Genomic DNA, 144,179 nt, shown 5'->3' on the forward strand with positions numbered 1-144,179 from the left:
TTTAATTTAATCAGGTCCCAGTCGTTTATTTTTGTTGTTGCTGCGATTGCCTTAGGGGTTTTCTTCATAAATTCTTTGCCTAGACCAATGTCTGTAAGAGTCTTTCCTACATTTTCTTCTAGAATTCTAATTGTTTCCCATTTAAGGTTTAAATCTGTTATCCACCGTGATTTAATTTTTGTGAGAGGTGAAATCTGTGGGTCCTGTTTCAGTCTTCTACATGTGGCTATCCAGTTTTCCCAGCACCATTTATTGAATAGGGACTCTTGTCCCCAGAGTATGTTTTTGTCTATTTTGTCAAAGATTAGATAGTTATATGAGGATGATTTTATATTTGGGTTTTCTGTTCTGTTCCACTGGTCTGTGTCCCTGCCCTTGTGCCAATACCAAGCAGTTTTAAGAACCACAGCTTTGTAGTATAGTTTGAAGTCTGGCAAATCAATACCTCCCATTTTGTTTTTATTGCTTAAGATTGCTTTTGCTATACGGGGTCTTCTCTGATTCCATACAAAGTGTATAATTATTTTTTCTAAATCTGTGAAAAATGATGTTGGTATTTTAATAGGAATTGCATTGAATCTATAGATTACTTTGGGTAGTATAGACATTTTAACGATGTTAATTCTTCCAATCCATGAGCATGGTATGGATTTCCACTTATTTACGTGTTCTGCAATTTCCTTCCTTAGCGTTTCATAGTTCTCTTAATAAACAGACAGCCTACAGAATGGGAAAAAATTTTCGCATACTACACATCAGATAAAAGACTGATAACAAGAATCTATTTAGAACTCAGGAAAATCAGCAGGAAAAAATCAAACAATCCTATCAAAAAATGGGCAAAGGACATGAATAGAAATTTTTCAAAAGAAGACATAAGAATGGCCAAAAAACATATCAAAAAATGCTCAACATCCCTAATCATCAGGGAAATGCAAATCAAAACCACAATGAGATACCACTTAACTCCGGTGAGAATGGCCTTTATCAAAAAATCCCAAAACAACACATGTTGGCGTGGATGCGGAGAGACAGGAACACTCATACACTGCTGGTGGGAATGCAAACTAGTGCAACCCCTATGGAAAGCAATATGGAGATACCTTAAACAGATTCAAGTAGACCTACCATTTGATCCAGCAATCCCATTATTGGGCATATACCCAGAAGAACAAAAGTCATTCTTTAACAAAAACACCTGTACCCGAATGTTTATAGCAGCACAATTTACAATCGCAAGGATGTGGAAGCAACCCAAGTGCCCATCAATCCACGAATGGATTAGTAAACTGTGGTATATGTATACCATGGAGTACTACTCAGCTATAAGAAATAACAATGATACGACATCTCTTTGGTTCTCCTGGAGAGAGCTGGAACCCATTATACTAAGTGAAGTATCCAAAGAATGGAAAAACAAGCATCACATGTACTCACCAGAAAACTGGTTTCCCTGATCATCACCTAAATGTACATCAGGGAAGGATACCAATTGGATATCAGACTGGGATGGGGGGTGGGGGGAGGGGATGGGTGTATGCCTACATGATGAGTGCGTTGCACACCCTCTGGGGAATGGTCATGCTTGAAGGTGCAGACCCGGGGAGGTGGGGGGGGGGAGGGGATGGAGGTATGACTACATGATGAGTGCCAGGTGCACTGTCGGGAGAATGAGAACGGACGCGCTTGGGACTCTGACTCGGGGGGATGGGTGGGACATGGAAAATGTATATAACCTAAACTTATGTACCCCCATGATGAGCTGAAATAAAAAAAATATATATATATAAAAAAAAAAAAAAAAAAAAAAAAAAAAAAACCAGAATGTTTAAGTACATTTAAAAATGTTAATTCCAGGTAATAATATTCAGCTAATGTTAAAAATTATGAAATGTATCAACATGGAAAATGCTTATGTTAAAAAATAAAACCCAAATTCAAAGTTATATGTATACTATGATCATATAATGGTATATGATTGTACTACATTAAACTATTTTATAAATATGCATATGTATGTATGTATATAAAGATGAAAACTAGAAGGAAATATGGAAAATAATTGATACATTAAAGTGGCAAAATTCTGGATGGCTCAAACTTTTTAAATATTGTTACTCTTGATTTAATGTTTAAAAAATTTATAATTATTTTCTTATTTGATGATCCAAATCAACAAAAGCAAGTTTTGTTCTAAAAATCAGGCCAGACACAGTAGCTCACGCCTATAATCTTTGGGAGGCCAAGATGGGAGGATTGCTTGAGGCCAGGAGATCCAGGACAACCTAGATAACATAGTGAGACTCTGTCTCTACAAAAAAAATTTTTTAAAATAGCCAAGCATGGTGACACGCACCTGTAGTCCCAGCTACTTGGGAGGTTCAGGCAGGAGGATCCTTTGAGCCCAGGAGTTTGAGGCTGCAGTGAGCTATGATCAGGCTACTATACTCTAGCCTGGATAACAGGGGAAGACCCTGTCTCTAAAAAAAAAAAAAAAAAAAAAAAATCATACAACATCTAGTCCAGCCCTATAGATATGAGGAAACAGGGTCAGGGAAATAAAATTGCTTTACCTGAGTAAACCCAGGAAAGCCAGTGTTTTTCTCATATACACCTAGTAGCCACTGACTAAAAGGTTTTATTAAGGCGATTTACTTCACATTAATATTTTTAAGAGGCTAATTTTTTCAAGTGAATGTTTCATATACAAAACTAATGGCTGATTTGAAGTAAGGCAAATTTGCTACATACATGAAAACCCACCACAGCCTTTTTACATACACAAATAGCTAACTATTGGAATCTTCCCTATTTCAGAGAAAACACAAAGTGTGCTTAGCCAGTAGGAAGACAGGCTCTTGAGATCTACTTATAAATTGACTTTAGATTCTGGAAGTAATAAAGACAAGACAGAACATGAAGTTTCAGGAGGCAGCGTTCACCAAAACGTAATTCTTCCTGACGCCTCCTCACCTTTATCGACTCTCTGGTTCGTTCTGGTCCTGGTCATCAACTTGACAGAGATTGCCAAAGTCCCACCGGGACCCAGGGAGGTAAGCAAGCCAGGAAGTTTACTTAGACTGGTAACACAGATAGAAATTTGCAGAAAAACAGGTATGACCAAAGTCAGAAGGATGTAAAGCAAAGTTACAGAAGAGCTAAGTCTCAGAAGAATGTAAACCTTAGTTAGGGTTCAAAGAAAAGGGGGTCCAAGGTGCTAGGGAGGGAAGCTATGAGAAAGCTACACAGGACTGATAATTCTGCCTTCAACGGTATTCTGCCTGCCCACCTTTGCTGTTGTTGTTGTTAACTTTAGGAATCTAAAGTGTAAATCATGGAAAAAACATGAATTCCTATTTGAAAAATTAAAAAGAGAATGTAATTTAGTAGCTGGGTAACTAGGCAATGGTGTTGCAATGTTAAGAAATGTTACTCTGAATAGCATCACGTCAGCATTTCCTCTCCAGTTGCTACTAAATACTTTGCCTCACTCCACCGGTCCATCCCTGCAGGCTCTCCTCCCTTTCCTGGTGAGTCACACATCTGCACAAATTACGGGGTTGTTAGTGTCAGGCACAAGCCAGTGGTCCAGGCCAGAGCAAGGGAGTTGGGAACCTGCTGCCAGTGACTCACAAAGGGCCTACGCTGAGTCACCTGGTTCTGTCTCAGTTTTCCCATATGAGAGACTAAAGGATTGGCTTAGTGTCTGCAAAGACCCCTGTGTGCCACTCAAGGGCGCTTCGATAGCTTTCTCGTCACCTCATCCAGTTAAAAGGGGGTTGGTAAAGCCATCATACAAATTGCAAGCTGGTAATTGATGAATAAAATAAAAATAAAAACCAAATAAATAAATAAAAATGAATGAATGTGGTGTTTTACACACCACGAGTAGCTCAGTCTTTCACATAGCCTGAAAACTTATGAGAGAACTTGGGCTCTAGAATCAGGAAGCCAGACATGAGGGCTAGCCTGTCACCGCACTTACTAGCTGAGTGATCTTGGGCAACTCAGTCTCTCTGAATCTTCATTTACTCACCTGTTAAATGGGGTTAATTCTACCCACTGCAAAGACCTATTGAGGGATTAAGAGAGATGAGGTATACAGACATACCTGAACACAGTAAAATGCTGGATAAATGTTATGTAGTGACATTATCTTATTATCCTAACCTATTGGGTATGGGGAAGAATTAGAGGTCAGGCTGGTTTAAACAACAAAGATAAGTACTAAGTCTAAAAAGACTCCCCAGGAAGACTGAAGGGAGAATCTCCTGTGGCTTCACAGTCTCCTTACCCACCATGTTCTCTGTATCTCACTGCTGGAGAGGGAAAACTGGTTTCATAGCCTTCTTTCAGCAAGGGAAGCCTACGTAATGGGTACCAACCCTGCCAAGCAAAAAACCCGGGGACAAGTCCTGGAGAGGCTGTATTGCACAGGGCCGGTAGTTCCAAGCTTTCCAGTGACAGGTGTCACCTGAGGGTGGGGAAGAAATGTCCAGACCTCCCTCCCACCCCAACAAACAAGGGTAGAATAACCAGGACAGGACACGTGGGAACACAGGGCGTAGTGGCTTATTAACAAAGGGGGTTTAGAAATATGAATGCCACCACTTTCCAGCTATGTGACCTAGGACAAGTGATATTTTCTAAGCCTTTAATTCCTCACATAGCCTAAAAACTTAAGAAACAACTTTGGCCCTAAACTCAAGAAGACCAGTTTGAGGACCAGACCTGTCACTAGCTAAGTGATCTTGAGCAACTCAACCTGTAAAATAGGCATAATACTATTTATTTTATAAGGTCTAGGTCAGGATTAAATAAGGCACACCATGTGTCTAAATCACTTAGTGTAATGCCTTGCATATGGCAAGTGCCCAGTAAGCTGTAGGTGTTAGTCCTGTGCTCACCGTCTGCATTTCCTCATCAGTGGCACCCTGGCCTTCCAAATGGCACGACAGGCAGCTGTCAGACCCTGATTTCCTATAACGCCCTGATCAGTGCTTAGGTCACCCAGACCAAATGCTGGTGTGGGAGCGGCTATTCTGGGGGATAGAGTCACTTGACAGGGTAACTCAATGACAGGCTTCCTCAGTGACAGAAGGATTTCTTACATCATGGAACTGGTCTTGGGCAGTGTCAACAAAGGAATCACTTTACGAAAGAGGAGTGAGACCTAGAGAAGGGTGTGAGGCCACATTTTGATCAAGAAGGAATTTGGAACATCTGTCTCATCCACAGATAAAAAGGAAGCCAGGTCACTTTTAGGGAAGGACGTGGGGTTACTAAGGCACACTGATGAAGCAACCCCTCAATTTTAATATTTTAAAATGTATATTTATGTAATGTTGAAAGGCCAGGTTTCCTGTTGTACAGCCTGCTGCCCCCACAGAATAAAGTATCCCTTGGAAAAGAACAAGATGACAAAGATTCTAGCAATCTCCAAGTGAGGGTGGGGTGCAGTGAATGTGAGTGCCTATAGCAGAGGGCAGGGAAGTGGGGAAGGAGGCAGAAAATACAGCCTCGGTTACAGAGTCTCAAGCACTTTCTTCTCAGGCTCTGAAACCATAAGAAAAGTTAGGACAAAAAAAAAAAAAGCAAGGTTTCCCTCTGGCCAAGGATCATTGCCACTGGGCTGGGGGATTGGGCACCTGTTAAAATAGTCATTGTTTTCTCCCTTGAGCACACAGGGATGGCTCATTCATTTCTCTGCCCGGGACTCTGCTCCCTCTGCCAATGGCTACCAGCACTTGCTAAGGATTCACCAAGAGAAAATAAATTATAAGACCTCAGAACTAAAAAGAGCTGGCCATTCCTGTCTAGCCCCTATCTAATATAAGAATCCTCTTAAAGAAAAGAAAAAAAAATGCGTAACACCCAGATTTTAATTAGATAGAGAGAAAGACACAGACAGAGAGACAAAGACATAGAGACAGAAAGACATGCACAGAGAGTGACAGAGACACAGACAGAGACAGAGAGATACACACAGAATGACAGAAAGAGAGAGACTGACATAAGGGTATCTGCAAAGTCTGAAACATAGAAAATAAATTTTATTTATTCAGTATACTTTTTTGATTAATGATTAAATCTATAACTTTAAATTTAAAGATACTTTGCTTGCAAAGGTGTCTGGCAGAAAAAGTCCTGGCATATTGTTTGAAAATGTAACATATTGTTTAAAAATAAAAATTTCCGCTGGTATCCAGGCTTTTCAAATAGACATTCTTCCCAAAAGGGTCTCCTTACATTTCTATCAATATGCATTCATACAATTTTCATTTCATCTCTCTTATTTCTGCCTATTAATGAAAATCAGCCGGGATGAATGAACAAAAATACCGTGCTAACATACATAAAGTTCCCTAGCTCAGCACCACATCTGGCATACCATTGACTCCTTTTCCCCTGGAGGATCAGCTGAACATGTGCCAGTGTCATTTTCTGATTACTCTTCTATTGATCCTGATTTGGGGTCTATGGGTTGCCAAGCCTTCTTTTTAAATTTTTTTTCTTTAAGACTCACTGGATATTTTCTAAAATTTTTTTCTGCCAAAAAATATAGTGGGCAGAAGTGCCACTGTGAATCACTGGTCTAAATTTTGTGTAGAAGGACCCTAGAGAAGAGAGAGTAATGGAATGGGAGCTGGAGTTGAACTGGACACCTCCATCCCCACCCTCAGGTGGCAGCTCCAGGTGCTGTAAGGGGAGTCAGGGTTCCTCTGTGTTATTCATGGTAGTGAAATTTAAATATAGATGTCTTTAGGTTGATCTAAAAGAAAGGAATGCTCTGAAAGAAAGCAAACAAAAGGGTCATATGATACTCAGCTGCAAATATTCCAAGTGTAAGTATTAGTATTACACTACTATAAAACACTACTCTAAACCTGTGTGGATTCTCTTCAAATATGCCAAGAGACATCTACCTGAGCCTCAGTGAAGTCCTCTTGTTGAGGGAGAGGGAGAGCCTTAGATTGATTCTCTTCCCTGCCAAGTGAAGCTGTTTCTCAGCAAAGGCCTCTCCCAGCTGGTACCCAAGGCTGGGAATGTCGCTCATCTGCTGTCTTAGGAAATCCTGACTGTTCCCACCTTTGCCGCGCTGTCAGGTGGATGTTTGTGGAGCATGGTGGGAGAAAGGGGGCGGTATTTACACATTCCACAGCAATTCTGAACTTGCTCAGTCTTTGTCACTCTGTCATCAGTTGGTGATATGACTGAGTGCCAACTGTATACAAAGGGCACTGAGGCTGATTCCCATGAGCACCCCACCCGCACATGCTGGCCCACCCTGGCCTAGCCTCTCCATAGGGTGAGGGCCCCACAGGTCCAAGGCACATACCCACCTACACTCCATGCCCCCTTTGTAGACTTGCTAGGGGTACCCAGGATCCTAGAATTCCCTGCCCAAACAGCTCTGAAACCACTTCCAGGACCTGTACAAGCCCCTTCCCATGTCTGCCCTAAAAGTGACAGCACTAGACATGGCCTAAATGAAACTGTCGGGGAGGGGAAAAGGAGACTGAACTTGGACATGTAGAATGAGGTGTCTACAGCCACGTGTGCCAGGCTCCTAGTTCGGTGGGACAGAAGCAGGGCTGGGAAGAGAGAGAGAGCCATGCTGAGGGCTAGATGCCTCCATTTGTACTTTTGCCCTGGGCCCCTCAAATGTTAGGTGTGGGCCTGTCCACAGGGCCTGAGGATAGGTCTGCAACTCCAGAAGTCCCAGGAATTCTGGAAGCCAAGGATCTGTTCAGGCTGTGTATCCGCCAGAGGGGCTGGTAGCATGACCAAGCCAGAAAAGCCTCATAAAACTCCTAATGATCCAGGGAACTCCCAGAGAGAGCAGGAGGTAGTTATTCACTCTGTGGCTTACTGGTGCTTCCCAGTTCTCCTCTCCAGCAGGCTACCTCTTTAGTATTTACTTTCACCTTCATTTGTGATTGACTGGCTTTGCTGTTTAGCAAAACTCTTGGTAAGAAGGGGTAGAATATGCTGGCTCCAAAGCAGGGTGTTGCCTCAGATGTGAACCCTTTCTGTCTGAGTTCTCTGCTGTCTCACTGGGAGCTGGGCAGGTCGGAGGACTGTGGAGCCCTGTGTGAGCAAGGACAGTCACTGCAGGGGAAAGTGTAAGATGTGATTCAGATGCCTAACAGCATTGATAACTGGTTCTGCAGCTGGAAATTGGGAATAATAACATCACCTTTTCATGGCTCATTATAAAAAGTAAATGAGATGATTTAAATTATAACTAACAACACGGTAATATATCACAGTTTACAAAGTTGCAGCCATAAGCATTCACTCATTGAATCTTTACAACAATAAGTACTCACTCATACCTCCAATCTGCAGGTGAAATATAAAGTTTAGAGATAGAAAAAGCAACTTGCTCATGGTGACACAGAGCCAGACTCAAGTTTAGGCATTAAGGGTAAAGGTGGGACTTATTATTGTTATTGTAGCAAAGAATACAATCAAACTTCACTCATTAGGCCAGAGACCCTTGTGGTGTTAGCAAAACGCTTGCCCTTCACGTAGCACACTACCTACACTAGTGAGCTCACTGGCCAGTGGCCTCAACTCTAAGCTCGAACAATGTGCACAAAAGTACAACTTCTCTTCATGTCACTGATTTGCCTTTCATCAACTCAATACTCATGAATATGCTTTGTGAATGACTCTTGAACATGTGAGTGATCATGACTGATTGTCACATTCTATAAGTTTGAAGAAATGTGGTTTTGAAAGGTTGCCATTACAGGCAAGACACTGGAAGCTGGAGGCCTGCCTGGTGCAAACAGCTGCCCCTTCCTTCCCAACCGAACAGCAGGTATTAGGGACTGCTGGAGCGGGAGAAGGTGAGACCAGAGCACAGCTGCAAATACCATGCAAGACGGTGAGGATACTTGCCACCGGTGCTCTCAAATGGAACTTTGAGCCAACATCTCCCCCTTCAAAAACAAAGAACATGAATCTACGGTATTTCATAGAAAATAACATGGTACTTGCTCTGCCCAAACACCACTCCTCCCCAGAACATGAAAAACAATGCCAGATAACCAACTTTTGAGTCACGAATGTAATTTTCCAAGATACCAGTTATGAAAACACAACAGAGATAAATAAAATAAAATAAAATAGAAATAATCATAATTACCTTGAGTAGATATGAAGCTTTCTACCAAGGAACTCAAGTACTGTGTGTGTGTATAGATATATATCTTCAAATGTCACGTTTACTTTCACAACATCCCTGCAGAAGCAGAAAAAGGGGAACATAATCAATATGTTATAAAACTACACCCGTAAGTTTCCCTCTAGTTCTAAACCTTGAAGTCAGAGTTACAAACCAATGGAAGAACTTAGTGCCATCCAAGCTAGGCCCAGTAATCAGTTTGATTTGACATGTACAGGGCTTTAAAACAGTTCAAACTAACATTTAAAATTCAGGAATTTTCACATAAAAATCCAGATTTGCCGCTTAACTTGAAAAATCATATGTGGCAATAATCGCTGGAGGTGCAGGCTTTGAACAGGGCGTACGCTTACTAACCTGACCACTGCTAATGTCAGTTACCTGACTAGCTTTCTAAGGATTTAACTTTGTGACTCCTGTGTCACCAAGATTTATCAACGTGAATGATGCCTTCAAAGTCAGTGGAACTTGAGTAAAGATAAAAAGGCCTACCATAGCCTGGCATAATGACCATGGTTTGTCATAGCACAAGGGTTTCAAAGGGCCAGTTGTGACCCATTAGTGCACTGGCTCCCTCTACATGTGAATTACTTGGGAGAGATTTTTAAACCTGATCTCTCCCTACCCAGACAAATTAAGTCAGGCTCTCTAAAGGTACAGTCCTGATATCGGTATTGCCATTGTAGTTTAACATAATTGTTGAAGTACAACAAAGCATAAGACATTTCCAGCACCCCAGACCCTCCCTTTGTGCCCCCTCCCAGTCACCACCTCAACTTCTTCAACACGGATTAAGGTTGCCTGTTCTCGAACTTTATATAAATAAAATCATACTAAATGCATTCCTTGGCATTCCTTGATTCTTTCACTCAACTTTTAGGACTGAGATGCATCCATGTTGCTGTATATAACAGTAGCTGACTCATTTTCACTGATGTTTAGTATTCCCTCATATGACTATAATACAATCTATTTTACCATCCCACTGTTGATGGAAATTTCGGTTGTTTCAAGTTTGGGGGTATAACAATTAATGCAGCTATCCATGAACATTCTTGAACATGTCTTTAGGTAATGTGTGCATTTCTGTAGAACATATACCTAGGAGTGGAAATGCCTGGTCATAAGGCATATTTATATTCAGTTTAATAGATACTGCTGAACAGTTTTCAAAGATGTTGTGCCAATTTACACTCTCCCAATAGTGTATGAGCCAACATTTCTATTGTCTATCTTTTAAAGTTTCACCTTCTGGTGTGTGTGTAGTGGTATTTCATTGTGGTTTTAATTTGCATTCCCCTGAAGCTAATGAGGTTAAGCATGTTTCATGTTTTTTGGCCATCTGAGTATGCTCTTTTGTGAAGAATCTTTTCAAATCTCTTACCCATTTTTCTATTACGTTAGTCTATCTTTCAATATTGACTTATTTATGTTTTGGATATAACTCCTTGTTGGTTATATGCATGGCAAATGCTCTCCCTGTGTAGCTTGTCTTTCACTCTTTCAATGGTATCCTTTGAGAAACGGAAGTTCTTAATTTTAATATAGTCCACTTTATAGATTTTTTTCATCATGCTATTATAGTATTTTTGTGTATCTTGTTTAAAAAAATCACTGCGGACCCCAAGGTCATAAATATATTCTATGTTATCATCTAGAACAATGCTGTTCAGTAGGAAAAAAAATGGTAATCACATATGTAATTTTAAATTTCCTAGTAGCCACATTTTTAAAAGTAAAAAAAAAAAATAGTGAAATTAATTTTAATATATTTTATGTAACCAAATATATCCAAAATATTATTTCAACATGTAATCAATATAAAAATTATTAATGAGATGTTTTGTATTATTTTTCTAGAGTAACTATGAAAACTGCTGTGTGTTTGACACTTAATTCACATTTTTATTGGACCAGCCACATTTCAGGTGCTCAATATCCACATGAGGCCAATGGCTGCCGTACTGGACAGTGAAGATCTAGATGTTATATAGTTTATCTGTCATGTCTAGATTAATATTTAGATCTGCATGAATTTTGAGGTGAGAATCAAGACTCATTTTTTTCCACATGGATGTTCAAATGGCCATCCTTTCCTGTAGTGGCAATGTTGCCATAAATCAAGGGTCTGAAGGTGGAGGTTTGTTTCTAGCACTTCTAGTCCATTCTGTTGGTCTATTGTGCCTCTGGCTTCAGCATTTTTTTTTTTTAAGTTCCCTGGTTGATCTTAATTTTTAGCCAGTATTGAGAACCACTACCAGTGGGTCACAAAATTAATTAGTAGGTCATAGCCATAAATTTCATACAGTGGAGTAGAATGGAATGGAATAGAAGAAAAAACATTGACATGTATCAAGTATTGTTTTATGAACTATTATTTCAGAAAATTATGTATGTGTGTGTGTGTTCTAAGATGAGATCTGAAAAGTTTCTTACCATCAGTAATGGTCAAAAAAGTTTGAAAACCACTACAATAGTGTAATCAATCTATGAAACAACCAATTTAGGAAAATCCAACTTGCATATAATTTTATGTCCTCATCTAGAAAAGCTATGAAGTTTTCCTCTTACACAATTAGTTATAAACCAGAATTCCACAAAAGGCAGATCTCTGTTGGAAACAAGCCAGGTAAAGCCAGTTACAGCTGATGGAACAGGAGGAGCCCATTATGAGACCCTGCAATTTTGACCCTGTGATGTGAACATTACAAATGAAAATTGCTAATCTGCACAATTTGAGATTTGTTTAGCATCAGCACATTGTATGTTTTTAAAGTTTTAATCTTATGTCAAACAAGAAAACAAACTTTAAGGGAAGAAATTGAAGCCAATTTAGTTATTAAATGAGGTCAAGTATCTTCATTGTTGAAGAAAATGCTTTCAGAATTTTTTGCTCAAATCTTGAAATGATTAGCTTATTGCTCAGCCTATGTCAGGATCAATCTAATCAACAAGTATTTATTGACTATCCAATAAAATATGTCTGGCAAAGGAACCAAAATAAAACAAAACTTGTTCCAGCATACAAGTACTCTATAGAGAATTCAATGGATTATCACACATGATTTTTCTTCACTAAGTATTTCATTGTAGAACATGGATATAGTAAACAAAAAATGATTTCAAGCCCCTAATGTTAATATCTTGTCTCTTCAGATAACCTAAATATATGCCTTACTTGTGAATTTTACATTTTCCCATTAATGAGAATTGTATGTATCTTTTGATTTTGTTTTCATATTATGTGTGTAAGTATGTGTGTGAGTGTGTGTGTGTACTAATCCTGAGAAGAGGGATTTGGGAATTTTTGTAAATATCTTAGTTTCCTGGTATTTCCTAAAGATATAATTTAGGAAACAATAAAAAGGAGAAACTTTCCATTAAGTTGAAACTTACATAAACCAAACACCAGCACAAATCCTCTCCATAGACCTTCCAGTGACCAGATAGGCCAAAAAATAAATAACCAAAAATTTTTAACTTTATATTAATATTTGAGAAGTAAACACTCATATACTGAAAAAGGCAAATTTCTCATACATGGGAAAGGTGAAATTAGTCTCAAGGTCACCCAAGCCAAATACCTTTCTCATCAGAGATACCTTCTATTTATTAATAGACTTTCTCAGACTTTAAGATATGATAATAAAAAACTTTAGAAATAATCGGTTTTAGAAACATAGTGATTGCTAAAGTCTATTTACAATCAACATCTGTCCACCATCAATAGAAAACTCAGTGGAGAATTTTGGCCATTAGTGTGTTGTATAAGTTCAAAGATTCTTAATCTTTCCATTAACTTGCCAATTGGATTTTTAAATATGTAAGCCATAATTTATTTATTTTAATTAGGCTTTTAGCTTAGTTTATGTTTTCATCATTTAAAATACCAGCTACAAGGACAAATCTTAAGGCAATGTATATAGACTGGCTGTAAAATGATGGCATTGATTGTTGCATAGGGCTTCGGAAAGTAAGTCCTGCTACTTTAGAATGAGTTCTTTCATATTGCCAGTTGTCTGGTCCATCTAGGGCTGACATAAAGATTTGTTCAATCATCCTGGGTCCACCCAGTAAATAAAACCACAAACTTGGGTTGCATACCATAAGATTGGTGTATTGGGTGCAGAGGTGTTTCCAGGAGAAAGAAGTCTATAACTGCATTCGATTCCCGAGGAAGCTCCCCTGTGTTCCTTTCTCCTCTCTCTCCACTATGATCTTCAGTTCCTCAGGATTCAAAGTTAGGGACAGATTTCCAAAACAGCATTCTTGATGCCAACTGGCCTACTCAATGAACTTGATTCTAGGCTTTTTGCCAATAAGTAAGTCCATCACTCTTGTCCCCAATCCATCTTTATAAAGGTGTGTACCTACAGGTCAATCTTTGCACTGCATCCCTAAATTCACACTGGGGAGGCCTTGGAAAGCCCAAGGCTATTGTGTGGATGGCCTGGGGCCCAAGGCAAATGAATGGTTGCCACAATACACACTGTTCTATGAGGAGGGAGCAGCTTTGGAGCTGGCCCAGGACCCTCCTCCCATGTGCGCTCAGCCAGCTCCTGGCAATGCTTCTGCTCTGGCTGTGGGGGGCCAGGGAAAACTCACATAAACTGCCTGTGTGTGTGTGTGTGTGTGTGTGTGTGTGTGTGTGTGTGTGTGTGTGTGTGTGTGTGTGTGTATAAAAGCATATCTTTCCTGACCTATCACTCTGCAAAGATTAGTACAACAAACTGACTTTTGGAAAAGAAACATCTGATATTCATGCCTTTTGCCTAATTTTACTGTGCTTCGGGGGACTTTTAGAATAGGATAGGCCGGGCGCGGTGGCTCACGCCTGTAATCCTAGCACTCTGGGAGGCCGAGGTGGGTGGATCGCTCGAGGTCAGGAGTTCGAAACCAGCCTGAGTGAGACCCCGTCTCTACTAAAAATAGAAAGAAATTATCTGGCCAACTAAAAATACATATAGAAAAAATTAGCTGGGCATGGTGGCGCATGCCTGTAGTCCCAGCTAGTCGGGAGGCTGAGGCAGTAGGATCGCTTAAGCCCAGGAGTTTGAGGTTGCTGTGAGCTAGGCTGACGCCACGGCACTCACTCTAGCCTGGGCAACAGAGTGAGACTCTGTCTCAAAAAAAAAAAAAAAAAAATAGAATAGGATAATATCATTACCCTGCTTCAGAGGCTGTTTCAAAGCTGGATCAGCTCCACAAAGAAGGATCTCAATAATCACAAAGTAATCTCCCAAGAAGTCATACTATGATAGAATAAACAAGTACCAGTGGAAAGGAAGCCCTGTGAGGGCAGGAACTCTCCACCTTGTTCACTGGTGATACCCCTGGGCCTAGACAGACTCCAGCACACCAAAAGCACACAAATAAGTGCAAAGTGGAAAACAGAATACTACTTATGGAGAGCCTATCACTTGTCAGATCATATGGAAGGCTCTGGCATACCTTGTCTTTTTATTCCTTATGACAAACAACCCTGAGTAACAGATGTTATAATAGTTGGCTTATAAATACGGAAACTGAGGTTTGAAGAATTATCACTGACTTGCTGGGGTCACAGTTAGTAAGCAGGAATTCAGATTTAGATCTTTCTATCCATGCTCTGTCCACCCCACCAAGGCTTCTCCTCAACAGTAGAAGCTAATGATAGATTGACTTTTGGTCTTTTGTTGTAAGATATCAAGTTAGAATCTTTTAGTATTAACACGGGTTTTGACACTCCTCCACATGACAAGTACTCTGTGAAGGGCTGATGGACTAGGACAGGAATACAAATACTATATCTCAGTGTGCAGAAGGGCAATGAAGTTCTGGCTTTTTCACTTCCCTGCTGTACCACTGTAAATCTCAGCCTAAATTTCTTCATCTGAAAACTGCAAAGCATGAGCCCTATCTTTTTTAATTAACTGAGAAAATGCATACAAAAATAGCAAGGTCTCAATAAATGTAGATTGTTACTAACCCAGAATTATCTTCAAACTTATTTAAATTAATTTGATTGGTATTTTAGAAAAAGGCAGAAGTAAGTGGGAGGTCTTTTTTTTTTTTGGTTTTTTAAAAATATTTTGTAGAGATGGGGGTCTTGCTATGTTGCCCAGGCTGGTCTCAAACTCCTGGGCTCAAGCAATCCTCTCACCTCAGCCTTCTGAGTAGCTGGGACTGAATGCCACTGTGCCCAGGTCAGAAATATTTTCAATGAGAGGACCACACAATTACTATCTATATGAACATATGCCTATTTTCTTTTTAATGAATTTTTCCTTTTGGACAGCAATTTGACTGATGAAATTGTATTAAAATAAATAGAAACCCTTTTTAAGAAAAAAAAAGGCTTGTAGGTGGAAGGGAATAAAAAGGTGAAGTTTAAAGTCTGAACCCTCACTTATTGTAGATTAATGAATAGATTAATATTCATCATCTGGTGAGTCCCAAAGGTTTCTTTCTCTTGCTTTGTGTAAAGCTTTTCAGAAAATAAAAATGTTTAAAATAACATCATTGCTAAACATTTTCCTGGATTAGAAAAAAATAAAGTTTTGTTTTATTTTGCTTTTCTACATGAATCTGGAAGTTTTAGAATGAATCAGCTAATTTCTTCCGGGCATAACATTGAGCACTCAATCCCTCAAGACAAACCAGCTTAGAAAAGTCTGTGGGATTAGCAAGACCTGCCTTGTTCTAAATTTAAGGCACTCTGAGATGGTCTGAAATGGCCTTTGCCCTGCCACCTGGCAAAGATCTGTGGCCACCATTTTTATTCCACCTGGAGTCGGGGCTTTCCTAATAAACCAAGCTATGCTGAGCATTCAGCCTCGTGAGATTTCACTGCCCTAAACCATTCTTCCTATCCCTCAATAAATCAGCTTGAACTTGCCAAAGAGCAAGTAACATAGGTCAGAAGTAGAAGTTCGGACTCAACATTTGCTCTCCACTACTAAACACTTCTGGAAGTAAAACTCTTCAAGCAAACGGCTTCAAGTCTCTCTTCCCTGTATTTCTTCCAAAACCTCAAGCCAAAATTGAGCATTTTCATCATTTCACCATCTCTCCCTCTCTTTCTCTCTCCTTCTCTCTCTCTCCCCATCTTTCTCTTTCTTACTCTCTCTTGTGAGCAAACACACCCACACATGCACACACACAGAGTCAAGGCCACCTTGGTTTCGAAAGTTCACAAACACTAACCACATCAATGAGATGGCGCCTACCTTTCTGAAACTTCAATCCAAAAAAGGTGCCCCTGGCTTGTGAAGAGCAGAGATTTCCAGCGTCCTAGCCAGCCTCGTTCTCATCAGAGAGCAACACACCTCATCCCTGTGTAAGCTCTGAAATTCTCTCGGAGACCCACCCTTTAAAGCTGCAAGTCAAGATTTCTGACTGAGGGCAGTCAGTGACGTGAGGTGAAGCTACTGGATGGCACCTCGGGTTCTTCCTGATAGGATGTTGCTTCCTGTATCACCACTTGGAGAAGAGAAAACTGGAGTTCAGTCAGACACTGAATTACAAACACATCCATTGCCTCATCATTGTTGGCTTTTTGTACACACAGTCATTAGCTACTTAACAGGATGGTCTTGCCGTTTGCATTATAAGGAAGGGACTTATGAGGCGGAGAGAAACCTGGAACACTGTCAACAACGCTGCACTATCCTATGAGCTGGTTTGACAACTATAGTACTCTCTAGAAGCCTGTGAATACCGGCAGCACTTTTTGCTATTAAATCACCACCACTACTACCACCACCGTGTCACAAAACTCATCCACTCAGGATCATCCGTCCACAGAAATGTGATTTCTCTGCCTGATTCCTAGTAACTGAAAAAACAGTCACTTTTTTAAACTATACAACAACCAAAAAATAAAATACTCTGGCAATCTTTCCTTTTCAGAACTGTCAGATATAATTTATATCGTTTTTCTTTCAGTCTCCAAGAACAATTATCACAGACAAAAAAAGACAAGCCTATTCCTATCAGGAAATAAATGTTTGTCAGCTTGAAGCACTTCAATTTCAAAGGCAAGTGTGTAGACATTTTATAATGTTTATTTGAGATGTTGTACCTCTCGGGGCCATTTTCACTTTTTCTTGCCTGAAGATGAAACAACTCTGGGATTGGATTATTTAAAGGTGATCTGACAAGTAAGAAAGATTCAACAAGTTGATTCACGTATCACTCGTAAACCAAACAGGGGCAGTGAGTGCCGCCTACTCTGAAAGCCTGTTTCAAAGCTCGTCTCATTAGCTGTCTTCAACTCCTGAAAGACATTTTTCTTCTTCCATCAGCTAATAGACAACAGCAAATTAAAAGTGGAGTAGAGGCTGAGAAAGGGTAATGCCAGTTTCAAATTCATTGAAACTCCCCAAGGGTCTCAAATTTTACTAATGAATTTAGTTCAAAGAAAGAGGATTGATAAAAAGGTCCTTTCCTGGATCGCTCACTCAGTTCTTCCTAGTCTGCCCTCCTCTTCACAGACTGTATTTTTCATTAAGGGGCTCATATGTTTTAAAACCCATCTGGCAGAAGGGTCGAACTTACAGCAGATTGGTCACTAAATGGGGTCATTGTCAGTTCAGGTCTCCATCATTTCTTGCCAGGAGACTGCTGCAGAACTGCCTGGTCTTCCTGACATTGGGCCTTCTATTTCTAGCCCATCTGCCTCCCATTGCCTCCTCAATCATCTTCCTAATTAAAACTTTTCTTTTTCTTTATCATTTCTCTCTCCCCTGCTGATAGACCTCTACCGGCTACCTTCCTCCTAAAGGACCAAGACCAAGCTCCTTGGCATGCCAGGCAGCCTGGCTGGAACCTACTGCTCTAGAATCTCCTTTTGCAGCTTCCCACTGCATTCTGGGCAAAATGAGCAAGCAGCTTTCAGGCCCCTGCCATGGGCTGCTCTTTCTGCCTTCTCTGCCTAATCAAATCTAATTCCTCTCTCAAGCTCTCCCAGCCCTCAGCCCTGCCTGTTCTGTGTTAATATCTACATTACAACACTTACTACACTATCATAGCTTAACTGTTTTTGTATCTGCTTCCCCACTACTTTGGGAATCCTCACGGGCCAAGCCATAGGCATCTCTCTATCCCTGGAGCTTAGCATAGTGCCTAGCTATTCAATACTTGCCGAGCAATTAACACCCAAAATGGTGAGCAACATTCATTTTCACTCTAGGGATATCTGAGAAAGAGAATACTCCCGAACCCTACTCCAGAGTCCCTTTCTCAGAATTAAATAAGCCAAAGGAGTACTGTAGAATCACTTTTTCTTTTAGTTTTTTGTATAATGAAATACATGTTATTTTGTTATACAAAAACTGATGAGATATAATGTTCAAATCAAATAGGAACTATTTATACATAGTCAATACCTCCTATATAATCAAAAGGATCCCTTTAGCATCTGCTGTCTTTCTTGACTCACTGTCAAGGTATAAAATGTAAGGACAGATGTAAAAATAAGCCCATTACACACTCCATGCTAGAGGGATGAGAGTGAGGAATTCTGAGGGTTTTAGTTAAGACTGTGTGGGAGCTGCGGGTTTCTGTGCAGGTTCTGCCTCTGAGGAAATAACTCCAGGGCAGGAAACAGGCCACCAAGCAGAAAACAAAGAGGGATATGGTTCTTTCAAGGATTCTTGAGGTAATTCCTTTCTCAATCTCTCTCTCTCTCCTCACAGTAAGTTCATCAGTTCCCTGTCAATAGAAAAGAGAACCTCCGAAGCATTACAGGAAAGAGCAAGATGGGTGTATGGGTGTCATTTCTTCTAGGTGATACTTAACTGTTTCGTTTTATGAGAAAACTTTAGGAGTGAGTTGAGACATTAAATCAGTTTTATATTTTGACTTCTCATTAAGAGATACTGAGTCATTCACTAGAATGTTAACAATTCATTGCGTTTTAAAAAGTGAATATCACACCTCTGACAAATGAAATGCAGATATTAAGTGTGGCAGTGGAGAGGTTCTGTCAGAGCAGTAGGGGTGCGTTACAGACTGATGGGTTTTCACACACAGAGCAAGCTTGTTTCTAGACGCTACTGAAGTGAGTGAATGTGTGAAGAGCCTGCCTCCATGTACTTTTCACACAGAGAAGGAGAGGAGGGGAATAAGAGCAGCATGGACCTGAGACAAACCCAGTCAAGATTCTGGAAGGCCGCTCAGGAACTCAGAAGAGGAAAACAGAAAGCAGGATACAGGAAAATGGACTCCGGGCCCTGGCAGGAGGAAGAGAACTGGATATTGTACCAAAAGCTCTGCCAACCCGGAGAAAAGGGTACACAGCTGCATGGAGTGTAGACATAGAAGAAAGGGAAGTGGGGCAACTTCTAAGCTGCATGCCAGGCTTTGAACTAATTCTTGATCTAATTTTCTAGAGAAGAAAATATACGTTATATAGAATTGACATCCTTTTCCCTCAACAGATAGAATCCCTTTCAAGAAACTTAATGAATACAGTTTTGGCCATATTGTTCTTACTCTAACCAGGCAAGTTTTTTGAGCTTTCACTATCAACAAATTCTGTTTTCTTCTAATGTTTTCTATTTTCATAGACTTCAAAAATGCTAAAGTTTGCTCACAGATTCAGTCAAAATGCTACCAAACTGTGTGTTCTTTAAATAGGTGTGTGGGAAAACTTATATGGGATACAATGAAACATACAAATGTCTTCAAAAATGCTTCCCTACTATACTGGGAAATCTTAAGTGACATGCCTTAGTCATCTTTATGTCCCTGGACCAATATCTACATTGACTGAATTTGAGGACTACATCTTATTGACATAAAAGTCTTCCTTCCTCCTTAGGATGGTTCACTTAAACCCCAAACTGATTATAGGATTACAGGGCCTGAATTTCATCTCTCCTCCCGCCACTCCACCCAGCTTCCACACTTACGCTGGCCCAGGGTTGGAAGGCTCCCTGGCAGATAATTTGAGAGGCCACTTTGTGAGAAAGTGAGTAAACTAAAGAAAAGATCATCTGCAGTCAAATGAGTCACAAGAACAAATGGTTCACATACATTCCAACTGGTTTGGGTGCCCTCCCTCCCCCAAAACTCCATCCCCTTCTAACTTACTATTATTAATATATCTCTTATTTGTTTATTGTCTGTCTCTCCCCTAGGTAAGCTCCGTGAGGGCTGGAATTTCTGTCTATTTGGTTTACTGCTGAATCCTCGGGGGTTGGTAGAACAGCTCCTGGCACAGAGTTGACACTCAATGCTGACAGAGTAAATTTATTTACCTATATATCTTTGATCATGTCTCTTCCTCTCTACTACAATAGGTAATTACTTTATCAATGATAATTCATCAGGCTTTTTCAAAATTTGAAGTCAATATTGTGTATCATGAAGGAGGCCGGTTCTACTTTGAGTTTGCTGCAGGTGGGGAGATTTTTTCCCTTGAAGACTTACGTCTACCATATACTGAGGACTTGATGCAAAGGAGTCAAGTGTGGCTGTCAGTGCTGGGGGCAGGACACAGCCCAACTTGCCTCTTCCAGAAAGTTTTTGTTGCTCACCCTCCGGCTCCCTTTGTGCTCACTATGTGATCTTATTCTTATTAGCTACGTGACTCCAGAGAAGTCACTTAACCTCTCAGTCCCTTAGGTTTCACAACTGCAAAATAAGGAAAATAACAATACTTAGAGAGTGGTAAAAACATTGAATGAGAGTTTGTGTGTGTGTCTGTGTATAAGCACTTCGAACAGTATCTGGCACGTAGTAAACACTATGTGAATGTTAGTTATGATTATGGTTATGATTTCTATAATGGTTATTAATATATTTAATTTATAGGCTTTTACTCTTATGTTACTTTGTAACAGACTTTATTTCATGCATATAGATTTAGTTTCTCCAACTAAATCTTAAGTACAAGGACTACGTAAAGTTTCCAAGTTGTAGCCATTACTGCTTTCTAAACATAGTATTCATTCATTAACTCATTCAGCAAGTATTTATTGGGTTTGTACTTTGTGCCAGGCACATTGTATCTTTTGAAGGAACTAAGAATATCAAGAATAAAAATATAGCATGAATGCCAAAAGAGACACAAATATACACTCACACAAATGAGCAAAAGCATTCACAGACCTATTTCACAGAGATGCAGAGAGAAATAACCACATGTGTATGCCACATGGGTATATTTATATGCTCATACCCAAGTACAAAGGTACAAATGGAGACCATAGAGAAGATTGACTCTCAAAATTTACTATTTCATATCCCACATGCATGAAAGCATAAGCTGTGGATTTTAAATGAGGAGCTAAGACTACATAATATGGAATCAGGGAACAGACAGAAGTGGACAAAGTTTTCATCCCCTCATGATTATCTCAGTCTTTAAAGATGGAACTTGGTGACTTCAACATCTGTGATTCCTTTACCCGACATTGCACTGGATATCTCAGTAAATGTTTCATGTGCTTTGAATGGATTCATAAGAGTTGCATTGGCACTAAATAGGTAGGAAGAAATAGAAGGCAAGAGGAAGACAGATTAGTGTTTGAGTAATATCTCGGCTGTCAATACCATGCCTTGCGTGAACAAGGCAATGAGGAAACAAAATGCTTCTTATTCATCTATCCATCATCAACCCAACACATATATTGCTCAAGGTAGAAAGATGAAGACAATGTCCCTGACTCCGAGAAGATCATAATCTAGCTTTTCTCTCTTTCTCCTGTTCTACCACCTATCCTGTACCCTACCATGCCACCTGCTAACAAAGAACTGGGAGAAGAGCTGCTTGGGAAACCTGAGACACCTAAGAATGTGTACCTCTCATTATCATGAATTCTCTGGTAAGATTTATTTTTAAAAAGTGGGATGGGATGTCTTATGAAAAACACAAGCTAGACCAAGTTTCATAATGTCAGCCAATCATGACCCATTCCCAAGAGCAAGACACCCACATAAATACCAAAACCAGGAAAGGACACAACAAAAAAAGAAAACTACAGACCAATTTCTCTCATGAACATAGATGCAAAAATTCTCAATAAAATCCTAGCAAATCGTATCCAAGTGCTTATTAAAAAAATAATTCATCACGACCAAGTAGGCTTCATCCCAGAGATGCAGGGGTGGTTCAGCATACGAAAATCTATAAATGTAATTAACCACATAAATAGAAGCAAAAATAAAGACCATATGATCCTCTTAATAGATGCAGAAAAAGCATTTGACAAAATTCAACACCCTTTTATGATAAGAACGCTTAACAAAATAGGCATAAATGGGACCTACCTAAAAATGATACAAGCCATACATGACAAACCCACAGCCAACATCATACTGAACGGGGAAAAATTGAAAGCATTCCCACTCAGAACTGGAACCAGACAAGGCTGCCCACTGTCCCCATTACTTTTCAACATAGTATTGGAAAACCTTGCGAGAGCTATCAGGCAAGAGAGCAGAATCAAGTGAGTCCAAATAGGGACAGAAGAGATCAAACTCTCACTCTTCGCTGATGATATGATGTTGTATCTGGAAAACCCCAAGGACTCAACCAAGAGACTCCTGGAATTAATTAATGAATTCAGTAAAGTCTCAGGTTACAAAATCAATACACACAAATCAGAGGCATTCATATATGCCAATAACATTCAATCAGAGAACCAAATTAAGGACTCAATACCCTTCAAAATAGCAACAAAGAAAATAAAATATCTAGGAATATATTTAACTAAAGAGGTAAAGGACCTCTATAGAGAGAACTATGAAACACTAAGGAAGGAAATGGCAGAACACGTAAATAGGTGGAAAACCATACCATGCTCATGGATTGGAAGAATCAATATTGTTAAAATTTCTATACTACCCAAAGTAATCTATAGATTCAATGCAATTCCTATTAAATTACCAACATCATTTTTCACAGATTTAGAAAAAATAATTCTACACTTTGTATGGAATCAGAGAAGACCCCATATAGCAAAAGCAATTTTAAGCAATAAAAACAAAATGAGAGGTATTAATTTGCCAGACTTCAAACTATACTACAAGGCTGTGGTTCTTAAAACTGCCTGGTATTGGCACAAGGGCAGGGACACAGACCAGTGGAACAGAACAGAAAATCCAAATATAAAACCATCCTCATATAGCCATCTAATCTTTGACAAAATAGACAAAAACATACTCTGGGTACAAGAATCCCTATTCAATAAATGGTGCTGGGAAAACTGGATAGCCACATGTAGAAGACTGAAACAGGACCCACAGATTTCACCTCTCACAAAAATCAAATCATGGTGGATAACAGATTTAAACCTTAAATGGGAAACGATTAGAATTCTAGAAGAAAATGTAGGAAAGACTCTCACAGACATTGGTCTAGGCAAAGAATTTATGAAGAAAACCCCTAAGGCAATCACAGCAACAACAAAAATAAATGAATGGGACCTGATTAAATTAAAAAGCTTCTGCACAGCCAAAGAAACAGTCACGAAAATAAACAGACAGCCTACAGAATGGGAAAAAATTTTCACATACTACACATCAGATAAAAGACTGATAACAAGAATCTATTTAGAACTCAGGAAAATCAGCAAGAAAAAATCAAGCAATCCTATCAAAAAGTGGGCAAACGACATGAATAGAAATTTTTCAAAAGAAGATATAAGAATGGCTAACAAACATATGACAAAATGCTCAACATCCCTAATCATCAGGGAAATGCAAATCAAAACCACAATGAGATACCACTTAACTCCGGTGAGAATGGCCTTTATCAAAAAGTCCCAAAACAACACATGTTGATGTGGATGCGGACAGACAGGAACACTCATACACTGCTGGTAGGAATGCAAACTAGTGCAACCCCTGTGGAAAGCATTATGGAGATACCTTAAACAGATTCAAGTAGACCTACCATTCGATCCAGCAATCCCATTATTGGGCATATACCCAGAAGAACAAAAGTCATTCTATAACAAAGACACCTGTAGCCGAATGTTTATAGCAGCACAATTCACAATCGCAAAGATGTGGAAACAACCCAAGTGCCCATCAATCCACGAATGGATTACTAAACTGCGGTATAGGTATACCATGGAGTATTACTCAGCTATAAGAAATAACGGTCATATGACATCTCTTTGGTTCTCCTGGAGAGAGTTGGAACCCATTATATTAAGTGAAGTATCCAAAGAATGGAAAAACAAGCATCACATGTACTCACCAGAAAATTGGTTCCCCTGATCATCACCTAAATGCACATCGGGGAAGGATACCAATTGGATATCAGACTGAGACGGGGGGTTGGGGGAGGGGATGGGTGTATGCCTACCTGATGAGTGCGTTGCGCACCATCTGGGGAATGGTCATGCTTGAAGGTGCTGACTCGGGGAGGTGGGGGGGGATGGAGGTATGACCACATGTTGAGTGCCAGGCGCACTGTCTGGAGAATGGACACGCTTGAGGCTCTGACTCAGGGGGATGGGCGGGACACGGACAATGTATATAACCTGAGCTTTTGTACCCCCATGAAGAGCTGAAATTAAAAAAAAAAAGTGGGAAGGGATGTCTTATGAAAAACACAAGCTAGACCAAGTTTCATAATGTCAGCCAATCATGACCCATTCCCAAGAGCAACACATCCACATCCTCTGCGTTCTCATTAACAAAAGATTTGGTTACTACACGGGGCATGAGACAAATGCAGACCAAGTTTGAGGTTGAGAGTAATCCATGTGTAGGACTATGGCTGTTTGGCAGGCGTTGCTACTCTTTGATCATTTCCAGACCCTCCCAAGGGGGAGATCTAAACCAAATGAATTTCCCTTTTTCAGTTGCTTTTGTGTCACCAAAGCATCCCAGGAGACGTGAACATCAGTGTGACTAAAAGTGGTGCTGAGATTCCAATCCTGGGAAGCTGTTTCCTTTCCCTTTCTGGTCCTGAGGGGGAGCTGCCCTCCTATTTGCTGCTATCAAGTAATTTCAAAACATAGCCCCCATCAAATTACTTCTTCGTTCTAGAACTTATGGCTTCTTTATGCCAGTTACATTAATTCTAAACTTTTATGTCTATTTCCTAAACGGCCCCTGAAATGAGATCCCCACCTCACATGTCCCACCTTACTCTCCACCAAACCCCAATCCCAGTCTCCACTTCAGGTGGAGCTATGCCCACTGATCATGGTGTGTGCCCACCTGGGATCCCTCCTTATCCAAGCCCCACCCCTTTCTTCTGGGAAACTTTGCCTCTCAAAGAAACCTTTCTCTTCCATAAGTCTTTATGTTAATTATCTAAATTATACCATTAGCCTCATTTTATATGGAGTCCATCCTCAACACTACAGCACAAACGGCTTTTGTAATACAACTTGATCAGAGTATGTGTGTGTACACACAGATAATCTGCCCTGTCTCCCAGAGGCTGTAAACCCTATGAGCCCAGATCTCATCCCAGAAACACTGCTGGGTTCATAGGAGGCCCCAAATACGTATTAGTTAAGAGTGAGATAATATACTCTTATCTGAGAATGATATCAAGCTCGTACCTGACGGTAACAGTCTTTTCCTCTTTGTTTTAAGCTATATATATTTTTTTCTGCTACTCTTCCTCCTTCCATGGTGTTATCATTTATTCAACAACTATTAATTGAGCACCTCCTGTGTGTCTGAAAATAGGGAAATCACAGCAAACAAGACAGAGATGGTCCCTGCTTACTAGCTACTCAGAATCTGCAGCTTTGACTACGGCTAGAAAAAGCAAGCACATTCCTTGAATGTAGGCAGCCATTCACTCTCCCTCTGTGGGAGTCCACTAAGAGATCAACTGAGCTACATGGCAAGTGCTAGGGCTCCACTATTTTGGAAGGCACTAAAGGGATATAAACAAAACTGCCACATACTAAATTGATTATAAAGTGTCCTTCATGGGCTTCCACTAAGACCCTACTTAAAAAAACAAACAAACAAAAAAAAAACACAACTTTTTTTTTAAGCCTCTGTTGCATTAGACTTGTTTTGAATTAGAAATTCAGATGTCATTATTGGGTTTCATTATTGGGTGCTGTTTGAAGTGTTTTATAGGACAGGATGATTTCTATTCACTTATATCTGTTTAGACAGATAGCTTCCATGAAATAAACTTGCCAAAAATTAGTTTCTCATTAAAAAAAGGAGTAAAAATTAACTTTACTAAAAAGTGATAATACATGTCACCAAATATTTAGATAAATAACTTATAATTATAACATTCATGCATGCATACATTTATGGTGCTGTCATCATAGCAATTATGACACCAGTCAGTATGGCTAAAATGAAAGGTTTGTTTCATCATGTTAAACTGTCTGCAAGGCCCATTTGCAAAATGGGATACTAGCCATTCATGATTAAATGTCTGGACTCCACGTTAAGAGGATAAATGGTATACTGAGAAACTATCTCCTAGAAATATACTCCAAACTTTTAGCTATTTAAGTCCATAAAATCAAATCAACCATCCAACTAATCAAAAAATAAATTAAAATACAAAATATAAAAATAATTACTAAAAGTAAATGCTTCAAACTTTAGTTAAAATTTTAAAAAATCTTTTATCAAAGCTGAAATGGAAATTATGACTGTCAATAATGAAACCCCTTCAGCCTCAGGAATGTACTGTTATCAAGGTTCCTAAGCTTTCTGAGAAAGTAACATAAGAACTGGAACAGATCAGAAAATTCTTGGACTATTAAACTCCATTACCAAGTTTCAGCAGAAACAAAGTAAAGGAAAGACCCTTGTATAGTCACACATGGCAATAGTAGAAATAATCTATAAATCATGCATATTTTCATGGTAACAATGATGGCTCATGGCTTCCATAATCGGCAACCACTCGAGTGACTGATCTCACATATTGGAGCAATTCTGCCATTCCATTCCTTACAAGTCAGGAATGATCTATACTAAATGTGATGGATCAGATATCCAAACACATGCCACACTTCATACTATGTAAAGTAAATGTAAAACATGGAGCTAATTAGGGCACAAATACCATTTAACTCTTCTACAGTTCCAATCATGTAAACAATTAGTACTCAAGATAATTACTATTGCAAGGGCACTTTCTGTATACGTAACATATTTAACCTGGTCCAAACCCAGTAACTTAATTGTTTTTAATGTAATTCACAATAAATACATTTTATATCATGATCTAGTACAAAAGTATCTATAAATATATACATATGTACATACAACTGAAACCAAATTTTCACAAAACAAGATACTATGCTATGCTGTTTGTGATGTGCCCCATTGTCTATTCAGGTCTAATCTAGAATCTTTAATTTAAAAAAGTTGGTCTGACCCACTGCATTGGTTTATTGACCAAATGAATGATGGTGCACAATTTACACTGCTCAAAGCAACCTCATTTGATTGTTTTGCCCTTTCTACAACTCCACATCCTACTTAGATTTTTTTCCTCTTCATTTCAGTTGCTTTGAAGACAGTTTCTAATGAAAAAAAAAAAAAAAATCTGGGAAGGCCTCAAATATCAGAGAATGATGGGTCCTCTTTCTCCTTTGAGGTCCCAGCACCCAGAATTGTAGGTTCTAGGCACATACTGGTACCTTGATAAATTTTGGTGGATTTGAGAATAAATAAAGGGGTATTGTGATTTTTCTTAAGAGTCATAGCAAAGGGATAATACCTTTCACCTGAGAAAAACAAAGCCCACTGAAGGAGGCTTTGTAGCCAGGACTAGAAAAGTGAAGGTGGGTGTGGAATCAAGTCTAGGCCGCCAGCCCACTTGGACAGTCTCCGGGGCCCCCTGCTGAACCCCTACATCAGAACTCAGCAGAAACCTGGGCTAGATCTCTATTTACCTGCGTGGGGTTAATGTCCAGAGAAGGTGGAGCCAACCCAGCAACGCTCTTCTCAATTCGTGTCACGAAAACCCATGGAAGCAAAGGCAAAGGTGGAAAAGCTCAGAACACTTCAGCCCTGGGCCGCTCCTAACGGACTTTGCAAGGCCTAGTATGCTGGGGCTGCAGCGAGATGGCCGGCGACTCGCCCTGGAGCACGACCTGCACGGGGGACAGCGACCCTCAGCTGCTGCCTGCCTATGTGGGGACAGAAACTCGGGACAGGGCCTGCGCGGGGACAGAGACCCTCGGCCTCGGCCTGCTAGGGGACACAAACCTGGGACAGGGCCTGCGCGGGGACAGAGACCCTCGGCCTCGGCCTGCTAGGGGACACAAACCTGGGACAGGGCCTGCGCGGGGACAGAGACCCTGGCCTCGGCCTGCGCAGGGACAGAAACTCGGGACAGGGCCTGCGCGGGGACAGAGACCCTTGGCCTTGGCCTGCGCGGGGACAGAGACTCTGGCCTCGCCCTGTGCGGCGCCTCCTTGGGCGGCGTGGTAGGGCCCACCCCGCACACCCCGCACCTCTCTCCTCGTCCGAGGCCCAGGCCGCGTTCGCGGGGCAGGCAGGCGGCGCAGCGGTGCACGCTGGGACACGGCGGCTCGAGGCCAAGGGCAGCCCCAGCCGGCCCCCGCGCCGCCCGTGATGACGACAGCTTCTTTCACCGGTGCCCTTTCCGTGTCAGGCACTTTGCCTGGGCTACACTCATCTCAGTCGGCACGTTGACCTTGCTGCAAGGGCATCACTTCTGGTTCAGAGGGGCTAAGTTACTTACCCCAGCCACACAGTTAGGACATGGCGCAACCGGGGTTTACTAGGTCTTTCATGATTCCAAACCCAGTGCCACTCACAATCTCTACAGAGGAGAGAATTCTGTAACTGGCCTACAGACTGTTGACAACTTCCAGGGTTAGGGATGGGAAGGGGAAGCTGTTCTAGAATAATTCTATAAACATCCATATATTCTCTCAGCAGGCAAGTCCAGGTCTGCCGGTCTGCGGCAGTCTCTCATTACAAGGTTGAATTAACAGAGATTGATAAATAGAAGACAGATAAAATGCAGTAATGAAAAACCTCTCTAGGAAAAGAGAGGCAGAGAATTATTTTCTGAATATTTCATTAAAATACAAATCTATGAAAACCATGTACAGAGGAGATAGTATAGTGTAGTAGTTAGGAAAACAGGCCTTGGAGTCAGATAGCCCAGAATTTAAACTCTGGATTTAAACTCTGACTTTAATTCACTAACTTTGGGATGTGTGGCCTAAGGCTTTTTAATAGCCCTTTAAAATGCTCATTTCCTCATGAGTAAAATGAGGATAATCATTCCTCCTTGCAGGGTGTCTTGAGGATTGAGAATGTCTATAAAGTAGCACAGGATCTGGTGAAATTAAGCACTCAGGAAACGATAGGTATTTTTACTATTTACAATGAGAGTACACAAAAATTTTAGAAAATATCTGATTTATGTTCTCAATAGTAAGCAACTTAATTATTAAGTCTTACTAAGTCTTAATATGTCTTACTATGTCACCATGAAAGAAAAACAAAAAGGCATTAAGGAGAGCTCAGGATAAGATAAAAAGACAAGGAGTTGGGATATATGTTCATACTATTATGTAAATAGAGATGGCTGAAAGGAGACTGCAAGGAAGTGGAAAATAGTAGATTTAAAACCTGTTTTGGAGGTGGTGATGAGTTGAGTTGACAATAGAGAAGATCAAATCAGGTATGAAGAAGTAGAGTTCAGGTATTCTCCTGGGATACTCAAGAGAAAGAACAAAGAGATGAAGGTGATAAGACATAAGCATGGAGATTAGAAAGCAGAAACTCAATCTACAAATACTGACTTAAAGAACTGTAAATGATAATAATATTGAAGGAAGACAAAATGACTTAGCAAAAAAATATATGGGATGGCATATAAAAGACTCATTATATTCTGAGCAAGAATACTGACCAGATCTAGATTTAACCTCAGGAAATTTTTGTATTTCAAGGACAAGAAATTATTGTGGAAAGCACCCTTCAGAAAAACACAGTTAAGTGAAAATAATCAAAATGACCTAGTCTTAGCCTTCTCCTTAGCTTAGAACAGCTAAGGCCAGAAAACAATGTAGCAAAAGGGCAACTGTTTAAGAAAAATTGTGACACAAAAATTATTCCCAAATTGTCATTCAGGTTAACAAAAGGAATAGCAAACAAAAGACATACTCTGATATACAAAGTCTTAGAAAATATAATCCTCTTCCTAGCAAAGCTGCTGAGAAGCATAAATAACCCAGCCATCCTTCCTGGAAACATTACCAAAGAAGGGAACCAAAATTAAAATTAGCTCATTAGACACATTATGAAATTGAGTTAAGACTAAATAAATAAAGTGGTGATAACAAAATGGAGTGTAAAGTCAAAAATAAAATTTGAAGAGAAGAAATATAATGTAAAAATTTATTGCAAATAGAAATTTTGTTTATGAATTCATATGAAATTAACAATGGCCAGAAAGGTAGACAGGGCAGGAAAAGGAAAGTGAACTAAATCTTGCATGTAATGGAATCTACACTTAAGGCGTAAGTCTTGGCTTTGATAACCAGCAAAAGGAATTTTCAAGCATGTTTTTTGAAAAGCACAGGAAGATAATGATTTGTGCAGTTTAAAACAGTAGGTATCTTTTCCAAATAACTACAAGAGATGATAAATACAAATTACTAACGATCTATATGCAAACCAAAAGAAAATAAACACCAAGAAATGAAATAAAATAGCAAATATGTAATTTATGACAAGAAAAAGCATTTAAAAGGTTAAACCTATGTATATTTCAATAAAAAGGAAAAAGAGACAAAAGCTTTTTGATCGTGTTTTGATATAAAATTCATTTATTAGCTGTGACTTATAAATAATCAGACCAAAAAAATCATACCAAAAGGTTTAGATTAAAAGTCACATAATATAGTGGAACCTCAAAGCCTGGCCTTGTATTACCCCAATGCACTTTTCTCTAGAGACTGCAGTGTTTTTTGTTTTTGCTTGTCACCAGCTGATTCACAACTCAAGGAGCAGAGTCAGGGTGGACAAGACAGACTGCGTAAGAGTTCCAGCGTCATCTGTTCTACATATCACTACTCCAAATGGCATGCTGCTGTGTTTGTGAATCCGGCCTCCCTCAGAAGGTATGTCACCATTGACCTATAACAACCAGAATGACACATCTTCACTGGAGGTAGGACTTTGCCATCCTCCGCAGCAGACTATTAAAGAACAAATAAGCAGTACTGCTTATTTATTTTTTTACAATGCTGTTAAAAGAAATGCCTCCCATGGAATTCTGGTGGCTTCTTTCTCCTTGCCAATCCATCCAGGAAGTGTAGAGCGCTCTATTTCCAAATCCCCAACTGAAGGTGTGCTGATAAGCTTTTTTGCCTATACAAACCTTTCAGAGACTTGGGCTATTTGTAATTACTCCCAAATGTTACTCTGATTCCATTATCAATTTGTAATAAAAGTCACCCGTATGGTGGGAAAGCTGTTGCCAGTTAAAAGTGATACACAATTAAGAGCGCATATGCCACATTCAAGCAAAGAATGCTACGTGACAACAAAAATGACATACTTGTCAACAATCTAGTGAGTCAGGGATACCTTTTCAATGTGAAAAAAATAGTAAAATAAACATTAACACATTAACTGCCATGTGAGTTGTATTTAACTCACACTAGTTTTGAACCCAGGGCCTCATGAAGCATATGTAACTAGCACATCTCTTCACCTTGGGAGCCACGAGAACTATTTTTCAAGTTGCATATAACTTATGCACAGAAAACAATAAAAAGTAACACATTTTTCATTAAATTAGAAAGGATCATTTGGTTTTCAAAGTTTTTATACTATTTTCATGATAAAACACTGTGGCCCCAAGGAAATTTTCTTTTTTTCTGGTGTGGCAGTCAATGCGTTAAAAGACAATTTACAGAAAAATTGACAGTCAAAAACTCAATTCTGTTTTCCAGAAGTAAAGTATACTACTCTTTTATGTTTTACAAAAAAACAAATAAACAAAAATACCCAGAGATTTGGAGATGGAAAATATACTCTCCCCTTCTTAGCAAGTAAAAAAAGTTTAGCTGTGGAGAAACCTGCCCTTCCTCATAATTTACTGAATAACAAAAACCAAAGTCATCAGCAGTTATAAATGTGCTTCTGTTGTGTTCACTTTGTGGGCTTCAAAGACAGAAATGTGTCTGACAGGAGGCTTAAAGCAATTAAAAAATACACAGACATCCCAATCACCACCCCTGAAAGTACTTTTAACGTAAACCCACGTTTTGACTGTACCTTCGAAGATTTAGTAGGTTCTTGTCTCAAACCAGACTTGCAAACACTTGAGCCTTTCTCCCTGGAAAGGAAATCATGTGCAGGTCACATTCCATTTCTTAATGCTTCTAAATATCAGATAACTGCACTTTGAAAAAAAGTAAAAATCCTGAAAAGGAGAAACACAAGCAATTCAGGGTAAGTGCAAACATGTATTTCACTCAATGCAATAAGTAACTGGACTATAGTTTGGTCCGACTACTTGGTCAAGTTCAGTAAACTGCAAACTTAGAAAGGGATCACTGTGTGCTTTTCCTGTGTCTGTATCTATACACACACACACACACACACACACACAAACACGCACACATACACTAGAGAACTTTGCAATTAGTAGGGGATACATGGCATTAACTATAAAGGTTCTGATCTGAGTTCAGTTTACCTTCCTTGGAATAATCAGAAAAGCTTAGAATTGGTTTGCTAGTCTGATATATGACAATACAGTCAGAAAAGGTATTTTATCAACTCCAATTTTCAAATTGGTATTTTAATAAAGACAACTTTATGCTGTCATAAATGATAATCATGACTAATTAAAGTTCAAAATTTAGGCCAGGTTTCCAAACATCTGGGCAGCCCACATCTGCCAAATGCAGCCCTAGTGGGTTGTGTTGAGGAGGAGATGGGAGGAACAGCAGCAGGTCAAGTCAGTGCCCCAGGAGATGCTTGTTGACTGGAACATCGCCTTCGGTAGTCACGTGAAAATTTTTGACTTGGATGGCATTGTTTTCAGCCTATTTCAAAGGTGCCACCCAACATTCCAGTAGTATTTGTGTACAGAGAACACAAATAAATTAAAAACAACTGTCCTGTGGTTTCTACCTCTTCCCATCCCTCCACATTTAGATCCAGCTAAAATTGCTCTCCCAGAAGTCACCAACTTCCTAATGGTCAAACCATCCAGTGGCTTCTTCTCAGATCTCATCCTACTGTCCCTCTCACAGACACTAAGCTCTACAGACATTTTCCTTCTCAAAGCCCTATCTGACCTCTCTTAGTTTCCTCATAATATTTCTTCTTCTCCTGCCTCTCATTTCTTTCCCTTTCTGCCTTCTTCTCTCCAGGCCTTGTTCCCCCTTCTCTCTCTCCACAGTCACGGCCATCAAACCTTCCTCCATGATTTTCATAATTCCTGCACACAAATGAATCCCTCATTTGGTCTAACACTGCCCTTCTAATTGTCAACAGAGGATTTTTAACTGTGCTCCCTACATCACCACGTGCTGAGGACAGTGCCTAACGTCACTCGAGTGAAAACGTAACTGTCTTCCTCACAAGACTTTCTACTTCCTTATTTTAGTAGAACAACAGGAGCAGCATCACAGCCATGCCAGTGAAACAATGTCTCCTTATTTCAGGTTGATCCTGCCCTTCATTTTAATTTTTTTTTCCAGTTATACTTGCACACATTATTTAAAGACTCAAAGTCTTTCAGTTCTAGAATATTTTTCTTGAATTTCTTTAGTACTTTCTCTTTTCTCGTTCTTTTTTCTCTTTCTCTCTCGCCTATTTTCCAATTTCTTTATCCTATTGCTATACTGCCTAGATTTCCTCAATTTAATTTTATTATATTTCTCGTGTTTTTCACTTTGGCTATATTAATTTATAAGGCTTCTTTTTCCCTTCTACCGAATATTTTTATCCAGTGTTATCTATATTCTCTTATCTCTGGGGATCTTGGTAGGTTAACTTTCTCCTTGTCCAATCTGTTTCATGTTTTTGTTTCAGCCTCTGCCTTTCCCCAAATGCCTGATGATCCTTGGCTGTTCACTCACCTGTGAGAGTAGGGCACTTAAATGCCAGTTAGCTCTATGTACATGGTGATGTTTGCAAATGTGGGCTTCACAGTAGGCTAATTTGGCTGAGTAATTTCTTTGGTAAACCCCAATGTCAGTATCTTTAGATCTTTTCTCTTGGGTTTGTTAGATTCCTCAGAAAAGTCTCTTCTAGTCTCCCCTCCTGGAGTTAGAAGTGCTCTTGAGTATAGAGTTGGGGAGGATGGTAGTTTTCAGCATTCAGTGTGTAAATGTCTAAAGAATCCCTCTTTCAGTGTGTTATTCTTATCCTCAGCTGTGTATGGTGCTCCCTAGTCCACAGACTCTCTGTTTCACTCTGGGAAATAAACCTCTAATCTACCAGGGTAGAGGAGGGAGCAGTAGTTAGCTTACATGGATTGGGGCAGGGGATCTAGAGGTAATTGTTTCTTGAACAGACTTTCCACCAACCATCCCTTGGTACAGTGTGGGACTCAATACTGCAACCTCCTGAGCACTCTGGGGAATCCACCTTGTACCTCAGGCTGCTTCTCAGCTTTCCCTACACCAGGTAAGAACTTAACTCTTCCTGGGTCTGCTAGTCAGTTGTCGCTCATCTACATACCTTTGAGCGCCCCAAATAGTGTCTTGTTGATTCTGATTTTGGCCCCTTCACTGTTGTGTTAGTGGGTGTCTGAAGTGGGAGAAACCTGATGTGGGAATCTAGCCGGAAGGCCTGGATCCCCCCTTCCCATTCCTGATGCCCCTGCCTCAGTGGGACTTCTGCAACAGACTCTTTGCAGTCTTTCTGCTTGTCCATCTAGCTGATACATTGCTACTGAAGTAACTTTCTTTAAACACAAAAACAGTCATTTACTCAAAAATTGCATCAGCTCTCCACTGCTTACAGAATAGTCAATATTCCTCAGCACAGTACCCCTGAATGATCTGACCCCAATATACTTTTCTAGTGTGACATGTCACACAAACCCCACACATAATCAAAGCTGCAATGATTTTAGTTTTAATAGTGTACATCCATCACATTCTGTCTTGAAGACAGGGAATAAATTAAGAAGGGGAGTATGAGAGGATATTGGAACCCGACTACCTGAATTTATTCCCTCAGCTCTGCCACTTTATCAGCTGGGTAATCTTGGGCAAGTTACTTCATCTCCACATCTGTAAAACAGGAATCATAATACTATCTACCTTCTAACACTACTGTAAGGATTAGAAGAGCACTTACAACAGTGGTTGGCATATAGGAAGTGCAATGTGTTAGTGATTCTAATTCTCTGCACATCTGTTTCCCCCAGTGGATTATCAAGTCCTTGGAGAGGGATCTCTTCCCATTTATTTAACATTTGTGGTGTGTCTATGATAGAATGCTATCCACTGGGGACAATGTAAAAAGAGGTTGGCAAATGGAAAGACTGCTGACTAATGATTCCACTATATGACAAATTACAGGGAAGAGCCAAGTGCAAAGAAGACAGAGCATGTAAAATCTAATGGTGCATAACAGATGGGGGAAGGCTTCAGAGCTCACACTTAGGATGGGGCTGGAGGAATGATTATGTAAGGGAAAGGGTTGTGCTGCTAAGAACAGGGGATGGGGAGAACCACAGGTGAGGCTGGAGAAGCAGGTTGGGGCTAATTACACAAGATCCTGCATAACCTGTTCAGGCTACACTTGACTGTTCAACCAGTGTTTGTCAATCTCACCGTCTGGGTGTGCCTTAGAGAATTCTGCGTAAAAAGTAATGTTACTAATAATAGCTGAAATGCAGCTACTTGACATTTTAAAAATAAATTAGAATGCACTCCCAAATAACACTGAACAAAAAAATACATAATCTATGACTCCATTTATATAAAAGACAATGCCAGGCAAAGATAATCTCTGTTGTCTCAATCCAGGATAGTTACCTTTAGGGGTGGACAGTGACTGAAAGGGATCCAAGCGGAACTTCTGTGACATGCATGTGGTTTCTTGAGCTAGGGTGCTGGCTCCACATGTGTGCTGTGAAAATTCAACAAGCTGGATACTTACATGGGCATTTTTATGTATCTTTTACGCTTTAAGTTAAAACAAATAAATTAGATTCATGACTGTGCACACTTGGAGTTCCATATGCTTTTACTGGGAGAAGGGGTGGGATCAGAGACTGCCTTCAGGGGTACACTGGGAACTCACTGTGCAAATTATCACAGTTTTGTGTTGTTCCTTTGTGGCCTAACTCAGAACAGCTCTTGGATGCTCTGGAAGGCCAAGGAGAGTTACCACACAGCCAAGGGTCATCTTTAGCAACAGTGGGGCTTAGTGGGTGAGTGATGAATTGATTTACACTCAAGAGTCAGTTATATAGGTAGAGATTCTGAAATACCAACACTTAGCATACCTGTAAGATTGCTTTTCCCTCATTTTACATATAACAATGGGCTGATGGGTCCTTTTTAACCTTATAGAGAAACACAAATCAAAAACATCTGCATAAGCATGAGTTATAATGCATTCAACATTTACATACCCTTAGGAACACAGTCATTTTCTTTTCTCAAAAAGTTATTTTCATTAAAAACTAGTCATGCATCATTTGACAGGGACATGTTCTGAGAAGTGCATTGTTGGGCAATTTCATTGTTGTGTGAACAAACTTAGACAGCATAGCCTACTATACACCTAGGCTATATATGGTATGGCCCAGGGGTGGGGAACCTTTTCATGTTGGAAAGCTGCATTAATTTAGCTATAACCAAATAAAGCCACATTCAAGAAACTTCAACTAAATATACTTAAAAATGTACATTATTTTGTAAAAATCTAACTACCATGTATTTAATAATTTCAAAAAATGAAAACTATTTGTTACTTTTAAAGTTAACTAACCTTTTAATGACTGTTATATCTGGTTTTTGTTGGAAAGCATTTGAATATTTTGTTGCAGCATGGAGGTCCACAGTTTCAGTTGATCCTCTAGATGGGTATCAGTCATTTGTGACCTTAAGCGTGTCTTGATTTGGGTTAGGTAGGAGAATGTAGATTCGCAGCAGTAAGTGGTTGAAAAGAAAGGATTTTGGGGGGGATGTTGCCAAAGGAGTGGGTATTCTACTGCATTTCTCCATATTTCAATTGGACCTTAAGTCTTAACATCAAATAATGACTTTAAAATGTCATTTACTGAGAGCTCAATCAATTCCACCTGTAGTTCTTCAGCTGCCTTGGTGATATCAACTAGGTGAGGCTGAAATGCTAATTTGAGTATGATGTCATGATTTTCAAAGTCAGTGAAGCTTTCATTGTATTCTCCAATTAATTGTTCTGTAACAGCTGTGTATTCATCAAATGATTTGCAAATATCATCTTGCTCATCAATGTCCTTTGCTAACTGGGGAAAATGTTCATCTGAAATTTCCTTTTGAAGTGTTTTGAAAAAAGATAGCTTTCTTCAAAATGCTTGAATTTTTTTGCCACATATCATACGCAGATTTAGTTTTACCTTGCAAAGAAATATTCAAGTCGTTTTGATTTGACATAGCCCACAGAAATGCTGCATTCTTATAGAAATCTTCTTTCAATAATTCCTATTGTTGATTCTGTTCATCATAAAATGTAACCATCTGTTCTCACAGAGATAAAATTTTGGCTAACACCTGTCCATTTGATAGCCAACACACTTTAGAGTGAATAGGGCAAATCCACACTGAATATCTCACCATTCAACTTTAGCATGTTACAAAACTGACAATGCCACCTTGCATTTGCAGAAATATAGTTAACAATACTTATAACTTGTTGCAAAGTGTCACTGAAAGTAGTAGCTTTAGAACAGAGATTTTGCTAATGCAAGATACAATGAAAAGAAATGAGAGCATCTGGATCTGTTAATACTTTTTTTTATCTGGGCATAAGCCCCTCATATCTTCCTGTCATGGAAGGTGCACGGTCTGTACATACACTCACTGAATTTGCCAAATTCAGTTCAGCTTCACAACATTTATCTTGAAAGTTGTTGAAGATATCTATTCCTCATGTTCTGTTCCCAAGAGTGCCCAAAGTGAGTAACTCTATCTAGCAAAGAAAAGCTTCTGTTACAACCCAAATGAAGCATAATAGCTGTGCCGAGTCAGTAGTATCAGTTGACTCATCCAAAGCAATCCAATGATACACATTTTCCTTTTGAGGCATTGCATGAAGTTGTTTTGTTAAGTTGAAGGATAATTCATGCTGCTGATCACTTATGGTTTTCTTTGAAAGAGGTGGTTGTTCATACTTTGAAATGTTTTCGGGGTCTAAGCATCCTACAACTTCGACAATGCATTCTTTCACAATTTCTACATCACTGAATGGCATCCCTTTCCCCCCAATATACATATATTAGCTACTTTATAAGTTGCTTCAGCAGCATTATTTCCAGGTCTTATTGCTGTTTGAAAGAATTCTCTTTGCTTTTGCTTTACATCTTTTAATTTCTGCAATACAAACTTTCATACCTCTCCCCTCTAATTTAAAATATTTATGGTCCTTATCAGTGCTATGATGTTGATGAGCACTGAACTTCTTTAAAGTTGATATTGCAGTATGACAAAGCAAGCAAATCATCTTATCTTTAGCACAAACAAGATAATATTGCAATTCCCAATCCTCATTAAAAAATCTGTTTTCTTCCTTCAGTGTTCTCTTGCTCTTCTTTGACATGATGGGCTGTTAGGCAGACAATTAAAAAATACTGTGGAGCTGTGCAACTATTCACAAATTCCACTTCAAACAAACACAGTGCACTGTTGTCAGAAGCTGGCATACGTGACCCCCATAAATTCTCACCAACCAGACTCATGTGGTAGTGGTGCCAGTCAGGTGGGGGAAGTTAGAACTAAATTGTGAGCGTAGTAGCCATCATTTAGCCCTTACGGCTTACTGAAGTTCTAATTATGCCAGTCAATCTGGGAGGATTATTTCATTGAAACTTATTTTACTCTTTGGTATTTTAAATCTGTTCATTTTAAAAATAAAATAAAAATATAAAAGATGAACAAAAATATATTCATAAAAATAAAAGGACTTATTCCATAAAATTTGTATTCAGCCAAAAGGCCGCACTTAAGGACCTAGAGGGCCACATGTGGCCTTAAGGCCACAGGTTCCCCACATCCTGGTATGGCCTATTGCTCCTAAGCTACAGTACAGCATGTTACTGTACTCAATACTGAAGGTAACTGTAACACAATGGTAAGTATTTGTGTATCTAAACGTACCTAAAACCAGAGAAGGTATGGTATTATAATCTTGTGGTACTACTGTGGTATATGTGGTCCATCATTGACCAAAAAGTCCTTATGCAGTACATAACTATATGCACCCAGCTAAAAAGAGCACAAAAAAGATATGAGAAGTCAAGACTAATTTGGACTTGTCTCCCAAGACAACCATTATGACTTTCTTATATATTCTTATTTTATAAATAAAAGCATACATAAATATATGAATGTGTGTGTGTTACTCCTACCCTGCTTCTTTTCCTAAATAATTGGTAGCCATGTATATTTACTTGCTTTTTACTGGAGGTTTTTCATATCCAGAAACATGAATACAACTCGTTCTTTTTATAGGTATACAGTATTCCACTGAGTATATAAATTCTAATTTATTCCTAGCCTTTTATTTTTACAAACGATCTGGCATGGAACATCCTTGAACACACATTCTTTGACGTGTTTTTTAAATGAGAAAGTGCCTCAATGCATATCCTTACCAACAGTATGGTAAGTGCAAATTTTTTGACCTTTGCATTTCTATTTGGTTAACATTGGTTATCTCATTGTTATTTTAACTAGCAATCCTCTATTCGGTTACAATGATTTTTCTACTTCTACTTGAGTATTAAACTGTTTTGATTAACATAGTCTTAAGATATATTTTAATGTCTGATAGGTTTAGTCTTCCTTGTATTTCAATACAAAAGGATCCTTTACAGAAACTATTAAGGATATTTTAGATTGCTTTAATGACAGACCAGCACAATACAGGTGCTACTCACATTACACAAACCCAATAAACATAGAAAAAATTGAATTTAGTGCTTCCCCTTAAAAAGACAGAATTACTCACATCACAATTTTAAATAGGAAAATTACCTAGTGATTAAAATTTTTTTAAAATGAATCATGTCCACAGAGTGGACCATGTATAATCACTTCTCAAACAACCTGCTAAGATCTTACATTTTTTACATAGCACCTTATTAAATACCTCAGAGGTAAATAATAACTGTACTGGGTTAGTGTCTTCCCCAAATTCAAGTCCATTCAGAACTTGTGAATGTGACCTTACTTAGAAGTAGGTTCTTTGCAGATGTGATCAAGATGAGGTCATCGTGGACTAGGGTGGGCCCTAATCCAATGACTGGTGGCCTTGTAAGAGGGAAATTGGACACACATGCACACAGGGAAAAGGCCACGAGGCAGAGATTGGAATGATACAGTCACACAACAAAGAACACTAATGACTGCTGGCAGCCACCAGAAGCTAGAAAGAGGCAGGGATGGATTCTTCTCCAGATCCTTGAGAACATGACCCTGTTGACACCGTAGATTGGGACTTCTAGCCTCCAGAACAGTGAGAGAATAAATTTCAGGTGTTTGAAGCTGCTGAGTATGTGGCAAATTGTTACAACACCCCTAGGAAACTAATATAATAATCAACCCAAATTTTGTGTAAGTTTGAAATGCTATAAATTTTTAGTGGTATACAAACTATATCAAGTGATTTGTCATTTGATGTATCTTTTCCAGTCACTAGGCTGCTTCCAATAAGGTAAAAAGAACTTTACCTAGAAATTTTTTTTATGCTATTATCTCATGGAGGTGCAATTTATTTCCTTAATTTTATACTAAGGAAAAACAATTCCTGGAAATAATATGCCACTGTTTTACAAAGGGCTCATACTTTTATTACATATTGCCTGTACATATTTTAACAATTTCAAAAGTGCAGTTGGATTATATGGGAAAAGATTTTTCTTCTGTAAACGGTAAATGGCAACTTGTAGCTCTTTGAAGCATTTTACTGTTCTGTAAGATATTCCCATTTTCAAGACAGTATTATTTGGGGCTACTGCACAATTAACAGAGAAGGGAGTATTAAAGTATTTTGGAACCAGAGGCCTTGATTGAGGATCTAGGCTAAGTTCTTTTATATCCCTACTTGTCTCAGCTGTATCCTGAATTCTCTTAATAGCTTCTTGGTGTAAAGATGTCTGTTTACTGTTCACTGAACACTGGTTTGTGGAGTCCACTTCAGAATCATCAGAGCTGTCATAATCTACCAGACTTTGGGAAGCCTGGGGAGAAGACAGACTATGAACCTGCATGATGTGGGCCTCCTTGGACATCACAACCTGGTTCCGTGGTTCAGAAGAAGCATCCGAAGCCCAGGAGACCCAAGCACAAGCATTTACATGACGATCAAGAACAGTCAAGCGATGAGGTATCGTTTGGTTGGTACTTCTGTCTTGGACAAGTGAAGAGTCACAACCACAAATATTTACATCATATTTAGATTCAGCTGCATCAAAGTACTTGCAAATGGTAAAAAAGTTATCCCAGTCTTTTTGCAGTAATTTTAAATATCTAACAAAATATTCAAGAAAACAGGTTTCTGATGAAATCAAAAAGTCGAGAAGAACTGTAGAATCAAAACCTATATTTTTTAAGAAGAATAAGAAAATACAATGAGGATTATAGCCATTTTCATGTGTGTGGTGCTTACATATTTCTTTTTCTTGGGTCAAGCTTTCAGTAGCTTCACATTCTCTAAAAATGAAGACAATGGAGAACTCAGATTAATGACTTTTTATAAAAATAACAGTCTTAACATATAATTCACATACCATAAACTCACCTATCAGATTACTTTTTAATCTATGTATTACCTTAAAAGAAAAAAATTTAGAAACTCATTCCTTTCCCTACAAACTCTAAATAAATCTTACTCAGTAAAAGAAAGTCCACTGACTTTGGCAGTTCTAGTTTTTGCCTGCCCAATAAAAGTCCTCTGTCATCCTTTCTCCAACATGAGCATTCCTCATTTTTGTCCGTAACCAATTCCATGTGGTGAGATGGGGCTGGAGACTAAATCTTCTTCCTCACTCTCTTCAACAAGAGTGGGCATATGACCCGGACTGACCAGAGGATCCCATGCTCCTGGCCACAATAACTGGTTATGATAAGACTCTGTGACCCAAGCAGGCTAATCAGATCCCCCCCTGGGACTTTTGCTGGTGGTATGAAAGATTATAACTATAAGGCCTTGACCTGCTGGTGGCCATGCCTGGGAATGAATTCAGAGTTGTGAGATAAAGAGAAATAGTTAATGATGTGATTTGAGTCTCTGTACATACAGTTATACCTGATGCTGTCTGGACTCCTTATAAGTCCCAGTTGTGAGCCAATACATAAACTAGTTTGAGTTGGCTTCTATCAATCACAACCAAAAAATCTTAACTAATACAACTACATCTGAAAAAAATACATACACCATGAGTACATGCCTCTCTGGACACACTGAACTGAAGTTAAGAAAGTGAGAAATTCACACATAAAGAAAATTCAAATGTTTGTATTTCCTGAGGAGTAAGAAGCCAACTTTGAGTACAATTAAGACAAACCCTTATAGGCATGTGTGTTTCAGACTGAATTTGTATTTGACTGTTTTTGAACCTAATTCAAATCACATGCAGGAGTTTTGTGTTCCTGATTAGAACCTTTTGAAAATTGGCCCCAAACACTTAAGGGTCTAAAAGCAGCCATTGCCAGCAGTGTCATAATATAAGTACTGGCATCACAATACTGCACTGCCGATCATTAGTAAGAAATCCCTTTCTCCCAGGCCAAGAAAGAAATGGAAATAAAGCAAATACTTTAGGGTTTTAATAAAGCAGAAGCAGAAATAGTGGAAAAGGTCATCAGTTATTAACTTCATAACCAATTATAGATATTTGCCACAAGAAGATATTATGCCAAGTACAGCTGTTTTAATAAAGCAGAAAAAGAATCAGTATAAACGTCATCAGTAACATAACTTCATAACTAATTTCAGATACTTGCCTCAAGAAGGCATCAGACCAAATTCCCCTATATTAAAATGAAAATTCAGAATAGTTCCTTTGATTATTTACAAGTTTGTACTCACCTTTACAAAGGCAAAAATCATCTTACTAAAGCTTAATACAAAAAATCAAGTCTTAGACATGAAAAGAGATCTTAAACATCAATTAGGATTCAGAAGTGTACTAACTTACTGGAGGCTAAACTAGAACCCATGTTTTCAGATCCCAGGTTAGTTCTACTAATCCAGATCTGTCCAGCCAGCCAAGTTTTCTTCTTTTTAAAGACAGGATCTTGCCCTGTCACCTGGGCTGGAACATGATGGTACAATCATAGCTCACTGCAGCCTCAAATTCCTGGGGTCAAGTGATCCTCCCACCTTAGCCTCCCGAGTCACTGGGACAACAGGACTATAGGCATCAGCCATGGTGCATGGCCTAAGTTCTCACAGTAACACAAATGTAATCTGCTTTTCATGTAAGGCAGGGTTAAAGAAAGAAAGAAATTGGAACTTCTGAGGAAAGCACAGGATATTTTTCCCCAAACAATGCAAAGTAAATAATATGCCCAGCATACTTTCAGAAATGTTTTCTGCTTTCCTGACTTGTATGCAGTTCAACAATGACTTTAAAATATACTAACCTGGTCAATGTTAGGTAGATGTTCACTGATGCTTTAGCAGCCTCCAGCATGTCATCATCTTGTTCTATGAAGACTCTAGACAGCCATTCACATGGATTGTGTAATTGCAGAGAGGGCTGAAGGTGAGGCTTTAGGAAGGTCAGTAACTCAGACATGAACCTCTGTAAGTCAACTTCAAAAAATATATAAAGTGTAGGCAACAGTTTATGAATATATTAATAATCTCTTGCCTATATATAAGTCCATAGTGTCTAAAATACCTTAAAATACATTATCATGATTTGTACTTTCAAAAAGTCCCTTGAGTTAGGAATTATCTCTATTTTGCAAATGATAAAACTGAGGCTGAGGGGAAAAAAGTGACTCATTCAAGAGCACACATGTAAAATGTATAACCAGATGATCTATTTGCCACAACTGCCAAATAACTGTCTCTTAGAAATGAAGAGACATGATTTCTTGCTTAAAGCATATAAACAAATGAGTAGACAATAGAGATCACTTCATTTGGATGCCACAGCTATGTTACTAGAGGCAACAGTGCAACCAAGCAAAAATAATTTTACCTTCAAAATAACAGAAAAATATACTTTTTTTGTTTAGAGTATACAAAGTACTATTCTTAAACACAGAAATCAAAAAGGTTTTGGGGAGTTTTAACTGCAATTTAAAACTGAATTATCTAACAGATGCCACCTAGTGTTGTAAATTATAACTGCACAGAATTATAACACGCATAGTTATTAAACACTAAATGATATCCAAAGCAATTCAGGGAAATCACTGCTTATGATCCATACTTTTCATTGGCTCTGTATGTTGCTTGTTTAGAGATGTACACTACTTATTTTTCTTAAGTGAAATGGAGAACATGTTTTCCCCAATACCAAAACTGAAAATCATACTTTATGTGGCTTTCTTTGAACTCATTAACATCCTGGAAATTATATGCAACAGTTTGTCAATATAAATTTTCATACATTAGTTTCAATTTGATTTCTAATCATCAATAATCTACATTAGTAGGAATACTAGTTTTATAAAGGATAATATGAATACTACATATTTGAATATGAACTGACATCTATTACTTACTTTGAGATGACTCAACAGCAACTTTTTTTTAAACCTAAATCATTTATTATGCTTTGCATTTAGTCCACAAAAAGCTGACATGTTTTTTAAGGTAATTCCAATTCCTTTTTGGAAGAAAATTTAATAAATTATAACTAGGATAACATATAGCTTAAATTAGTGGAATTTATACTAATCCTAGATTTGATAATTATGAATTATTGTACTAAAGTAAACAGTTATATGTTACTTTGCATAAAAAAAGGGTTTGGAGAATTACCTTTCATTTCATTTGCTGAGGTGCCATTTTGAAACTTGATTTCTAAGGCTTTCATTATAACTAAGCTCACTGCTCTAAGGATCACATGATCTGGACCAGAGACATGTTCACATCCAGGCTGAATTTCATCACCTCCAAAGAAGGAAGGTTTTCCATGAACAGACAATGTCTTCAACAACCCCAAATTCACAGCTTGCAAAACCGCATTAGCTAAAGTCAACATGTCCATCTCTAAATGACAGTCTGACGGCATTAAGGCAGGCATAGATCCACGAAAGAGGTCTTCACCCACTTTATGGAGAAGGCACTTTTTGATAAATATGATGACCTTCCTTTTGACAAAAGCCTGAACAGGCCAGGTAATAACTTGTAGCACACAAGATGGTTTCAAAAATAAAATCCTCTGGCAAGTGAAATATAGCTTCAGGTAGATTCTGGAGGCCACGAGAAGCTCAAGCAATTCCAGAAAACACATCAAACTGTTTATTATTTTAGAAGTATCCTGGCAGTTTTCAAAATGCTGAGAAAATAAGGAATTGTAAAATACTTCAAAAATAGTTTCAAAAGGAATCAGGAACTGCTTTAGAATTTCTGCAATTATAAAAATAGTAATTATAAATAACAGGAAAAATGAAGACTTCTTAAAACACAATTTTACAATTCGTTCTAAATATCACTTTATAAGATGAAAAAATAGATTTGTAATGTTCACCTCTGACATTAACAAATGAGGATACACAGATTAACAGCTAATAACCACAGTTAAAATTCGTTTTACAAATATCAACAGCGAACTATGCAAGAAATATATAATAATGACAAGCTTTTATTTTTTTCCTTTTACTGTTTTTCTTTTATAAAAGATTATCCTCAACAAAGAAATATGGGAAGAGAATCAGTTTTTCATACTTTAAGAATGATCAGATGTTTTAAAATAAGTTTTATTCTTCATTATAAACATAACGATCCTGGGAGAGAGGACAATAGTTTATGGGTCAATGTAATCTATACCTGCTTTTTGTGAACATGTATCTTTGAAGATTTCTTTTATTACAGCTGTATGAGTCCAGAGGCAGTATATTACTTTATCACTCTTGGAGTATTCAGAAAGATTTTTTTGGCAAAAAGTAATCCAGGAATTACTTAATGTTATCTATAAGAAAGAAAATAAAAAAGGTAGTAGTTATGACACCATATTTTCTTTATAATTACAAATTACCTGTTATATATACAACTATATACAACATTGTTTACTCATTTGCCCAAAAAAGTAAAATACATGGTAAAACAAGAAGGCACAGAGATATTCTAATATTTTTAAGTCAAGAAATCTAATATGCTATAGAAATAAAAGATCAAAAGGAAATATGAAAATATTAGCAGTGTTACCTCTCTGTGGTGGATTGATGTGTACTTTTCACTCTGTTCTTTATGTTTTGTCTCACATTCCAAGTTTTCTACTATGAATATCAGTTTTTATATTCAGAAAAATGTCATTTTAAGAAAGTGATTATAGTTGGATAGTCAGCAGATGCTTAGATTTATTAACCAATTCAAAGATAGGAGAAAAACCTGATTCTGAATTTGTCTGCATTGTTTTTCATAATGCTGAGGACTATTCTCAGAGTTTATATTAAACCTGTGAAAATGGGTTTGTTCTCAAGCAGAGGTTCCTAAACCTTTTTCTGGGGAGAGGTCTACCTAATCCTTTGAGAATCTGAAGAAAGCAATGCACTCTCTGACGTAATACCCACCTCTCATGGTAAGAATCTGATTTATTATGATTTACAGCATATTTAAGACTAATCTTAAATTTTTGTAGATTTACGTATGTTACTATGTGAGCAAACATTTTATTAATACAAATATTTGAAGGATAAAATCAAATGACAAAGAACAATTTTAAAGAAACTGTAAGAGAAATAATAACATAATTTGATTACTTATCTTACCTTTTCTTTCAATTGGAAATACAGAAGCAATGCAAGGCACTTTGCAGCCATGTGAGATAACAATTTATCCAAATTTTGGAACATAGAGATCTACAGGACAACAAATACATTTAAACATTATGAATGTTTTTAAAATTTTTATTTCAAATACCTAGTCTTTTAAATAAAAAACCAACAAATGTCTTACTAATTTAGTATCGACTTCAGCTGATTCTAAAAGATTTTTAATTATATCTATGTATTTCTCCTTTGCATGGAACTCAGTTTTGACAGACAATATCCTGGTTATCATCACTTCCATCACTGTTAATTGAAGAAGTATTACTTCTCTGGCATCATTCATCTGAGAGGTGCTCTTCAAACGCACAGGTGCTACAGAAATGGGAGCCACCTTGACAGAGGATAGCTCATGCTTGTCCTGGATCCCAAACGTGTCCATCCATTCTAAGGAGGTGGTTGTTGAGCAATCTTGATCTGAAAATGCTGGGTTGAGATAAAAGATGTAATGATGGCTGTCATTTTCAAGTGTAGCTCCAACAAGTACCTTCTTATATAATTGTTCTAAAACTTCATAGAAAGCTTTCATTTTGATTTCCAAAATGTATCTTTAAGAAGACTGACAAGTCCAAGTTGTAAATATTAAATCTCAGAAGTGCAATGAATCTCCAAGATGTTTCTTCAGTGAAACCTAAAATAGGAAAAGTAATTTAAAAATTCCAAGTGCCATATGCTTATTACAAGGAAAAGGCAACTGTTTCCACTTAATAACTGGTTCACAAGTTAAAGGAAATGCTGACTGCATATCTAAAATGGAAAATTGTAATAAGAACATTATTTTAAGACCATAACAAGGAAATGTATACTTTCCATATAGATTTTAGAACACAAAATTATTTTTAGTTTTATCCCAGCAGAAACTTGAACTTTCCTTTAACATTTTTCAATGGGCTGTCAGGGTTTCTCAAGTTGGGCATTATTAACATTTGAAGCCAGATAATTTAGTAGTGGGGAAGCTGTCTTGTGTACTTTAGGATGTTTAGCAGCAATCCTGACCTCTACACCCACTAGAGGCCCAAAGCATTCCCCTCCTCACCTGCCAGATTTTGACAATCAAAAATGTCTACATACAGTGTCAAATGTCCCCTGCAGGACAAAGTTGCTCCAGTCGAGAACCCCTGGGCTAACTCAAAATTCATTATTAACCTTCACTTCTAATTTATAGATAAAACCCTAAAGTTAGATTGCAATATGGTCAAACTATATTATGGCTATTGTTGATTAAAGTCCAACTTAAAAATTATATGATAATGGTTATCATCTATAACATTAAATTAAAATTTAAAAAAACCCTCCCCAAGAAAAAGATAAGATGTTAAGCAAAAAACAATCCAAACATGCGCAACTATACTTGTAGCTGGATGTAAATTTAGATATTCTGGTTGTCCTGGACACCTCTCTTATGATGAAAAAGGGCGGGGCAAAGGGAAAGGACATTTAGGGTCAGACTTGGCTTTTGAAGCAGAGAATGTGGGTAATCAATGGATGGATCAGTATCAGAAGCACTATGTAGTTACTATAAAGGGAGTATAGCAAGGAAAAAGTTAAGACTTCGGCATAAGCAAAAAAGAGTACTGAATTATGTGACCTTGGGGAGGAGGGAGGCTTTGCTCCTTTCATTGTCTTTGGGCTATTTTTCACCTGTAAAGTGTAGATAACAGAGGGCAATGCAAATAATTCTTGTCTACAAATATGCGAATAATTGTCTGGTGGACAGGCACCCCTCCCCCAGTGGTGAAAGCCAATTTTGCCTCCATTTGTAAATTCATTTTAACATTCTTCCACTCCATATAGGATTCATGGTATTCTTACTGCTCCTTTAAATGGGTTGTGACTGGCTCCTTTATTAATTACTGAGCTAAATAAAATCTTTGTACATGGTCATTTTAGACTGGTCATGATTTTATCCTCTTGAAATCTGCCCTTAACAAAACACACAGACTTCTCTTCCCCAGCCAATTTATAAATGCCCTTCCTTCCTCACAGGAAAAGGCTTCAGAGGTTGTTACTTATACTGGGCCTCACTTCTACAATATGTCCCTCTAACTTAGCCTTGGTCTTTAACCTCTGACTTCTTCCCCTTATATAGCTTCTAAGGATTTCAATTGTTGTTTACCCCACAAGACAAAGCTGCCCTGTTTTAGTCCTTTAGTGGACAAATAAATATTAAGAAATCCATATATTTTAAAGTTATGAATGAAACTTTTGACAAATTTAATCTAAATCCTATCTTCAAACTGTGGTGTACCTACTACTTGATTTATTAACATAAACATTGGTAAACCTTGTTCCATCTGACAGTGTTACACTTTAACTGAGCCCTGTGCTCCCAGAAAGCAGGGATGGTTAAGAAGCAGCGTACCCTTTTTTATTTCAAGAAAGGGCTAAGCAGAAAGGACCAACTTAATGTCCATAATTCCCAGAGAGGATCTACTCCCACCCTTCCTCACTGACTCCCTTGTTTTATAAAACCCTACTTTTTCTCTCTCTTTGAGAGGTCTCCCATCAGTGAACATTCTCTCTCTTGCAATAGCCTGAATAAAATCATCTCCTTAACTGTCTGCTGATCTGTCACACATCAGAAATTAGTCTTCATGTTCTACTTCAAAGTCTCATTCCACCATACTTATTTTACTTTATATTTTAGTTATAATATTTCTTCTCAAAAAAAATTTCTGACACTTTAAAATAGGATATTTTAGGTTTTAACTAATATCATATGCTCAACTCTATTTATTAAAAATTACAGCAAGGAATGAATTATTTTTATTTCAATGCTACAGCAATAAAAATACTTCCAATAATATTCCTATGGGTCATTAAGTCCTTAAATTTTTACCACAAATGAAAATGAAATTGCTACTTGACCATTTTCAACCTACAAAATGGGCAATTTCATATGGTTTGATCATTTCAGCACATCAACTAAAGTGAATGCCAGTATAAACATTTCAGGGGGAAAATGGGCTATTTTCACTCATGGTGGGACCCAGATTCTTTGATAAGAGTGATGGTGAGAAATTAGACTGAAAGTTGTAAACCTTATGTTAAGAAACACAGATTCAAAATGACCCTTTACAGACAGAGGAAAAAACAAAAACACTGGGGTCATGAATGGAAGAAACAAAATTCAGTTTCTCTCACTGTGCTCTTACAAAGTACTTGACACCAGATGTGTGGGGATTTCTCCCCACCAGCAAGCAAGCAATCAATTCTGCATAGGACACCAGCTGGGTGTCCTCCAATTCAATTCAACATTATCTACCTGGAGACAGCATCAGATCACATAAAGACTCAATCCCACAAGACTGAGCCCCCCTTCCTACATTAATTGCAAGCCCCAAGTTGTTTTACTTTAGAGCCAACTGGCTATAAAACAGGGTTCTCATGATCCCCTCCTCTGGTTTGACTAATTTGCTACAGTGGCTCACAGAAATCAGGGAAACACATTTACCAGTTTAATATGAAGGATATTGCAAAGGATACAGATAGAGAGATACATAGGACGATGTACTGAGAAGAGGTGCGGGGCTTCCCTGGCCTCTCTGGGGACACCACTCCCCACCAACCTCCATGTGCTCAGCTATAGGGAAGCTCTCCAAACCCTGTCTTTCTGGATTTTTACGGAAGCTTCATTACTTAGGCACAATTGATGAAATCACTGGCCAACTCAACCTCCAGACCCTCTCCCCTCCCTGGAGGCTGGGCCTGCCCTAGGTTGAAAGTTTCAACCCTCTGAACACAGGGCTGGTTCCCCTGGTAGCCAGGCCCCCATACAAAGGCCACCCAAATTTTCCAAACATTGCCTCATTAGCATAAGCTCAGGTGTGTGGACAGGGTGTGTTATAAATAACAAGACTGTCTTTTACCTTTAATGCTCTGAAGGTGTTCTGAAGCTGGTTCAGGCACCCAAAACAAAAGGCCAAATACATTAACAAAAGATAGTCTTTATTGTTCTACTCATTTAGGAAATAATAGGCTTACAGAAGCTGAAAGCCTGGACTCTGGGATGGAAATCAAAATATATACATCACAACACCAAAGGTCACAAATGCCTAGGGGCCAGGCAGGTAACAAATGAATGAAGACAATAGGTGTTAGGTTGTTTCTATACTGATAACGTGTAAACTTTTCTTAATTATACAGTCTTTTAAAATAAATGTCTGTGGGTACCCTGGTGAGAATTGATTGAAAACTGCAGTTTGTTTTTTTAAAAGAGCAATTGTGGTATTACAAGGAAAGGGCAAATCCTTAAAAAACAAACAAAGGGATTTACCTGGCCACACTGGCCTGGAAGAAGGCAGTCTTCAGACTCCAAGCTTTTAAGAGACAAGTGTTTGGGAAAGGGTGTACAGGATTTGTCTAGCCTGGAAAGGAAACAAATAATTGGACAGGTCTAAGCGTGTTAAGTGAAGGAGCAGTACTTCTCTTAGTGTACTCAGAAAAAGGCAGAGAAGTGTGCACTCCCACACCAGGTGGCCTAAGGGGTACCCATTACAAGCATAAAATTTATCTGAAGCCTCTTGTATTTTTTAAGTACTATAAACTACTTGAATTTTGCATTCTATGCCCCAATAGAACCATATGTGTCTTCATATAAAAATAATATATTTCCCACCTATCTTCACATAAAATTGATGTGTTGGGAATAATAACTGTTAAACTTTACTGAATGCCTACTAGGTACCAGACACTGTTCTAAGTGAATTTCTTCTAAGTGAGCTCCACAACAACTTTATGAGGTGGGTATTTAATTATTATACCCATTTTACAGATAAGGAAATTTGACAGATAAGGCACAGAGAGGTTAAGTCACAAAGCTAGGTTAGTGACAGAGTCAGGATTTGAAGCCAGAAAGCCTAATTCCAGAGCCTGTACCTTCGCCATTCTGCTGACGCACTTCTCAAACTTCCTCTGGTGTTGCAAAAGCTCCAGGACAACGGTTGAATAGAGGATCTCAAATAAACTAAGACTAAGTACTAACAGTAACTCACACAGCCTCATCTTTGACACTATAAAAGAAAATACCAGTCCTCTGAATCACTTTCACATACTGCACAAAATCTAAAATCAAGGTCAATCATTCTGAAAATTTCCCAATGCAAACCAAGCATCTTTCAAAAGATGCTCAGCAACTAAAGGTTGAAATGTTAATCAGGAAACCCATTTGATTGAGTTTTTATATTAAATACAGCCAGAATCTGGGGGGGATTGGTTCCAAGACCTGCTGAGTACACTGAAATCCATGGATGCTTAAGTATCTGACATAAAATGGTGCAGTATTTGCGTATTGCCTATGCACATCCTCCTTTATACTGTAAATCACCTCTAGATTACTTATACTTAATACAATGTAAATAGTTGTTATGCTGTATTGTTTTTAAAATTTTGTGTAATTTATTATTGTATTTTTTTACTGCTTTTGTTTCTGAATATTTTTGATCTAAAGTTGGTTGAATCTATGGATGTAGAACCTGCAGATACAGAGGGCTGACGGTAGTTCCATATAAGCTCTGGAATCAAAAGGCCAGCATAGTAATCAGACCTTCATGGGTCTTTGACTTTGTTAATGATGATGAGATTCTCTGGGATCAAATGTCATTGGTGCTGCTGCTGTCAATGACAATACAGTTATCCCTATGTATCTGTGGCGGACTGGTTCAGGACCCACGGAGGATAGCAAAATCCACAGTTGCTCAAGTCCCATATATAAAATGGTGTAGTATTTGCATATAAATTACCCACATCCTGTTGTACTCTTTGAATTAACTGTAGATTACTTATAATATTTAATATAATATTTAATACTGTACAATGTAAACGCTATGTAAATAGTTATACTAGATTGTTTAGGGAATAATGATCAAAAAAGTCTACACATGTTCAGTACAGATGTAATTATTTTTTGCCCAAATATTTTTGAGCTGGGGTTAGTGGAATCTACTGATGTGGAACCCAGGGATACGGAGGGCCTACTGTATTTTTAGCAGCTACACCAAACCAAGCACCTCTCCTTGAAAAGCCAAACCATTCACTGTTCCTATTTGGGTATCAGTTCAATAGTTCATCATCACAGAAGCACTATGAATATGAGGGCTAAGACCTAGATTTTCTTTCCTCTAAAATAATCCCAATCTTTTATAAAAATTAACCCCAAATGGGTCATGGGATGTAAAACTTAAACTTTTTTTTAAAGAGTAGGAATAATCTTAGGGAGCTAAGGGTAGGCAAAGAGTTCTTAGACTTGGCCCCAAAATCACAATTTGCAAAAGTAAAAATTGATAAACTGAACCTCAATAAAAGTAAGATCTTTTCCTCTGCAAAAAATCCTACTAAGGAGGATGAGAAGACAGGCTACAGACTGAGAGAAAAATATTTGCAAAGCACATATCTGACAAAGGGCTAGCAACTAGAATATATATATAAAGAACTCTCAAAACTCAACATTAAAAAAATTCAATTAGACAATGGACCAGAGACATGAATAGACATTTCACTGAAGAGGATATAGAGATGGCAAACAAGCACATGAAAAGATGTTTAACCACATTAGCCATTAGGGAAATGCAAATTAAAACTACAATGAAATACCACTATCAGAATAGTTAAAATAAAAATTAGTGACAGACACCTAGTGCTGGGGAGGATGCTAAGAAACTAGATCCTTCTTACATTGCTGGTGAGAATATAAAATGGCATAGCTACTCTGGAACAGAGTCTGGCAATTTCTTAAAAAACTAAATATGCAACTACCATATGACCCAGCAACTGCACACCTGAGGAATTTATTCCAGAAAAATGAAGACTTAGTCACCCAGAGACTTATAAACGATGCCTTCAATGAGTGAATGGTTAAACAAACTGTGGTACATCCATACCGTAAGTACTATTCAGCCATAAAAAGGAAACAACTATTGATACATGCAATAACTTTGATGGCTCTCGAGGGAATTACATTGAAGGAAAACAGGCATCTCAGAAGGCTGCGCACTGTATGATTCCATTCTTGAAATGACAAAATTAAAGAATGGAGAACAGATTAGTGGTTGCCAGCTGTTAGGGAGGCCCCTCCCACTCAGTGGGCAGGATTATGAGAGGTACCATTCTGATGACAGACCTGGTGGGGGACCCACTAATCTACTTAAATAATAAAGTTGCACAGAACTAAATATATGCACATATAAGTGAATAAAAGAAAAATGGGAAATCTGAATAAGACTGATGGATTATACTGATGCCAATAACCTGGCTGTGATATCTTACTAAACCACTGGAGGAAAATGGGGAAAGGCCATACAGTATCTCTTTGTATTATTTCTTTTCTATTATTTTTCACTGCTTGTGAATCTATAGTGATAGAAAAATAAAAAGTTTAATTGAAAAATAATAATTTCAGCTATAGATGATCTTTTGATTCCTAGCATTAATATCTATAGGATTTCATTAGTATCAATTAAAATGTAAATGAAAACATATTGTCCTGCCTCAGCCTCCTGAGTAGCTGGGACTACAGGCACATGCCACCGCACCCAGTTGAAATAGGCAGAACTTCTAAATAATCTATTCATTAGAAAATACTCTCTATCACTTAATTTCAAAATTACCAAAGAACAAGCTCCTAGTAATTTAACTCCTCTTTTTATGTGGAAATAAAAAATGTCAGCATCACTTTTAGGACGTTTTCTTTAGATAACTTCTATGTTTAAATTCAGAATACAGAAAAACATCTATTCTCATGGGGAATATTATCAAAAGTAAAAAAATTACTACTTTTCTTTATATGAATTGGCTACTACAGTTTGCTAATAGATTGGGAAACTCAATAGTGGGCTTTAGCTCAATTCAATAGATTTGAATCCAATTGTAGCCTGAAGCTACTTAATCTATTTTACTCCATTAATGAAGATGCCGTGATATTTGAAGCAGAAATTGAGGCACTCTAAACAAAGCCAGTGTTCCAGGATTCTGGTTCCCTGCTCCAATCAAGATACCATTAACTTTGCCAGAAAAAATAAAATGGGTCTGCTTAGACTCTTAAAGAGCACCTCCCTCCCCTTTTAAAAGAAGGAGGGCAGCTATCTTCCAAACAGCATGCCATGTGCTGGGTATCTTCCCTTGGTCCTGTTAGTTCCACTCATCACCCTTCTCAGTGGCCCAACAGGCTCCAATAGGAGACTCTGGGTTGGAGGGGAGAAAGGCTGCTCTTCAAGTTCCAGGAACTGCGGGGCTCTCCTTATCTTCAGGCCTGAAGGCGTGATGCACTATCTCTTGCTGATTTCCTCAAAATAATGGTTCTCAAACTTTGGCCCGCATGAGAAATCACTTGAAAGGTTTGTAAAAGCAGACTGCAAGACCCTATCCTAGGAGTTTCCTGTAAGATAGTTCTGGGGTGGAGCCCAATAATTTGAATTTCTAACAAGTTCCCAGGTTCCTGCTAAGATACTGGGAACACTTAAAACTTTTATCCCTTTGTAAATCCTACTAAACTATTGTCATAGGATTCTTGATAAAGGCCCAGATTTTTTTTTTTTTTAAGCATGAAGGAAAAGCCTGGTAATCAAGTTACAGGTAAAACAATGCTTACAAGTGTTTTTCTGTCAAAGTGGTATACTGGTAAGAGCCTGGGATCTGGAGTCAAATGGCTCTACCACATCAGTCACCACGGGGGCAAGTTACCCTCTAAGATTCAGTCTCCTTCTATGTTCAAGTGACAATAATAATGGTACTTGGCTCACAGGATGCTAAGAGGGTTAAATTAACTGCAATTGTCTCCATAATAACTCCATTGCCTGCCCTGCACGTTTCTTCTTTTGTACTTCTATATATGGTGGAAAGTTGTTTTTTAAAATGAGTGAACATGATTTATTTTGAGAAAGCCAGCCAGCCCCCTGTTCTGTTTTTTAAGGGGGTGGGAGTAAAACACTGTTTACCAGATTCTTGGTAAGGAATTTAGTAGGAACTAAATAACAGATATTGGGCCTTTGAAAGGGGGTCAGGGCATGGTCTCAAAGATATGAAACAATGCAAAAGCAAGACGGCATATTCATCTGAACAACCTGACAACTTGACTGAGACCATACCAGTTTGCCTTTAATTGGGCAAGATGCAGGTATCAGCAGACGCAAAGCCGCTAGATAGACTCATGAAGAGCCATTATTGGTTTTAGACAGACAATGAAGTAGTTTTGTTTTTAGAAGCCTGTGTGAACTAAAATAAAATTTTAAGGCTCACCCCCCCACCGGCTGACTGAATGGACCCCTTTGTGGCCAAAGGAATATAGTAAAACTAAATTGCCTGCCAGGAGCAGGGAGGTCAGACATGCCTCATCATGCCCCCCTCCCTTCTTGGGGACATCCTTTATAACACATTAACAAGCCTATGGGTATGCAAGACAAACCTACAGGCCCTCAATTTACACAACAAATCTATGTCAGGTGGCTTATCTCTGATAAACAGCAACTATGTTAAAACATCCCAAGCCCTTAGACAAAGCTTCATGTCTTTAACCAATTACAAGCCAAAGAATCTTTAAACCCACCTTTAACCTGCAAGCCCCCCCCTTCGAGATGGCCCACCTTTTCGGGCCAAACCAATGTATGAGTCCCACATGTTGATTTATGATTTTACCTGTAACTCCTGTCTCCCTGAAATGTATAAAACCAAACTATAACCCGGCCACAGCGAGTCCATTTGCTCAAGGCCTCTTGGGCATGGCTCCGGGTCATGATCCTCAAATTTGGCTCAGAATAAATCTCTTTAAAATTATTATACAGAGTTTGGCTTTTTTTCCATTGACACCTGGAATGATAGAAGGATTGTAGCATTTAACATAAACCTGATCAACAGAAAATACCCACATATATCTTTCCCAAGTAACTCTATTATTTGACCACTCCGAAGGCAGACTTTTTTTTTTTTTTTTACATAGCACAGATTAATGCTGGACATCAAAATTTAGAATTTTAGTACTAGAAGAAATCTCAGAGATGTTTTAGACCAGCAGTTCTCAAACCGTAGCATCAAAATTCCCTAGATGGCTTGTTAGAACACAGATGACTAGGCCTCCCAGATTTTCTGATTTAGCCAGTTTGGGGAAGGTCCAAGAATTGAACCAGGGATTACACTTTGAGAACTGACCGATCTACTCAATTTTACTGATGAGGAATCTGAGCTCCTTAGGGTTATATCATATTGTGTTAATGCTAAGCATTTTTTGAAAAATGGAAAACCTTCAGTGTACCAATATGGAAAATAAAACTCTTCTAACCTTAGCTGCTAAAATATGATTTTGTTTTAAGTGGTGCTTCAGAATGAAACGTTTCATTGAAAGGTTTTCTTTAGTCATTCCCCTTTACTAGTCCAGGTCCTGTCCAATTTCCACTCTCCCCCACAACCTCCCCACCCCCGCCCCAACAACAACAACAACAACAAAACCCCACTACCAGTAACAGGGTAGAGTTCAGGGAATATCTATAGATTTTACTGAACCCTTGAATTCTGGGCATACAGATAAGACTTGGTTTTCAGTTGATAAAATAAGGTTACCTACCTACCTACCTCAGAAAGTATCACATAAAGATCTGCAAAAAAACCACATGGCTTATATGATAAAAACATTTATACGACTCAAGTAGGAGGATGCCAATACTCCTTTACTTAACCTTGAAAAGGTTCCTTTCTGCCTCTGGGCCTTGATACAATACTGTTCCTTCTGCTGAGAAAGCTCTTCCATCCACCTTCCCTTTTGTTTCAAGCTTAAATACGACTACCTCTGGCAAGGCTAGGTCCTCCTCCTGTGGCATTCTCAGTCTGCCAGCATCAGTGCTCTCTTACTAAATGTTAATGATCTGCGCAATAATATGCCTATATATCCTGAGCTAGACTGTAAACTTCGTTAAGAGTTGTATGCTTGGTTCATCCCTTCTTCCCCAGCTCCTAGAATGGTGCCTGATACACAGTAGGTAGATACTTGTTGACTATATTCCTGGCTGAAGATACATTTATTAGTGTATATGACTAAAATAATCCTAAAATCAGTTCCAAAGTTTTAGTATTGTCTGATCTCAAAAAATGTTAAAAATGCCATGTAATTTTTAACTTCTGAATTTTAAAATTACAATAAAAATTTCATGTCAAAAAATTATATAGTATAGTATCCACAGCAGGAATTGAGTTCTGACCTCATTCATTCTTTACTGTACTATACATCTGACAATGTGCTCAATAGAAGCAGGAAGCAAGACACACTGAAGTCACATTTAAAATTGTTGTGGCAGAGTGCAAATAAAAACACCTCTCGAAAAAATAAATCCCTTAAATTACAGGATAGGAGCTACAAGGCACCCAAAAGCTGCCAGTTAGTTTCCTTTCTTTCAGCATCATTTTTGCTGGGACAGTGGGACCAAGGTCTAATGTACAATTTCTTTACCCAGCCCCATTGCCTTTTCCTGCTAGTACACCTGAACTAAGTTAGGCTACATGGTAGAGGATGGGGTCCACTGTGATGCACCTGTATTTATGGTGGGGTCTCTTTATTATACCCAGGTCACCAGACACTCTCTGCAGTTCCACAACAGTACCTACTGTCAACTGTAAACTGCTCATTTTCTCCACCACCAAGTGCTTTAAGGGCCGGGACACAGCCTTCTGGGCAGTGGTCCTTGACCCTGGTCACATACTGAAATCACTCAAACACTAGGGAAAAATCTCTGAGCACTGGACTCCCTGGAGACCAACTGAATCAGAATTGTTGCAGCAGGCTTGGGCATTTTTCCAATGATAAAGTCTTTTTCTACTCAAGGAATAAACTCAATTCTGGTTGAGTCAGGGTTTTATGAATTAAACTTCATAAATATTTTTCCTAAATTACTTCACTTACATGTTGTAAGATTAGTGCTTCAGTTTTTGTGAATTTGATATTACCTAAGTGAATGGGAAATTAAGTATGTCTGTTTAAACCCAATCAATATTAACTTGTTAAAAACATTCTGCAATCTAAACTGCTTTTAAATCAATGAAAAGTTGTAATACAAAAATTAGCAAATTTGAGAGCACCAATTCAATAAAGCAATTTAGAATTATCTAGTAGGACATTCTGTGAAATTTTGGCAGTATTATGTTCCTTGGTTATGACAAAATTATACCTTTCAATTGTTTGAAGAATTGTTGTAACTTGCACACAGGATTTTAAGTGAAAATAAATTGCCAGAAATGTGGAAGAGCTGGGAATCAGGAGACAACCCAGTTACCAGGCTCCTCACCAAGAAGTTCTTAGATCTTCATCTCTCCATTGAGCCAGCATTTAGCACACACATTTCCTGAGCTGCAAGGGTGCTGAGGCTGCTGAAGACTGAGTATGTTCTCCATAACTATTTACATATTTGTTCATTTCTTTCTCTCCCTTTCTTTCTTTTTAGAGTTCAAAACTGCCTGATTCTATAATTAGTAAATGTTATAAAATTAAACTTATAAATCATATTTGCACTGCTAAAAAAATTTTCAACAATTTAAAGATCTAACTGCCCTTTATTAGCAATTCATGTATTAGGCAACATCTCATCTAAAGATTTAGAAAAGGTGCTCTCAATGAGCTAGGCAGAGGATGTGGGCTTTACAGGCAGAAAAGAGCTAAAGAAGAGAAAAGAGAGAAAAGAAGATCGGTCATTTCAAAGTTACTTTCCTTATAGGGTTAAAACAGAGATGAGACTTCCTGATCATGCTGGCTCAGGTAAACTGAGTCCCTTCTGATTCTTTGCAGAGAATCTCCTGTATTTTAGAAAACTGGCCCATTTCAAAGTTTAATTTGATTACATGGTACCTAGCACCAGTGGCTTCATTCTGATTTGGTCTGGTCTGTTGAGCCTAGTGCAGAAGCTTAGTCTAAAACAATGGCCCTCATTTAACAATACTAAGATACATCATTTTAAATTTATTTACACTGGAGTCTCACTGCTAAGAAAATAATAGAAAAATAATGGTAGAGTTGAAAGATCAATTGCTAGTAAAATTTAATACCATTTAACAATCCTGAACATAACTGGTTTCTAATTATAATTCAGCTATCTACTTCAAGTAAAAAGGAAAATTCAAAAATTTGAAACTATAAAATGATTGTCGAGTATAATGGAATAAAAATAAAATAGCTGATTCTATCCTCACGGCCACTAATGCACTCCTACCCTTGGCAGCTGCAACAGATTCCTCCCTAAGTGGTGGTATCTTGGCCCACCCCATATCCACTTCCTTCTGAAAAACCTCTCTACCTTCCTCAGGATAAAGTCCAAACCCCTAAACATGGCTTAGCAGGCCCTTCAAGATCTGACTCTTCAGGCCTTCTTACCTCTCTGTGCCCTAACCCCCAATCTCATTCCTGATCATTATTCCCCCTACTCTGCTTCAGCTAGGCTGGCCTTTCTTGCAGTTCCTGTAAGCAGCAAATCTTATTCCAGCATAAAAGGCTTTGCACTTTTGATTCTCTCTGCCTGGAAAATTCTTCCCCCAGATCTTGGAATGGTTAACTTTTTGTCATTCGGATCGCTGCTCAAATGTCACTTCTTCAGAGACCCTTACTGACTACCTGTCGTAGTCCATTTTCTGTTGTTTATAACAGAATTCCTAAAATTGAGTAATTTATAAAAAAAAGGAATTTACTGCTTATAGCTTTGGAGGCTAAATGCAAGCTTGAAGGGCCACAACTGGTGAGAGCCTTCTTCCTGGTTGGAGGAAGCACTGCAAGGGGCTGAGTGTGTTCAAGTGCTATATATCAGGCCTCTCTTCCTCTTCTTATAAAACCACCAATTCTACTCCCATGATAACCCGTTGACCCATTACCCCATTAATCCATGAATGAATTAATACATTCATGAAGGCAGAGCCCTCATGATTCGATCACCTTTTAAAAGCCCCATCTTTCAATATTGCCACATTGGGGAATAAGTTTTAACATGAGTTTTGAAGGGAACAGATATTCAAACCATAGCACTACCTATCTAAAATAGCCAACCACGTCCCAAACTCGATCCCATTATTTTGTTTGATCTTAATATAACATATCCCTCCCCATCTGATAATTTTGCGTTTATCTGTCTCCCCTGAATCACTATCTTGTTTACTGTTGTCTCCCCAACGACTAAAAGTGGCCAGGAACCACTTGCTAAATGAATAAATGTGCTTAATAAACATGTCTCGCATTTTTCCCACTCTCCCTTTCCCTTCACGCCCAGAAATCCGTAAGGGTCGCTATCCTTGTAGGAAAAACCTTGAACCAGCATCCCATCCCAAAGGGAGTCCTCTCTTCCACGTCAGGCCAGGCATTTCCAGCCTGGTAGCTAACGGTATCTCAGGGACCGACAGACACTCCAAGGACCGGGTACCAGCGTCTGAGAAGCGCTGAGGAGGTGCAGCGCGACAGGGCGCTCCCCTCTTCGCTTCCTGGAGACTGCCCCCTCCCAAACCGTAGGACCCGGACCAGCGCCTCCGACTGTGGCATTCACGCCTCCGTCGCCGCCAAGCTCAGCTGCCGTTTCCGGTTACCTGCCTAGGATCCAGCTCCGGCCACAGCCTCCACACCGCCATTCCAGGGAACACCTGCCCTCTCCGGGCCACCGTAGTTCACGGAAAGTACGGGCTGGCCCCTCCTCCCGCATGCGTAGAGGCCCCGTTCGGGTACAGTGTCTCTTAGCAACCGCTTCGAGTCTCTTTGCCAGGGGCGGAGCTTCGGAAGGCACCGCGGGGAAGCCGAGGGGGAAGTGAGTGAGACCAATCGGAAACGAGTTCCAGCCCCGATCGGCACGCCTCCTCTAATTGTCGCGAATGCAGAGGCAGCTTTACGGCAGGCAGGGGGTGGGGGGTGCTGGGGGTAAGGAGGAGAGAAGGAAGCAACCAGCCAACCAAGTCGCCCCCATCTCCCACCCCCACCCACCCCGGACCTGGTTTACGGCTCCAGGCTCAGGCTCCACTGCGGTCGCTGATTGGTTGCTGAAGGCTTGGTCCCATCCCAGTGACCCCAAAGTGCTGGAGGGAGGGGGCGGGGGTGGCCCAGTGCAAAGTGCATCCCGCAAGCCCCCTGTCCGGAGACCCTACGGCTGGCACTTCGGACCTTGAATGACCTGGGACCTAGCTGTCCCGAGACCTCCTGGGTCCCTTCGTAGCTGGAAGCCTCTGGCCCGGAACGCGGCAGCCCCCTGCTTCGAGCCCCTGGACCGGGACTGCCCCCCCACAACCCGAGCCGGGACTTCCTCCCTGCACCCCTGCCCGGAGGCTGCCCGGCGGCCAGGACCGCCACCTCCCGCCTGCTCGGCTGTCTGGATGCTCTCTGTGCTGGGGCCGTGAGGCACCGAGGAAGATCAGGAACACCCGGGTCCGGCCCTGTCTGGGGTGTTTCTTCAATGGAGAAGTTGGTGAGTGTGGAAGAGGCTGAAAGGAGGAAGAGAAACAGCAGCTGAGGAGACAGGTAAAGTCAGTTACCTTCCCCTAGGGGAAGGGGGCAGGCTGGGAGGGCAGGAGAAGAATCTCTACTCCTTCACTGCCTGCTCTTGCCACTTCTCCAGCCCCTTCTTTCGCTCCCCCTTCCCTGAGCCCCCTCCTCGCCCCTGAGGCACTACCCCACTCACTGGTTTCTGTTTCTAGGTTTGAGCTGGCTAGAGAAGACAGGAAAGCTGGAAGGGGTCTGCCCACCCACCAGACAAGCAGCAGAAACAGTGCCTCTGACCAGCATCCTCTGTAAAGGTAATAAGCCAGCCCTCCCCTCCCCCATTGTTTATTCCTGGCCCCTACCTCATTAAGCAGTGCTTTATTTTCAGGGTGATTGCTTGGGAATGCACCCTTTCCTAGCCCCCAGTTTCCTAGCGAAACAAAAACACTGCCCATACCTAATCCTTAACATTTTAATAACTTCTCTATCCCAGAAATATATTTTTCCTCTTTCTCTCTGTACAGTGTGTTTCTGTGTTTTGCATTATCTTTCGGTACACTGTACCATTTATTCTGCTCTGAGGCCTTGAGACCTTTTTGTAGCTCCCTCGCCTTCCTTACTCTCATAGGAATTCCTCAATTCCTTGTTAATTGCTTGTTAATTCTGAATGACTTTGCTTTTTAATTAAACCACAGTTTAATGTTTCCCCCCTTACTCCTTCTCATCACCTTTCCTCTACCTACATCAGAAAATCTTTTGAGTTACCTGAGAGTGGTTTGGTGGGGAAAGGTAAATTAATGGTTTGACATTTATGAATTTCAGAAAATAAATTGATTTTATTTCCTAGTAAGAAATGGATGTGTGTACCTTAATAGTGTGCATGGCACGAAGGCGATGTTAGCCTTCCTGAAGCACTCACATACAATTAACTCTTTTGGCGTGTGTGTGTGTGTATGTGTGTGTGTGTGTGTGTGTGTCTGTGAGAGAGAGAGAGAGAGAGAAATGTGAACAGGCTCTGAAACTTATAAAGATATAAATAATATTTGTTACATCTCAGATTTTGTAGAAGAACTTTTAAAAATTTGCACAATATCTTGTTAACAATTATTTAAGTCTTAATAATTTAAATACAAAGGCACCTTTTGGTGTGTTTAGATAGCTGGGGCTTAATTTTGATACTCTTCATAGATAAGATTTCTCATTTCAAAACCTTTACAGAGAATTTGCTAGATTGAAATTTATGCATCTTATTTATGGGTCACATTTCTGCTGCCATATTTTGTTGCTGCCTCTGAAAATGCACTAAAGGTAAGTTTAGGAGATTAATGGAATTCCTAAAGAGGAGATATGAGCATAGAAAGTATATAAGAGTTAAATCCAAAATTACTCAAATCAATGACTTTTCTAACATTCCATAGCAAGAGCATAAAGTGACTTGTTAATCTCAGTTATTTTAATATTTCAGATTATTTATGGAATTTTTGGTACAAAGCAGTACTTAAAGTAGCAGAAGTTAAGATTTTTGATTTACTGTGTTCCACTGGACTTTTTGTCTTCCACAGAAAGAAATTAATATCTTTAGGGATTATATTCTCAAAACCATACCTAAAGATGCTTTTAAGGGGATCAGAGAAAGGGTTTACATATTCTTGAGATGAGACCTGGAACTTGATGCCAAAGGAAGAGAGTCTACCGAATGGGATTTAGAATCAATATCTATCAATTATTGTTCCACGGTGAAAATTTAGGGCGGTCTTTATATTTATATGTAGAGAATCGAGGGTAATTGACTACTTCATTTCAGTAAAATTGGTGCAGAAATCTATAAAGTTAAAGGCTAATATTTACTATTTAAGTGTGGAATTCACCAGAGAGAGATCCCTAATGATTACTTTAGAACTTTTTTAAAAATGCTATAATATTTACAGTATGTTTTAACGATCAAAATAAAGTACTATGTATTTTATATTCAAGTCTCTTGGTCAAATATTTTTTTCTGCTTTAGATTTAACCCCTAGGATGTTTTTGTTTTTGAGGGTGTTTTCACATGAGATGGTAAGGGAGGGGGTCTGTGGCTAGTCAAGCATGTAAGGTAAATAGGGGACACTGCTTTCTCCTGGTTCCCAGCCAGTTCATTCTCGTTGCTTAAATAGTATTTCATGGATCCTCTCATCTTTTAATGGTTTTTCTAAGGTTAGGGAATATGTATAAATTGTCAGCGTCTGTTAATGTTTCTAATATTAGCACTATTGAGAGTATTTGGTTTAGGTTATGCCAAATATTTAAAATATTTAATTTGGGTATTTATTTACCAACGTGGAATTCACCTTGTGGCCTAATGGTTTAAATTCTGTGTTTTCACCCCTGCAGCCTGGGTTCAATTCCTGGTCAGAGAATGAGTCTCTCTCAGTTCAGTATTTACCAACATGGCCAGTTAGGTAGTTTATATTTTTCACCCTGGCAATTAATTTTGTGTTAATTCTATTGCTAGTCATGTGGTTTTGGAAAAAAAATTTTTGATTTATTTGGTAACTACAGATTCTCACATAGAATCTCACATTGATTATATCTGAGGGTATTGAGTGATGCATCTTTGTATGTCATAGCCAGTACTTAGACTCCTTATACCAAGTATTTAATATTATGACATACAGAGTATCTCTTTAGTTTGTTCACATTTAACTTTGGTAACATAGAAGTATGCACTATTCCTAAAAAATCTAAAGTCAGATATAGTTTATATTAGCATATCTAATACCTGCCTTTCAGCCTTCCATTTCATTTTCAACTGAATGTACTTCTTAAGTAGAATCATGATCTCCTTTCTTGCAAACTTCTAGGCACTGGTACCAAGCTGCTAAGGTGATACTGGCAGACATGACTTAATATGATAATATTGACAAGACCTTATCATTTATAATACTTGTGATTTAAGCTTTGAGTTGGGTCTGGATAAGTGAACCTAAAATTTTCTGTATTGCCTCATACACACTTCATGAAAATTATTGGTTTTTCTGTTTAAACTTATGTGAGTCATAGATAAGTTGTGTATGATAATAAATCCTTATGTTGTACAGAGGCAGTATTTGGAGGAAATACAAATACTCTTATTTGTTTTGAAACATAAACACTATGCAATGTTGAGTGACACTAAAATAACAATTCTACTTTATTTTGGGTTCCAGGCTCTTGTCATACAAGTAGAGCTCATCAACATGCATTTCAGCCATTTTATACATTTTGGTTGGGCTTTGTAGTATTTCTGCATCCATCTTCCCTCTTAAGTTTTGTGAACCATTAGTAGATTTTTTTCCTCAGAGCCAATGTCCTTGGAGTTGATTTTATTTCCTTACCAGTGTGTATCTTTGTTTACTTTGCAAAGAAATGCTCATTTCTTTTTTTGAGTAGCAAACCAATATCTTGTTTCTGGTTTATGTGAAATCAGAAAGCACAGTTCTCATTTGTATCACTTAATCAAAAAATATGTGGACTTTTAGTGAAAATAACATGTAAAAAGCCATTAATGTCTAATCATTTACACGAAAGGAAATTGAGGAAATGTGGTCAAATTTGGTGAAGTTTATGTAATTTTGGACAGGTCTTAAATATCTTGTTTTATGTTTATTCTTCACTCTATTTTATCAGTATAGACTTTTTCTTCTAACTATGTGAAGCAAGAAGTTTTGGTTTTAACAAAATGAAGTTCACTTGGCATCCGTATGGAAAGTGGGTGGTAATGTATTTTAATTTCTAAATTTGTGATTTCTAATATGGCCAACAAAAGAAAAGCTTGGAAGCTTGGATTGTTTTGATTGTTTTCTCTTGATCTCCACGTAGAGTGGAAAAGAAAGTCTTCCTTGTTTGTATGCTTTTTTCTTTTTTTCTGACTGTTAAAACTAGAATGGAATTTCTACAGAATGCATGCTCAGAGTATCAGTAGTTCCTAAGTCCACAAATTATCATTAATTTAAGACAACTTACATTGAATATATGTTATTTAGAAAATTACCTGCTTTGGTATATTCCTTTATTTTATAGTGTCATTGCCACTTCTCTAGAGAGGCAGAGGGTGTTGAGGACACAGTTAAAAGTAAGGTGCCCAGTGAAGTTAATTCTTAAAATGTAGAAGTAGCTTGTGTGAAAACTGATCACATGATGTTCATTTGTGGAAATGTGTGAATCTCATAATTGGAGACATTGGTTTGCATTTTTTAAATAAATTTTAGTATAGTTTAAGATTTACAGAAAAATTATGAAGATAGTATAGAGTTCCCTCATAACTCCAAACCCAGTTTTTTCTATTAACATCTTACATTAACGTATATGTTTATCACCTCCTTGAGAAGGAACTATCTACACAAATTATTTGGAATTCTGAACAAAAGATTTATTTCTCCCCCCTTTATTCAATCTGTTTTTCATATTAATAAGGACTTAATTGATATTTATTTTATACTTTGGGTTATAATTCAATACTACTTTAAGTATTTTGTTGCTCAGATTGTTCCATCTTTGGCCATTGAGAGCTCTTTCAGTTGTCTCCTGTGTCCCTTTGACATACCCACCCCATCATTGTGTTTTTCTTTAAGCACTTCCCTCCTTTCTAGCACTGTAAGATGCTGTAGGCTCATCTTGTGTATTTCCTGCCTCAGTCTTAGAATCCGCCATTTCTATAAGGATCGTTCTGCATATTTTACAGCTTGCCTTGTAGAAGTTTGGATCATATCTACTTCATTTATTTAGAAATAATAGGTAGAGTTATAAATCAAATTTTATTTCCAAGTGCAAGTTGGCGAAGTCTTTGCTTTCCTTGAAGAAGTTTGACAAGGAAAAATAAGAGGCGAAAAGAAGAAAAAGTAGAAGTGGACTATACTAATTTGGATTGGTTGAAAATTTTGGTGTGCAGTCCGCAGTACCTACAGCTTTTTAGTACAGCAGCATGTCAGTTTGCCAGGTGGCCTAAACTTTCCTTGTCTGAAGGTTTAAGTGGTACCTGCTACCAGGGGATAGGGTGGTAGTTCTCCCAATACATAATTCCTACAGTGATTCTGGTGTGATGTATGGAAGTCACCTTGCATGTGTCCTTAATCCTTAATGGAATTTACAGAGCTAGGATTTAATTGACATGCAGAAAGATCCCTTTTCTTTTAGTTGTAGCCTTCAGAATTCATGTGGGGAAGCCAGCAAGAGTGTTGTTAATGTTTTATCTAGTTTGGTGTATGCATAAAGGAATAACAATTTCAAAGTGATTGACCTGATGCCTTTAGGGCATATGAAGAACCAGCATTTAAAGACACAGTCTTTTAGTTGTCACAGATTACGTTTTGCCCCTGGCCACCTGCTGTATTGAATGCACACATATTCTCATTCTAGTCCTGTTTAAAAAGAGCGGGCGTCTAATGGCGTCAGTTAAAAAGTAATTCAAATGAAATAAGTCTGAAAGTATATTCTCAGTAGAGGAAAAAGAAGAATCTGTACTTGCATCCAAATTCCAAATGTGTGATTTATTATTTTCTTTATTTACTTGTTTTCAAAAAACTGCATTTGGGGAGAAAAAAATTCTGAAACTAAATCGAGATGAATATATGTAACTCGAGACTATTTTCTCTAAGAATTGACCTGAGTTCTTTCTCTGCTCTTTAGATTTGTTGTAAAAGTACTGAAATTTAAGTTCACAAGTTCACCAAAGGGTAGACTGCAGGCAGCTATGATTCTTTATTATTTTAAAGAATTTCCCTATGATTGTTATTTTGTTTTTAGGTTAAGAAGGCTTTGTTGCTGTGCAGTCTGGGTGCACCCTGAGCCCCCTCCCCACAATGCTGTATGTGCACAATGGTTATTAGGCAATCCACACATCAAGAGAAGGGGCATTCTTCCGTAAGGTAAGGTGAGTCAGGGTCGTTGGTTGTCTGTGCTGTTGGGGGGAAAACTTAATTTAACTTTTACTTTTCTCTTTTAAATTAGCTAATATACACTAAGTATACCACTCACTAAAACAAAATCCAGGTTTGTTTTGATTTTGTTTCCATCTTTTTCTTGCATGGCAGACCTCATTTAAGTGCCAACATTATCATTTCATTAAAAAAAAATGTTAAAGGTGATTGTGAGCATATAGTAATAGTTTTCATTAATTCCTTCTGATGGTTTTCAGCATTTTCTCTTATAACACTGAGAACAAGCAAAAATCTATTCTGAAAGGATTCTCATCTTAAAATTTCTAAGACGAGACAATTTTAATGAAGTAGTTAAGCGAGGAGATAAGGGGGAGTCTTTGTTTATTAAGAAAACAAGTTGTCAAGAAAGCTCTTATTTCTCAGTTTTCTCTGAGGAATTAGCTATTTGTAGCAGTGGCTTGATATTTTTAAACCATAACACTTAGTGATACTTATGAGTATGTAACAACACCATTTTCTATGTATAAAACAACGTAGGATGTTTGTATTCTTAAGCTGTGATTATTCAGCCTAAGTTAGGCTTAAATTTACCTTTGTACAGTCTATAACAAGAAGTTTTGCAAGGTAAATTATTATTGGTAGCAAGATTATCCTGAGATGTCTAACCTACATATGAGAACAAAATGTCTTTAAAGGGCTTTATCACAATTGTTTGTTATTTTTAGAAATGGAAGCTCCTAATTAAGAGATGAATCTAATCTATTCCTTCAAATTAGCCCAGTTGGAATGGCTTTCTAGAAGGTCATTAGTTTAGGTTTCTCTATGTATTTAAAAACTGAAAACCATAATGAAAATTTTTTGTACACATATAAGATGCAACTTTTCACCATTTTAATTTGGACTCTTTCTATTTGTATGAGAATCTCATTTTATTCTGAGTTTTGGTACACACCTCTTTTGTGACCTTTTAGAGACTATGGAACCCACTGTACTACTTTTCCTTTAAAATAATTTTATCATGGAGTTAATCACCACATTGTTTGGATTCATAGAGTTTTAAAATACATTGTATGATCTTGCTACTTTGAACATTTAGAGAGTAAAACTTCTAGAAAACAGAAATTAGAAAAATGCAGAAGAGGATGTGACCAAAAAAAGAGGGATAGTAAAACATTCATCAAATAACAAAATGGGAAAGATAGAAAGAGAAACAGAAATAAACAAAAGGAAAGTAAATATAATTCAAACATTTTACTCTAATTTACTTAACCTTGCCCATTTTTTCTCCCTCCAACCTTCCACACTTTGGGCTAAAAATAAAATATTGTTAAAATCCTATAGATAACTAGCCTAAAGATTTTTTTAAAACCTCGTTTCATAATTGTTTGTAGTCTTCATAGTATATCACTTGTCCATTTGATAGCCATGTTTACTAACTCTGATCTGTGATGGAACTTTTGAATGGTGTGTAACTTAAATCTTCTCTGTGGTGCATCAAGTAAATCAGAACTCCTACGTCAGGTATTAATCTGATTCCTCTGACGTCTCCCATCCTGTAGCTGCCTGACATCACCTCCCATTTTACCTAAAATAATGTCATTATGTTCGTAGATTGTTTGCTTTGAGTTTTCAAGAGGCTGCAGAAGAAATTTTCTGTTTCAGGAGTTTAGAAGTTTATGTCTTGCTTTCCTTTAGTAATCGTTTATAATCTTAGGGAAATTACTGAAAGTTTTTAGTCTTAACTATATGTTAACTACTAGTGTCAACTGTCATTAATAAGTTTTACTGATTTAGCAAATGGAAAATTCTGTGATATTTAATGGACACAGTGTCAGGAGTCCAGTATTCTAAATTTCATATATTCTACCTTCCCTTAAAGGCTTATCCCTGTGACCTAATGAATCCTTTGTAAAAACTGGACTCAGCTAGGATGTTACACCACCATTGTCGAAGGAACCCTGAACTCCAGGAAGAATTGCAGATTCAGGCTGCAGTAGCCGCCGGGGATGTTCACACAGTACGAAAGATGTTAGAACAAGGCTATTCTCCGAATGGCCGAGATGCTAATGGCTGGACCCTGCTACATTTCTCTGCAGCAAGAGGAAAGGAAAGATGTGTTCGGGTATTTCTAGAACACGGAGGTGAGTTTATTAGACGCGAACCTTTTTTTCCCCAAGAAGAAACTTAAAATGAAATTATATTTAGTTTAAAATGTATGTGTATGTGTATAATTTTTAATGCTTCTCTTTTGTTAATACTCAACATCTTACTTTCTCCTTTGTGAAAATGTTATGATTATACTGAGTTTTATTTAAAACCAGATTGTTTAAAAGATCAGTTTTGTGAATGGGATTTTTTCCTCTTGCAACTGTAGTTTCTCTACAGCTGGGTTTTCCCAGGTTACTTCAACTAAGCAACACTTCTAGGGGCTGTCTAGTTGCTTTTGTTTCTGAAGCAGAAGTGGCTGTGGTACCTGCAATTAGAGAATTGCACAAGTTTCCCCTGTTGATAATTGCTCAAGCAGATAGAACTAGCACAGGTTCCTTTAAACATCACTGCCCCAATGATACCCTATCTTTTGAATTTACTTCTTTTTATTTTGGATGTTTTCTTTTATTATGATTGTTTTAGAGCACTTGCCTTTTCCAGAGGTGTATTTAGTTTGTAGGTATCCTACAAGATGATTGGTTATCAGAGTTCTAAATTTGTTTAAATGTGTGCAATTGGGAACTACATTTGACATTTTATGTTTTTGTTTTGAAAAACTCTCCAATCCCATAAGGTTTTTAAACTAATAATTATCCTAAATTAATTACTGGTTCCTCCAGTTGAATTTCAGCTTAATTTTCCTAAAGATGGATTATGAATATCTTATCATTTATACCCCTATTGCCTCTGTAAATTACAGTGGTAAACAGTTGGGGGCTCAAGTTACATATTTGCCATTCTAGGGCCTAAATTGCTCATTGGCAGTAATTTAGTTTCCTTCCTAAGGTGTACTTCGTTACAAAACTAGCCAAACTTACTTGCATTCTGAAGTGCAGAAAAATGTTGGCAGTCCCACAGGTCTCATGAGGGTCATATCAATTGTGTGAATATTTGATTATGAAGGCTATCACTGTGAACTAATTGCAAGACCATGCTTACCCTGAAACTAGGAGTAGTCACATGTCCCTGGGACCCTGAAATGGGAATTATATGCCTGAAATAGTTGACTATTAACAGGACCAGAAATTTGCTGGCCTTTGCCTACTTCTTAGCTATCTTCCACGTCATTTCAGCTTACAACTTGAAAACCTCAGTTATGAAGTTAATGAAGGGGAAATGTAAGTGAAATGCCAGGAGAAAGATCTGAAAAAACTATAAGGTGGGTGTAGGATCAGAACACTTAAAATTCTAGCAGTGCTTAGTAAAATTAAGACCAAGATCAGAGCTCACATGTTTTATTCCACCTAGACCTATTAATTTCCACTTCCACCAGCCTCACTTTTTAAAAAAATTAATGAAAAAAGTTGCATTATTCAGGTTAGTACATGAATATTGTCTCCTTAAAACAAATCTTCAAATAAATTACCAATACAGCCAAAGTCCCTTTGACCACCCCCAGTCCTTGTCTGCCTACCACTGCCTGGAAGTAACTATGGGTATGAATTTGGTTTGGTGCATATCCTTTTAGAGCATTTCCTAGTAATATTACATGTCCTCATAGAAATTATGTTATACTGTGTTATGTGTGGTTTTAGAACATAAATGATATGCTGACTATATAATTCTGCAACGTTTGTTTTTTATTCAACTATATGACTAAAAGTTTTTTAAGTATACTGGGTCTGTAAACTTTTTCTATAAAAGACCAGAGAGTAAATAATTTAGGCTTTGTGGTCCATACTGTCTCCATTGTAACTGCTCAACTCTGCTGTTGTAGCATGAAAGTAGCCATAGATGGTATGTAAAGTAATAGGTGTTTCTGTGTTCCAATAAAACTTTATTTATTAAACCAATGGTGGGAAAAAAGAAAAAGGAAAAAATCAATAAGAACCAGATTTGACTTATGGGCAATAGTTTTTGAATCCTGTTCTTTCTTTCTCCATGTATCCAGTTGTGCAGCATAGCATTTTGGTCATTGATGGATTTCATTTACAATGGTAGTCCTATAAGATTATAATAGCATTTTTACTGTACCTTTTTTATGTTGAGATATGTTTAGATACACAAATATTTACCATTGTGTTACAGTTGCCTACTGTATTCAGTACAGCGACATGCTGTACAAGCTTGTAGCTTTGGAGCAATAGGCATACAGCCTAGATGTGTAGTACTATCTAGGTTTGTGTAAGTACATTCTGTGATGTTTGCACAATGATGAAATCTCCTAATGACATATTTCTCAGAACATATCCCCATTGTTACATAACACACACCTATGTATATGTATATATTTTAATTTCTTTATTGAGCTATAATTCACATACCATACAAGTCACACATTTAAAGCATACAATTCAGTGGCTTCTGGTATAGTCATAGAGTTAGACATGCATCACCACAATCAATTTTAGAATGTTTTTACTGCCCCCAAAGAAACCTTTACTAGTTCTATGTTAATACATACAGATTTACTTTGTTCTTTTCAACTGCTGAATATAGTATTTACAAGTATAGATATACTATCATTTGTTTAACCATTCTCTTTCATTGAGAATGGCTGAAATTTTCTCAGCAGATTTTATTTTTTGAGAGGGTAATGCTTCCATACATTTAAGAACCACATCGGCCAGGCTCGGTGGCTCACGCCTGTACTCCTAGCACTCTGGGAGGCCGAGGCGGGTGGATCGCTCGAGGTCAGGAGTTTGAGACCAGCCAGAGCAAGAGTGAGACCCCCCGTCTCTACTAAAAAAAATTGAAAGAAATTATCTGGCCAACTAAAAATATATATAGAAAAAATTAGCCGGGCATGGTGGCGCATGCCTGTAGTCCCAGCTACTCGGGAGGCTGAGGCAGTAGGATCACTTAAGCCCAGGAGTTTGAGGTTGCTGTGAGCTAGGCTGATGCCACGGCACTCACTCTAGCCCAGGCAACAGAGCGAGACTCTGAACTTATGTACCCCCATGATGAGCTGAAATAAATAAAAAAAAAAAGAACCACATTAAACCTAGACTGATCAATGAGGGGGAAATACCTTGTTTTTAGCTCCAATCCCTTAGTCTTCTTCCCAGGGGCTGTCACTTTCACTGGTTTCTTTTGTACCCTGCAGAGATAGTCTGTGCATATAGGCATAAATATTTCTCCATCTTCTACCTTCTAGCCTGCTTCCCTTTTTTAAATGTTCTGTTCTGCATCTCGATTTTTTTCACGTAACAGTGAGCTTGGTTCCTTGTCAGTATATGACTCTCTTTCGGATCCCATTGTATAGATGTAATGTATTTACACCTATCTTCTATTGTTGGACATTTTAAGTTGTTTCCATTTTTCTGCTACTGAAACAGTATTACAGAGAATGTCCTTGACAGATCTTACTACATATTTGAGAGTTTATCTCTTGAATAATTCCTAGAAGTACAAATTGCCAAGTCAAAAATTTTTGATGGATATTGGCAGATTATCCTCTAAAGAGACTGTAATTGCTCCTGTCCTTACTGAGCAGGTGGGGCAGTGCCCATTCCTCACCTTTGCCAGTAGCATATTACCAGATGGTTTGCTCTCCCCTGTGTGATACACTTGCTTCTTTTATTTATTTTTTTCCTTAAAAGTGACATGAGTAACAAAATATTGCAAGATTGGGCTTTTTGTCTGTCTTACTGATTTGTAGGAACTGTTTATATGTTCTCCTTTGTTAGTTACAAGTTGCAATGATCTTCTCCCAGTTTGTAGTTTTTTTCACATTCTTGATGTTTTCGTTTGGGGACAGAGGTCTACATTTTAATATAGGTACATTATATTTTTCTTTTACATTATGGTTTGTGCCTTTTATGTCTTGTTTAGGAAATACATCATACTGCAAGGTCATTATTTGCCTTTATTTTCTTCTAAAATGTTTTGTGGCATTCAGGTCTTTGTCCAGAACTGGATTTTGTATATAATATGAAGTGATTGGGTACAGTTTCCCTTTCTTCCCCCCCCATAAAGATAGCCTTCTTCCTCATTGCTATGCACTGCCAGGTCAGATATAAAGTTTTCATGTATGTGTGGTTCTGTTTCTGAGTTCTTTAAAATAAGAACAAACATTTTGGAGAAGCCCTTCCTTTGTTCTTAAATAGCGTCTTCTGCCTGCTCCCTTTTCCCTAATAGAATAAGAGATTCAGAGAATGTTTTTCTTAGCACATTTTGAACCAGTTTGGAAAAATTAGTAGGAAAGGAACCCCCTTGCTCCCCTCTCCCATGGTCACATGTGTTACTTAGACATGTTCTGTATTTAGTCTAGGTCCTGGCTTCTGATCTCCAGACCAGGGTAGCCAACTGTCTATTCAGCTTCTCCACTTGCTCATAGACATCGCCAGGACAGCACAAGCTGCTTGCCACTGAAGTGTTCATTCTCAGTAAATGACACCACAGCCTGTGATTCCTATGCCACAAATCTAGAAACCATCCTTGACACCTTCTTCCTCACCTCTGATATGACCAATTGCCATGCCCTACTGATTGTGCCTCCTAAATAGTTGTCAGATCTTTTCATTTCTTTTCACTGGACACATTGCCCCATTCTTAGGCTCAGAAACATCATGCCCAACATCGTGGATGACCAGGACTATTGCAATGGTCTCTTCTATCCCTGCATCCCTCCCAGCCAGTGTCAAAATAATGTGATTTGTTAAAAATGGAAATAAAACTATTTCCTTTTAAAAATCTATCAGTGGTTTCCCATTTCTCTTAGGATGACATTCAAAGTCTTTAATGTGATCCCCATGGCCCTGCAATGTCTGGCTCCTCTTACCTTTCCAGCTGCAACTTTGAGTTGCAGCCCTTCTGCGTTCTTGGCTGAGGGGCCTGCCGGGGTCACTCTTATGCTCACTCCACCCCTGGCCCTTTTGCCTTTCTTATGCCTACTTCTCCCTTAAATCTCACTTATACTTTCTCGGGGAAACCTCTTACCATCCAGACGAGGTCAGATGGGATTGTTATTTATATCCCTGTTATATGATACTATTGTTCCTCTGTGATACTATTTCTCTGTTATATGATATTATTGTTCTCTGTACCTTTTTACTGTAGCACTTACCACAAGCATAATGAATTATTTTATAGTTTTCTATTTAATGTTTATATCTCCAGTTAGTCTGAAGCTTCATGAGGGTAGAACCCATATCTGTTTTGTTTCCAATAAGAAAGAGAGAAAACTAGTTATCTAAGATATTTATCCCATGGCCTTACAGAGACAAGAGTGATCTTTTATCCAAAAAAAAAAAAAAAAATTGATTGAAGATGAGCCAGCCTTATGGTGGGATTAGAAAGTTGCCTCAATCATCATACCTGCCATTTTTAAAACCACGTGGTTCCTTTAAGAGCTTGTAAACTTCCAGTCTGATCGGCACCTCCTATTAACAAGCTTATTTTGTGGTGGACAGTGAGCCAAAATGAAGTCACAGATCCAAATAGGGGAAAGTGAGTGAAATAACTCAGAAGAAACAAGGATTCATTTTCTTTCTCCATCCCCCCAATCTCCTTTTTCTCCTTTCCTCTCGTCCTGCTGTGTGTTTGTGTGTGTGTGTGTGTGTGTGTGTGTGTATGAGAGAGACAGAGAGAGAAAATTCATATAGATAGTTAGATGATCTGTATGAATTATTTATCCAGCAAATATTTACTGAGCACCTAGCATATGCCAGGCCCTGGGCCATGTACCGAGATACAGACATGAGCAAGAATGGGGCTAGTCCTCTGGCACTTCATTATCTAGTGGATGGAAAAATTTATAACCAACATTTATTGAGCATTTAATATATGCCTAATTCCTCACAACAATTCTATGAGGAGAATACGTATTTTTGCATTAAAAGACTGAACCACAGTAGAGTAAATAATGGCCCAAGGTCATTCACTTCATAAATAGTGGAGTGGCAGTTCAAAGCATCATAACTGTAATTCAGTATTGCCCGTAAGAAAACAAGGCAGTTCCAACAGAATAAGTCAAGTGCCATGTATGGTAAGGTCCTCACTGTCTGTTGGGGTGAGGTGGGGGAGTGGCAAGGAAGACTTCCTAGAGAAAGCAGGATGGAGTGGAGACCTTGATAGGTGAGGAGGGATGAGGGCCTGGAAGGATGGAGGTGTGGAATTATTCCAGACCCAAGGGACAGACACTAAGTGTGAAGGGTTAAAGGAGAGAGGGAACATGTTTGGCTTTTGGAACTGAAAAAAATTCGGTATTATCGGGACATATTTAGTAATTTATTCTAGGGATGTTGGTGAGCCAGCAAGGCATTTAATAGAGAGGAATGGGAGAAGCAGATGTGTGCTTTAGAAAGTTCACTGGTTACAGTATGTGAATGTATCAGGAGGGCCCCAGCCCCAAGGCAAGAAGAGCAGGTGGGATATGAGGTGGAAGTGAAAGAAATCAGGAATAACTAAGCTTTTTAGCCTGAGCATGAGCCTAGAAAAGAGTTGCCGCTGATTGAAATGGTGACGATTAGGAGAGGAGCTAGCCAGATGCAGTTTAAAAAATGGGACATAGATGTCTATCTAATACCAGCCACTCACCAACTAGAAATTGTTGTATATCAAGTATTTTAATGGGTCAGATTTAACCAATGTCAAGTACATACACCTGCCCAGTAAAACCACTGACGAATGATCATACAGACCTAGCTAAACTCAGAGTGAGAGGCTGCCTGTGACCGTGGCTTGGTAAGAGAGGTGTGACCACGGGAAGTCTGGTGAGGAGCAGCTACATGAAGCCATACTTGCTGTTGCTCTGGTAGAAATCCAGTTTTGTGCAGAAAACGAGCAAGTTTGAATTGGATAACTGGCATTACCTCTGTTCTAAAAGGAAGACAAAAGTGAGGCTTTCTTTCTAGTTTAATCTAAACCTGTGCTGTGCACAGATGTGTAACTATTTAAATTTTAGTTAAATACAAAGTTCAGTTCCTCACTCACACTAGCAACGTTTTTAAGTGCTCAGTGGTCCCATGTGATGAGTGGCTGCCATATAGGACAGCTCAGATATACAGTCATCCCTTGGTATCCCTTGGTATCCGAGAGGAGTTGGTTCTAGGTGCCCCCCTCAAAATCCACAGATGCTCAAGTCCCTGATATAAAGTGGCATAGTATTTGCATATAACCTATGTACATCCTCCTGTACACTTTAAATCATCTCTAGATTACTTAAAATACCTAGCACTATGTAAATACTATGTAAATATTTTTTATACTCTATTTTTTAAATTTGTTGTATTTTTTTTAATTACACATTTCTAATGTTTGGTTGGTTGGATCTGCCGATGCAGAACTGGTGGGTATGAAGGGGCAGCAGTAAAACACTGGCCTGTGCAGATAAGTGATATTATGCTGCTTTACTTTCAGACATCCTGCTTCAAAATGATGAAAATTTAGGGTTTTATAATGTCCAAAAATACTTGAGTTTTAAACAAAAATAGGAAGCATATAATAGCACCTCCGTACAAATCCTGATAATCCTTCTGACCAGGTTAGTGTGCTGCTGGAATTGTAATGAAGAGTCTCTATTACAAGGGTAGGAATTACAATAAGCTCATTATCTGAATTTTCCAGTGTTGAATCTTTCTAAAAATTCCAAGACGATCTTGGCTATTTCAAGAAAATAACATGAAGAGACCAAATCTTAGTGCATTTATTTATTTTCAGATTCATTGTTTATGCAAATTGGTATGAGGGCAGTTGGCTAAAGCTCTATAAGTTAAACCTATAAAATAAACCCCCAGAGAAACCTGAGAAAAGCATCTCAGATCTCCTCTCAATAAAGTAGGTAAAATATTTCTGGCGAAACACATAAATAAGAGAGATAAGGGGAGCAGTCAAAGAAATCTGCAAAAGAATGGTGAGAACTTTTTAGCTTTTTAAATATGAAAGATCTTGCAAATGATAATTCCAAAAGTGAAACAAGTATATTGATGGTAATTTGTGAGAGTACTTGTGGAAAGCAGTTTGGTAGTATGTACTAAAGTCTTAAAAATGTAGATCCTTTTACCCAATAAATCTGTTTGTATTAATCCTATTCATTTAATTTTAATTTAATGATTAAATTAAATTTAATTGTTAATTTATCCAAAGGAAACCAACTTAAATGCAGGAAATATTTTCTTTATAAAAATATCACCCCTCATTATATGTAATTTTTAAAATGAAGGCATTTTCAGTGCCCAGATATAGAGAAAAGGTTAAGTAATTAGGGTGTGATTACAATTATGTATAATTTTTTAAAAATGTAGGCAGTATAGCTGAAATTCTATCATTGTTACAGTAGTTATTAGGGAATGCAGGGTTTTTTTACCATTAGTTCTGCCACAGACAACATAGATTTTTTTTTTCTTCCTTTCATCTCTTAAAAGGCAATATAAAACAGTAATTATAAAACTAAACTATTGTTGGGCTAATAACTATAAAGATGAAATATTTATGACAGTAATTGCACAGAGGAAGGGAAAAAGAAGGGGACTATATTGAAACAGTTTCTGTACACCACTGCCATTAAGTTAATCCCAAAGTAAAAAATAGTGAAATAATAGAAGAATTGAAATCAGTGGAATTGGAAGTGGGCAAATAATAGAGAAGATTAATGGAACTAAAAAATTGATAAATCTCTATCCAGACTGATGAAAAAAACAAGAGAAAACACACATAACTAATAACAAGGATATTAAGTAGAAAAAGGATTCAACATAGCACTGGAAGTCCTAGCCAGGGCAATTAAGCAAGAGAAACAAATAAAAGTCATCCAAATTGGAAAGAGGAGATCAAATTGTCCCTTTTTGCTAATATGATCTTATATCTAGAAAAACCTAAAGACTCTACCAAAAAATCTTTACATCGGGTAAGTGAATTCAGTAAAGTTGCAGGATGCAAAATCAACATCTCTATGTATCAGTAATGAACTAGCTGAGATAGAAATCAAGAAAGCAATCCCATTTACAACACCTACAAAAAAAAAAAAATACCTTGGAATAAATTTAACCAAGGAGGTGAAAGAGTTCTACAAGGAAAATTACAAAGCACTGATGAAAGAAATTGAAGAGGACACAAAGAAATGGAGTGACATCGATGTTCGTGAATTGGAAGAAGTAATATTGTTAAAATTACCATAATGCCTAAAGTGATCTGCAGATTCAGTGCAATCCCTATGAAAATACCAACTTCATTTTTCACCAAATTAGAAAAAAATGTTTTGTTATGGAACCAAAAGAGAGCCTGAATAGCCAAAGCAATCCTGAGTATAAAGAATAAAGGTGGAGACATCACATTACCTGGCTTGAAAATATATTACAAGGTTATGGTAACCCAGACAGCATGGTATTGATATAAAAACAGGCACAAAGATCAATGGAACAAAATAGGGAATGCAGAAATAAATCTATGTATTTACAGCCAACTAATTTTCAACAAAGGCATCAAGAACATATACTGGGTAAAATGATAGTCTCTTCAATATGTAGTAAGGAAATTTGCGAGTATGTAGTGCTGGGAAAACTGGATATCCCTATGCAGAAGAATGAAACTGGACCCCTACCTCTTACGATATACAAAAATCAGCTCAAGATGGATTAAAGACTTAAACGTAAGACCTGAAACTATAAAACTATTTGAGGAAAACATGAGAAAAACACTTCATAACATTGGCTTATGCAAAGATTTTATGGCTAAGACATCACAAGCACAGGCAACAAAAACAAATATAGACAGACATGGGGCTATATTAAACGAAAAAGCTTCTGCAAAGCAAAGGATAAAATCAACAGAATGAAGAGACAATGTGTTGAATGGGAGAAAATATTTGCAAACTATCCAGCGAGAAACGTTATAATAGACATTATAATATCCAGAATATATAAGGAACTGAAAACATCTCAGCAATTAAAAAAAAATCCCATTATAAAGTGGGCAAAGGACATGAAGAGACATTTCTCAAAAGAAGACATACAGATGGCCAGCAGGTATATGAAAAAATGTTCAACATTACTAACCCTCAAGAAAATGCAAATCAAACCACAATGAGATATCATCTTACCCCAGTTAGAATGGCTATTATTAAAAAAAATTAAAAATAACAGATGCTGGTGAGGATACGGAGGAAAGGGAACTCTTATAAACTGTTGGTGGGAATGTAAATTAGTACAACCAGTATGGAAAACAGTGTGGAGAGTTCTCAAAAAACTAAAAATAAAATGACCATAACTACCATATGATCTAGCAATCCCACAGTGAATGTTTATCCAAAAGAAAAGAAATCAGTTTATCAAAGAGATACCTGTACCCCCATGTTCACTGCAGCACTATTCACAATGGCAAAGATTTGGAATCAACCTAAGTGTCCATCAGTGGATGAATGAGTAAAGAAAATGTGGTGTATATACATGACAGAATACTATTCAGCCATGAAAAAGAGTGAAATCATGTCATTTGCAGCAACATGGAATTGGATGTCATTATGTTAAGTGAAATAACCTAGGCACAGAAAGACAAATGCCACATGTTCTTATATGTGGGAGCCAAAAAAGTTGATCTCATGGAGGTAGAGAATAGAATGATAGATACCAGAGTCTGGGAAGGGTGTGTGTTGGGGGGGATGAAGAGAGGTTAGTTAATGGGTACAAACATATGGTTAGAGTAAATAAGTTCTAATGTTCAATAAAGAGTAGGGTAACTACAGTTAGCAACAGTGTAGTGCATATTTCAAAGTAGTTAGAAGACAATTTGAAATGTTCCCAACACATAGAAATGATAAATACACAAGGTGATGATGGGTACCTCAAATATCCTGATTCAATAATTACATATTCTATGCATGTGACAAATACTTGTATGCACCCTATAAATATGTAAAATATTGTGTATCAGCAAAGAAAAAATTTTTTAATGGTGAAAGGAATGTCACTAGAGATCCTATCAACATCAAAAAGATTAAGAAATATAATGAGCACCTTTGTACCATTTAGGAGAAATGGACAGATTTCTTGAAAGATGCACATTGCTAAACCTGACCCAAGGAGAAAAATACAATAATTTAATAGCCCTATGACAATTTAAGAAATTTGGTTCATAACTAAAACTTTTCACTAAAAAAACTTTAGGCCCAGCTGGCTTCTCTGTTGAATTATTTCAAATATTAAAAGAATAAATAATGATCTTTCACAAACTTTTTGATAAAGCAGAGGAGGGAACACTTCCAAACTTACTGTATGAGGCTTGCATTGCCCAGATATAAAACCAAACGAAGACATTACAAGAAAAGAAAACTATATAGACCATTATCTTTTTTGCCCCCTCATCTGCATAGTCTCTCCATAGTCCAGCATCTTTCATGATAATAGATATAAAGATTCTTAACAAAATACTAGCAAATTCAATCTGTCAGTGTATAAAAAAGGATGTTGTGTTATGCCCAAGTAGTATTTATCCCAGGAATGCAAGTTTTATTTGACATCTAAAAATTTATAGGATGAGTAAGTTACCATATTAATGAATAAAAGATAAGTACCAAGTGACCATTTCAATAGATGTAGAAAATGTATGTGACAATTAAATACCCATTCATGATAAAGACTGAGCAAATGAGAATCAGAAGGTGATTTCCAAAACTTAAGGAAGGGCATTATGAAAGTTGCAGCTTACATTGTACTCAGTGGTGAACTACTGAATGCTTTCTCTTAAGATTAGGAACCAAGGCAAGGGTATATACTTTTACCACTTTATTCAACATTCTGCTGTAGGTTCTAACCATTGGAATAAGGGAAGAACAATAATTAAAAGTAGTGAATTGGAAAGGAAGAAATAAAACTGTATTTGAAGAGAACATAATTGTGAATGTAGAAAATTATAAGAAATCTACAAAAATGATACATAGGTCAATGTACAAAAATCAATTTTATTTCTCTTTAACAGCAATTAACATTCAGAAAATGAGATTTTAACTCATTATGATAGAAACAAAATTTAAAATACTTAGGAATAAATTTAATGAGAGGAGTGCATCACCTATACACTGAAAATGACAAAACATTGCTGAGGGGAATTAAAGAAGACATAAATACATGGAAAAATGTTCCATGTTCATGGTTTGGAGGCATTAATATTGTTTAGGTCATTTTGGGGGAGATTGCCATCTTCAGAGTCAGTGGAGTTCCAATCAAAATTCTGGCAGTCTTGTTTGAAGAAATTGACAAGCTAATTCTAAAATTTATTGGCCAAAATAATTTTAAAGAAGGCTGGAAAACTTACACTATCTGCTATCAAAACCTAACTATAAAACTACAATAGTCAAGACAGTCTAGGATTAGTGTACGATGATTCTTCTAGATCAATGGAACAAAATAGAGTTCAGGAATAGACCCGGACTTTCATAGTAAATTGATTTTCAGCAATGGCACCAGGCAAATCATTGGGAAAAAATAGTCTTTTTAATAAAATTTGGTGGAACAAATAGATATCTATTATAAGATATAGAAAATAATGAGCCTCAACCTTACATTACACCATATACAAAAATTAACTAGCAGTGGATCATTGGCCAAAACTTGAGTTAAAAGTACAGAATTTCTAGATGAAAACAGAAAATCTTTGTGACATTGTGTTGGGCAAAAAGTTCTTAAAATTGTACACAAAAACCACAAACTGTAAATAAAAACATAATAATGGACTTCGTGAAAATTAAAAATTTGCTCTTCAAAATACAGCATAGAAAATGAAAAGGCAAACAACAAACTAGGAGAAAATATTTATAAAACATCTGACAAAGGGCATACATCCAGAATAGATAAAGAATTCTGAGGACTCATTAGTGAGGAGACAACCAATGGAAATGGGTAAAGGATGTAAGCAGACTGTTCACAAAAGGAAGTACATAGTTATGTCCAATATCACTAGTTATTAGAGAAATGTAAATTAAAAGCACAATAAGTCACTCTTTTACCCTCTCTAGAATGGATAAAATTAAAATTACTAATGATGCCAAGATGTGGAACAACTGGAACTCTGATGCATGGCTAGTGAGAATGTAAAATAGTACGGCTACTTAGAAACTAACAGTTTGGCAGTTTCTTATAAAATTTAGTGTGTATATAACATATGACCCCGCAATTCTCTCCTAGATATTAAACCCAAGTAAAATGAAAACATATATCCCCACACACTTGTATATGGATGTTCATAGTAGCATTCATTACTCACATAGCCTCAAATCTGAAATAACTCAAATGTCCATCTGCTCATGAATGGATAAGAAATTATATATCTATATTATGGACTACTATGCAGCAATACAAAGGAGTGAACTGTTGATATACACAACATGGAAGTATTTCAAAAGCATCATGCTTTTGTGAAACAATTCAAACACAAAAGTCTATAAATGATTTCATTTATATGAATTTATAGAAATTTGTTAACCAATGGTTTGCTAGGGGCCCATAGTCTTGGCAGGGAATTGACTATAAAGAAGGATGAAGGAACTTTTTGAGATGATGGAAATGTTTTATATTTTACCATGGTGGTGGGTTATATGATTGTATTAAAATTATCAAGACTCATCAATCTGCACACTTAAAATGAGTGAACTTTATTTTACCTCAGTAAACCTATTAGAAAAGAAAGAAACTATATTCATAAGGAATGTTTCTTTGCTTTTATTCATATATATTTCACATTTTTTTAGTAAATTTAGTTTGTTGAAATTATGCTATACCTCGTTTAAAATAAGTCTCACCTGAGGATAAAATGTTTGCTAAGTGGACAAAATAAGTTTGGTGGGGTTGCTATTTTAGACGAAGTGTTCAGGGAAGGCTTTTTTGATGAAAGGACAAGCAGACAGATGAAGTGAGTTCTGTTCAAAGAAATTTTCTTTGCATGTGCCTTGCATATTTCTTACTGAATTTTTATCTAGACATTTTGTAGTTTCTGTTAATATTACAAATTAAATCTTTTTCTTGTCTTATTGCATTGGCTAAAAATAATCCTTAAATTAAGTTTTGTTTGTATTTTCCTTACCTTATGATCCATTTTGATAATTCTGTGAGGATAAATTTTATGCACTGTTATCCTGCAGTTCTTCATTCTGTACCGTGTTCCCAGTGTGTGCTCATTTAATTCATTTGAATAATTTTTACTGAGACTAAGCAGGTCATTGTGTGTTAATCTCTGTTTTCCCTTAGTTAAGTATAGCACCAAAATGTAAATAGAACCTAAAAAAGACCTAAAGTGGAGACCAAGGATGCAAGTACAATTTCATGTAACGTAATTTTAATTTTACGATCAACTAGACCAAGTATAGTTGCAAATAAGGATGTTGGCTGGCACCTTTAAAGGCACCCTTGGTGGATGAAAGGAGGGAGAAGTGAAAGAAGGTATTCTTAAATTTCACTCACAGATTAAGAAGGAATGTCTGCAAATAGTTGATTGGCCAGGTATAGATTAGAAATGACCTTTGGCAATATTTATTGTTTCATTTGAATAGAAGGAGATCTTTTAGATTTCATGCCTGTATTCACTTAGTCAACTTTAGGTAAGAGATGTATCTAAAACAGATAGGAGTGACTTTGAAGGCTCAGCAGCATCTGTCAAAATGGAAACATTAGTAGGTCGTGTTCATGCCTTACCAGTAGATGGCAGCAAAATGCTTTAGTAAAATGTTCTTGCCTTGCTTTTTTAAGTCACATAGTAAATAGATACTGTATATTTTTCTTTTAGTTAAGACCAAGGGAGGTATGATACCCTCATTTCCTCTAAGTAGATAAAAATAATACTACCATTGTGCACTGTCACTTTATATTAAATGTTTTTAGAAATCCAAATGATACAGCTTACCTTAAAAAAAGTTACTTTTGTAGTTTTTGTTAGCAACTCATTCTTAACAGAAATATTCACTCTCCACACTATTATTATTTTACATATATTTTTCTGCCTCCTGAATTTTTCTAAAAGAACCCAGCCGTCATTATATGTTCTAAACCTAAATAACATTTTGGTAAACAGTACATGAGTAAACACTCGTGTACTTTAGGAGGGTTTTTGTGTGTGTATGTGAAAAACATTAGTGATATTTTTCTCTTTCATTAACAACCCAAAAATTAAGAGCAAGTGTTACAAGAACACATTTTAATGTTAGGTAGTTAGGTCTGATCAATTTATCTTCTCCACTGAATTGCTGGCCTCCAGGAGATGCTCTGCATATGCAAGTCTTGTCCCTGTTCTGCCCATTGCCCAGGGATGCCACTGGGGTGAGAGCTGCAGAGAACTGACCTTTGGCTTAATGAAAGAGCTGAGGCCAGTGACAAAAGTCTGTGACTTGAGTGGTCACATAGCAGATAAATTATAGCTGTTTTTTTCTTCCCCAGAAATCAGTCAATTTAGGAGAGGTTTTTGGAACTGTTTTAGAAAATAATATTTATACAGTGCGGAGGTTTCTCCCAATTTTTCACATAATGTGTTGCTTAATTCCTATAAACTCCAAAGTTCATGTAAAACTAAGAATTCAGAATAGACTTTTATCTTATGAAAATACACTTTATCAAGATCACTTCACAGATAGCTTACATGCTTTGGAATTTGCACAGACCACAGAAAAACTTTTTTTTAACCTAATACACCCTAAAACAACAGAGTCTGCCAGACCATAGTACGTCCGTAATTTAGAACAGCAGATGTTGCTACACATGCTTCTCTTTAAGACTAAGAAGCAGCATAAGAGAAAATAAAACAAAAAGTTCAAAACAGAAAAGAAACATACAACAATACAGAGATGAGGGAGTTGGGTAGCCAAAGGCAGTTGGGTTAAATTAGCAAAGAGGGGTGTGGTGGTCTAAACTCCATGTTTCTTGTCTGTCTCCTTCTGTTAACTCAGACTTGATAACTTTCTACTAAATTTATTTCCCATTAAAACTAGACTTGAATTAAACTGAGGAAAAAAGTACTTCATGTTCATCATAATATTTGATTGCTTCACATTTTATATGCAAATTGGCTAAAATGTCCTGTGCCATGGTAGTGTTTGTTGTTTTGTCTTAGAGTCTGCTAATATTTTCATTTTGGTTTTAACTCTAGCCGATCCCACAGTTAAGGACTTAATCGGAGGCTTCACAGCTCTTCATTACGCAGCCATGCATGGCCGGGCCCGGATTGCACGCTTGATGTTAGAATCTGAATACAGGAGCGACATCATTAATGCAAAAAGCAATGATGGCTGGACTCCCCTCCATGTGGCTGCCCACTATGGTAGGGACTCATTTGTCCGACTTCTCCTGGAGTTCAAGGCTGAGGTCGACCCACTCAGCGATAAAGGTACAACGCCGCTTCAGCTCGCCATTATCCGAGAGAGGTCAAGCTGTGTCAAAATCCTCCTGGACCACAACGCCAACATCGACATTCAGAATGGCTTCCTGTTGCGATATGCTGTGATCAAAAGCAATCACTCTTATTGCCGCATGTTCCTTCAGAGAGGGGCAGACACAAACTTGGGCCGCTTAGAAGATGGACAGACTCCTTTACACTTGTCTGCCCTTAGGGATGATGTGCTTTGTGCACGGATGTTATATAATTATGGAGCGGACACGAACACAAGGAACTATGAAGGACAGACCCCACTGGCTGTTTCAATAAGTATTTCTGGAAGTAGTCGACCATGTTTGGATTTCTTACAAGAAGTCACAAGTATGTAATATAATTATTATTATTACTGCATCTTTTTTTAAAATGTGCATCTTATGAGGAGCTTGCGATATTTTTATAACTTAAGATGTCTAGACATTAATCATTTTTATTAGCCCTGCTTGGCAAGTGAAGCCTTATTCATCTGAAATTTAAAAAAAAAAAAGTTCTACTATATCACAAGATTTCATAAAAATTCAATTGTGTTACTAAAAGTAATGGGATATAGATAGTAAGGGTGAGAGAAGAAGTGGAGTAAAGGACAGAGAGAAGAGAATTTTTAGAATGAACAAAGATCTATGTTAAAACAAGACAAGTCCTACTGGTTGATAAGGGTAGTCTTTCCATGCTTCCGTGGACTTAAGCTTGAGGATTTAGAAAGAAAAATTTTGGATTTTAGATTCCTTAGCTATGAAAATGTAGTAAAATTTGTGCTTTATTGCTAAGTTGTTCACTTTTTAATTGTGGCTTTTCTGCTTCACTTGATCCCACGTGAAATGGAACAGTGGTACTAGTAATGAAGGCTAAGGGTGCTAGAAACTGTTGTAAGAAAATATTTGCTAGCAGTGGGAAATTTGGCACCACTGTCCCTGGGCCACATGGCTTCCATTGTATTTGACCTGTTTTTGTGTGGGTGCTTTTTTTCAAAGCCTGAAAGTGTCTGACCCACTTTGTGTAGTAGCACACGTGTCTGAGCTGTTTTTCTGATAGGGGTATTAGTTGGCATGGACTTAGCCACCCTCTCTTATCAAGCTTCCTTGTGACCCAGTGAATGCATGTCCCGAGTTTAATGTCCAACACAAAGCTACAGTCTATGAGCAAAATTGATTTTGCTTTCTGCTGTACTTTTTAATGAATTCCTTTTTCCTCACTGATTTTAAACTTTCAGTCATTATTATAGAAGAAGACATATTAACATTCTGGGTACCAGGTCCTAGGGAGCAAGGGGTTTACTTGACCTGCTTATACATAATCCACTGTACCCCTTGGAACTGAACTTTGGCATAAAAATTTGCTTTATAAAGAAATACGTAATGAATTTTGTGTATTCATAATGGGGGAAAAGATGAAATTATTACCACTAGATGTATTCAGACTAAAGGGTAAAAAGAAATCATGCTCAGAGTCTAACTCAATGCTAGACAGTAGAACTTTCTGTGATGGTGGAAATGGTCTCTCTCTGTGTTGTCCAGTATGGTGGCCACTGGTCCCATGTGGCTGTTGAGCACTTGTTATGTGGCTGGTGTCACTGAGGAACTGAATTTTTAATTTTATTTAATTGTAATTTAAATTTAAATGGCCACAAGTGCCCAGTGGCTCCCATGTTGACCAGCACAGATCTGCCTGCCTTGGGAGAGGTATTTGGGGCTGACTGGTAGCTATCCCTTGCTGAAAGCTTTGGAGGCACACAGAAGTAGCCAAGGACAGGAGATGCTGTGTATGTGGGACTGCAGCTGCTGGTTGCCTCGTATCTTTATGTTGTTGTTGTTCTTGTAGCTTCTGCACTAGAGAGTCTTGGTTAAATAGGTGTGGCTGCCCTCGGAAAGGCATATTACTTATTCAAATGAATGCCTCAGCCCCTTTTGTTAAATATTTTGCTCAGTGGTTAATGCTGTAGACTAGAGCTAGGCTGCAAGAGTTTGAGCCCAAACTCCACCACGTGTTAGCAGTGGCCTTGGGCAGGTTACCTAACCTCTGTGTGCCTCAGTGTCCTCATCTTCAAATTAGGATAATGATATCTTATAGGCTTGTTGTGAAGATTAAATGAGTTAATATTTATAATGCATTTAGGACAGTGCCCAGTACATTTTAAGTGGTCCAGTACATTTTAAGTGCTATGTAAGTGGTTTTCAAAATAAAATATGCAATTAATAAAGTGAGGGTGGATAAGCACTGAGGACTGGCTTGGTACCAACAGAGTGAATCCCTTAGATTCGTATTCTACCCAAGCCTCCTATTTTCCACCCCGTAGACTGCTGTGGAGAGTCTGCACACAGAGGCACACAGCCCAGGTGGCTGGGAGAAGCTGCTGGGCAGCTTTCCTGTGTCCCCAAGCCCTCAGAGCTGCGCAGTTCCCCCACAGCAGTGCTGTGGACAGCAAGTATGTTGAGTTAAAGAAAGACTCACATGTACCTTAAAATTAGGGGCAGATAGAATCATCAACAGGGCCTACTGTTTCTGTCTGTACTTGAGTTCTCCACTGCCCAGGGAGCAGAGCCATGCACCTAGGAGGTCCTCAGCAAGCTCTGGTTGGTGGCTGACTGCATATGCCTAGGAGTAAGGAAACTTGGAATACTTTCCAACATGCAGGTCCCTCTGTGTTCTTAAGACTGCAGTTCTCGTTTGATTTCAGGTGCCTCAGCATAATTCATTATTTCTTGACTCTCCATTGGTGTTTCTGAATGTCAGCAGCAAATTTGCTGTTACTGCTTTACGTGTGCGTTCTTTCCCTCTAATAGGTTTTCTTTTCCTGGTGAATGGCGTGGGCTAGAAGGAGCACCTGGAGCTGATGCTCTTTGGCGCCCTCAACTGAGCTGTGTCATGAAAGCCAACTTGAAAGAAGGTTGGGCAGTTAGGGAGCACGGGGTCAAGTCTGTGAGCTCACCACAGCTCCAGGCACCAAGCTGTTGCCTTGTAACCTGAGAACTCAGACTCCTGAGGTGTAAGGACAGCAGAGGTGTCACTTGGTGGTCCTTATTCAGGGCCATCTTACTATTCATTGCACCGTTTTGACAAGAAGCAGATTATGTAAATTGGAAGAGACCAAAAAAATCATAATCCTGGAGTTTAAAACCTACTGCGGCTTTTTTGAAAAATTGCCATAAAAACTCTAATATGTACTGCATCAAAACAGAGCAGATCAGTGGCCAGTAATGGAGCAGTGTCTGCTGGTGCCTTGCTGCTGACGCGTGGCGGGAGAAGCCCAGAAGAGCTGCCGTTACTGTGCACGACAGCCAGTCTGAGCTATCCAGAGTTTCACACTTTGGAAACCTCCACCTTCCAGGATGGCTGGCGCTCTGCAGGGCCTCTTCCAAAAAGCCAGGAACAATGAACACAGCTAAGAAGAGCCACTGAGCCTACCTGAGTAATGAGCATCACCTGTCAGTTTGGGGGGGGGTTTAGGGTTTTTTTGACTTGAACCTCCCCCCAAAAGAGAGAATGGAACAAATAAACTAAAGAGACAATAGAACAGTGAAGGTGTGACTGGTGACAAGTAGAAATGGTAGTGAGGACAGACAGCGGTGGACATTCTGATGACAGTCCACTGAGGACTAAGGCTGTCAGAGTCAGGAGGTGGACAGGCCCTGGTGCCAGGGCTGGGACGGGGGTGAGGCAAGCGATGTGACTGGGGCACACAACTCAAGAGGGCCCTTATTCTCAGGGTCACACAAGTGCACATGGTAAAGTGGCATAATTTGTACGTAGCTTAGTGTTTATACACACTCTGTTAAGGGAGCTAAGAGGGTCCTGGAGGCTCTGGCATGTGGAAATTGATTAGAATTCTCTTGCCAAAGGTAAAAGAGGAGAAGGTTGTGGGAATGTTTGCTCAGTTCAAAAGAGAAACTTAACACTTATGCACAAGAAAAGGGCAGCACAAGAAAATGTTGTTAAAGAGGTACAATACCATAACTTTGCGAAAAGACTATTTTTCCTAAGGAAAGCTTAACCTGAGGGTATGGTTAAATAATAACAGAACTCACCCTAAGGAATTGGATTGTAATTTAGTGATTTTTTTTTCTGCTTATCTTCTTGCCCACAATGTAAACTCCTCTAGCCAATATATGGACCAAGGAGTTACTCAGAACGTGAAATTTTTTAAGAAAGAGAAATTCCATGAGAAAGCTGAGTCTCAGGCAGTGACTAGCAAAAACATTTAATCTTAAATATTTTTTAAAAATGAGGTTTTAATGATATGCATGCCTGGAATTTTGTTCAAAGAGAAGTAGTAGAGAACTTTAACAGTTTGGGGGAAAAACCCACCTCGGAATGCTCAAGCATGAATTATAGACTGTTCTTTCCCCAGCCACTTCAGCAGATGAAAGGGAAGGATTAGAAAGAAAAGAGCTGGTGCCTGCAGTTCCTTGTGCAAATGGTGTGGAAATTGGAGGAAAGTTTTTGGTAAGGCAGACCAGTGAGAGTTGAGAGAGCCGTAAATGAGGTGGCTCCTTCCTAGAGAATGCCACTTGAAAGGAGGTGGGACCTGTGTTTGACTGGCTAGGTTATTTACAGAAGAGATGCCATGTTGTGCTACCTGCCTAGGAAACCCTTTCATTGTAAGACTTTATCCTTTATGTAAAAGAGAGAAATGTTCAAAAGGCAAAGTGGAGTTGAAGATTTGCAGCGGCCGACAAGGTCCAAGGCTATCGGAGGGACCAGCTTGTCACCCCTTTTTCCCTTTGCCAGTGATGTCCACATCTGTACTGTGTTTGGAAATTCTACCTCTGCAGAGCTGCTGTTTCATTAAGGCATTAGTCAAGATTTTACTGTTACCATCTAATATTTTTATTAGTTTAAATTCATAATCATGGTTATTTAAAATTCCCTGGCTGGTAATTCTGACATCTGTGTCACATGGAAGTCTGGTTCTGATGCTTGCTTTGTCTCTTCAGACTATGTTTTTTCATGCCTTTTAGCATGCCTTGTAATTTTTTATTGACGCTATTAGCAGACATGCTATATAGGGTGCTATGAACTGAGGTAAATATGTCTTTAATGTGAGGTTTCTGTTAATCTGGCTATGAGTTGGGCCCTGTTGTAGCTGTAGGTGCCAGGGGGTTCAAATCCCTCCAGCATCCTTGTTTTCATCCCCCGAGTTGGCTTTGGGCTTCCCTAAGTACTCCTCCTCAGAGAGTGCATCTGGCAGCTCTCTCAGCTTTAACCTGCTGTTCTGCACTGGAGCCCTGTGAGTGTAGTTGTAAGTGTGGGGGAGAGCCAGGGGTCTGTAACTTTGATTAAATCCCAGTCCTTCAGTGGGCCTGTGTCCCTGGGCTGTGACCCTCACAAAGTGCTGCTGCTTGTATAGCTTTTCCACTCCCTTAGGTGAGGCAGGAAGACTAGCGGGGGCTGGAGTCTGCGGAATGCCCCTCCCCCATGGCTCTGAGACAAGGTCCTGGTATAGTCTTTCCCCCTGGGGAGCAGCCCTTTGTTATAGAGAAGGTTCTGGGTGTGTTTCAGTATGTTTCACAGTGCTTACTCTTACTTTCCCCCTGCCGGCGTCCATGAGGGGGTCTTTGTTGGCTCTTCACTTTGAGGACCTGGTGGGGTTCCTGAAAGGACAGGTCACAACCATGTGGGGGCTTCCTGAGACTAGGGCTGTCACTCTCAGGCTAGTTCATACTCTGGCAATTTGTCAGGATTACTCTTTAGGTGTTCCTACCAGTTTGTGGCTCCAATAGCTTCTGCTCCACCTAAGCAGATCTCAGCTGGAACTGTCTGAATTTATTTCTCTCTCCAGATTTTCTGGTTGAGGTTTGCCCTGCAACTTGTTTTCTGATGTCTCCTAGATAAGTTATTGATTTTGAGTTTGTTCAGGTTTTTCTTCTTGTAAAGATGACAGTGACAACTTCTAAGCTCTTTACATGTTGGAACTGAAACTGGAAGCCTGTTTTATCATTTTTTTGGTCAGACGTGGTGGCTCACACCTGTAATCCTAGCACTCTGGGAGGCCAAGGTGAGAGGATCCCTTGAGCTTAGGAGTTCGAGACCAGCCTGTGCAAGAGTCTGTACTAAAAATAGAAAAAATTAGCCAGGCGCAGTAGCATGCATCTGTAATCCCAGGTACTCCCAAGCACGCAGGAGGCTGAGGCAGGAGGACCACCTGAGCCCAGGAGTTTGGGGTTGCAGTGAGCTGTGATGATGCCACTGCACTTTAGCCTGGGCAATAGAGAGAGACTCTGTCTCAAAAAAAAAAAAAAATCATTATTTTTACTTAAAATGTGAAAAACACATTCTGTCCATGGTCCTTTGATCTGATTAATGTTTTGGCCACTGGGATCAGAGGCACATGTCTCCTGTATATTATCCCAAAGACTCTCAGCTATGGCTATGCCTGTGTCAGGTACTATTAAATCAAAAGAATGATGTGGTGGAGAGAGTGGTTAACAGGCTTCTGACCCAGGCCCTGACTTGCCTTATCAACTTGGACAAGATGCTTACCCCCCCACGATAGATCTCCGTTTACTCCTCTGAAAAATGGGGAATTGGCCATAGTTCTCAAAGTTGCTCCATTTTAAAACTTCTCGCCAGTAACCACTCTCAAAGGCTCTGATTTCTTGCTGCTTCTGATTTCTTTTTTTTAATTTTTTGATTCATGTAGAACAGTGTTTTTCACAGTGTGGACTCCTAGGGATCCTCAAAACTGTTTTATATGCCCATGAGGCCAAATCTAATTTCATAACAATATGAAGATGTTATTTGCCTTTTGCACTGTGTTGGCATTTGCACTGATAGGGTTCAAGCAATGATAGGTAAAACTGCTGGCATGTGAGCATGAATCAAGGCAGTGGCCTCACCTGGGACTAGGAGTCATTGTAGCCTTCACTGCCAGACACTCTCAGTAGGAAGTGTTCCAGTTCCATTTAAAATGCTTTTGATGAAGAAGTAAAATTAATTTTGTTAGATGCTGTCCTTTTGAATTCTTTTAAAATATTCTATGGGATGGAAATGGGAAGTATTCTTACCGCATACCAAAGTTCAATGATTGAATTGAGAAGAAGCAGCTTCAGTTTGAGCAGAACCAGCAGCTTTTTTCATGGAACACCATTTTTACTTGAGCAACTGAGTGACAGCCAAACTGTAGCCATTTAGTATTAAGTGTTTGTCAGACATTTTCTTGAAAATCAATAAAGTTCACTTGTCACTTATAAGGAAAACAACTGACAATACTTATGGACAGTCATAAAATTTGAGCTTTGAAAATGAGGATTCTGGAAAACGTATATTTGCTGCCATGAGATTCCTATTATCTAAAGAGTTCTGAGATCAGTGGAGATATTAACAAAAGTGATTTTTTTGAAATAATACAATGGAGCAGGTCAACATTTGGAAGATATGTATAACCCAGTGAACCATGTTTTCCAAATGACCAGTGCATAGTGTTACAAAATCACACATGAGTAAAAGATCCATTCAAAGTACAAGGTAGACCAATGGATTTTAATGTAAAAGTACAAAAAGTTCATCAATTTGGTTTTGGATTCCATATTGCAGCTAACCTTTAAGAAACCACTACTTGTCTAGTGTTGATGGAGTATCAAAGAAAATCCACAATAATTTGAAAAAAGCTATTAAAATATTCCTTCCTTTTCCTACTACATATCTGAGTGAGGCTGGATTTTCTTCAGGTACTGCCATCAAGACAGCATATTGCAACAGGTGAAATGCAGAGGCAGATCTGTAAATCGGCTGTCTTCTGTGAAGCCACACATTATTTGCAAAACTGGAAAATGGTGTCATTCCTCTCACAAAATCTTTTTTGTTTTGGAAAGCAGCTGTATCTTTTTTTTTCATAAAATTTATTTCAGCAGGTGAATTTTTTATTACTGTTATTTTTAAATGACTTAATATTTTTAAAATTTCTCAATTTTAACTTCTAAATATGATAAATATAGATAAATATAACTGACATAAACAAAAATTCTTTGAGGTCCTCCAATTTTAAAGGTGCAACGAGGTCCTAAAACTAAAGCATTGAGACTTAATGATATGCAATTTCTACGTTCAGATTTTTAACAATGTCCTGTTAGCCTAGCATTTTAGAATTTGATGAATCTCTAATGTATTTCTGTCTAAAGTTAAAATTTGTGAATAATATGAAATGTTTTAGATTATTGCTTTCCCTATGCTAGCATATTTACTGCCTAGGATCTATGGAGCTAAATGATGCCTGAAGTTTGTGAAGTGTGGCTCTACCAGGTAGTATGGGGTAAAATGGATTCATGATTCAAATCAGTTTGGAGACTAGTACCTTGGATCCTAGATCCCAGTTTCAGAGATTCATTGTGCACAGTAACATATCAAAGGTGCCAAGAAGTCCTGGAGTAAATGAAGCATTTAACTTTGTTTACTAGTATGAACAACTTACTCTCACAGAGCATCTTTTATTCCTATGACAACCTCTGGTCTAGGTTATACTTAGGGCAGAGAATACACTGGGTAGGTTTGTGTTTAGTGTCCAGAGGAGTCTGAGCTGAGGCAGTAATCTGTGTTTCTAGCAGACACTGTTCAAAGACTGGAAGCAACCATCAGTGTGTTTCAGTGGTGGGTAACAGGTAGGACTGGGCTATATTTTGATTTGTCTGTTTTAAGGAATTAAGTGGCTCATATTTCTAAAGGAAAAAGATTAAGTAGATGGGAATTGAGTTGTGTAAACTGTTTTGCAGAAGACTTCATCTGTCAAGTACTTAAGTTAGTTGCCTTCTGGAACATCAATCACAGATGTTTAAAAATACTGTTTTATAAATATTGCAGTAATTTGAAATATTTTTTTGTTTAAATTTCAGCAGTGGTCAAGTACTGTCTTTTAGCTGCAGAAGTAAAGCCTTAAAAACAAGATTTCAAACATAGGAAAAAACTTGAAAAAAAGAAGTAATAAAAGTCATGACTCCCCTTTTTCAATTTTAAGACAGTAAAATTTCGGCCTTGGCTCTCTCAGCTAAATCCAATACAGCAATAAGCATGCGAGCAGCTGATCACACAGAACACCTCTGCACCAAGTGCCCTAACCTACTGTGTTCCTTCCAAATGCTGCTGTAATTTTTTTGTAGGATGATTTATCCAAAACAGTGTTAATGTAATATAAAAATAATTTGTGTAACATTTTAAGGTTATTTTTAATTATTGATTTATATCCATATCATAGTCTTATTAGGTTTTTTCAGTATCAATTATTAAAAAATCACTTTTAGAAATAAATAGTACACAATTTTAAGTGAAAATGCATCACATTTAGGTTCAATGATACAGAAAATATTCTGTACTTCTTTATAGTTTTGTATCACTTTCTATTTTTAATATAGGCATCTAGAGATTTCTTATCATTTGTTAGTGAGTCATATATGGTTTGGTTTGACTTAGTGCAAATATGGAAAGTATAGTTCAAAGCTCATTTGCCTATGAAAAAAATTATAACCAATAGATAAGTGTCATAAGGTTGATGTTGTATACATTTGGATTCTACCTAATAGAATGCCATAATTTTTACTTTAAAGAGAGCTAGAAACTGCCTTTGTCCTATAAAGTAAGGTTTGTTTAGCATATTTCATAGTAAGTCCCTGTGAAGGGAATTCAGAGGGAAGAGCAAAGGGATAAAATGTGTTTATGGTAGGATTTTAAAATGGGAGGCTGAGATAAAACAAAGAGGTATTGGGAGGCCATTCCAGATGTTGACCTAAGATGGAGAGGATCTTGAAGGAACACAGTTGGTTGTAAAGCCGTCTAGAGGAGACAAGTCTTTCTCTTTTTACATCTTTACACCTCCCCTCCATCTCCAGTCTCTACCAAAGAAAAACCTGGAACTTTGTTATGCTTTCATTTTGCTCATTTGGTTATTTAAAAATGTTTTGCCTCCCTATTTTCCTTTACAAATCCAGATATTTATATCCAAATAAAGTTATGCTGTCATAAATGCAGTAATGGCGATGTCAAAGGGAGGTGATATAGAATATTTAATTTTCTGAATTATGCTGTTGGCCCTGGTTTTGTAATTTATAGTAGACCAGACCCTTCAAAAGCTGATTTCCTATTTTACGCCAGCCCAATTATTACTAATGATGGGCTTCTTTATAGAATGGAAAGACTAATAACCCTTTGAACTATTATGTAATTCCATTGTAGTTCATTAGTATGAATGCCTGGTAGGTTTTTTTGCATCACCTAAAGTGTTTATAATTCCTTAAATTATACTCTTTTGTGAGGTATCCCCCAGCTCTCCCCCGTTACAGTCCCATGGACAGGAGATGTGTTTATTTTACAGGGTAATAATTAATTTTCTAAGATGCCTAGTAAATCATGTGCACATTTGTGTTGATTTTTTTTGTTTTCATTTCCTTTATTCTGTTTCTCTGCCTTCTCTTTCCTTGTCCCTGTAATCTTTCGGAAAGTACATTGTTGAGTACATAGTAGGTGCTCAGTAAATACTTTTATGTGATCTGTTAACAAGAAATAAGTACTTCTCTTTCAGTCATAATCTTCTATTCCCAAATGCTATTCCTGAAAAAAAATAGCTGCTTAGATAGTCTTAGAAATGACAGTATTTACAATGAGTAGTCCTTAGTTCTCTTTATTATTTAGCCCACTTTTCACTTAACAGTGGGAGAAACAGTATAATGATGCTGCTCACTTCATCACTGTACATCTTTTTATACAGTTAAAAGTCCTCACATCTCTGCCTGATCCAAGTCATGCAGTGATTTCCAGAATATGATTTCCATCAATTTGCCGAGGACTGTTTCCAGTAATGGGTTACCAGTTGCTCCTTTACTGTTAAGCTGTCACCTAGTTTTTTTACTGTGTTAAAACCAGGAAGATGGAGACTCCTACTCCATCTTCCAAAGAGGGGCCTTCTGCTTTTTTGGTAACCAGAAGCAAACATTATCCTCACAAATATTTTTAAAATTTATTTACCAAATACTATGTGCTTGGCACTATTCTAAGTACTTTATCAAAGTTAACGTTTTAAATTCTTGTGAAGCGTCTAAGGTGGGTGTTGTTATCATAAGGAAAAAGGCAAGAGGCTGAGTAGCTTGCCTAAGATCATGCAGGTCACAAATGGTGCCAGGAACCAAACTTGGGCAGTCTGGCTCCAGAATTGATGCTTTTAACCACTATAATATGTCTCTGTCATTAAAGGTAATTCTGCAGGCAGGAGTTACTCATGGTCAAGAAATCTTTCAAAGATCAGATTCTCCCCAAATGACTGCCACAACACACCGTTCAGAGAGAAGAAAAATCAGTAGCAAATTGAGTAAAGCGTTCCAATATATTCAGATTTAGAATGTGCGTTTTTCCCTGGGAAAAGCTCATACAGAGATAATAACTTGTGAGGATGGAATTATTTCTTTTACTGCTTCCCTTGAATTAAAGTTGTTAGCTCATCTTTGCCTGCCTGCATTTTATTGTAGACAATGAGGAAACCCCGGTGACACTTTCAATATTCTTCCTAAAGAATCTTCTTAACTAGATCATTAGGACATTTTCCATTTTCCTCATTACCATGGGTAACAGTGTTGCCAAACTTTGCACTAGTACATACAAGGTTCCCCTTTCTTCCAGCTTCTAATAACTTTTTAAAAACTTGCCTTTCAGCCCTGACCAACAGCCTTCTCAAAGCCTTTAGGCTTCTAGGTAAATAACACTCACCTCAAAGCCCTTCCCACCACCTGGTCCCAATGGCAAAGCCCTACTTCTCGGTCCCTGAATCTCACTTGGTTATCTAATGCTACAAATTTAGTGGCTTAAAACAACAATAGTCAATTGTTTTGCTCCTCTGCTCCATGCAGTGTTTTCTGGAGTAGTTTGACTGGGGCTCCTCCACCTTGAAAACGGCTCACTCAGATGGCTGGCGAGTTGATGCTGGCGGTTGGCTGGGAGGTCAGCCAGGACTGTTGGCCAGTGACCTCATTTCCTTTATATAGGCTGCTGGGGCTTCTTCGTGGCATAGTGGCAGTGTTCCAAGAGTGAATGTCCCAAGAGCCAGGCAAAAGCTATATCACCTTTTATGACTTAACCTTGGGAGTCACATAGCAACACTTCTACCATAAGTTTCAAGGAGAGGGAACACAGACCTCATCTCTTAATGATACGAGTATCCAGTCACATTGCCAAAAAAGAGCAGGAGGGATAGGAGATATTGTGGTCATTTATGGAGACTACAGTCTGCCACAGAACAAAGCTGTATCAGAAGATTTCCCATTGTGTAACCTTTTTGTCTCAATTCCTTCTGTTTTACTTTAGCTAAGCTAATTCCAATAATTTAGTTTTGACTACTTTATTGGATGATATGTTTTCATTTAAGTATGTATGTATACTTATATATATCAACTTTGTCCTCATTTGTTTTTTGCCTGACTACCTTGTTCTGTTTATTAAAATACTTGAAAAAAACCTGTCATCTATTAGGAAAATCAAATTTCTTTAAAAAAAGAAGATTCACATCTAATTGATATTCTCTTTTGCATTTGCAGACCAAATACTGTAAGCATTTATTAAAAAGTAACAGTGATAATTTATTTTTCTTCCTAGAGGTAGCCCATGAATAATGATGAAAATAATTCAAAACAGGTTAGGAAATGATCTGCTGTTGACATGGGTATGTTTTGCAGTGAGGTGACTGTTTTATACTTTACAGGCAAGCCTACTAAGTATTCATTCGTTCGACTAATATTTGTTGAGTACTGTGTCAGGTATTGGGTTTTACACTGGCAAATGGAGCCAGATATGGTCCTGCCCTCATGGAACATATCATATAGTGAGGAAGATAGGCTTAATACATAATCAAATAAATGCAAAATCACAACCTTAGTAGGTTGTGTAATGTAAAATCACAACCTTATAAAGGAAAGGGGCGTGGGAATATCTGCTGGGGAGCCTGACCTAGTCTCCTCTGAGGAAGTGCTGTTTGAGCTGAGATCTGAAAGACGAAGGAGACATAATTTTGCCAAGAAACACATGAGCGTGTGTGTCATATCCTTGCACAGATCCGTGTACAGACATCTGTAGACACACATACCCCCGGTTTACAGACATTTCCAAGAAAGCAGTCGCTGCTGCTGCAGTTCTGTTGAGAGGCCACATAGTAAGTGACTCTCCTGGAAAGCGCATGTTCAGACAGCCTGACAGCACAGAGGTCTGAGTCTTAAGGGGCTTTGTACATTTAAGAAGAATTACTTAATTTTGAATGATGGTAATCACTATAAACGAGTACAATTTATGTAAGGGATAAAGTACTAAGTATAACTGTGGCTTTCCAAGTATGGCCTGGGGAGCCCTGGAGTCCCCACGACCCTTTTAGGGTATCTGTGAGGTCAAGATGATTTTTATAATAATACTAAGACATCATTTGCCTTTTTCACATTCCTTCTCTCATGAGTGTAAATGGAGTTTTCCAGAGACTAGATGATATGATTTTATATCAGCAGATTAAATGCAGTATATGTTAATATGGAAATTCAACTGTCATCTATTAAGCTGTGCATTAAAAAGGTTTGCAAAAATGTGAAAGAATGCCATTTTTTAATTTGTTTTGGAAAATATTTATTATTAACAGTTATTTATATTAACATGTAATGGGTTTATTTTTATTATCTTTAATGAATTAATAAGTATATCTAAAATTTCTGTTTTAACTTCTAATATGGTAGTTATCTATAGATATAGCCCCCATAAAAATTCTTTGGGGTCCTCAATAATTTTTAAAAATATAAAGGGGTTCTGAGACCAAAAAGTTTGAGAATGACTGAAATATGGCATTCAACTTGACTTTAAGCACATTACTTAATCTCTCTGAGACTATAAAATGGGAGTGATGATCAAAGGACTTCCCTCATAAAAGGATTAAAGGAGTTATATGTCAAGAGCTTATAACAATACATGGCACAGAGTAAGTCTTCGATATATGTTAGCTCTTGCTATTATTATTATTTAATATGAAAGCAGAACTTCCATGACTCCAAACACTACTGAAGCACTATTGAAGAATTTTTGCTGTGTTTGTGGCCATCTGTATTGTTTTGGTAAAAAAAAGTATTCAAAAGTGCAAGAAATTGGATTTTTCTTCTGAGTTGAATTATATAGCAGGAGTTTTTGTTAGCAGATGATCAGAGTTTGAGGCCTGAAGTGACACAGATTCCGAATGGCTTGGGGTGATTTTTCAAATCCCCTTCCTGCTGCACCCCCCTCTCAAGCCTTACCCTCACAACCAAGGTTCGGCTGTGTCCAGAATCATGGTGAACAGGTGGGCTCTACCCGGGTTGTGATAGGCATTGAGGCTCAGGCGTCCTAGACCCAGAGCTGGAAGGAGGTCTCACAGTAGAGGGCATCTCATTCAGTCCCCAAGCTTTTCAGATGGAGAAACTGAAGCCCAGAGACATGATTTGCCCACACAGTCTCATCTTGCATGTTAGGGGCCTAATCAGGACGAGAACCAGAGTTCTTCTGATTTGTAATGGAAAGAATACCAGGATTAGAATCAGAAATGTTTTTAGAAGCGGTCTGAATCTTTAGTTGTTGGTCTGGCATTGAGCAATTTACTTAAATCTGATACTAAGTATCCTTTTCTGTAAAATAGAGGTGAAAATATGTACCATCCCAAGGTTGTGAAAAGGATCAAATGAGACATCACATGAAGGTTTTTAGTGTCTTTCCAATCCTTTCTATATAAAGTTGATAGAGACTTCCCAATGAAATGAACAATTATTTTCAAAACCTAAAAACCCACCTTAAATATTGTACTTTGTAGCTTTGTAACGTTCTCTTTTTTCTGTCTTTTTAGGACAGCCCAGAAACTTGCAGGACCTGTGCCGAATTAAAATTCGACAATGTATAGGCCTTCAAAACCTAAAGCTACTTGATGAACTACCAATTGCCAAGGTTATGAAAGACTACTTAAAACACAAATTTGATGATATCTGATATACCAGAACTGTGAGCAAGATTAGGAGTTATATTCCAGATACTTAAAAGGCTTTTTGCCTTGCACAAAGTATATCCTATGCAATTTCTGATTTGCTGTGAAGTCAGAAAGCAGGTATACACTTTTAGGTTTTCTGTTTGTTTGTTTGGTTTTCATTGTAGGGGAGGGATTTTTTTATATATATAAACACACACACACACACACACACACACACACACACACACACACACCACATGCTTGAGGTCTTAATTTGGTTTCTTGGTCCAAGTTTAAGAGGTCCAAGTTTTCTATACAATATTGCATTTAGAAAAATTGTTTTTCTAAAATGACACAAGCAGGTTTGGAGTGGAGAATTTACCCTTTCCAAATTTATGGATTCATTGATGAGCACGGTATTATAAACCAGCAGAACACTTGTTAAAGTTTGGAGGTATACTTTCACCCGGAGTTGGGGGGCATTCCTGGGTTATTCTAGAAAATGCCCTGAGAAATGTTTAATGCTGTCACCGCATTCATTTTTAATGAGTACAAATTGGCTGTTTGAAACTGTTCTTTTTCCTAATTAATGTAGCTTTTGGATGACATAAATCCAATACCTCTGCTTTCCTTTTGGTGTGCTCCTGTTTTTAACTTATTTTTTTTTAACAACTGTAGTACACTACCCCGAGACATCGTCTCAACTTCTATCTCTAGTTGAATTGCGCTTTTAAAAAAATTAATCAGAAAGAAAATAACTTTATAAAGCCAGTGTATTCTGTTTTTAAAACAGTGCCTCCAGTGCAATACTCCTTCTGGTGTATTTTATCCATTATTTCACTTGCTGTTCATCATTCCACAGCCGGCTTTGACATGCCCGTGAGAACAGAAACCGCCACTTTAATTTTCATTGCAGAACCTTAGTATGTCAGTTGTGATTTTCCATTTTAAACTGTCTTTTACTTCACTTTAAGCAGAAAATTTCATATCCCGGTGGTAGAGTCTTCCCTAAAAATAGCCCAAAATATTGTTAAACCACATGGCTTTACTAGTTAAATAATTTGGGGTGGTTTCATGTTGTTTCTTTTCTTTCCAGTTTAAAAAAAAATAATTTTTTAAAGGGTAAAATCTCTAATGGGTGCACATTTGTGAGTCTGGCTAATTCCTAATACGCTAAACATTTCCTGTCTATTTTAAGGTTATATACAGCGAAGCTCTTAAGAACAGTTATTTTATTCTCTGGGTTGATTGGGCATATGTTTGCAGTGTAAACACAGATACGATAAAGTGTCAATAACAAGAGGAAAGGTTCCAGAGGCATTAGGCATCTATGATGATACCCAGGGAGACACGTTCTGTGCTTGATTTGTCATCATGTTAATTTCAGGAGAACTTTTTCAAACGTCCCAGGATCATTCTTAGTGCTTTGGGAAACTTCAGAATACTTACACACTGTTAATAAATTTGTTACTAGAAGTTTACAAGATGAAGGGCTTCTCTTTACTTGTCTGAATTTCTAGATTTAGGTCATGAAGTATAAAACTATTTCACCTAGAAGTGTAATTAAGCAGAATTAGGAGTCTGCTCTGGCTTTACCATTTTCAGAGCCAGCAGTGCTATCTTCTCAAGCACAAAGTTTGTTCTCTTGGATGCAGAGTGGCCGTTTTGGCACCAGAGAATCTGATCTGCTTGTGCCTAGGCAGCATACAGGTTTCTGAAGAACGGGCAGCTTCGGACAAAAGGATTATTCGGGAGATGGCTGGCGTGGCCCATAGACTCTTTTGCAGGCAGCTGGCCAGTTTTGTAACCATCCCCAAACTGCAGCTGGAGCCTAATGGATAAGAATGGCTGGTCTGTCTTTTTCCCTGTAAAAATATCTCCAAAAAGTTATCTCCAGAGAGAGAGAGAGATGCAGAGTCCCTGGTGAAAATAGTTGCTGAGCTGTGTTCTCATTCTTTAAACCAATACCTAGGTCAGGGCTAAGACACATTAGCAGTGTTAGGGACATGGTGTGACCAGAAATGAATTGAGTGTTACTTTCCCTAAAATCCCAGGCCCAGGGGGACAAGGAGGTGGGAGGGTCCCAGGGGTACTGCACTCTGAGCAGTGATGTTAATGTTACATTTGCACAGGGCTTATTTCCACATATGTGTGTATTAATTTATTCACTTAGTTTAAAATGATTTTCTTTTCCCAACCATTCAAAGTTTTCTAAACTAAGTTAGCCACTGAGTTTGAGTCAGGGAATTCCAAGTAAAAAGATCAGATTAAGGTAAATTCTTTGTTCTATATTGCTGCTGTGACTTCAGAAAAAAATTATGAGAGCTCTTCCTGGAAATTGAAATTTCTATTTAATGAAGAAATGTATAATTCCATTATTTATTGTTTGAGGTTTGATTTATCTGGAAGCTTAAAAAGAATGTTTTATTTTTGTTGTTAATAAAATCCCAATCACATATTGTATTTAACAATAACTAAAATGTCTCTAAGTTGGTAACTGGTGGAATACAGTGACGAACATGCAGGTCTGCATTTGCATTGATTGGCAGAGAAGCATTCTGTGGTCACATAATGAGAGAACAGGCATTTTCAGAAAATCAACTGTTTGGTTTTTCCAGAATCTTGACTAAAATGTTTAGCATACTGTCAAATTTGTCACTGATTCTTCTATGTTTCCTTTGAAATTTATTATTTAAGCCTATTACTAGACCTTTATAAAAATATATTTGGCAAGTAAACCAAAGAAACCAGCTCATAAAAGATTATGCTCATTAATGAACTGCAAACCTCATCTTTTGAAAACAAGGTTTTGTTTTTTGTAAATATTTGTGTTTATAAATATACAGCAGAGTAAGAGTGTTTTTAGATTATTTAATTCCCATATTTCTAAACTATTTACTACAGAATAATCCATGCTTGTTAGTTTGGAGGACTTGACTGTTTTGTTTTTTAATTCATTATCAGTCATGGCTTGGAACAGCATTTCCACTAGAGATTTCAGTGTTCTGGCAGTAGCAAGAGTACACATCTGGAGCATGAGGGAGTCGAGCATGATTTGTCAGATGCACACCCTAAGAGACAAGAATGTAGTTTGATTACCAGAGTGGACCATACGAAATTGAGATTCTAACTTTCCTGCAGAATTGCTCATTAGCCCAGAATGTGATTGGGATAAGGCCATTTGCCCACAAATTCAGCTTTCATGTAACTCCTAGTGTGTTATATCATAATGTGTTTTGTTCTTCCTTTGTAATGTAAGTTTTGCTTTGGGTCAATTTGAATTAAAAAAAAAAAAAAACTTAAATCTGGTTTGAAACCTATTGGAATTGTGTTTTATTTCTAGCCTGCCTTAACTTTCTAATATTTTCTGTTATTTGGTCAAAAGAAATAAAAATCTGTCCTTCATTTATCAGCATTTTGGATCACTGGGAATTGTATAAGAATGTGATACTGATGTCATCAGATAAGCAGAAGTCACCCTACTTTGATTTTTTTGATCAACAAAAGACTATCACAGTGTGGTGTGTGTTGGCCTAGCACTGAGCCTTCTTGGGCTATATTCACCACCTGTCTCATGCTGGCCATACCTTGACTGAGGACAGGGTTCAGACCATAGCATTTCTAAACACAGAACAGTAAATGCATTTAAAGCAATGAATTTGAGGGAGTTTATTAGCCTGCAGGAGATAGAAACAAAATAACTTTGATTTCACACTTCCTGTATAAAACATAAGCACAGCTTGATTCAGGAGAGACCTCAAACTAATATGAATGATGGTGTGCTAAAAGAAAGAGAAGACAGACTGTTTAGCACCCCATGCAGAAATTGGATGTTTTGGAATTATAACATTATTGCAGACTTGTCCAGAGTGAAGGCCAAGAATGGGACATTTGAAACTATTTCTAATGATCAGCAGGGGAGTTCAGATTTGAAAAATAGCTGTGTTGCTTGGAAATCTTGAGGTCATTCCTTTTCCATTATGATATAAGTAGTGTATTGTTTTCTCAGCTGAGAGACAGTTTACAAAAACGGTTTACTAGCTATTGATAAAACAGATTATCTACTTGATAAAATATTCCCACATCCCATGTAGTTGGGTACCAAAGATGAAAGAAAATGGATTTGTATCATCTGCCTGTAATTATGTAACTTAATGTAACTCTCTGTTCACTTAAGTGAAAGAGGTGATGAGTGACACTTTACAGATTTTGATGTTAGAATTTTTAGCCTAAATACCAATAAAAGTTTTAAACGTACACTTCCAGATACTGAGATTCAGGCTGGAGTTAATGTCAACTCCTAAGGTACAAAGGGTCAGCCAGCATAAGGGACTACCGGATCTCATGACTTTTCTTGTGTGCCACTGGTAAGTGTGTTCCATGTTTTATAATACATTTCTTGAAGACCACAGTGCATTTTATAGATATTTTTTCATCTTCTAGAAGAACTCTATGATTCCTCAGTGACAGCTGATATTCTGAATGACATTTGAAGAGACTGAGGAGATTTGTATATGGTCTATAAGAGATCATTATTGTGGGAATAAAACCCTCCACTCCTAGCCCTGTTGGTAAAGTGCTTGGTCTCTTGTCCTGAGCGAGTGTCTTACACTGTTTAGATGTACTTTTCCAGTTTCATTCATTCAGCTGTGCCCAGAGTTCCTTGTGCTGCCTTTCAATTGTGTATCTGCAAGCTAAGTGATTGATTAATTCTGGAGACCCATAAACCATTAGAAGTAAAAGATCAGATTAAAGCAAATTTCTGTTGCAAATGTGACCTTTAAAAATATCATGTAATTGTTTGTAGTTATTATAAATATATTTTAAATTAAATCTTGGTTTGTTCCTGCATCTTAATCTCACTTGGAACCCTTTTTATGTTTCCTTTTAATGAAGAAATTGTTTTAAATTAATGTAAATATAATTTATGTTACATTAAGAGGTAATGCAATGATTCACTTTTCTGTGAAACAGTATTTTATGAATCAACAGAGGTGGCTGAATTTGGACAACGGAATTCAGTTTAGGTTGGGAAATTTGGTTATGTGAGGAGTAGACTGACCCTTTGTGACTGACACAGAAGTATTCCAGCTGCAGAGATTTCCTATTTTATCTGGCCAAGGGAGTCATATTTTTCTTGCTGCTTGATCTTACGCTAATGTTGCTTTTCTTCCTCTGATAGTTCTGGGTTAGGTCACTGCTTAGTTTTCTTTTTCTTTACCAGAATAAAGAACACTTTTAGGGCATGGACTTACTGTACATGACCATTTTAGATTTCTCTAGAGGGTTTCTAGATTTTCCATCTGTTAATTCTGGTCACTTAACCCTTTAGTGAAGTACATGCTTATGCACAAGGTACAGACTCGACTTCGTCAAGTTGCCTTAGCCTGCCGATTTTAGAGTTCCCAAACTGCTTGTTTCCCTCCCTTACCTGGGTAGGAATATAACTTACTATCATTTTGGAAGAAAGCCTACTAAAATTAGTTTGGGTTACATTTTCCATCTTGGGTAGCACCAGAGAAGAACGAATTGCACCAGTTGTAACTGGTGCTCTTAAGAATTGTCAGTTGCTGAGTCCACTGGGCAAGGAGCTTTCTGAGGACAGACCCTGGGTCTCATTTGCTTGACCCTTGATAATATTTGCCGAAAGAATTTATTTTTCCAGAGTTTAGCTACATGTGGCTGTTGGTCCCTAGCCTGTAACTTTGTTCCTTCAAGGCTCCAAAGAAACTAGGGCCAACTGGTTCCCAGCTCTAAATCTTAGGTAAGTATGGTCCTCCTGTCTCCTGCCAGTATTGCCTTTTGCTGTTCCTTCCTTCTTCCTTCTGCCTCCTTCTCTGTGCCCTCCCTGCCATCAGTCACTGCACAGTGACCCTAATTGGTCTACTCTCGTGTAGGCACTGTGATGGCAACCTTCAAGAGAAAACACTGGATTCAGCTTGCAGGGAGTTGTATCAGTCAGGAGTCACCCCGCTGAGCTCCCGCAGCGCCTTGAGCCTCTGAAGGAGGCAGGGTATGCTCTGTGCACGTCTAGCTCAGCGCTCCACACAGGGAGCCCCATTTGGTGGACTGTCTCCATGGGCTGCAGCTGTGCTTGGACAGAGCCCTCCACTCTCAGGGCTGCTGGCTTTGGACTGGGTGGAGCCCTCGCCCCATCACCACCTCATGTGCTCTTTTTCCAGTTTTCCATATGCTGCACGGGTGGTATCGTATTTATGTAGTAGGGAGGCACTGGCAGAGTTTGTCCTTATTTTCTTGAACCCTTTCTGCCCTCCGTGGTGCCTGCCTGGCACAGTGCCTTGCACATAGTGGGGATCCCAGCAGACCTTTTCAAATGAATTAATCTAGTCCAAACCCTTCCTTGTACAGGTGGGAAAGCCAAGCACTGGAGAAGTGAAGTGATTTACCAGCTAAGGCTGTGTGCTTATTTCCTGGTAGTGTGGGGTGTAGACGCCAGGCCTCCATACCCTCTTAGCCGGTCCTCACCATCCCTGGATTAGCGTGGCTCCGCTCTCGCTGGCATCAATTATCTTCCATGGAACGGAAATCCCCCCACTGTAAAGAAAGCGATAATAGAATGAGATACGTTTGGCAAGAGTTGGCAAGGCTTGGGTTTTCAAATGTATACATCCTGGATTTAAAGCCCACACATCCATAAAATGCCTGTAATTTCCTACAAAACGTGTTCTGAGAGTTCAGTCTTTCGCCTCCTACCATGCCTTTTGCATAATCTTGACTGAAAGGAAACAACTTGGGTTCTGGGAGCTCCCTTAAGAACTCCGTGTCCTTTGCCAGCCTTGGGAGTGTGGCAGGAAGAATTACTTCTGGCCACACTATTTTTTTGCACTGTGTGTACAAGTTGTGCTAAATAACTGAATATATGAGCCTGCACAGAGGCGAGGGGGGTGCATACTTGACTTTTTTTTTTCTTTTAGCTTTCATTACAGGCAGCTAAAAATGATATCCCACTATCCTGTCATCATTCTTTATGATCCCTCAGATTTATAACATATACTCCCACTGAAAGTTAAAGAGACTTGGGGAGCAGTAGGGAGAAGAACTTGGATATTTTGTCTTAGAAATAAAGTTGAATCGAAATAAATATCCTTGTATGAGATAGCAACTTTTAGATTGTTACATACTCTTTACAGTTGACATTTGCTTATCTGGAGGTTTCTGCAGTTTATGTGAGAAGCTGATAAAACCAATGTATCCGTTTGTGAGACCTTTATGTCATTGGCAAGTAAAAATAAGACTGCCGGGTCCCATGCGGTGGGCCGAGTGTAGCTGCTGACAGAGGATGTCCCGTCGTTAGAGTTTACCCCAATTTATCAACCTTTGGGACTAATGCAGTGATGCTGTATCCCAGAAGGTGCTGTTGGCTCGAATTTACTGTCTGTAGAACATCTTGAGGTCCTGTGGTTAAAATCACAGTGGACGCGTCAGCGGGCAGTCATTTCTCTTTCAACTTCCTGTCAATCCCAATACGGGGTAGACTTGGAAGTCACCACCACCACCTCCCAGCCTCCCAGCCCCAGCCCGGGCAGGTGTTTCAGAGCATGAGATGTCCTGGGTTAGGGGCCTCCCTGCTGGGGCAATGACAGTGGAACAGGGATGAACATCCCCTGCCACATCCTTCTTATGGGGTGGAGCTGGCCCTGAGGGATGGAGCAGGACACACAGCCAAGGTTCAGTGACAGACTCCATGGTGTACCTGGAGCCTAGTGCGGAGACGGAGCTGACAGCAGGAGAATCCTCACGGCCAGGAGAGTTCTGCCACCCGGCCCTACCGTGGATCTAGACAGCAGCAACTTCTTCGTACAGCCTGTTCCTGATTCCTATTAAATCTGTTCCTAGGACACATGTGCTCTGTAAGGTATAAATGACAAGATGAGTGTTACCACCCACCCCAAGAGGTGTGTGTGTGTACATTAGTGTTAAAATAAAGCCTGAGCTGAACAGGGATGAGGTCCAGATAAAAGAAGTGAGGAGGAAGCTCTGGCTCTGCCCTGTCCAGGGAGGTCAGGCGGGGCCCGGGCCCCTGTGCAGAGCAGCCGGCTGCGAGTGTGCAGAGTGAGGAGGGCTTCAGCGTTTAGGGACTGACAGCAGTCAGAGTCACCTGAGCTCCTCAGGTCTAGGAAGGGGTGGGGGAGAGAGGGTGCTGGAAAGGCTGGTGCCCAGGCACAGGAGTTGTCTGCTAGTTTAGGGGCCGGGGAGAGCAGGGGAGGGGTTTCCTGTCCTGCTGGACACTGCCGGTCCCAGGACAGCAGTGAGGGCTGCATCTCGGGCCAGCTTCTCCGAGGGATCCCTGTCCGCATCCTTGGGAAGCCCTAGTGGGCAGGATTGCCCTGCAGTTCCTCTTCCTAAAGGGGAAACTGGTTTGCTTTTCTGCCTCCACCTGCCATGTCTGAAGCCTCTGGGAGGCAGGGATCTGGCCACAAGCTTGTGGCCCAACAACAAGAACCACGCTGCGTGGCCAAGAGGTGTTCAGTGAGTGAGGAAACGGGCAGGACCCTGCTTGTAGCCTGGTACCAGGTAAGAGAACCAGAAGGGAACCAGCGTTTGGTTTGTTCGAGTGCCTGCTGTTAACCTACTTTACGTTTGTTCTCACCACCACCCCACAAGGTAGGGATCTGGTCATTTCCACAGATGAAGAGGCAGAAGGGGAGTCTTCCTCCCCTCCCTATGCCACCCCCTTCACTGCCTTCTCCCCAGGGCAGCTTCCTCAAGCTTCTGAGCTGCTGTTACTCACGTTCCCTGCGTTCCCAGACTTGCATTATGACAGGTGTCCCACTGTCTAGCTCTTTGTGTGTACTTGTGTTCCTCAGGGTTTGGAATGCAGGGCTGTGAAACCCCCTCCAAGTGTGTACACACATGGCCTGTCCCGGGAAGAGGATCTGTGACAATTGCCATAGTGTCAAAGGGTTGTGTGGTCCCAATAGTGTTAAGATGCAGCACATTGAGTGACCCTGTGATAATTCCCGAGCATCTGTCTACTCCCCTCTGGGACCTGTGCCTGAGTCAGGTGACATGAGTGTGCCACACAGTGGCCCCCCACTTCCTGCCTTCTGGGCCCCGGCATCCCCACTGGGCCCTGCCTCGGGCTGGGTGGGATTCAGAGGCTGCTCCATTATTCCCCACTTTCTCCCCCTCACTTCACTCCACGTGGGTCCTGTCCTAAATACAAAGGTCCTAGGGAGCAGAGAGACTTTGTAAGCTTTCTGTAGTGGGACAGCAGGGAATCTGGTGCCACTGTTTAGCGGAGAGAGGAGGACACCGAGACTAGAGAGGCTGGGAGGCTTGCACGGGCGTCCCGGCTGCTGGTGGTGCTGGGCCAGGCACTGGGGTCGTCATTGCCGCCAGTGCACTGTGCTCTCCTTTGCCCCGACTTCTTGCAGGCCAGGGGCTGTGGCACTCAGCCTGGCTTCCTCTGCAGGCAGAGCTGTGAAGGAAGACGCCCGGAGCTGTGAGGGGAAGCAACAGCAATGTTGAGTGTCTCGTGATGTTCCTGTTTGTCAGGACCCCCCGGAGGGCCACTGCATGACCAACACCAGCCCCTGCAGTGGCCCATGGCCAAGCTGGGTGGGGATGCCTGCACCTGAGTTCACAGCCTCCAGTTGTCTTCCTCATTCCTGAGCCAGGCTGGCTCCCCAAGGTGTTTCATTCCTCCTTGTATCCTCTTCTGGACACCTTTGTGCGTTAAGATAAAAGAGCTAGTACATAGGCTCCGGCGTGGAACATCTAAACCCTATATTATACAAGGATCCTGATGATTCCTTTGAGAATTCTGTAGAAACACTTACTCATGAAGCCTATAATTAACTGGCTAGCTTCATGGAAATGCTTGATGTTTAGGAAGTTATTAGGGGGTTCAAAAAAAACCCCTACCCTGAGATTAACTGATACCATTACTTCCTACTCCATTTAATAATTTTTTTAATTAAAAAGTGCTTTAATCACCTTCTGTTCTAATGGGCAATAATGAAATGTGTGCTTAGTGGAAGCTCATCTTTGCATGATATGTATGTTGAGAGATTTCTTAGGTCAGAGTGTATCCCCTGGAAACCATACACTGAAAGAGCTTCAGAGGAGTCCCTGGGTCCTCCTGACACAAACACAACCCCTGTTTAGTTCCTCATGTGACATTTACAGACTCCACCCTTGTGTTCTTTACTGAACATGTTCACAGATCTTGGGAGAGTTTAGAAACAAACCCATTGAGGAGTGCTTGCTCGTTCAAGCATCCTGCGCTGAAGGACCAGGATAGTGGCAGCATGGAGAAAGAACCTGTATGAGAGCCCAGAGGATGGACAGGAGGAGGGAAGCAGGGTTGGTGGAGTGGCTGAGATCAGGGCTGGGGCTATGCATGGCCAAGGACTTCTACTTTCCAACTTCAAAATGTACACGATCCCTGGAGTGTGGAATTATGGTACCGTGCTGTATATATTAGTACAAGGGAGTATCAGAAACCCTTGGAGTGCTTGTTAAAATAGCTTGGGTCACAGACCCCCCACTGAAGCATAGGCCTGGGGTGGGGCCTCGGAATCTGCATTTCTAACAAGTGCTCAAGCGATGTGGATGCTGCAGATCTGGGAACCACGCTTAGAACCACGGCATTAGAGTATTTGGACTCTTACATGGCAAAAAAGAAAGATTTAAAAAAAAAAGAGGAAAAAGGAAATCTAATAATCACTGTGAGATGTTACCAAAACTACCTACCTATTTGTCCATGAGTTGTGAATAAAAGTGTTGCAGTGATTCTCAGAAACCACATGTAAAAATGAGTCTCCTTGTTTTATAGGTCAGCCTTGACTAATTCTGTCTGTGTTAATGTTATCAAAGACTACAAATCTCTTCTGCCGTATTACAAGCTGACTCTACGTCTAGGCCTTTATGTCTCCAATTATCTTTTGCAACTACTTAATTTCAGTTGGGCACAGACAAAACCAGTAGCCTGTAGTTCTGTTATCCTGCTGTTATTGTTCTTCAGCCTAGCTTAGTGGCTCGTAAATAATAATGTGTGCCGAACATTAATGATGACAGCCCTAGCCTGCTGCAGGGTGGGAGAGACAATGACTCTAGCTGCCTCAGCCAGCATGCGCCTTGGCACTGCCCGTGACGCAGGCTGCCAACAGGGTGTCCCTGAGATAAAAGCATGGGTAGTGCTGCCCCGAGTGCTGATAGCAACTAGAAAAGACCTTGCCAGCTCCAGCCAGCCGCAGCCTGAGCCCCGCCAGAGCAGTCAAAAGGAACCACAGCACCTATGAATCCTTTCCTAGCCGCTCCATGCAGCCTGGGCTTCCTGGGAGCTATGCTGGTTTAAGAAAAATAGTCAAGTCAGGTAGAAGGTGAGCATAGCCTCACAACAGGTGCTGATGCTACTGCTGGTGTGGGAGCCACTGGAAGAACCAGCTACACAGACTAACCTCTGCATGGAATGAATCTGGCTGCTAGAACAAAGACTTGGTTCCTTTTTTGTTGTTGTTAGCAGCTTTATTGAGCTGTAATTGTCATACAAAACATTGCACATATTTAATGTATACAATTTGATGGGTTTGATAGGTTCCCATTTGAAAGTAGAAAAACAGACAACTGTGAAGGAAAGGGGATGTCCAAAAGTTCTCCTGCATGTACAATAGGCTACTACACACAAGCCGGCCCGGCTGCAGCCTACCCCTGGCCCCAAAGCCTGGCCAGGTGGGCCTCTGGGCAGATGGCTGCTGGCTGGCCTGTCCGGCCCCCTCCTGACAACAACACAGCCTGCCCAGATTGTGAAGGAGGAAGGATCAGAAATCTTTCATCAGGCAAAGGTGCCTAATAAAATATGTAGGGTCTCTGAAATCTTAGAAAGATTTCAACTGTCATATTCTCCAACCCGTGTATCTCCTCATTTACCTAATTAAATATTTTTCTAAGGGGAAATGCAGCCGAATCCCTGGACTACTGGTTCAGAATCACAAATCATTCCTGGCCTGCTATATTATCGATTTTATTTGTCTGGGGTTGGGAGCGGCAAAGTGAAGCTGATGAAATTTACATGTTTTGGAAATGAATACATCTGTTGTACTCTTATTCTCTGAATCTTCATTTTAATATTTTCCCCCAAAATGAAAAAGAAAAATTGTGTGCTCACCCACTTAATTGTGAGTTTTTTGTGGGCTAGGTCTGTTTTATCCTGTTTTCGAATTTCAACACAGAGCTTGGCACATTGCAAATATCAGTTCCTTATTTGAAAGTTGTATTCTGTTTTAGTTAAAGAAACAGACTCCTAAATTTCACCAGTCAGGCTGACGTGGAGAGATTACTTTCTCCCTACCTCCAGTTTACGCCAGTCAGTCCTGGAAGAAAAATGGAAGTCCTTTCAAATGTTTACACCCTTGGAGAAAAAGGAAGATAAACAGAAATTATTAGTGCAGTAGAAAAACAGCAAGACTAACGAAGAATGACAGATAAATGGCTTCTGCAGAACGCCCGAGATCCAGCTCCGTTTTCTTTCTCATTAAAGGTTGCTAAAGACAGAAAAGATCAGTGACGTGGGCATCACAGGGCCTGGGGTCAAAGTCTGGCTTTGCTGGTAACCGGCAGTGTGACCCTGGGCAAGTCATTTGCCAAGGGTTGGAGGAGTAAGTTAAGTGCTCTGTGACCTGCCATGCTGCAGGATCCCAGCGTCACAGAGGCCAGAAGGCGAGAAAGCGGGCACCCAGGGCCACAATCAAGCAGCGAGCCCTGTCCGCTGTCTGTCTGTTAACAGACCCCCCCTCCCTCCCGCCCCATTACCACAGCTTATTAGAAGTGGCTTATGAAAGACTGGAATCCATGCTCCAGGGCCTGTCCTGCTCTGGTGGAGGGTTTAGCACCATAAAACTCACTTTGTAAAAGTGCACCAGCTGTGATAAATAAGCTTAAGCCTCGGTAATCACTTTTTCACTTTTACCAATTACTCCAGGCTGCTTTGTGACAGAAGTTAATACCAAGTAAGAATTTTAAAGAAGCCTCATTTTCCTTGTCTAATTAAATTAAATACTTGAAAGGTGATTCACATATTGATTTTCCCCCCATTTAGTTAACTGAAAATTACAGGGTCTTTTAGGAGTTTGAGTCACCTGATTTGCCGGCTCAGCCTCTGGGGGCAGGGAGCCCTCACCCCAGGACGCTCTCCTGCCCGCATCCCACCCACCGATGTTTTGTGTGCAGCTGTCCATGGTGGGCCCCCTGGACCAACACTGCCCACGAGGATTTAAGGGGGGCTTGCCTTGTTAGTTTTCTAATACTTTCACAAAAATCTCTACAGGATGCCTTTGTTTCCAGGTTTTTAATATTCCCAACAAGAAGCAGGTCTTTCTAGGGTGAGAAACCAAAAGGACAGCCTCATCTTTTCCCTTTGTTTTGATAAACGGGTAGCTAGCAGGATTCACCTGGAGAGTTCATCAAGTTAGTGTCTCTACTCTGCCTCCCTGGTACAGATCTGGATTATTTAACCAGCAGTAGATCCCGGCAAGTTGTTTCAGTGGTACCAACAGGATGAAACTTGCAATACTTTCTTTATTTTCTGTTTTTATCCCTTCTGCCCTTTGTTTCTGAGATAACACATGTGCATTAGAAACTGTAACCTACTCTGGGTGAGTATTTCCATGGACACAAAGAGAGAACTCTGGGAGCATCTGGGAGCTTGGCTGATGGCATTGCACGTGAGTGAGCTGGCTTTGCCTGAACGTTTGAAGAATCATCACCTGTAAAGTGACTTTGTCTTGTGTAGGTTTCGTGATTGGATGAAATTATTCAGCAGTATTCCTGCTCCATTTCCAAGTCAGCCCTCCTAATGCATATAATCATTGAGTATATCTTTTGAAAAGTCTTTTTTTATTTCAAAATGAGCATAGACCCTTAAATGTAATCAGTGAACAAATACATTAGTACAAAGTGGAAAGCTCCTCCTCTTCCCTCCCAGTGTTAACCCTGTCGTGTGGATTCTTCCAGCTCTTTCTCCGTACATCTAACTGTATGTGCATTTACTTTTACAAAACTGATTTCCCTGCAGCTTACTTGTTTCTTTTCACAGAGATCCTTTCATGTGCAGATATACGTAATTCATGTTGATGGCTAAATAATATTCCACATTCAATTTTTCTTCCAGCCAATATATATTAAGCACCTTCCAGATACCAGTTGCTTCTCTAGGGATTGGAGATACAGCAGGAACAGGTTCTTTTACATTGTCTTTTTCTTGCTGATTTCTTTCTGTAATCTAAAGTATCCAACCCATTTCCCAACCACTATGCCATCAAGGAATTTTATTTTCTCAGGCTGAATTTTGCTTGATGTGTATTTGTTTATTATCCATCTATAATAAAATATAAACTCCATGAGATCCATGCCATTGCCTGTTTTGTTTTCTGACACTTCTTCTGCACTAAAGTAGTATCTAGCACTCGCCAGCAGCTCAAAAACTGTGGATTCTATGCATAGCTGGATGGACAGACAGATGGATGGACAGATGGATGGATGGATGATTGCTGAATTTCCCATGTATACGGCAGCTGGGGAAGAAGTAGAACTGCTCATTGATGACCTTGATTGGGTTTCCTTAAACTTGTAGCTCAATCCTAACTACTTTAGACGATTAAAAGGAGACATGGTTTAGTCTTACTTACATTCATTTTATCATTATATATTATATAGGTGTGTGTTACCCATTCTGTTAAAATATTGACCACTTCCATACAGATGGGCAAACAGGAGCTCCCCAAGCCCTCTAATGCCCCTTTCCCCCACTTCTGCAGCCCTCCAGGACCTCAGAGACCTCACCCACATTCAGCAGTCCCAGGACTGGCCCCTGCCCCAGCAGCGCTGGCTCTCTGGCACCTGAATCTTATGTGAGGACCAGCGTCAGCTCTGACTGGCCAGACCCCTTGTCTTGCAAGTTGCTCAGTGTTTTGAACATCACCCCTGTCTTTGTGGACATGATAATGTTCCAGTTCACTTTTTCAAGGGAATCGTTAAGCTTTAACCTTTAAAAACACAAATCAAATATGTCACTTCCTCACTCAAAACCCACTGATTGCTTCCAACACACCAAATCTGAAGTGTTTCCCGTAGCTTCCAACCCTCTCTGGCCCATAGCTTTTCACTGGAGGGGCTCTGAACCCCTCAGTCCCCTGCTCTGCAGCCTTTCTGTGCACTTCCTGTCCTTCCACCAAAAGTACTCCTTCCTTGGTCATGTGGTGGCTCGCTCATGCTGGGCTCAGACCAAAGGGCACCACCCTAGAGAGCTCACCCCTGGCCCCTTGGCCAAAAGGTGGACTCCCTGTTCCCCAAGACCCTTAACACGCTTTGTGTACTTCTTCATAGCATCTGACGGATGTATGTCTGTATGTCTCTGTGCCTGGCCTACAGCAGACCCTCAGTGTACATGACATATGTGCTGTAGCTTTATGTCTCATCCATCTTCATCTATCTCTCCATATTATATGCCTGAACTATGGCAAACCCTCAGTAAATATCTGTGAAATGAGTAAGTGGATAAACTGAAACATCCCATAATGAGTGTAGTTGTTTTACTTCAGCATCCAGAGGACTGAAGACTGACATGAGGACATTTTCTCATCATCCACCTAAGCAGGTATAGGAACTGGGCAGTATTTTATTTTACTAGATTTTTGAGCTATTGTCATTGGTTCATGCATGGCCCTCTTCCATTTTATTAATATTCATTTATTAATAAGACGTTACACACATGAGGCCTCCACACCACCCAAGAACTAGAATGATGACAAAACTCCCATTGACATCTGTGCCCCCTCCTACATCCTGCCTTTTTAAAATATCTCATGAGATTGACAAAAGAGTCCAGAGAAGTGTTGACTTGAAGAATGTCCCATATTCTAGATTTCTGTGATTGTTTATTCTTGGTGCCATTTAGCTTGTTCCTCTACTTTCAGTATTTCCTGTAAACTGGAAGTTAGTTTGGCAGCAGGCTGCGCCCAAGGTAAACATCTTTTGGCAAGTATGTTTCAAAGATGATACTGTGTAGAATACAGTTTTAGAGTTTCATCTCCAAAGGCAATTGAACGGAGACAGCTCCCAGGCCTTGCAGAATGATTACTAATCTATTAGAACATTAAACAGGCAAGAATTATTTCTACCCCAGGAAAGCCCTAATGAGGAAAACATCTGGCCCCTTAGCAGAGGCTGGGAAGTGCTTGCTTCTCTTCCAGGGACAAGATAGATAGCGTTTGGTGATGCACACGCTTTATTCAATCGCATGTTTCTACTCCACATGTTTACTTCAGTTGAAGTGAGGCGACAGGGCCTGTTTGTGTTTGTTTGGATGGAGGGTTACGTTCTTCCTTTCTTTACACCAGGGTGGGTTTTTTGTTCTTCAACCCCTTTCTAATCCCATATTTCATCTCTCAGGCCAACAACCGAATAATAACGTAAATAGATAGTCCGAGTTGGTTGGTCCCACGAAGTTGGAGCTGACAAGACTCACTTGAAAATTCCCTTCGTTAGATTTTAAATTCTGTGACTCAGACTTGTTTGTGTTTAAACACGCACACACACACACACACACACACACCCCAAAACCCCTCACAGAAATGCGGGTGGGAAAGCGGAGGACTGAGGATCATTATGTCTCTGTGTTCCCGCCCAGTCTAGTGGCCATGTCCAGATGCCGTGTTAAAATTGTTTCCTTCCTGTAATAAGAAGCTTGAGGCTCTTGTACTAAAGAAAATCATCCTTCCTGACAGTGTGGGTTCCTGGGGTCTGAAAAAGAGCAGTGGTGAGCGTGAGGGTGTGTGGAGTCCTGGCTCTGCATGAGGCACGAAGCCCCCGCGGGGCAGGGACTCTGCCTTGCCCCAGCTCAAAGCCCGCAGCGTGGCCCCCGCCCCAGCGGTCATCTCCTCACCAGGACTAGACGATTCGCAGGGCCTTGCCTGCTCTGGTGGCCGAAAAGCTGTGATTACGGAAGTCCCTTAGCAATGCTGGGCACGGGGGCACACCTGTGTTCGTGTGTGCTCACTGTATATGCCCTATTTCATTTACCCCTGCGCAGTGACTGTCTGAGGTAGGCACAATATAACCTTAGGGTAAAGATGAGGAAACTGAGGCACAGAGAAGCTAAATGTGGCCCAAAGCCACATGGCAAGGAGGTGGTGGAGATGGAACAGAAGCGTATGTCTGTCTGCCTAGACATTCTCCGAGGCTCCTTTGCAGACAGATAGCAGCACTGCATTTAATCTACCTGATCCTGTGGCTGCCTTTACTGTGGCATCTTTAAACCGCCCACCCAGAGCCCAGGTGATGTGTTTCAGAGCACTAGCACCTGTGGGTTTGGTTTTGCTGGAAGCCCGCCCTGGCACTGAAACCAGGGCCGCTGAGGCTTCTGGTTGACTCTCTGGCATTGCACACGTTGCCGGGGGTCTTTGGTTCCCTGTCAGCCAGTCGGGTGAAGGGGCAGGTAGACTGTAGGAGAGCCCGGCTTCCAAACCTAGATCGGGCAACACCAACCAACAAACACCACCATGGTCTTCTGGCCTGAAAAACTTCACAGTGAGTAAGAGGCAACATTTCAATGTTTTTGAGAAATCCTCCCACCCATCCCTACCCCCTAAGAAAAACTAGTTACTGTGACACGATAACAACCAGCAAGGTTGAGATGTGTTCAAGCTCAGGCCAGCACGTGAACTTCCAATAGTGCTGTCCTCCCAGGCCGCGCTCGGCACTAATGGAAGAACTGGGCTCCCAGAGCAGGAACGTCGCCTGGCTCACTCTTGCAGGGCTCCAGGCCTTCTGCACGAGATGATGCACCTGAATCTCTTGGCAAGACAGGGATTTGCTTGGCCTCCCCACGTGGGCCCAGTCCTGACTCCCGTCCCCTGAGTCTGGAGGGCAGGAGAAAACCTGCTGGCTTCCCTGATGGGAAAGTGAGCCCTGAATGAGGTCGGCTTTTGCAAATGGATCTACACATTTGGTGACTATTTTCCGAACCCTAAATCAAGACCTATGGTCTCAATGGGTTTTTATGCTGTTTAGGGGTTTGGGAGGCAGTTCAGGAAAGGATATTTTTAAACTGAAATGTGAATTTCTGGAACATTTTGACAGCTTCTGAGGACTGAGATTTAGAATTATAACCTTCCTGGAGAATCCAGGATGTTTGGTCACCTGTGGCTTAAACAACAGCGATTCATTGTCTCACAGTTCTGGGGGCTGGGGAGTTCAGATTGAGGTGTTGGCAGGGCTGGTTCCTTCCGAGGCCATGAGGAAGGATGTGCTCCAGGCCTCTCCCTTACCCCTGGTGGTTTCCCGGCAATTGTTGACATTCCTTGGCTTGTTGAAGAGTCATTCTGGTCTGTGCCTTCCTGATCACATGGCATCTTCCCGTATGAGTCTCTCTGTGTCCACGACTCTCCTTCTCCTAAGGACACCAGTCCCATTGGATTAGGGCCCACCCTGATGGTCTCATCCTAACTTGGTTCAGTCTGCAAAGACTCTATGTCCGAATAAGGTTGCCTTCTGAGCGACTGGGGGTTAGAACTTCAACACCTGACTCTTGGGGGACACAGTTCATCCCATCGCAGCCACCACATTGGGCCTTACCTGTCTGTGGCCTGCTTGGCATAGGCAACAGATTTAGACCACTTGATTTAGACCAGAAGGGTAAGAGCTCACCTTTCAGAGTAGGGGTGTGGTGCTGGCAGTAACAGGCATGTGTGTGAGTCCCTCCAGGGAGAGGAGAAGAGATGGGGAGAGTTGAGATGTACACGTTGTCGCCTGAGAGCGGCCAGCTCTACTCGGGCTACTAGCCCCAACCTCGTTAATACAGAAGATACTCAGGGGCCTTCCCCAGAGCCCCGGGCTGGGCCCTGGCACTAAGGCTCACACCTGCAAATGAAATGCCTGCATTTTCCACATTGGAAATCACGCTCCCTTCGGGGCTTTCCTGAGAGCTGCCAGGTGAGCAGGGTAGGAGGCTGATGTTTCAGCCTGAACTACTATTTTAATACCTGGAAGTCACCAGAAAGTGATGAGCCCTGCCACCTGTTCTGTTGTTCAAGGGGCCATTGCCAGCACAGAGTGAGGGCAGAGGTGGAAAGAAACAAATTTCCTGAGCTTACCTCCACCCAGAGACTCCCCTTGAACAGAGAAATGCTGTGTAGCAGGGAGGTAAATTCCACACATTGGTTTCTACTGGGAAGAACTTGAAGGAAAGCTGATTTGTATCTTGGGTTAAAGCACCCTGGGCACCATGCCCCTCCCTGGGAGTCTCTGTGGGTGTGTGGAATTAGATGCACCTGTGTGCAGGTCCCGACTGCTCACCTCCCTGAGACTCAGTTTCCACATCCAGACAGTGGGCACAGGGCTCCTGGGAAGATGACTAAGACCGTGTGTGTCAATAGGCACTGTCTGATGACGGGCAGCAGGCTAAGCAAACTGCAGCCAGGCAACATGCCCAGCCGCTGCTTTGCTAAGGTCATTTCTCCCCAGCAAAGTCCATTCTATTACTAATGGAGATAAAAAGCACTCCCTAAAATACTTGTGACTCTAATTCCTGTAATCATCCAAGATACCTCAATTTTTTCCCTTTTTAAGAAGGATTACCCAATAGAGCTTGGAATTTGTTTATTGGTGGTTATTTGTGCATATCTGCAAAAAGGGGAGACTAGTAGGAGACAGCAGTATTTACCAAAGAAAAAGCACAAGTGCCTCGTTTGGTTTTTCTGTTTGTCTTTAATGAGTCACAAACGTTACAGTGTGATCTGATGGGCACGTGGATTGCCGAATATTCTAGAGTCTAAGGCTCTAGAGTCTAGACTGTGCAATGATCGTAAGAAACACAGTCAATTTAATAACAGCTTCTCAGAAGGGAAAAATGCCACCACCTGAAATATACACATCAATTGTAAGAGGCATTGTGATTTTAGAAACATTAAAAAGCGGGCTGAATGCAAATCGGGAAAAACGGCATGTGATCGACCCAAATGTGCCCCCTCAGAAAGAATACAGGTTGTCCTTTTCATCTTCACAGCCCACTTAGGGAACCCTTTGCCGGACTTTTATTTTTTATTTTTATTGGCTTAGTTGTAAATTGGCAAATTACAGTTGTATGTATTTATGGGGTATAAAGTGATGTTATGACAATGTGGAAAAATTCAATCAAGCTAATTAACATACGAATCACCTCAAATACTTATCATATGTTGTGGTCAGAACATTTGGAGTTTATTCTCTGAGCGATTTTGAAACGTACATTACTGTTTACCATATTCACCACGATGTGCAATATATCCCAAAAGAAAAAAAGCTTATTTCTCCTGCTAATTGAGGCCCTGTACGCTTTGACCATCTCTCCCCACTCCCTCCGCCCCCAGGCTCTGGGAACCGCCAATCTATTCCCTGCTTGTTTTGGATTCCACATACGGGTGAGAACATGCAGTATTTGCCCTTCTGTGCCTGGCTTATTTCACTTAGCATAATGTCCTCTCATTCTATCCATGTTGTCTCAAATGACAGAATTTCCTTCTTTTAAAAGCTGAATAGTATTCCACTGTGCATATGCACCACCTTTTCTTCATCCATTCATCTGCTGAGGGACATTTAGGTTGATTCCGTATCTTGGCTGTTGTGATTAGCGCTGCGATGAACATGGGCATGCAGATATCTCTTTGTCACACTGATTTCACATCTTTTGGGTAAATACCCAGAAGTGGGACAGCTGGATCATCTGGCAATTCTGTGTTTAGTTTTTTGAGGAGCCTCCATACAGTATTTTATAATGGCTGTTCTAATTTACATTCCCACCAACAGTGTACGAGGGTTTCCTTTTTTTCACTTTCTTCTTTCTCCTTAAGTTAGGGCTTGAGGTTTACTTTTATCTGTTTGGACTGGACAAAGTTGTTCAGAGTATGGAACAAAGGGGCACACAATTGTTCCCAGCAAAGTGGTGTCGTGTGCAACCTCCTCTCCCGACCCCTCAGCCCGCGTTCCCCGAGTGGGACCATCTCACACCTCTGCTGTGTGGGTTACTGTGAACCAGTGTTCTTTTTCCTTCATTCAAAGGGCTGGCCTTCCATCTCTCATATTCTAATATTTACGGTTTTTTACATTTAACATTTCTGAAACAGGTTGTGGCTTAAAATCGATGGCATCTTAGAATTTATACCATATGGTAGCTGACTTGCCCTGTGTTCCGGCGCTGCCCATGGGGTGAAATTAACAGTTCTTGTTGGCCCGTGGGCCCTGCTCACCTCTCCTGGGCATGCTGGCCACATCCCCAAGCGGGGCATTCCCTCTCACCTCACTGTCTCTATGCTGGCTGCTTCTGCGGCCTGGGTTTTCAGACTCTCTCTTCTGCTAGTTAAATCCTGGGCATCCCTCAGGTCTCAGCTGAGATACCTCATCCTCCAGGAAGCCTCCTCTGACCACCCCCAGACTAAGTGGGGAGTCTTTGCATTCCCTGTGTCACCTGCTGATGGGATTCTACTTCCTGCAAGACCATGAGCTTCAGCAACATGGAACCCTGTGTGTCTTGTTCATCTAGCACCTGGTGCTGAACACAAACTTTTTAAGAAAGTGGATGAACATTATGACCATTGTGTTGGGACATTTGGTGAAGAGATGATGATGATAGTGTTGCAAAGGCAACTCCTAACGACACAATCCATTATCTAGAAGCCCTCGTGCGCCATGATCAGAGTAGGGGAGAGAGAAGAAGAGACTGGCCAGGAGGTGGGGTGAGGAGGGTGTCATGGGCACTAAGGATTGCTCCCCACTTTCCCTCTATCTGCCATGACTCCGACAACATGTGTGCCCATGGGGACCCCCGTCCCAGCCTTTTCACAAACCTCATGGCATGTCCTTTCAGAATGTCCTCTCTGTGTCCTTTGCAAATTGAGAAACTTGAGGCCCATGGCCAAACCTTGCAATATAGAGACACAGAGAGTTGTTTGGGGTGCAGACCCTACCCCTGATTGGAGGCCTTGAGTCTTCCCCACTGCCTTCAAGGGCTGACTTGGTTACTGCTGCGTGTGAGGGAGCCTTGGGAGATCCCCAGCAATGGATCTGCTCACTCAAGGCCCAAACTCCCCAAAATGAGGCTTTCCTGTTTCATTGGTGTTTGGTATTGAAGCCGTTCATTGATGTTGTTGAACTACCTGAGAATTTTGCCTCTGTCGAAAAAACTCTAAAGTCTGGTGGTTTTGTAGCATCGACACATCAAGAATGCTTCAAACACTTGCTAGCATGTTGTCATCAGGCATGAAAGGATATTTTAATGAAGGGTTAGGGTTATAATAATTTTAGAGGTAACTAGTATTTCCAGCCCATGTATTACAGTAGCCACAAACTCCAAATCTCATTTCTTTGCAGGATCTTTTATCATGGATTCTAACAGTCTTCGCTAAACGTCTAAGTCTCTTGGGGGCCATCTGGGCAGGCAGGGGTGGGTTTCCTGTGGACCCTGCTGTGGTTGAGTCTTTACCCATGGGGCTCAAAGCTGGTAAGGGTCCCTGGGGGAGCAGGTCTCCTGGTTCTATTCCTGATGGCTGTTTTTGTCCTTACCCCTGCCATGCAGAGCTGCTGGCTATGCATGTTTTCTCTCCCTTCCCCCTTGCTGAAAATAGGACCTGCTCCTTTAATTTTGGAGGCCTGGCTGGGGTGTGGGCCTTTTTAGAGGTGCTGGGGTGCTAGTGACAGTGGCTCCATCTGCAGAGAAGAAGGGAAGGCTTTCCTCTATCCAGACTCCAAAAATACTCACAATTTTGCTATAATGGTCTGGAAGAGGATCTGGGTTCATTGTTCCAGGGAGGAGATGTTTTGCCCCTGCCCTCTGAGGTTGGCATCTCCATTTTCATTCTGGAAGCTGGCCTTGGAGGGCTCTCAGGTCCTGGTCACAGAGGAAAGAGCTCCTTCAACAAAGCACTTCTTTAGGGCAAGGATGGAGGCAACTTCTTTATCTTGCCCTTACTCCTGGGTCCCCCTGAGAAGGGAGGGGTGGTGGCCATCCTGAGCTCTCCAAGGAGCCCTGCAGATAAGGAAATGGCACTTTGCTTTGCATCTGCACTCCCCAAAGGGAGCTTCTCTTGGCTGACATTCAGAAGCTATCAGGCCTTAGGGGAGGGTAGAGGACCAACAAAATCCTTCAGTATCCAATTCCATTTGAAATGGGAGGTTCTGAATTGTTCTTCAGGGTCCCAGAGACAGCCAGTGGGCTTTGGTTTCTTGGCTCTGTTTTGTTAAGAGCTGACCTTCTGCAGAAGTGAGTTGGGGGTAAGGCACTGTATGCTCGTGGAAGCATTTAACAAAGCCCAGAGCCTCATGGAAACGATGATGACACATAGGCTCATCCGCCGGGCGGGACATGGGATGCACTTCCTAGGACACCCCAGTCGGTCCCCAGGTGCTGAAAGAGATGCGGAGGGTGAGGCCAGCCTGGAGGACGGGAGAGCTGGCCCCACTCCATGAAAAGAACCACGTATCCCCCTTGTCAGGCAGCTGGCGGGAGAGGAGCCCCGGGCTGGCCACAGTGCAGCCCTGGGCTGTATCCGAAGACCAAGCCCTGATTCTGCATCCAAGATGGGAGGGAGGTGGCCACACACACGAGGGCTGTTTTAAAAAGCTCTGGGAGTGGCTTCCTTCCTGCCACCTAGTTGTGGCAGGAGGGGGTCTCACAGGGTACTCTGCATGCCACCTGTGGCCCTTTTCCCAGGTTCCGGTCATGATGGGCCTGGCGTGCGGCTGGAGACCGCTGGCCCAGATGTCTCACTTCCCAGGAATGCTGGAGGGCACTGCCAGAGCCACCGTGCCCTGGCTGGCTTGGCCGCCTAGGGGTTCTAGGGGGTTTCCCTCTTTGCTTCTCTAGGTGACTTTCAGCCAGACAGTTTTGTGACTGAGTTTCCTGCTCGGAAGGAAGGGATGTTTCCTGAACTCCCCCGTGTGCCAGCTGCATCAGGTGTGTTGTCCTTTGAAAGCCTCCCAGTTATCCTGCGGAGAAACATTCTCCTGCTTAGCAGGCTAGGCTGCTTGTGGAGGCATGATGTAGAATTGAACCTGGAGAACTCACCCTGGAATAGTCCCATCTTGTTCCCTCTTGAGGAGGGAGCCCTCGTTCTCCTCACAGCAGCCTGGGCAGTACCCCTGGGACACCCCCTGAAGGGACAGAAGTCATCTCGACAAAAGATTCAGAGGGTCCAAACTGCTGTTACTGCTGGCCCTCAGGGTGCTGGTCTCAACGGTTGTGGGGAAATTTGCCCCTTGGTGGGGGGCAGCCTCAGGATGGGTGGCCACACCCAGGGGGTCCTCTGCCAGGAGCCAGGCAGCTCCCGAGGGGAGGGGGCCAGAGATGGCCGTTGGAGGATGAGGGTAATACCAGCTGCTGTAACAAATGACCCCCCACATTTCAGTGGCTTAGTATGATAGGCCTTTTGTCCCACTCATGTGACAACTGTTCAAGGCAGGTGTTCTTGGTCAACAGGCAACTTTCTTCCATATGTATGTCAGGGAACTGGATCTTTCTGTCTTGTATCTCTGCCATCCCCCAGGCCCCTGGATTTGCTTTTTCCCCGGCTGGTGCATGGAGAGAAGACCATGGGCAAGTCACACTGCCTCAGGAGTGACACTCAGCACATCTGGTCTGCTTACATTCCAATGGCAGGAACCAGTCACTTGGCCTGCCTGGAGGCAAGTGACGGGGGAACGTGGTCCCTGGTGGGGCTGTCTCTCAGGGACCACCCCACATTTGGGAGGCAAGCGCACATTTTTGGTGTGCTCGTAGCCTTCTCTGCCACAGCAAGGTCAACGCCGGAAGGGAAGCAGGTCCCTGTAGCAGAAGGTTGCTCCCTCAGGGTCACTTGCTGGAGGGCAAAGAGATGGTCGAGCCCATCAGATCCCAGTCATGGGGAGATGTGTCAGCTGCACACATGAGCCCAGACAGGGCAGGAATGTGGCCCTTTGCATATTCATGTGTGAGACGTTCACGGACCGGTGCCTGTTGCATACATCCTAGTGAGCAGACTTAGAGCTGGAGCCCCGATGGGGAACGGTGCTGGGCAAAAGAGAGATGGGGCATGTTAGGGGACAGGCAGTTATAGCAGTCAAATGTAGGGGTCCTTCCCAGCCAGGGCACCCCAGAGGTCAGTGTGTCCTTGGAAACAGCTCCAGGATCCAGGATTCTCCCCTGGGGATAGCTGGGCTTATGGGCAGATGAGCCCTCGAGCTGAGTGGGGACATGGACGGACCTGGGTTCTCACGGAGGAGTCATCCTAGTTCCTCTGTTGTCCTCCCTGGCCAGTGGCTTGGAAATGGTCACCCACCAAAGAAAGGAAGGCGTATGTGACAGGTGAAGTCGATTCTGGATTTGAATGATGGGAGTAACTGGGATGACGAGAACTTTGGAAATCCGGACAAGTAATTTGAATTTTAATCCTCCTGCATGTTTCACAAGTGAGCAAAGTAGATGACTAATATTTCACTTTCCAGAGCCTAGAATCAATCTTTCTGGTGTCTGTTTGGCGCCTCGGATATTCATTCAAACAACATCATCTTAGACCAGTCGTGAAACACAAACTATCTTTAATCCAAGCAGGAAGTGATTGAGGCCTTAGTAAGACAGCTGAGAGCAGGACCCACAGAAGGGACTTTTTCTGAAAACAAAAGAAAATTTGTTTAAAGAAAGGAATACTTGCTTAGTGCCACGGACAGCTCTTAGATATTTGTCCTTGGGGAGAAAAATTAAAGTTCAAGTACACAGCGTGATAGTCGACATGAGTAAACTGTATATTTTTTGCCCTTCTATGGATCACTCCCCACACATGTACACTCAGCCAAAAATGATATAATATGTGAAGCCAAAAATCTGAGTGGGAGAAAAACTTAATAATGATAATTAAATGGGTAAACATGTGTTCTGCCAAAAGCTTAGCAATGTTGTAATCAACTGAGTAAGAGTTTCTCAGAGATACTCAATGTGGAGCTGCTCAGTCTGTAAGGAAATACAGTGGGCTCTCGACTGGAGCAGCACGAGGCAGAGGCGACAGTGTGCTGCTCTGGCCTGGTTCGGAATTCCTCAGGATGGGGGAGAGAGTGACGGGAAGGGAGAAGTGGAAGGAACAAAATGGCAGCCTTGCCGTGGAGCTAGCGCTCCTGTGTGGCCAGCCAAGGGAAGCAGGGGACAGAGGCCTTACGTCACTCAGCACCGGAAGACAGGAACAAGAAGAGCAAATTCCGGGAAAAGTGGGTCGCGCAGCCTCTGAATGCTGATGCTGCGTGAAGGTGAAGAAGGTGGCCCTATTGTGGACAAAAACTTCCAGCTTTTCCCCCCAAGCCAGGGCTCTGACAGGAACGACATGCCAGGGTTAAATTGCTCACACCAGCAGCAAGGGCGGGAGGGAGGGAGGAGAGAGTGTGTGAGGGAAATGAGGGAGCCCCCCGACAGGTGAGGGGCTCAGGGCCCTGGAATTGTAAACACGCCCTCAGAATAAATAGAGCAAATCCCCAGCCTAGGTGCAGGAGAGAGGTGGCAAAGTAAGAAGCCCAGGGGCAGAGGCTTGACTCCAAATCCTTCTTAGCTGACCCTGGGGAGGGTGTGCCCCCTGGAGCCCCAGGGCCCCAGCTTAGCCATTGCTGTGGGCCTCAAGTGCTGTCCTGCGAAGGCCAGAGCACAACCTGCTCACAGTCCCTGCTCCGCTCTCTGGCTCGGAGCATCAAGACTGGGCTACTCAGGCCTGCCCCCCAGGAACCCCAATTTCCCAACCCCGGTATCACCCTGCTGTGAGTGCAGTGTGAAAGCTCGGGATTTCTGTCTAAATTCACCAAACCTTAAAACTAAGGCTGGCCTCCCTTCCCAGCTTCCACGCTGCCTCCCTGCCCGCCTGACTCCTTCCCGATAGGCTGCGGAAACGGGGATGTGCACCACCGGCTTCCCTCTTTCTGGCCTGCGTGGGGAGGAGCCCTGCTGAGGGAGCCTGCAGCAGAGTAGATTGGGGGTGGCAGGAAGACGTGCCCTGTGTGTCCCAGTGACACTGATGCCACAGGAACTGGATGTTGCAGCATGAGCCTTGAGCCCAGCAGAAGATTCATAGAGTACTGCCAAGTCAGAGGTCAGATGAAAATTCACCTACCTCACGGCTAGTATTCCAAGACGTTGGGGACACCAGGCAAAGGGCTGTCGTTAACATACCTGCCCCAATGGTCGGGGGAGGAGGCCTGCAGACCTCAGAATCTCCCCAGGGAGGTGGTCCCAGCATGCAAAAAGTTCCCCCAATCCAAAAGCACATTATGCAGGGCAGGAAGGTGCTTTGTTTATACCTTTCCCTTTGCACAACCCTACCTCATTCTCACTGTGATTCCGGGCACAGACACTGAGTTCAACAGACCCAGGCTGGAGTCTTGGCTGTGCCCTTTCTAGATAGGTGAACTTGCGCATATTGTGTGACCTGTCGGGGTCTCAGACTCCTGGTGTAAGAGTGGTGTGTAGAGGAGAGCTCCTGAGCTGTGGATTTCTTCTGGGCCAAATCATTAAATTGTTTGTATTGTTGATTTTTTCCATAATTCCTTTGGGGAAATGCTCCAAAGGGGAGAATTGGTTCAGGTGAGCCTAGATTAACCCAACCAGCCTCTGAGATTGCCTAAGATTCCCAGATAAATACACACAGATACACACCAGTTACAGAATGGAACGTGACGGGAACGCTCTCTGGTTTGAGTACTGCTAGGTTGTCCTGTCTTATACCTGCCTGTCTGGTCATGCCAAGAGGAATTTTTCAGTAGAAAGGGTATATAGCTTTATTGGATTCTCAGAGGAATCTGTGCTCTCCCAAATTTTCAGAACAAGTAGATCAAAAGGTTAATGCATTCTAGGGAAGATGGATTTTTGGTCAATTGTACAAATAAAAAGATATTCTTTGCCAATAGTTGCAGAGATAGTCTGTGTGAAGCCAATTCTAGGCACTTGCTTAACATTATTGTTACTTTCCTTGTAATTCCTGGACCAAAAGCCTCCCTTGTTACCACTTTTCCCAGCCAAGCAGCGCTTTCTTCCAAATGCCTTGAGGTGCCTCTCAAATCTTGGAGGGCACCCAGTGCTATGAATTCAGGACGCACTTAAAAGTCCAGGCCACAGAGGAGCCCTGCGAGAGTAGCCTCCTCCATTTTCCTCATTGTTTTGTGGATTTTAAAAGATTTTTATATTTCATTTTGTTTTCTATCTCATTTCCAAAAGGAATTTGAAGTGTCTGATTTTGTCAAGATGCAGGATATGAATTCTTTGTGTATCTTACAAATGTCATTTCACCAGAATGTTTAAGGAGGGCCCCAGATGCTCAAGAATCAGTTAATGAAATCATCTGATTCACTGAGCATTGACCACAGAAACATTTCCATTTGCTTTGTCATTGACAACGTGTGCAATGCGTGTGTTTGCTCTCTGCCTTGGAAAACAGCCCTTGTCTCCAGTTTTTCATTGGACGGTTCGGATGATTCCTTGGGGATTTGATGGCCCTAGGGCCACCATCCTAAGGTTGCCTACTTGCTGGTGACATGAGCTAGAACTGTTTTGTTTGGTTTGTTTGGTTGTTTTTATTATTTTAGTATATCCTTCCTGTGAGTTTGTTTCATTGTGACTTCTTTTTCTCATTATAGGAGAGTCTTACAAAAAAATGACCTAATGCATTTAAAGTTTTGATTATGTTGCAATTTCTTAAGGTCTTTGTCCTGCAGAACAAACTCTGAGTTGAACAGGCCAGAAGTATGAGGGGCTTCAGGAAGCTTCCAGCTGGCCCCTGGCAGGGATACACTTGCCTACACTAGTAGGCATGGATCTGAGGATACATGTTTCTCCACTTTGAAGCCTGGGATTCTCCAGCTCCCGGAGAGGGAGGCTGTGTTTGTTGTTGGCCAGGGAGGTCCTCTCCATCCTTTTTCTCTCTGACATTTTTTCCCAGGAGTGTAAATGATTCAGTCCAGAATTCCGTTGGGACCCTGTGTTAAGAGATATACCAACAAGAGCAGGTACCCAATTGGGTCTCTATTCCCACTAGCTCTCTGACTTGCCCACAGTGGGCAGTAACAACCACGCTCCCCTTAGAGAGTGGGAATTCGAGTTGGGCCTTGTCAATTCCCACCTTAGTGCTGTGTCTGAACACCAGGTGCTGCCCAGTGCAGTGTGGGGAGCAAAAGATATTGCAACTTCTTGACTCTGGCTTTGGGGCACAGGTGCATCTGACCCCCAGCCCAGGGCCCTGATGGACCAAGCCTTGCCGTGGGGCCTGGGAATAAGCCAGTGGAGACACACAGAAGGGGGGGTCTGGGGGCTAAGCCCTAGATAATAAGAGGCAGGAGCAGAGCTTAGCGCCAGGGCCCAGCACCAGGAACATAGCATCTGGGCAGAGGAGCACTCAGGTGGATCTGGGGTGACCCAAGAGAACAGGGTGTCCTCAAGGTGACTTTGTGGGTGATAGTGTGTGTGGGAAGTCTTCTGTAGAAAGAGCCAGCTGACCAGTAAACAGCCAACATGGTCATTCTATCAGTCCCTTGGGTGAAAGTCCATTGGGTGTTTAACTGGATCATCACGAACATAGAAGTACAGTCCACCATGGTTTGACTTAGGATGTTTCAACTTGACAATGGTGCGAAAGCTATATGCGCTTAGTAGAAACCATACTTTAGTAGAGTATTAATAAGTTACATGAAATACTCCATACTTTATTATAAAATAGACTTTGTGTTAGATGATTTTGCCCAACTGTAGGCTAATGTAAGTGTTCTGAGCATGTTTAAGGTCAGCTAGGCTGAGCTATGATGTTTGGTAGGTTAGGTGTATCAAATGCATTTTTGACTTATACAATATTTTCAACTTACGAGGGGGTTCACTGGGACAAGGCCCCATCATAGGTCAAGGAGCATTTGTAATCTTTATAGGCCCATATTCTCATGGAATAAATAAAGAGACAGGCGCCCAGAGGAGCTGTGTGAGGTGCCCAGAAATCTCTGGCTGCTTAGTGGCAGAGTCAGGCTTGGGTCCAGTCCTACCTGCTTCTGTCTGCTGCTCCTTCACCCTTGCAAGACACACTGGTCCACTTCTTCAGTACATTGTCCTGAGTCTGGTCATGACACTTCCTTGTCTTCAAAGAACAGCAAGTTCAATGCCTTTCACCTGAATGATTTATCTAGAGCTGTGGTCCCCAACCCCCGGCCCATGGCCTGCTAGGAACCAGGCTGCACAGCAGGACATGAGTGGTGGGCAGGTAGGCGAAGCTTCGTCTGTGTTTATAGCTGCTCCCCATCACTCACATCACTGCCCGAGCTCCATCTTCTGTCAGATCAGCGGCTTTAGATTCTTATAGGGGTGTGAACCCTACTGTAAACTGCACATGTGAGGGATCTAGGTTGCACACTCCTTATGAGAATCTAAGGCCTGATGATCTGAGGTAGAGCTGAGGTGGTGATGCTAGTGCTGGGGAGTGGCTGCAAATACAGATTATCATTAGCAGAGAGGTTTGACTACACAATAAATGTAATGTGCTTGAATCCCAAAACCATCCCTCACCAAGTCCATGGAAAAATTGTTTTCCATGAAAGTGGTCTCTGGTGCCAAAAAGGTTGGGCACCACTGCTCTAGGGGACTCAAAATATTCTTTATGGATCTTCTCGGATTAACTTTAAAAGCAGGAAATCATAAAGGAGGGACTTCATAGGACTCTCTGACTTATAGTATCACTCTTGGTCATCTCTTCCTGGGAATTTTCTGTTTTCTTTCTTAAGAGTTACTGAACAAGTCACATCCTCAACTTTCATCAGCTGACCCCTTAGTGTTTGCTAAGAGCCAGCTCAAAGAGAGTAGGGACGCAGGCTTTGGGCTCAGGCTAGCAAGCCCAGGCTGGCCTGGCCTCTGCCCTGGCTCACATCTCCGGAAATCTGTGACACCCCTGTCATTGGATGAATACAGTGAAGCCATTCCTCAACTATGAGTCAGTGCCTTTTCTCAGGCCACAGAGCAAAGCCCGGCTAGGCAGTCTCCAAGGTAACTGAGAGTTTTAGGAGTACAGTACCAGAGCGAGGAGACAGCAGCTGAGAGATGCGGGGAGTGCCTTGGCAGTGGCATTCAGCATGCCGTTTCAGGTTGCAGCATCTCACTCTGATGCTCTGCTATCCATTTCTTAAGGGCAGTCTCTGCCCTCAGGAAGGTTACAGAGCCCCTGCTTCTCGTTGTAACTCTTCCTCGGGCTGTGCACGTACCTCAAGCAGACAGTGGACATCACTTTGGCATCAGTGAAAAGACGGGATTCAGAGGGCGTTGCCTCACGGGGGCCCTTCTTCCTTTGCCACTTCTCAGTGGCTTGTGTCCTAAGACACTTTCAATGGCTGAATAAAAATGAGTGTCTGCCTACACAGTCTCTGTCTAGAATGATGGAACCTCGTGCTTTAATTTTGCAGACAGTCTTAGAGATGGACATCAATTGCACAAGTGTTTAGCAAATACGTACACTGTGATGGAAGGAATAAAAAATCATATAGCATTAATGACATTCTTACCACATGCCAGGCAGCACTGGGCACTTTACCCTACAGTGTGGCATTTGATCCTTATGGAACCCTCTAAGGTAGGTGCTGTTATCACTTCTACTTTAGAGGTGAGGAGAGTAGACTTGGCCAGGGAAGTGGCTCTCCCCCAGCCACATGGGCAAAGTGGCAGAAAGAGACCCCAGCCTCCGGCGTTCATATCCTTCGCACAGGCCTGCCAGCCTCTCAGTGATTACAGTGGCTTTGAGGGTTTAGAGAGAGTGGTGGCTTCAGATGGGCATCCAAGCAAGCCAAGTCTTCTCGATGGGTAGAACTCAGAGAAACGGAGGGGAAAGGAGGGGAATTCCAGGTGGGGTGGGACAGTAGTGACAAACATACATGGCTGGTTTGATAATGGAGACTGAACAAGTTGGGCCGGAATTAAGAGGCATTTCTCAACAAGTTGTGCCGCTGGCACAGGGATGGGATGAGTGTTCAGTGTGTGGGACAGTCCTGGGCACTGGAGGGCAATTCTCATGCCTGGACCCTGCCCACTAAATGCCAGTGGCCACCCTCGTCATTGTGACAAGCAAAATGCTTCTACGCATTTCCAAACACCCTCTAGGGCACCCTAGGCTGAGAACCACTAGAGCAAATTAGAGTTGGAAATCAGGTTGGGACTGTTACTGAGCTCAGACGGAGGAAGGCCTTGACAGCCAGACAAACGGGTTTGGCCTTGAGGCTGAAGTCAACGGGAAGTCGCTGAAGATTCGTGAGCAAGGAAGAATGTACAGGGCAGCCAGGAGGCAGGCCTGGAGAAGGGGAGGACCCAGACTCTCAAGGTCACTTCTGAGCAACCTACATGTCACCTACTACCTATCCTACTGGGGTCAGTCTTATATTAATGTGAGAAAGAACCCAGAACCACAACCGGTCACTCTACAAGAAAGGAGACAGAAGTGTGTACAGCTTCCTAATCAACCTCCAAAGGAATCAGGGGCTCGGCTCAGGGCAGGGTGAGAAATTGAGACTGTATAATAAAGGGATATACTACCCTGATGTTATTAGCGAAAAAGAAGGAAGAGAGGGAGGGAAACTGGAAGAAAAATGACTGGGAAGCTTGCCAATGATTATTTCTTTTCCTTTTTAGCCCAATTTATTTAAATTGTCTCCGAGCCTGTGTCCCTTTATCCAAGAGGTCATCAAACTTTGTCTTGTAAACTTCATTACAGGGTTAATTTGCAAACACAGAACGTGCTGTACCAGCCGTGGGTCCTTGAGTCGGAGGTCTCAAGGAACTTAGTCCACACTAGCGGGGCCTCAGAGGGCTTAGCCCTTGAGCTGTGATTCTCTAGGCAGAGAAGTGATCAGGCGCCATGGGGAAGAGGAGAAGGCCTCTGAGGTCCATGTGTGAGAGGCCGGGGTCAGATGAGAGAGATCTGAAGAGGTGGCTCTGTCTGTGTATGTCCTGAATGGGGGCAGCTCCACTGGGGAATGAGAACTGCAACGTGGACCCCTGGTTGTCCTTTCAGACCACTGGGTATTGCTCTTTGGCCTGGAAAAGATGCTGCAACTGCTTGCATTCCAGTTATCAGACAGCTTCAAGAATGATATGTAGTTTTGTTTATAAGGAAAAAACGCCAAGCCCCTGAGAAAATTCCCAGAACAATGATTGTAACTCATGACAGGACAGACCATGTGAAGTTTCTCTGGCGCTTTGGCCTAGGTTGTTGATGTAGAACCTTGTGGGATTTTCTTTTTCGTGCTCTGAGGAAGTTATATTTTTTCACCAAAATACTGATTTTTTAAAAGTGGAACTTCATGGCTCTTTTGGGAGGATTCAAAGGAATTCTAACCTAAGATCAGTGTTTCTGAAGAACCTCCTCCACTCTGTTTCAGCAGGGCTATAAGTCATCATTTCCCATCCAGAGTGGGGACTGATTTTACAATATGTTATCACACTGATGTTATTAGGTTTTAACTCAGAATTTTGTGGGGTGATGTGATCCTGGTTTAATAAAATTTTAAACTCCCTAAGTCCTACTAACACTCACAACTATACGACAGCAGAACAAATTTTGTTAGGTATTTAGTGAGAAACACTACCCAGGGACATGTTCTAAACTTCTGTCAGTTCTGGAAACGTTTGGCCACTATTTCTCCAAAACTGTCTTTGCCCCATTCTTTCTCTCCCCTCCTCTGACTCGGATTAAATGCTTATTGGTCTTCTCACTCCATTCTCCATATTTTTTAACTTCTCTTTCATATGTTTTCATTTTTTTTGTCTCTGTGCTTCATTCTAGATGATTTCTATTGGCCTAGCATCCAGTTCCCAAATTCTTTCTTCAGCTTTTTCTAATCTTTTGTTAAACCTGTTGACTGAGTTTTAAATTTTGCTTATTTCTTTGTTTTTATTCCTAGAAGTCCCATTTGGTTCCATTTCAAATTTACTATGTCACTTTGTATGGTTTCCTATTCTCTGCTGATATTATTTTAAGCTTTGAAAATCTTTTATCATTAACTGTAGTTATTTTATAATCTATGTCATATGATTCCAATATCTGACTTTTTTTCTGGTTTGTTTCTGCTGTCCATTATTTCTACTAGATCTCACTCATGGTGCCTTGTTTCCTTATGTGATTGGTTATTTTTTATTGTATCGTGCTCATTGTCCTTGACTAGTTATTTGTAGGGTGAAGTGCTTTCCTTCAGGATTTGCATTTGTTTCTAAAGTTGCCTAGAGTAAGTCACTACTAGTCAAAGACTACTTTAAATTAAATTTACACTTGAGATTACTTTGGGACCTTCAAGGATCAACCGAAGTTCAAGTTTTTGCTGGGTCAGCAAATGCTCTCAGAACAAAAGCAACTTCAGTATTGCTCTTACCTCTTTGGGAGTATCTCTTTCTCTTAGATTTTTGGACTATTAATTCCTCACTATTAGGTTGAAACACAAAAAGGTATTATTAATAGACCATTTTTGACTGTAAAAAAGGCAAATTTAATAAATCTAATATTTATCTAGCCTTTGGATGCTTTTAAAAAATGCTTCTTCTATTTTATCTGGCATTTTTAATTGCTTTCTGTGAGAGAGTTGGCCCAAATGATTTCATCTACCAAATTCCCAGAAATGGAGTCTTTCAGTTTTCCCTGCTGGTGGTTGTGAGAAGATGTTCCCCTCTCCAAAGCTAGCTCATCCATGTGTGGTCTCTGGGAACTTTCTCCCCGATATTACCTCTTTATCTTGGGTGATCACAGTTTTTCTCTTTCGGCTAACTCCTTCTCTTCTGCCTTTTTAAGTTAATAGTTCATGTTTCTCTCCTCACTGGAAAACTTTTCCAACAAGCGGGAATGACTCTTTCTCCTCATCTCTCTTTTATCTACTGCAGGGAGTAAATCAGGAAAGAGAAAGACTATGAAAAATGAAACGTAAACAGGAAATAACAGTTGAAAGGCAAGGGGATGCTTTGAAAGGTTAATGTGAATGGAAGTCCAGGATTACAGTTATGTAGTTGCCCATCAGAGCAGCTGATCCCACTTGCAGGGGGAAGGTAGAGGGCCACGGGAAAGAGATCTCCAAAAGAGATACAAAATTGACAGATTGTTGAGTGTATTTAAATGTACTGAGAGGAGAATGTGCCCAGAGGAGTTTTTAATGAATAACCAAGCAAAGCAAAGCAATAATAACAATATACATGCACACACATGCAAAGAAAGAAAGAAACAACAAAAACCAAAGCCATTAATAACTCCAGGGAAAAGAAAAGCAGTATAGCAAAGGAAAGATGATCAGTTGTTTGCATATGGCTCAGCTATAGACAATATTTACATATCCATGACTATGTGAATATGAAAATTCATTTATTGTGATAAAACTACATTAGGAGAATGGGGAATATACATGTGGGCGAGAGGTGGTATAAAAGAGCTAAATTCTTATTTTCTCATTATAGGAAATCAATAGATAGTATCTAAACCTAAAAACTGAAAATTTATAAGCATGTCATTTAGAAATATGGCATTGTGAAAATGTCGAAATAGCTAAAAGAGGTCCAAGTGGCTGTATATGAAGATTCAGAATCAAAAGTAAATGTGGCAAAAAAAAAAGTGAACATAGAAAGGAACTGCCGTTTTTAGTGACAAATCTTCTAGTATCATTTGACTTTTTAAACTGTATGCTTTTATTACTAAAATAAAATGTAAAACTTAAATTAAAAATATAAATGTTAGAAATAAAGACAAAATTATCTTTACATGCCGTTGTCATGGTTGATTGCATATCTTGGAAACCCAAGGCACTACTAATTAAAAAATTAGTATTGATAAGAAAATTTAGTGAGTTTGCTGGATACAAGGTAAATATGTGAAAATAAATAGCTTTTCTCTACATTAACAAAATTTAGTTAGAAATGAAAATGTGAGGCCGGGCACAGTGGCTCACGCCTGTAATCCTAGCACTCTGGGAGGCCGAGGTGGGAGGATTGCTCGAGGTCGGGAGTTCGAGACCAGCCTGAGCAAGAACAAGACCCCATCTCTACTAAAAATAGAAAGAAATGATCTGGACAGCTAAAAATATATATGGAAAAAAATTAGCTGGGCATAGTGGCATATGCCTGTAGTCCCAGCTACTCGGGAGCCTGAGGCAGAAGGATTGCTTGAGCCCAGGAGTTCGAGGTTGCTGTGAGCTAGGCTGACGCCACGGCACTCTAGCTCATGCAACAGAGCAAGACTCTGTCTCAAAAAAAAAAAAAAAAAAGAAAGAAATGAAAATGTGAAGATCCTACTCATGTTAGTGGCAAAAATTCCATAATACTCATAGGAATAAATCTAGCAAAAAAGATCTAGCACCTATTGAAGAGAATTATACAACTTTGTTAAAGGAATTAAAACAATGTTGGAAAGATATGCCATGTACCTAGATATAAAGTCAAAATTGTATCAAAACAAAAATGAAATGCAATTCTAAATGGAATCCCAGTGGTTTATCTTGGAACAAATATATTTCAAAGGTAGTATAAAAGAATAAAGTCTAAGAGTAGCCTAGAACAACTTATAAAAGAATGATGTAGGGGGAGTAGTTTGCCTCACCAGATATTACAACTTACTTTAAAACTGCTTTAACAAAACAGTATTATATTGGTACAAAAATAATCACATAAATCAATGAAACCAAATAAATCCAGGAATATTAACGTTTTCTTCATCTTTAGCTTGACTCACTTGTTATAGATATGTATTACTTCATAATTTAAAAATTTAATAAAGATAATTAAATAACAATCCAGTGAAATATATTTATTTATATGCATTTTAAATATTTCTTAAGAAAAACAATGGTATTTTTGTCAGATGACTTTCTCTTTTCCTGCATGTGTTTTTCTTTTTTTTTTTTTTTTAATTCTAAGGTTCATTGTCAAGTAGCCAATAAGACAGAAGTATATTGAGAAAAATGTGTAAGTCTCTTTTCAAAACCCAGTCCCGGTTCCATCCGCGAAGGAACTTTAGGGTGTATCCTCCCCATTGATCATTCAGATCACTTTTGCATGGTTTCAGACTGCCTGGTCACTGTATGATCCCACACTACAATGCAAAGGAAAGATTGCCATGCATGTATTTAAAGATTTGTCTTTTGAAAAACTTAAATGGAATAGTTCTGAACTTACTGTTTTTCAGCTCTTTATGTATTAATATAAGTTTTTAAAAATGCCAAATGCAACAGAAATATAGATTATTAAAAGTAAAATTGCAGATCCCATCTCCTTACCTCACCCTCTATCTGATTTCTCTTGCCAAATTAACAGTTTGGTGAGGACCATTCTAGTTCTTTGTTTTATAATACATTTTTTTTGCACTTGCACAAATGGGTCATAGTAAATGTATTGTTTTGTATTGCATTACTTTTGCATTTAGGAATATATCTTTGTTCTTTTTCCACTTCTGTCCATGTAGAACCACATCATTCTTACAAAGGGCTGCATGATATTTCATTCTAGGAATACACCATCATTTATTTTGCCAATCCCATTCTAACATATTTAAGTTTCTCCAATTTTAGCTTTTATTAGCAATGTTGCATGGAATGTTCCTGAGTCCATGGCCTTGTGTTGTGAGGATTTGGGTCAGCTACGTTCCTACTTGTGAGATTGCTAAATCAGTGGGCACCATTGATAAGCATTGCTCAACACCCTGTGCCTGTTCCTGTGCCTCTTCCACACTCCCACCGGCAGCTTTGATGGGCACCTTTCTCTCACCACTGTAACCCACATAGTATAGTATTAATCTTTTAACATTTTTGCCAATCTGATAAATTTCAAAATATCATCACATTGTTTGAATTTGCACTTCTATGTGTAACACTTCATGGTTTACTGATCATTTGTATTTCTTCTGTGAATTGTTTTATAGTATCTTTTGCCTAGTTATCCTACCAGGTTGCTCTTTTTTTCTTTTATTAATTCTTAAACATTTATTGTAATTTGTGACTTGAACTTGTTTTTTATATACATTACAAATATTTTTTTCCTAAGTCTCTCACTATTAAGTTTTGCACATGGTGTCATTAATGTACAGCCTTCTAACTTTCTAACTAAAATTTGTAAGTAGTCAAATCTGTCATTGTTTTCTTTTACGGCTAATGGATTTGGTATCTTGGTATCTTGCTTAGAAAGACTTTCTGCATAAGATATGTTCCTATATACATTTTTCTAGTACTTTATAATTTTATTTTTGTGCATTTGATTTTTTAATTCCTCTGGATTTTATTTTTTTATATAGTAATGTATATTAAGTATCTAATGAATATATTTTAAAATACTAGTTAATAGTCCCAGCTTGATTTATTGAACATTTTAGTCTGTCTCTGCTGGTTTGAAATGACACCTGTACCATGCACTAAATTCCCAAATAATTATGAGTCTGTTTTAAGACTTACAGTTTTGCCATCAATTTGTCTATTCTGGTGCCAATACCACAATGTTTTAATAACTATAACTTTGTAGAATATGTTGATATCCAATTATGTCAAGAACCTTTCATTTTTCTTATGTTTCAAACACTTCTGGCTCTTCTGTCAGATATATTTTAAACAGGATTGATTTTGCAAATTCCATAGGAATTCTTTAAAATTTTGGTTGGAATTTCATTCAATTTGTGTACCATTTTGGGGAGACTTGATACTTTTATAAAACTGAGCATTTCTTTTGAGGAACATGGAGTAATTCAGGCCTACTTTATGTCCTTCAATAAATTTTTGTGTATTTCTTCAAATAGAATTTATAATTTTTTATTTCTATGTGAGTTTTAAAATATATTGTTTTGGTGTCCTTTTAAATCGTATTTTTTTGCCATTGCAGTTCTAAATGGTGATTGTAGAAGTATAGGATGTCTATGCCCTTTTTTGTATAGTGTAGTAGGGAGGGTAAGATGCTGAAGGAAGAATGAGATGACACTAAAAGTTATGTCTTCACTTGTTTTATAGACCTCACCTTCATCACCATTCTTTTGCAAAATATGGTGAATCATGGGGAATATTTCAAGTTTGTTTGTTGTTTTATTATTCATTTATTAATTAAGTGATTCATAACTGGGGATGGGATGGATACACCTTCCTGGGAGAGAGATCAATACACCTCAGGGATTGTATTAGGTTATTAAATATGAAATGTCTGATTTCGAATCTAAAGTGTAGTTTATTATATCTCAAATAAGAAGCAGTACAATTAAACAAAGTGTGTGCCTAATCTATTGTCACAGTTTTACCATCTTAATGGTAGCTTATTTATGCCAGTAGCCAAGAAGGCTGGACAGCAAACGGTGATGAAACCATGAAACTTGTTTTCCACAGTTTGTTGAGAATTGAATATTTTTCCTTGCAAGAAGTGGTCCAAAGCCTGGAAGAAGTCGTAGTCAGTTGGAGCCAGGTCTGGTGAATACAGTGGATGACAGAGAGTTCCCAAGTCCAGCTTCTGTAGTTTGAGCAGCATTGTTTGTGTGACATGTGGTCCAGTGTTGTCTTGCCAGAGGTTTGGCCTGTCTCTATTGACCGATCTTGGCTCTTTAATCACAAGCATCCTCATCATTTCATCCAATTGGTTGCAGTAGACATCCTCTGTAATCGATTGGCCAGGTTTCATGAAGCTGTAGTGAATAATACCAGCACCGGGCCACCAAACAGACATCATTAGCTTTTTTGATGAATATTCAGTTTTGGACTGTGTTTCAGCACTTCCTCTTTATCCAACCATTGTGCCGAATGATTGCAATTGTCAAAAAGAATCCATTTTTCATCACACGTAACAATATGGTGTAGACATGCTTCACATCTATGTTGTGACAGCAAAGAAAGGCAAGCTTCAAGATTATTTCTCTTCTGACACTCATTTAATTCATGCGGTATCCATCTATCCAGCTTCTTTAGCTTGCTGATTTGTTTCAAATGGTCCAATATTGTTGGAATAGTAATGTCAAACCTTGCTGCTAATTCACATGTAGGTTGAGATGGATTCGCTTCCACTACAGCTTTCAGCTCATCATTATCCATCTTGGTCTCAGGTCACCCACATGGCTCATGTTCCAGATTAAAATCACCAGAACAGAACTTCTCAAAGTTCATTTGAGACATATTGTGTGTTCATTAGCTACATCCTTCCCAAACACTTCATTGATATTTCCAGCTGTCTGCACTGCATTGGTTCCACGATGGAATTCATATTTGAAAATAACACAAATTTTTGACTTATCCATGGTTTCACAAAAATTGCTCTAAAAAATTTTGAAAAATAATCACAAGCTAAAACTTATGTTTGAAAGATTGAGATGTATCTTCACAATAAAAAGAAAACAAGTGTCAAAGTGAAATGTCAGAGATATCAACTGTCAAACTTAGTACTTAAAGAAACCAAACATTTCATACTTAATAACCTAACTAAAGTGTATTAAGAAATATTTCATACATACAAAGAAAATATGAAATGTCTATATAAGGAATAAAGAATAATATAATGAACCTTCATCTACCCATCACTCAGCTTAATAAATAGAACATCACCAAGTCTTTGAAGATCCTTTGAAATTCTTTCTGATCTCATTCTCTTACTTCTCTTGCAGAAGTAAACAGTATTTGAACTGTTTATCATTCTCTTGCTTGTTACTATGTATGTATTACATGGGTACGTATGGAGGCAATATTTCAAAGTCGCATACAGAGACATTCTGACACACCTCCCCTTCTACCTCAGGCCTTTGCAGTGAGACTCTTTGAGGTATATGAGCCACCATTACCCTGGGAATGTGTGGTGTAGCTCAGAATTTGGGGGTTATAAAATTGTCAAACCCTTGCTTCTCATCCCTTTGGCATTTATCTTACATTACTGAAGTGCTGGGATCTGTTTGTAGGCTTTTGATTCTATTGTTATGTTTATTTCTCCACCGGAACCCTGCTTTCTTGATGATTGTGGTTTTAAGATAAGCTTTATTTTGATATCTGCTAGTGCTTTATACTCCTCACCCTGCATGATTTTTTAAATTACTATTACCTTTTCATTCTTCAAGCAGACCTTCGTGTTAACGCTGTCAAAGTCTCTCAAAAAGTCATCCTAGGGCTTTGATTGAAAGTACATTACATTTATGAGTTCATTTGAAAGACTCTTCATCTTTACAATACTGAATCTTCCCAATGAAGAACTCAGTATTTTCTCTATTTGTTAAAATTTTATTTTATTTTCCTCAGTAGAGCTCATAACTTTCTGAATAGGTCTTGCTTTTTTCCTGGTAAGTGTGTCCCTATGTACACATTAATTTTTGATAGTGTGATGAAGACATTTTCTTTTCCATTTCATTTTCCACAAAGGAAAGCTATTGATTTCTCTATAATTTCTCTATAATTAATTTTTAAGCTGCTCAGAGGGTGTCCATTTGAAAATGTTCGGACAGACCTACCTAGTTCATGGAATAGGTGAGTATCAAATGAGACTAAGCAAACGCTCTTTTAAAACTGTAAAGTAATATATGAATGTTATTATTCCTGTATTGTTTTAAATCAGTGCCAAAGTCCTTGGCCAATTGTATTTGCCACAGCTATGCCATGTGGTGATGAACTAACCCTATATATTTCTTGCTCCTATAAGGTCGGGAGTTGGCAGCAGTTCTCCACTTGGTGACTCAAGGATCCAGGCTCCCTCCATATTTCCCCAGGTCACTGTAACACGGGAAGGGAGGGATGGGGGACACAGTGCCTCTTATTGCTTGTGCCGGAAGTGAAACACATCTCTGGTGCTCACAGTGCATCGGCCAGAATTAGCCTCATGACCTGGCCTGACAGCAGGAGCGGCTGGGAAATCTAGGAGAATTCACAGAGAGTAGGTAGGTGAGTGCTGTTTCCATGACACGGGCACAGTCATACGGTCTGACACGTGTGGTCTGGTGCCTTCACTGAGAAGTTTCAGCCACAGACAACTGGCCTTGCAGCTGCTGACAATGTGTGGGGAGGTGAGCAGAACCCAAACAAGCTCCTGGGTTCCTGGGCCATTTCCTGGATTTCTCACTCACACCCTTTGTTCTTTCTCACTCGAGGCTTCTGTGTGTAAACACGGCCCAGCTCACCCAATCCTGCGGCTTAGTCATCACTTCTAATCCCTCTCGGGGCA

General features: G+C 39.9%; 2 protein-coding genes and 1 non-coding gene across 6 annotated transcripts; 1 reads left to right on the forward strand and 2 right to left on the reverse strand.

The window, feature by feature from the left end:
* Positions 1 to 8,454: 8,454 nt before the first annotated feature.
* LOC123645360 lies at positions 8,455 to 8,604 on the reverse strand. The gene has a single exon (XR_006737540.1). It is a non-coding gene; the product is annotated as a small nucleolar RNA SNORA62/SNORA6 family (small nucleolar RNA).
* Positions 8,605 to 40,274: 31,670 nt separating this feature from the next.
* Positions 40,275 to 61,969, reverse strand: LINS1 (lines homolog 1). Of its 2 annotated transcripts, none has more exons than XM_045560445.1 (7): positions 61,852 to 61,969; positions 47,450 to 47,950; positions 47,263 to 47,352; positions 46,322 to 46,463; positions 45,311 to 45,901; positions 43,957 to 44,128; positions 40,275 to 42,021 (listed from the first exon to the last, which is right to left on the reverse strand). In XM_045560445.1, the coding sequence occupies exons 2-7, from the start codon at positions 47,846 to 47,848 to the stop codon at positions 41,139 to 41,141; spliced, it is 2,277 nt and encodes a 758-aa protein (XP_045416401.1). In that variant the 5' UTR covers positions 47,849 to 47,950; positions 61,852 to 61,969; the 3' UTR covers positions 40,275 to 41,138. The 2 variants fall into 2 exon arrangements, with proteins under 2 accessions (XP_045416401.1, XP_045416402.1); XM_045560446.1 differs by having other exon boundaries at positions 47,588 to 47,950; positions 61,852 to 61,968.
* A 356-nt stretch (positions 61,970 to 62,325) lies between these two features.
* ASB7 (ankyrin repeat and SOCS box containing 7) lies at positions 62,326 to 102,268 on the forward strand. 3 transcript variants are annotated; one of them, XM_045560447.1, is made up of 6 exons: positions 62,326 to 62,770; positions 62,947 to 63,045; positions 68,492 to 68,613; positions 70,505 to 70,766; positions 86,839 to 87,444; positions 101,930 to 102,267. In XM_045560447.1, the coding sequence occupies exons 4-6, from the start codon at positions 70,556 to 70,558 to the stop codon at positions 102,067 to 102,069; spliced, it is 957 nt and encodes a 318-aa protein (XP_045416403.1). In that variant the 5' UTR covers positions 62,326 to 62,770; positions 62,947 to 63,045; positions 68,492 to 68,613; positions 70,505 to 70,555; the 3' UTR covers positions 102,070 to 102,267. The 3 variants fall into 3 exon arrangements, with proteins under 3 accessions (XP_045416403.1, XP_045416404.1, XP_045416405.1); XM_045560448.1 differs by having other exon boundaries at positions 62,329 to 62,770; positions 68,492 to 68,618; positions 101,930 to 102,268; XM_045560449.1 differs by lacking the exons at positions 62,326 to 62,770; positions 62,947 to 63,045 and having other exon boundaries at positions 68,329 to 68,613.
* The last annotated feature ends 41,911 nt before the right edge of the window (positions 102,269 to 144,179 follow it).

Source organism: Lemur catta, chromosome 9 (genome assembly GCF_020740605.2).
Source record: "Lemur catta isolate mLemCat1 chromosome 9, mLemCat1.pri, whole genome shotgun sequence".
In the NCBI taxonomy this organism is placed as follows: domain Eukaryota; kingdom Metazoa; phylum Chordata; class Mammalia; order Primates; family Lemuridae; genus Lemur; species Lemur catta.

Bases quoted from the DNA above. Each gene is read 5' to 3' on its own strand.
- LINS1 (XM_045560445.1), bottom strand. From the start codon at position 47,848: ATGAAAGCTTTCTATGAAGTTTTAGAACAATTATATAAGAAGGTACTT. The intron at 46,464-47,262 runs GTAAGATAAGTA...TCTTTCTTATAG, and splicing joins ATTTCCAATTGAAAGAAAAG to ATAACATTAAGTAATTCCTG. The intron at 45,902-46,321 runs GTATAGATTACA...TTATAATTGCAG, and splicing joins TACATGTTCACAAAAAGCAG to AAATTCTAAAGCAGTTCCTG.
- ASB7 (XM_045560447.1), top strand. From the start codon at position 70,556: ATGTTACACCACCATTGTCGAAGGAACCCTGAACTCCAGGAAGAATTG. The intron at 70,767-86,838 runs GTGAGTTTATTA...TTTTAACTCTAG, and splicing joins GGTATTTCTAGAACACGGAG to CCGATCCCACAGTTAAGGAC. The intron at 87,445-101,929 runs GTATGTAATATA...CTGTCTTTTTAG, and splicing joins TTTCTTACAAGAAGTCACAA to GACAGCCCAGAAACTTGCAG.